The sequence below is a fragment of the Barbatula barbatula genome, assembly GCF_947034865.1.
Source record: "Barbatula barbatula genome assembly, chromosome: 22".
In the NCBI taxonomy this organism is placed as follows: Eukaryota; Metazoa; Chordata; class Actinopteri; order Cypriniformes; family Nemacheilidae; genus Barbatula; species Barbatula barbatula.
The window spans coordinates 7,188,118-7,303,983 of record NC_136785.1 but is presented as its reverse complement, the minus strand read 5'-3'; the positions used below and the strand labels follow the sequence as shown (position 1 = coordinate 7,303,983).

General features: G+C 37.9%; 9 protein-coding genes across 14 annotated transcripts; 4 read left to right on the top strand and 5 right to left on the bottom strand.

The window, feature by feature from the left end:
* Nucleotides 1-51,302: 51,302 nt before the first annotated feature.
* LOC306911801 (intracellular hyaluronan-binding protein 4) lies at nucleotides 51,303-54,849 on the bottom strand. Of its 2 annotated transcripts, none has more exons than XM_079487464.1 (9): nucleotides 54,712-54,849; nucleotides 54,330-54,635; nucleotides 54,085-54,193; nucleotides 53,842-53,988; nucleotides 53,651-53,722; nucleotides 53,469-53,549; nucleotides 53,171-53,336; nucleotides 52,719-52,907; nucleotides 51,303-52,570 (listed from the first exon to the last, which is right to left on the bottom strand). In XM_079487464.1, exons 2-9 carry the CDS (start codon nucleotides 54,565-54,567, stop codon nucleotides 52,526-52,528), a joined length of 1,047 nt encoding a protein of 348 aa, XP_079343590.1. In that variant the 5' UTR covers nucleotides 54,568-54,635; nucleotides 54,712-54,849; the 3' UTR covers nucleotides 51,303-52,525. The 2 variants fall into 2 exon arrangements, with proteins under 2 accessions (XP_079343590.1, XP_079343591.1); XM_079487465.1 differs by having other exon boundaries at nucleotides 52,317-52,570; nucleotides 54,330-54,603; nucleotides 54,712-54,736.
* A 513-nt stretch (nucleotides 54,850-55,362) lies between these two features.
* On the bottom strand, nucleotides 55,363-58,859 carry LOC306911437 (uncharacterized protein). The gene is made up of 4 exons (XM_079486784.1): nucleotides 58,544-58,859; nucleotides 57,919-58,045; nucleotides 57,316-57,819; nucleotides 55,363-57,011 (listed from the first exon to the last, which is right to left on the bottom strand). Exons 1-4 carry the CDS (start codon nucleotides 58,712-58,714, stop codon nucleotides 55,564-55,566), a joined length of 2,250 nt encoding a protein of 749 aa, XP_079342910.1. The 5' UTR covers nucleotides 58,715-58,859; the 3' UTR covers nucleotides 55,363-55,563.
* A 259-nt stretch (nucleotides 58,860-59,118) lies between these two features.
* hspb9l (heat shock protein, alpha-crystallin-related, b9-like) lies at nucleotides 59,119-60,205 on the bottom strand. Its single transcript, XM_079485756.1, has one exon. The coding sequence runs from the start codon at nucleotides 60,148-60,150 to the stop codon at nucleotides 59,479-59,481; it is 672 nt and encodes a 223-aa protein (XP_079341882.1). The 5' UTR covers nucleotides 60,151-60,205; the 3' UTR covers nucleotides 59,119-59,478.
* Nucleotides 60,206-61,255: 1,050 nt separating this feature from the next.
* Nucleotides 61,256-65,068, top strand: atp5mea (ATP synthase membrane subunit ea). 2 transcript variants are annotated; one of them, XM_079485755.1, is made up of 5 exons: nucleotides 61,256-61,332; nucleotides 61,417-61,548; nucleotides 62,289-62,343; nucleotides 63,512-63,610; nucleotides 63,913-65,068. In XM_079485755.1, the coding sequence occupies exons 2-5, from the start codon at nucleotides 61,513-61,515 to the stop codon at nucleotides 63,933-63,935; spliced, it is 213 nt and encodes a 70-aa protein (XP_079341881.1). In that variant the 5' UTR covers nucleotides 61,256-61,332; nucleotides 61,417-61,512; the 3' UTR covers nucleotides 63,936-65,068. The 2 variants fall into 2 exon arrangements, with proteins under 2 accessions (XP_079341881.1, XP_079341880.1); XM_079485754.1 differs by having other exon boundaries at nucleotides 61,284-61,332; nucleotides 63,910-64,847.
* On the bottom strand, nucleotides 64,664-73,038 carry pde6b (phosphodiesterase 6B, cGMP-specific, rod, beta). The gene is made up of 23 exons (XM_079485746.1): nucleotides 72,745-73,038; nucleotides 72,153-72,640; nucleotides 71,251-71,403; nucleotides 70,598-70,687; nucleotides 70,364-70,504; nucleotides 70,212-70,286; nucleotides 70,073-70,137; nucleotides 69,903-69,969; nucleotides 69,754-69,801; nucleotides 69,519-69,668; nucleotides 69,284-69,427; nucleotides 69,139-69,204; nucleotides 68,676-68,822; nucleotides 68,482-68,589; nucleotides 68,137-68,246; nucleotides 67,973-68,060; nucleotides 67,793-67,893; nucleotides 67,198-67,305; nucleotides 67,046-67,109; nucleotides 66,882-66,956; nucleotides 66,522-66,605; nucleotides 66,258-66,411; nucleotides 64,664-66,122 (listed from the first exon to the last, which is right to left on the bottom strand). Exons 2-23 carry the CDS (start codon nucleotides 72,621-72,623, stop codon nucleotides 66,064-66,066), a joined length of 2,568 nt encoding a protein of 855 aa, XP_079341872.1. The 5' UTR covers nucleotides 72,624-72,640; nucleotides 72,745-73,038; the 3' UTR covers nucleotides 64,664-66,063.
* A 4,990-nt stretch (nucleotides 73,039-78,028) lies between these two features.
* On the top strand, nucleotides 78,029-81,646 carry rbp4l (retinol binding protein 4, like). 3 transcript variants are annotated; one of them, XM_079485751.1, is made up of 6 exons: nucleotides 78,029-78,204; nucleotides 78,358-78,479; nucleotides 78,577-78,713; nucleotides 79,222-79,334; nucleotides 79,445-79,657; nucleotides 79,742-81,646. In XM_079485751.1, exons 2-6 carry the CDS (start codon nucleotides 78,363-78,365, stop codon nucleotides 79,750-79,752), a joined length of 591 nt encoding a protein of 196 aa, XP_079341877.1. In that variant the 5' UTR covers nucleotides 78,029-78,204; nucleotides 78,358-78,362; the 3' UTR covers nucleotides 79,753-81,646. The 3 variants fall into 3 exon arrangements, with proteins under 3 accessions (XP_079341877.1, XP_079341878.1, XP_079341876.1); XM_079485752.1 differs by having other exon boundaries at nucleotides 78,074-78,204; nucleotides 78,362-78,479; nucleotides 79,742-81,021; XM_079485750.1 differs by lacking the exon at nucleotides 78,029-78,204 and having other exon boundaries at nucleotides 78,284-78,479; nucleotides 79,742-81,021.
* An 840-nt stretch (nucleotides 81,647-82,486) lies between these two features.
* Nucleotides 82,487-88,195, top strand: slc26a1 (solute carrier family 26 member 1). Of its 2 annotated transcripts, none has more exons than XM_079485747.1 (3): nucleotides 82,487-82,574; nucleotides 85,388-86,032; nucleotides 86,113-88,195. In XM_079485747.1, exons 2-3 carry the CDS (start codon nucleotides 85,415-85,417, stop codon nucleotides 87,628-87,630), a joined length of 2,136 nt encoding a protein of 711 aa, XP_079341873.1. In that variant the 5' UTR covers nucleotides 82,487-82,574; nucleotides 85,388-85,414; the 3' UTR covers nucleotides 87,631-88,195. The 2 variants fall into 2 exon arrangements, with proteins under 2 accessions (XP_079341873.1, XP_079341874.1); XM_079485748.1 differs by lacking the exon at nucleotides 82,487-82,574 and adding an exon at nucleotides 83,848-83,927.
* A 430-nt stretch (nucleotides 88,196-88,625) lies between these two features.
* On the top strand, nucleotides 88,626-94,689 carry prc2 (protein regulator of cytokinesis 2). Its single transcript, XM_079485749.1, has 14 exons — nucleotides 88,626-88,827; nucleotides 89,321-89,453; nucleotides 89,539-89,661; nucleotides 89,789-90,022; nucleotides 90,118-90,288; nucleotides 90,385-90,534; nucleotides 90,639-90,789; nucleotides 92,272-92,408; nucleotides 92,513-92,608; nucleotides 92,709-92,855; nucleotides 92,984-93,085; nucleotides 93,182-93,298; nucleotides 93,753-93,851; nucleotides 94,028-94,689. The coding sequence occupies exons 1-14, from the start codon at nucleotides 88,811-88,813 to the stop codon at nucleotides 94,091-94,093; spliced, it is 1,743 nt and encodes a 580-aa protein (XP_079341875.1). The 5' UTR covers nucleotides 88,626-88,810; the 3' UTR covers nucleotides 94,094-94,689.
* A 1,005-nt stretch (nucleotides 94,690-95,694) lies between these two features.
* LOC306911827 (5-hydroxytryptamine receptor 4) lies at nucleotides 95,695-113,379 on the bottom strand. The gene is made up of 7 exons (XM_079487501.1): nucleotides 113,215-113,379; nucleotides 111,067-111,161; nucleotides 110,836-110,979; nucleotides 110,471-110,671; nucleotides 109,338-109,491; nucleotides 107,174-107,730; nucleotides 95,695-96,682 (listed from the first exon to the last, which is right to left on the bottom strand). The coding sequence occupies exons 2-7, from the start codon at nucleotides 111,093-111,095 to the stop codon at nucleotides 96,589-96,591; spliced, it is 1,179 nt and encodes a 392-aa protein (XP_079343627.1). The 5' UTR covers nucleotides 111,096-111,161; nucleotides 113,215-113,379; the 3' UTR covers nucleotides 95,695-96,588.
* Nucleotides 113,380-115,866: the final 2,487 nt, after the last annotated feature.

The following is a 115,866-nucleotide window of genomic DNA, read 5'->3' as shown; positions in this document are numbered from 1 at the left end:
CCTCCGTCTCTGGCAAAAGCACGCCTGGACTTGTTGTGCTTGTTTAAACATGATTTATTTGACTAACGTGCACATGCGGTGCACCGTCTGACCTCTCTTATCTCCAGATGACCCACAGTTCACACACATCGTGCTTCTAATACCCTCCGACAAAATGGATGGGTGTAAACACATGTATTTCACTGACATGCGTGTCCCGGCTGCACAGTACCAAATCCCTCTGACCCACAGAACCTTCCCTGTTCAAGCTCATCGTACGAAACAGGCTCGGCGACACTGGAATGCCAACTATTCCAAAACGCTAAGTTCCCACCGTAGTTTTACGTTACCGAGGAGACTGACCGCATAACTATGATCACAGGCGTGACAGCATGGGAGAAGAAAGATGAAGCTCTTGGGGCTGCCGGCCACTCGATGAATAAATCCGGCTCAGAAGTGGACCCGGATTCATTCGCTCAACTGACATCAACTCAGTTATCAGTTTCAGTTGACTTAATTCGTGTAATCTCCCTTCCCGAACACATTTTCAAATGACAGTCTAACAGATAAAGAAGAGCATGTCAGGAAGTATTATAGGAATCTCTTTCAACATACCTAAATCTTTAGGGATTTTCTGAGAGAGTTGAGTTGAGAAGGCAGTAAAAAAAATGGAAAAGAAAAGCCAAACCAGGCAAGGAATAACCAAACTGTAGTCAAACACAAAAAATATGGCTAAAGATAAGATGTACCAGCCTGATCTCATGGGAATTCATAACTTTTTTACAAGGTGGCTAATTTATGGTGAAACATGCAAAAACATAATTAATAGACAAAATCAATACTGAAGCCCCTCCCTTATAACATAATACATCGTATAAAAAAAATAGATCGTACAAATTCATACTATTTAGCCACTTTGTAAACCAGTAACTCATTCATAAGTCAAGAAATTTTGGGGGATTTTTTTTATAGTTGCAAACCAGCTTTACATATTTAATATAATTATATATATATATATATATATATATATATATATATAATAATCATATATGTAATATTTTCACAAATATAAAAAAATGTCTATTCTCTTATCAATGCTCAGAAATCTGTGAAGGAGTATGACCGGGGCTAGATTTTTATTCCAGTGAACATTTAACGTGGTAGGTTAAATTTTCAGTTTCAGTTTAGAGGCATACATTAAAGTCTTGGTTATAAAAATATAATATTTCTTATTATGACCTAAAATAATACTTTAATAATAATACTATAGTTTACTTTATATAAATTGACATTTTGTGACAACATACCCCACTCATGTTTTCATACTGCCATCACTAAATCTGCCATTGAATCAGCTAATAAACAAAGTAAAAATATTTGTGATAAACAATCAGAAATGTTAAGTAACATTATCAAAACATCAAATCACCAAACCATTATTTGCAGCCAAACACAGTAATAAATACAAATAACATTTAAAATGTTGTGTGACAACTAGCCCCGGTCTCCCCAATAGTGATTCATCAATAGTCTGGGATTCCCATTATCTTAACAGCTTTCAATGAACGCCGACCCATGATAAAGCACTTAACAGACTCACTCAGCACTCTTTGACAGAAAAGCATTTCGACTGAAAAAAGGCACTTGTTAAGGACAGGTCCTCAGGGAGAAAGGAAGTCTTAGGAGATAAGCAAATGCAGTAACAATCCAAGACCTTGTGTATGAGACAGGCACCACACACGCTTCCAATCAAATCAGACCATGAATTCCCTGTTGCAGGCAGAGATCTGCATATTACAGGGCCCTCGCTGGTAGAAAAGGGAATACGCCGGGAAAGAAGAGGAATGTCTGGCTTCATTACGGAAAGATACCTGACCCTCCGGTGGGATCCACAGTGTGTGAATGAAACAGGCAGATGTATTTCAATAAAGCCAGAGAGCCAACGGTGGCCTTTTACTCAGCCTGAAAAGACACTGTCTCCTCATGTCATTCCTCGCATGTTCTGCTGATGATGACTGACATGTTGAATGAGAAAGAGTTGCTTGTGAAAAGAATATTGAATAAATGGTTACAGCAGCCGAGTCCGGCTCGGAAGTTTAGGTTAAGCAAGAACAACCTGTTTACACCAACATGCATTTTTATGCCAAACCAGTTTTCTTTCCCATTAAAATAATCCAATGTTCAACTGTATTCAGCTCCGAGGCACCCCTCAACATTTGAGCAACGATATTATGGCGTTCGGAACAGTAAGCAGCTGGTGTCTCAGAGTAGTCATGTCACGGGTGAGCGCCCGTGACCTTTTTATCCGCCCGTGGTAGAAAAGCACCACAAGGCGACCACGGATCGCGAAGCTCCCCGCAAACACGACGGAACCGCAAATTATCCGTGGCACGAAACCAGCTCCTGTCACGGCATGAAAGCTGCTGTCATTTCTTTCTGACTTCTCTCATCTCATTACCAATCTAAGAGCTAAACATTGCTGACACAGAGAAATGATTTATTGGTCGCTTGATGCATTTAATAGCTTCCTTATTAAGATTTACGACATCTGTCAGGCCAATGATTCATTAGTTTGAACTGCTCTTCTAAGCACAACTTGGACTAACTAACAGATCTCAGATTAGGAAGTGTCTATTAAGATTGTTTCTGAGTTTGCCTTAACTTGAGATATTTGGAGGGTATGTTGCACGGCCTGGTATCACAGGGTACACACTTTCTTTGTTCCTGAGTGGTTTCGGCCGTACTGGTGGTAGAGAGTAAGAGAGTGAATGGCAAGGCTCATGTTGTGGAGGGTCTTTTACAGAGTCAGGGGTCAGTGCCAGACTCCTGATGCGTGGCATAATAATGAGCTGCCTCCTCACTCACCCTGTCAGGATGCATTAGCGCAGGAACGTCTCACACTTTTTACCGCTCTCTCTCTACCTCCGATCCGATCGCCCCTTGTGCTCACAGGGTCCTATTTTACCCAACCAAAACTAGTCATGGGACCTTAGTGGAATGTGGGTCATTCTACAACAGAAGAGCCTATTCTGGTTTGCTAAGGGAAAAAAAGTATTCAACTTTTCATTCTTTGAAAATAATGTGCTTAAGTGTTAATAAATGGCCTTGTGCAACCTCAAGTTAAACCTTATTTTTTTCAAGTGCTGGGATATAATTATGGCTTCCATAACATTGACAGTTTTACAGTTTAATTTGAAATACTTGCGCTCTAGGAAGCGAAGCTACAAGGTCCCTCTCAGAAAAAGAGAATTTAATGCCGATCATCAGTTTTCACTTTTTAATTATGAATTGATTACAACACAAAATCAAAGTAACAGGGTTGACACTTTGAGATGTTTCCTACTGATAAACTTGCTGATAAAATTCCTGTCATAAAAAATGAGATCGCCATAAAGAATTCATTGTTAAGTTTTCTACACATGCTGTAGGTACAGGAGGGACACAGCACACCCCTGTTTGGTAGAACGACCCACCTATGACATTATCAAAGATAAATTAGCTGTTAAATCTGTGAATTATGACTATTCCCTAGTTTACGGTCCATGCGTTTATCCCTAATCCCAGAAATGTACCAGTAATCCACAGAGCAGTAAACATGGGGGTGGTGGATTAATCGTACAGGCATGTATTCGAGGGTGGCCCGGGAAGCCTGGACATTGTCATGCTTCCGCCATTCCATGCATGGGTTGTTTCGCAGACGTTTGCTCTCTCACGATCAGGGTGCTTTTAAAATGCATCCATTACTCAAAGAGAAAAAGGACATGGTGCTTACGGGAGAGACAAAGGTGGTAAGTGAACGCTGACCTAATGCATCAAACACCCTTAACTCAGCGGGGAAAGAAAACACCCCATAGGTTGCACAGGTGACAGTTTACCTCACCCAAACCAAACAAACCTCCACGCCATGTGTGCTCCAAAAACACTCACACTTCTTAACATACTGCATACGTGCTCTAAAGCAAACGTGTATATACTTCCACAAACACCTTGAGCTTTTACACTGTAAACCGGTTTATGAGCAACAGCAGTGGAGCGGTGGAATTTTAGCAGTGGTGAAATGGTCAAACTCCATCTGTGCTCCCTAGAGACCTCCCCACAGAGCTGGAGAGAAGGTGTTTTTTTAAGCACAGCATTTTTCTTCAAGACGGTAACTGCAGAAATGTGCTCTGTGGGATTACAGAGACGTTCTAATGAGACCGGAGGGCCGACACTGGATCACATCAAGGGCCTTTCTCACTTCACAATCAGGTTCTTTTGTGGGAACAACCGCGGTCGGGACAATGTCTCCGATATGGAAGCAGGCCGTGTTGAATGTGGCGACTGAAATGTAAAGGGTTGCTGTGATTAGTGCAGAAGATGAGATTTACGGTCTCCAGAGACCCATCCGTATTGATATGTGAGAGGAAGGCCGCCTCATTACAATGCTACACACCGCCAGTCTAGTCATGGGCCACCATCTTTCACAAATCCAATAACAGTTCAGAAGACAAGGTAACATATTTTATGGGTAAGTAGGAATTTGGTAGTAGGAATTCTGAATAGCGTTGCATTAAATATGATTACGGGGAATTACAAGGGCTGAATTCAAAAGAAAACGGAAGCGAATTCGAGCTCGCTACGATTAAAGAAAAATAAACGCATATTACACAAACAGATGTTATCGGGGACGCAGAAGCTGTTCTTTGAATAGCTCGGGATTCAGAGCCAAACTGAACATTCGACTCCAATTTTAGCCTTAAACAGGGAATGAGAAGGTAATCTAGAATGGATCAAATTGAATCAAGCTAAACAGATTTCTTAAACACAATGTGCTTCTGTTACCTTTTGAAATATCCATTTGCAAGTACAATGAGCCGGATGCATAACTGGGTCAAGAGCTATGATAAACCATTACCAATAGGGCATATCACCGATAACGTTTGTATACCATAATGTGTTTCTGAACAATAATCACATTCTGACTTATACTTGGTCTGTGAATCATCGAGCAGACAGAATGACTGTTCTCAATCTATCCCACTCACTCCGTATGTACATGTTGTTCTATTCCATTGCAAATGCGGTTCAATGAATAAAATTATAACAAATTATGTAGATTGTTTGGCCCAACAAGCTGTCAAAAGACTTGGAATTCAATCTCCCCCTCAAAGAGGAATGTTACAAATTTGCCAAATATCAACAACTCAATTACAAATGCGTGTTGCATGCTGCTCTTTAGCTGCCAAATGCCAGCAAAGGGTGAAGAGAAGTTACCTAAGCTAAAATCAAATAAGGTTTTCACTGCAAGAAATAACTTGTTTTGCCGAAAATAAAAACAAGCAAATTGCTGAGATGTTAATATTGTACACTGAAAGAAAATATTAAAATGAGGTTTAACGATATTATTAAAAATACTACACTACAAAAAGGTAATTTTACATTTTTCTGCCAGAATATTACCTTTTTTTTAAAGCAAAATTGCATTATTGTTATTTTACACCCAATTTGTAAATTTTTATGTTAATTTCTGTAATTCTGTAAATGCTTTTTTCCTCTCTTTGTTATCATAAGGTTGTTAACAACTTCAATGGCTCGTGCAAATATCTATCATCCAGAATAACAATGAAAACCCTTACACAGAGCCCATTGCCGGCAACCTTGTAAGGAAGGCGGCGTTCTATAAAAACTCTAGAAAATTGATTGTAAAAGACAAGCAACCATCCAGATAACTACAAGCCACTAACATGCATTTCCATGCTTTGTAAAGACTAAGACATCCTATGATGCAATTTCATAGTTCACATGTCTACCCGCAAGTCGGTATAAAGGAAGGCCCTTGCCCTTTACCGTGTGGTTGATCATTCAGAAATGACCCAGTACTATTTGCAAGGCTGGCACACCAATGACCCCCGTGGCATTTACCCCTATCCCAGCGAGAGCAGCGGCTGCCATTTAGTGCCACATAATGACCGTGGTATTTACCCAGGGTTGTACGATTTCATAATGGCTGCAAGCTGTTTATTGGGCAGGACGGATAAGAGACTGGCTGTGGCCCGGTGTGATGTCATGGCCTCCCCCGGGAGGAGAGACAATTATTTGTTAAGCGGACGTTGGCGTCGAGTTCAATGCGCCAGGCTGAAAATCGCTCCCCGGCACCCAGGCTCTGAATGATGGACATTTTCCACTGACTCCCCGGAGGGTCCTGATGAATGTGAATGGGTTTAATGAGCCTTTACAGACGAAAGCGATTTCAGGATGCATATTTTATTTCACATATCCGGCGCTTTTGCAGATCCATTCGTCACAATCCATAGCATACCTTTGTGCGTGCGCGTTAAGAGAAGTTGAGGGAGAGAGAGGGAGCGTTAAATGGAAAAGCAAAAAATGGAAAGGGGTCCGCGCCGAATGGCATGAAAAATACATTTGAGTTCATAGAATTTTCTCATCTTCACTTTGAGCTTCAATGTCAGGTCTGCTCTCCATTCTCTGTGTTTACCTGCTCCTCTAAAGTATTTCTGCTATCACACCGCCAGACTGGCAGATGAAACATCTCAATGATTACAATAAAACGCGTCTCACTCCGCAACAATGAGATCGGCTCTTGGGTAAAGACACTTTCTGCGATCGATATCACCCCTCTGTTAAAAATGAAATGTATTGATCTACACGACCCCAGGCAGCTTTAGAGATTGAGCCAGAACAAATCTCCCAGCCTGAATATCGAAAACTTTTTCACATATTTTCTGCATAAAACATGCAAAAGACCAGCTTAAATGTGAATAAACAAAGCAGGATTAAGTAAACATTTAGTAGTGCGGAGCACACCACCACCAGCCAGCGGTGGTCGTTGTGCGCTAGTCAATGTAACCGATACATCAAGGACAAACAGGTGCTATGAAGAGAACATCCACTGAGTGACATGTTCCTTAAACATCCATTCCTCATCTACCCGGGAGAATAACATTTCATTTACCTACATCTCTATGGAGACACTTATGGTAACTGAATCTTACAGGGAATTTACACTAAGTCACTTAATGCCCTTTACTGACCACATAGCTATTTAATCATGTGAAGATCAACATGACCTCTAAGACACATTAGAGACAGAAAGCAATCTGATCACTTCAACCACCACAGGACGTGCTAGATGATGCATACTAGATGGCAACATATGTAAACGTTGTGAATCCGAAAGTACAGTTTGCTAGCCCTAAAAATAGTAAAACTGGGCCGTCAAGTTCACATGCAGTTTTGCTTAATTTTTAGCAAACTAGGTTCACATCCTAAAAACGAACTAGAAAAACAGGATGCCACTCAAAAAATATGAATATGAAAAAATTACTTTCGTGAATGATACTATCCATAAAAGCATATCTTCAAGGACACAGACAGCACACACATTTAACAATCTTAAGGATATGATGTACAATTTAATTAACTGAATATTATTTGGGGCTTTAACATGTTTTAAACTGTTTTTGCATTCGAGTCAACCCGTGTCTGTCTTTAATTCTGTGCTCAGTGGATACTGACAGGCGGGGAAGAGAGCCTTTTCTCCAGACTGACACATGAAACAAGGTGCCAAACAAAGAGCCCGTTCTCTCTTTCTCCGAATAATTAGCGCGTGAGAGAGCAGCGAGCAGAAACATCATGTCACAGGTATGCTTCATTTAGCCGGATCTCCTCTCATTAACAGCCCATCACAGCACTCCAGCCAATTCTCACCAAACGCCATTAAACATTCTCGAGTGTTTAATCCCTGAGATCTGCGGGTACTTGTTGATCTCACACCGTGCCCTGATTTGTTCAGGAACGTCAAATGTGGCATGACAGTAATAGCACATAGGTACAATCCAAAAGCTGTTCGCTTTTTGTTAAAGCATGTTGAAGACATTTCTCTGTACAGCATTTCAACCCAACTTCAACTGCTGTCCTAAAACTTTGAAGGAAAAGTTCATCTCGGCTCAATATACACGAGTGTTGAGTCACTTGAATAAAGGTTTAATAAAAAATTATGATCTTGAAAACCTTTCGTAGACTAAACAGTTATGTTGAGAAAAAAATCTTACAAAAAAAAGAAACCGTACACTAACCCTCTTCTCTCAATAGGTAGTGGTCTAGCTTTTGTTGAAACTAGTAACTTTGTATTAGCACCTATTGTACTTGCTCTTTGTATGACATAGTTTATTGCTCCCCGAACTCTTTGTAAGTCGCTTTGGATAAAAGCGTCTGCGAAATGACAAAATGTAAATGTACAAAACAAACACTCACTATTTATTTTTAATTAATTACCTGAAACAAATAATAAAGAATAAGCATTTGATAAGAGCACAGAACAGATGGGATCTATTTTCATAGATTATGAAATTCGTTTCCTATGTGTTTTTATTGCTCTTAGGGCGTGAGCAATTATTTCAATGTTTTGATGAGTTCATTATTCTAAACATGGGAAAAATATGAATAAAGAGAAAAAGATAGCATAGACCTTAGTACAGTAAAAGCAGCAAACAAAAAAGCAATTAACATAACATTTATTCATGCAGCAGTGCTTAATGGGAACACAAGTTAGATTTTACAGTATGCTGTATTAAGTTCATTGCAGTTAAAGTATCCACTCCAAATTTACAATGGATTAAACTAATAAAATTATATAGAAACTCTAAACATCAAATTGAAATAACGGAAATTAACCTACAATGAATGTTTATTGTTTTACTGGTTGCTGCTTTTACTCACGCTGTTGCTGGGACATATAAATATAAATAAAGTATGAAATAAATCAATAATAAATAGTGTGACACTGTTGAACAGTAATGTCAGTTGCTTTTGGATTGTTTATTGGTTTGGTGTTACTTAGGAAGTTATATACTATATCCATCTTGCCAATGTATAAACAACAAATGATTAAATGCCACACAAAACTCCGGTGAAATGAACATTATAGTGCATTACAAAAACGCAAATTATGACTGGAGGGTTAATAGACGAAAACTTCTACAAAATAATTTCTCAATTACATGCCCCTAAATCTTTTCCACGAGCCTTGACATTGCCCCATTGAAACGATCTGAAGAGCCAATAAATTTAAATATTCAACTGGACGCACATGGACGCCAGCACATAACTCACGTACCATACTGACAAATAAACCGATGAGTTCTGAATAATCACCATCTGACAAATAAACATGAACGATAACACAGCAACCGCATAAGTAAAAGCAGCACACAATAAAGCAATAAACATTCATCACTAAAATGTATTATGGCCCAGTGCATGCGGGGAACTACCGCAGAAGTTACATTTAACAGTAAATTAATTTCATTGCACTTAATGCAACCCATCCAAATTTACAATGGATTTAACTAATAAAAGTATCAAAACTCTCAAAAAATCTAAATGAAATGGCAGAAATGTTCAAACAATCCAAAACTTATGCAAGCATGGCATACATGATGACAAAAACAATATTAAGAATACTTCTGGCTACTTGAGCTGGGGATTTTTACAGGCAGGGTCATAAAATGTATTTAATTGGAATTAAGTTAATTCTATTATAAAGGCACATGCATCGGTTTAGCAATAGTCCTATGTACCTAACTTCTTTACACATACCACTGACCGTGTGTCTGTATGATATGCCATTAGCTCACATTTGACCCCGAAAGCTATCCCGATGTGACTGGATCAACTTTGTTCATCCATAATTGTGAAATCTAAATTGGTATCCCAAAAAAACAAAATATAAATGTCCTCTCTCTCTCCCAGTATGCATCTGAAGTGTGCAGACTGTACAAACAGCACAATGATTAGATTTGCATGACCTTTTAATTGAAAGATAAGATCTGATGACCCGCACTGCTATTTCCAAACATCATATGAAGGTGCTGTATTCCAGTCAATACCCCTGTCAACTCTGTTTATTCAAATGTAGCTCACGGCAACCGCATCAGTACGTTTCATCTTTCTAGCACAGAAGCGCTGATATAAATAAAGTTGTCATGTCGGCGAGAAATATAAGTGAAGTGGGCGATAAACCGTGCGGCTCTCCCTAATCTGTGAACAGCCTGACTGAGTTCACCCGTCTGAGTCGTCTGCACTATGGCCCAATCTGTCTGGCCTGTGTAGATGCTCTGACTGATAACATTCACACTGCGGAGGGTCGTATTAAACAAACTCACCTCATTCGCTATCCAGCTAAAGGTGCGAGGCTCCAGGGGTCACAGCTGAATCCACAGATTTGTTCACTGCTCTCGGTTAGGCAAATCTGATCATTCCACTCCCTCGAAAAAGAGGCAATTCATCATAGGCGCCTATAAATCACACAAGTTGACCCACTGAGCGCATTCCACAACCTCAGGTCCTCGAACCTGTTTATCTTTCTCTCTAAACAATCTATGCTCCTGAAGGACAAATTCAATGGGCAGAGAGGCATCTGTGTAGTAAAACGAGTATTGCATGGCAAATTGCGGGGACAAAAAAGCAAAAGATCCATAAACGGGGGCTATAAATGGGTATACGTGTGTTCCTTCCTCCCCCTGCGACAGGGAAATAGAGCCGAGCGGTCACTGTGGATTTTCTAAGAGTGTGGCTAATTTAGATAAGCTAAGCTAACATACTTGAGGCGATGGCGCTTTGCTGCCTCAGAGAGGAGAAGAATGTAAACAAAGGGTTTGTACTGAGGTCTCTGTTCAAAGGGAGAGCTGCGCACCCCGAGCACCTGCGTGACTGCAGGAGACGGTCTGTTCATGCTAAGCGTTTAATGACCAACTTTAATTGGACTATCAATGCTGACGGCAGAAAGCCTGAACGCCAGAGGGCCGGGTTACCATCGAAGATCTCATTTCATTAGCTGGTTTCTCAATGACACACAGTTTCCTGTAGCAAGGTTAGAATCGTTAACTAAAAACTAGCAAAAAATAAAACTTTGCTTTAAAACAATATTTTGTGAAAGCTCCAAAGCAATCCATAATTTTGCATCCGTATCACCACCTTCCTGTTTAAAGGAATAGTTCACACAAAAAGGAAAATGATCTCATACCTCATGCCTTCCGGATTAATATAACTTCCTTTCTTCATCTAAATGCAAATGAATGAAATAAATAAATAAATAGCAGAATATAAAAATAGCAGTTTTGTGTGTTTTACTTTGTTTTATTGACGTCAAGTGACGCCAGACTGACATTTCTCTACAAATCTCAATGGTTAACTCAATATGATCAACATACTGTTTTAAATTTTGGTATGGAGTGCTGCTTTAAAGGGATAGTTCACCCAAAAATTTGAATTCTGTCATTTATTACAAATCATCATGTTGTTCCAAACCTGTATATATATATCTTTGTTCTGTTAAACACAAAGAAAGATATTTGAATGAATGTCAGCAACTAAGATTTCTGGGGCACCATTGATTACCATTTTTTGAGACTACCTCTGCGTTCAACAGAACCACGAAATTTATACAAGTTTGGAACTAGGGTGAGTAATTCATGACAAAATGTTCATTTAAAATAAATGATGTTTTGGACAATGAAAATCCATCCTCATTCTACCATCAAACCACACATTTGTACACAGTACAATGGCAAACTAATTAGAACTACAAAGAAAAAAGCTTTAAGCATTTAAATAAAACCAAGCTAAATTCTGAGAGAGAAACAACAGGAAGAAAATGACACCCCAGAAGTAATTTACGTTTATGGGCTGCCGTGTGTGTTTACAGGGCAGCGTGTCTGTTCTCACAGTTATTTAAGTTTAAGATGACTGGCAGGCCCAGACGGTTCGATTTTTTCCCTCCAAGTTCAGCAAAAATGCTGGGAATTCTGTGGCATGAATTTAAAGATGTCTTCAATAATTACTGGTTAATGTTACGCAGGCTGACATGGCTTCAAAAAAGCGAATGTTTTCAATTTTTGATGCCATTATACAGATCTTTAGAATCAGTCATCGCTTGAGAGAAAGTCTCAGATAAGGGAGGTTATGAAAATACTGCAGTTTTGCAAAAAGTTTTCAGCTTTGGGCGAATTCAGCCTCGCTAAAATAAAAACAAAGCTTTTATTAAATATAACTTAAGCCTTTCAATAGACTAGCTACGGCATCAATTTAAACAGATTTGACTGTAGAAAAGAATTATTAATTTGTTCAGACGTTTCAAGTGAGAGAGACCGCCTTTGAATGAATTCAAGTAGGCTAAATATTTAAGAAACAAATATTCAGGCAGGGAATATTTATGATTTCCTGAATGACAGGCATTCTGCAGATTCCGTGCGAGCCTTGTGAGAGTTAAGGAATAGGAAAGGCAGAATCCAGGAATTGTAAAGGAATCCTGTTTTGTTTCAGCCCTTCCTATTTGTAGACCGCTCTTCCAGGATGTCCTGTGTCACCGTGTCCTGGGTTAATGTTAATGGACCTTCACTGCCTTGGAAAAGGTTACAAAGACCAGACACATTACACCGTGCACGCAAGTTTGACAGCAGCTAACATATAACATAGCGTCCTCTTGTGGAAACTATTAACCCACCCCAAGGCTCTTTTCATTAAAGACTCTCTTCATGTAATTCTCAAAGCGAATACCTAATTTCGCAAAAACTTGTGTGCATTGAAGTGATAAATGCAGGCGTAATTATCTCGCTCTAAAGAAAGCTATAATAATTCTGCACATTCCTCACTGCGGAAGCCCTATGGCGAAACCAAACGGGGGTCTTATTAGCAGCAACCCTCTCACTAACAACCTTTAATACTCAAAGAGGCAACAAGGCCTTTTAATTCGCAGGGCCAAAGGTCTTAACCTCCATCTCTTTAGCACTATGCACAGACACAATCTCTGAGCTCCTTGTGATTTAGAGTTCTTTCTCCCTAAAAGTCTTCTTTTAATCCTCTTCTGTAGTTCAGTTTACTCAACCCTGACACCCCGCTCCTCTCACCCGACGGGGAATGACGCGGGCCGTCTGTGTCCAGCGCTTGGCGTTTCGGCTTGAGTGATCGCCATTAAACTCATTTCAGGGTAGACAGCAGACGTGCAGGTGGAGCTACAAACAGGACTTTGTGTTACATGATGGAAGAGGTGGAAGGGTGGTGCCAAAAAGAACACAGTCTAAGCCAAAAAACATCTGTAAAATTATGATGATTGCAGGGGTATTAGTCATATTGAGCCTACACACACATGTATTGTAACTGTGCCCTGTTGTTAGAGAAATATAGAGGTAGAAAATAATAAAGAGACTTTTTAACTATGAGAACGTGTGTTGGTGTAATTGGTGTCAATGTTCTTTATGCGGTTTATTTTCGGTCTCCACAGCGTGAGAGCAATGTTGTTTAAAATGCAGAGAGGCAACATTATTAGGTCTGGGCACATGCAAAGTGCTTGGGTTCACTCAGACATGCAAATGTAATTAAAACGGTAAGTGTAATCGAACACAACCAAACAGTTAGAAGACAACTAGTTTTCTACAAAAAAGTTTCAACTAAATATATATACATTACATATGTCAGTGGGTTTTGCAAATATCTAACCACTAAAAAGTATTAAAAAGTCCTTGATAACTTTGACAGTGCAGTATTTAATCATTTAAAAAAATTGTGTTTGTTCTCATTTCCTGAAAAACAGCTAATTTAAACAATCACAGGTTTCGCAAGGACCGCAACGATATATCATATATATTTAATCTTTATATGCTTTTCTACTAACTTGTACTCTTATATACTAAACGATTAGGAAAATATACTGTATTTGAGAATTTTCTCAAATACTGTACCTTATAATTCGAAAAAGGTTTTCAATTCCTTGAGGTTACGCCACACATTTACCTCATCACAGTCTACTTTTAAGCTCCTTGTAAATGCTCTGTCATGATGATCAATGATGTAGAAGCACCTGACAAAATTCAGCTGTGCAAGCTCGGTGCACAGAAAAAACAGACGAAAAAGAAATCGCTCTGTCAAGCTCTAAAGCAGAGCTAACCATTAAAGATCACCAGCAGTGGATCAAAGGACGGGTCAGAGCCTCTGAAACTAGCCCAAGCTTTTTTGTAACGGGCCTGGGCTCCTCAGTGGCCCACTTACGGCCGGTCTGCCAAGCCTCAGTGTGCAACAGCATGATAAAAGAGCACATTGGAACAGTTTGGTGGCGAGTGCGCCGGCACTGAATTTACGCAGTAATAGGGCTGAGGTAAGGAAGATTAAAAGAAAAATCCAGATCTGAAGAGGGTGGTAAGAGAATACTGCAGCTCTGAGGCTTTAAAAGTTCATGAGGAGAGAACATACGTGGTAAAATCATCGACTGACATCTCTGAATAAGAGGAGAAAAGGGTATCGCTGCACAAGGGTATCGTCACACACCCACGTTTAATAAGGGGGCACCAGTGGCAGTCTTGGCTCACAATGACATGAAAAACATCTTAAAATGTGTTAGCCCAGCGGTACTGTTTTCAGCCCAGCGGTACTGCCAAGGTTCAAATCCATACATATGCTAATAAATGTTTTTCAAAACTATATTAGTTTAATACTAAAATGAATAAGCCAAATTTCAACAATCATTGTTTATAACAAATAGTGTTCTGTTTCATATAAAAAAATAAAGTTAGCCTATAGATGGTTTCAGTGGCAACCAAATAAACAAACTATTAAAAAAATTACTTAGAGTAGACCTACATATTCATCTAAATTAATATTAATATTAATTAAATTCTTTTTAGAAACAAACACAGACTGGAAGTTTACTTCGGGCCAGATCCATACATTTGATGCTCTATTTGAGCGACCTAAGGCTTGTACTATTTTTATGTACAATAGTTGTTTTCTGTCACATCATTTCAGATAAATTCGATATGCAATTTAACTAACAATAATACAAATATTTTGGTTTACACATGCCTGTCGATACGCATTGCTCAATGTTGGTAACCGGTAGTTCACAAACATGGCCTGCTGAAGCCTTTATTTCTCACGGCCAGGAAACAAAGCTAAATATTCACATGATGTAAACGTCAAGGCAAGTCCAGAGGTTAAAGGTCACCATGTTTCAACGGCTGGGGAAAGGGTCAGAGGGTTAACATGTCAAAAACTTCACAGGGGTCGTAGATCATTTCAAAACGAACCCTCATTAGGGTAAAAAAATGTGTTGAATCTATTGTCCTACTTTAAAAAAAGGGTCACACTGGAGAGATCGGTCTATATTTGAGAAAGGGTGTAAAAAATAACATGCATATCAAACACATGCCAAAATGTTGTGGGAATGGGTGCCCTATTCCCAAATGGAGACGATAATCTGACTATAAAAACAAATGAGAGGTTCCCCTTAATGCACCCTGTCCGTTCACTATCCATTATTCCACCGTGAAATCTACAAAAGCAAACCGTCAGCAGAGCTTCCCCCTCATCCCTCACTCTTCACCCTGCTCTTTCTCTATCACCCCCAGCCCTAATCCAAACATCTCCCCATCGCCTGGCGGCCAAGAGTCTGAGGAGAGTCATTTTTTTCCCCCGTGCTCCTCTCAAAATCTCAGGAGCTGCTTTTTGTAGTGCCAAATATCAAGGATGCTCCCCTTCCCATGATTTACTAGCCTTATGGCAGGTTCCTGTCACAGCTGTGAGGACATTAACAGAGCAGGCTGTGTAATATTGGATTTGCAAGAAAGAAATTCCGTTATAATCAATTCAAAGGGATGCTGCCCAAGCAAACTGACTGACACTGCTGGAGTCGGGTGTCCTAAGAAATCATTTCTGTAGATGCTGGAGTCTCTGACTCGAGTGCCTCGAATGCTTAGCAAATGTCAATGTCAGGCGCTCGATGCAAAGATTGAGCACCCTGAGGACATCTGCTTTTTCTACATTGGTGACTGAAAACCTGTCCTGTTGACCTTTTGTAATCTTTTTAAACACAGGAATGGAAGTACAGTTCTTATCTTGAGTTAACAGAAATTGAGGCTGTTTTGTGCCTTGGTTCAGAAATACGAAGTTCAATAGTGATTCTCAACTGGTGGGTCAGGACCCAAAATCTTGTCACAAAAAGCATTGTAGTACAGCAATGCTAAAGTGCCACTAACCATATAATGCATGCTGGAAAAGGTAAACAAGCAAACTAAATAGACGCATTACAGTAATAGTGTTGCCTTTATTATCATGCATTTACTGTTTTATGCATCTACAAAACTATTAGTTTTTCCATTAATAACTAATCTGATACGGTATGTGCTGTGTCAAAACAAGTTGAGATCCACTGGTTAAAAAAATAAGGAAAAGCAGACTTTTGATGATATTTTAGAGTTGCGTGACAGATTATAACCTACTGTCTTCCTCTCAGCATCTCTCCCTCTCTGGTGCTGTGTGATGGAGAGTCCTCTTGTTGAGTGTTTTTCACTCTCATTTGAAACACTAACAGGGAATGAATGCGTCCCATTTGCAGGGTGTCAGGACTGATGCGGTCATAGCGCCTGCACCCACGACACATGATAGAGCACCTGCCGTCCGTATCTATCACGAACGTGCAGCACGCGCTGCCTTCGGTGTCACTTTGTTAATGAATATGAGCCATAACCGCAAAAAGACCCGACCAAGTGCTCGTGCGCGGCCTGATTTGCACGTGACCTCTCGCTAATGGCAAACCATATAACGCATCGAGTGAATAATAAAATCAAGGCCTCGCTTGATGCGTATGTGATTCAATTGGAGGGAATATATACGAATTTGGCATCACCAAAAGATCGTTAGGAATTCCGATGACCTCAACTTCACCCGCGTGCTAGCTTGTTAATGTGTTTAGCTCTGTTGTAATGAATGAGAGTTTTCCTTTCCCTCGTCTGTCATAGCAGGACAATTATGAGAAGAGTGTGCAACCAGTTGTTGGTTTGACTGGCAATACGTTGAAGGGTGTGTTTAGCTGTACAGCTTTTCCAGTTTGCAGATTTAAGACCAACACCACCCTAGGATCGCTCTTGTTATTATTTGTTGTAAGTGTATGGTATTTTTTATAATGACTGATCATTTGTTCGTAACTTTTTTTGTCTATTTCTATAAGTTAGCTAATTTGCATGGGTAAAATGATATTCACGATTATTTTGCTAAAGAATTTTAGGAGGATTAATAAACACGATTATTTAGTCAGTTCAGAACCTTCACTTCAGCATGTTTATAGGCCTATACTTTAAAGCCAATGAATATGTTATAATTCTAATGAGATGTCCAAGCATGACTCAGAGAGGCTGGGTCTAAGTGCAGCTTTTTAAGTAATTTAATAATCTAAATAAAGAACATCCAATAAGAATAAACGTAAACAAGATCAGACATGGCATGGCATTATAGGAACAAAACACAAGGGCAATTCCAGCGTAATGTACGCGATAAAAATGCTTGGAGAACACAGTTGTTACCAATATATTTAACCATCTTGTTTCTATTTTACTTAACCCTTGTTGATGTCTAAACACTAGAAAAATATCTATAAAAAACACATTTTCCTCTAAACACTAGAAAAATATATTTTTAAAAATTAGAAATAAACATACGTTATGGATGTGACAAAAAAAGGACGTGTTTTTTGGGAGACAACTGTGAATTAAAATGCACGAACCTGAAGCAATACCCAATAAATAGAGAAGATATGCCTTGTCACAGAACATCAAATAGTTACTTGGTTTTAATTGTCATGTGTCAATTCATAAGGAATATGTACCGTTCTGGATGTGACCATCCTGAAAATGGCACTTACCTGACTATAAAAAAACATGCACCTCACATGGGAATTAGAAACACTGTTAGGTTTGTGAAACCGTTGTAAAAAATGTTCATGTTAATGTTGACATTTTCACAGAATTGCCTACAACTCAAACACATTCAAGGGCTGACAACAGACAAAGTAAACACTGGGAAACTAACAAGATAAGAAGACACACCTGGAGGAACTAATTAACACTAAAAACTAGAAAGGACTACAAAACATGGCACAGAAAAGGAAGTAACAGAAAAGTTCCCCAACACAGGGAACACATGGACTGGGATCGTGACAATAATCTGCTGCCAGTGGACTTCAATATCTTCTGTATTTCAAAGCATGCAATCAATCATCTAAACACTCCACCACAAAAACGAACATTTTGTGACCTTTGGAATGAAACCTTGCAACATTTTATAAATTATTACTATTAGTCATGATACATGTTTCATGTTTGTCTGTGGGTTTTGCACAAAAGTATTAAAATAGTAGAAATGCAGTAAAAAACTTGTTGTTTTTATTTCCTGTTAAGTGGTAGTTTAAAAGATACAAGCTGGCAATGATTTTCTAACCTCATCGGGAGTTTATGGCTTGCTTTTAAAACATTAACATCACAACGATTATGCTCAATTAATTGTGCGAAGCATTAAATATAATTCATCGTGCAGCCCTATGACGTTGCGGGCCAATCGGTCTGAGCTGCACCTCAAGAAGTCAAATAAATAGCAGCCTCGTGAAATATTCTTAAAGGGACATTCTTAAAGTCTTTCCCTGGGACCAGTTTGGATTTACCAAAATGTTAGAAAAATTAGAAATTGTTAATCGTTATTTTTTGTTTCAATTTTGCACAACTAATAAGAATATACTTGGGCTATGATATAGTAAGTCATAGGTTCGAATCCAAGGAGACGTGCTTATGAATAAAATAGACAAGTTTGATGTTAGTTGCTTTATATAGAGGTGTCTCTCTCCAAAATCTGCTCGAGGAACGATATTTTTGTCTCTTTACGGTGTGAGAATGATTAACATCATAATTATGCGTCAGGACGGCTCCGGTTTGAAAGAGCTTTTGAAAAGGATCACTTAAGTTCACGTCATATTTAGAACAGATGGTTTAAGGTGGATGTAATGACAGGGTTTGGTCGGTTTCATATTCTCACACGTAACAGTTTCTCCCTTTTGCTCCTGTTCCCTCTTCCCTCTCTCGTTCAGTCTGCTTTGTCTCGTTTTTCTCTCTCTCCGCTTTGTTAATCACGGTGAGCAGGAGACAATCACACACAGCACAGGAAACCAGGCAGCCTGTTATTACTGGCAGCTAATGCCACGCTAGTGTTTTAATATTTATTCACTAAGCTCCTCAAACCACATAAATCAAATGAGCCGAGGTGCAGTACCAACTTTTATTCTCTCTCCATTTCATGGACCTCTAACAGCCTTTGACTGTTTCAGAAGGTAAATACTTTAAATGGAGCTGCAGGGTTGATGCTATCTGGCCTGCCAGGAAAATCTGGTCTGCAAATCAGGAGTGAGTCAAAAATTGAGCGGCCTTTGGGGAAAGGAAAATGTTTTTGGCTTTCTAACATTTCGAAATGACACAAAATAGAGAGCCGGCGGTCTGGACAGCTTTCTTCAATTGCCTGTCCACGGTGTACATGCTGGAATAGATTTCTCTGTTTTACCGTCATTCACAAAACTGGATATCCTCTTGAAATCACAGAGAAATTTGTTAATGGCAGGGTATTATTTGTAATTTTGTGAAGGTATTAAGTAAGGGTTAGAGTACATTTAGCTGGTCATTATTGCAAATAAGTCCCCAACTGGGTGAACAGGACGTTGACACAAAGCGAGGGGCTCTTGTATCATTTTACTTCTTAATATCTTAATAATGATCACTTATCAAAAATAAATGCACATGGAATTTTTATGTGAATTGACATTCTTTATTATTTAAGAAGATGAAAAACGCAGGGTGATATGAGATACGTGTAACTAGCAGAGTTTAGCGTATTAGTTGCCAAGGACAACTGTTAAATATATAGTTTAGCTGTCATCATATACAACATTTTGACCACAAAATGCTACAATTGAACATTGTCATAATCAGAAATCTGTGTAATGAACTATTATAAGGTCAAACATAATGCAAGTATTTCAAATCTAGATGCTGTTTTATATGCATTTCATAAGAGTGAGGTGTGGTGAGAAGCTAAAATTTAGCCCGCTGTGAGAGAACATCTCCCCGCCTGTCTCTAAAGAACGCAATTTCCTCAAGAACATGCTTCAAACCACATTAGTTGTTCAATATTTATATGGAGCCATGGTTTACCAATCCTTCACAAATCTTTTCTGAATATCAATAGTTATTTAAAGGTTTATATACAGAATATCCACAGGGTAATGTGTACTGTATGCAATGAGGTGCAACAAAAAATATATCAGCATCCTAAAGTCAGCTGGTATTTGGTTTGTGAACCCGGGGCATCAGATTTTCGACTGCAAATAAGAGCAGCTACAAAACCAAGGCCGTGGTATGTAAAACTGGTGGATTCGTTGCAACATTAACACGTTTAAATAATAAATGATGTTTTGCATCGGCCCGTGCAATATCCTCTGTGCTGATTTGTGTTAACAGAGGCCACATATGTGTGACAGATGGTCGTTGTAAATCATTTATATCCTGTAATGTTTAGTTTTGTTACATCAGCTTGAGCCTCCTTTATCAAAGCGCCGGGCATAACCTCTCAGCATATGTGGATCAATGCTCGAGAGTGTGCAAGAGGCTGCGACGCATTTGATGTAGTGAAAGAGGACAGCCAACAGAGATGCACTACCTCAAATCTTAGTTCGCTATTTCACCCCTGTTTTTTAGCCAGAGAAATGAACACATACACCCAATTCACCTAAACATCTGGAGTGCATGGAGTGCCACAAGGAGCGAAAAGGATGAAGAGAAAATTAGATATCGCGATTCGCTATTATATGAGGCCAAAATGTAATCTTCTTAAATCTGAGGATAACAGCCACAGAGAAATGAGATAAACACTTCAGCTACTGTTCAAACCCGGCACATGAAAGATGAACAATAGACGGTAGATATGGATGACTGTCCTTACACCCACAATCAGGGCCATTACAGCCAGCACTCAAACCTTTGTGTGGTTGAAAAGAGACATGTTGTTGAGCCATTGTGCTTGCTATATGGATTTATATTATTTCTACAATGCGGTCTTGTGTATTTTTGCTTGAAAGGTCTACACATTCGAAACAAAGGTTTCATCGATTTTTATAAAAAAAATTATTAAAAGAACAGTTCACCCAAAAATGACATTTCTGTCTCACCCTCAAGTTGTTCTAAATCTGTATACATTTTTTTGTTCTGATGAACACAGAGAACTATATTTTGAAAAATGATTGTGATCAAACAGTTCTTGGCCACCATTGACTACTATAGTAAGAACAATTTATTTGTAAATTTTGAATGTTAAATGTTTGAACGTAAAATACAATATTTTAAAGAATGTAGAAAAAATAGGCCTGGGGCACCTTTGACTACAATTGATATTTTTCCTAATGGTAGTCAATGGTGGCCAAGAACTCCTGGTTACAAGCATCCTTCAAAATATCTTTCTGTGTTCGTCATAACAAATAAATGTATACAGATTTGGAACAACTTAAGGGTATTTTTGGGTGAACTGTCCCTTTAATACTTCATAGATGTTTGTCTTGTTTATTTATACTGTATTTTTTAAATCGACTCATTACGCTTGGTGTTTTCGTGACTCAAACCCAAAAACTCAAAGTTAGCACCATGCTCTCTACCAATGACATTACAAGAACCATTTTAATTTTACATGACCATTTTGTTCGAGATGCGCTTTGTCAATGTTAATTATCATTGTTTTGTATGATGTTTAATCCTAAATCGACAATGTTCTTTCAAAACAACATATCCTAGACAAAAAGGCATATGCTTTAAATCTATTCGCAGTCAGGAGTGCTGGCATTATTATGGGTGATTCTTCTGTATAAATGCATTTCAGACCTAAATGATGAGGTTGGAAGATAGACCACAGAAGACCAGATGTGCGTCATACATCTCATGTGAAATCACACATCCCGCCACACATGGCCACACATATACAAGGACGAATGCCCTGACAGACAGCCAAAGTTTTGAGGATGGGAAGAGAAGAAGAGAAGAAGGAATACAACACCTGAGACAGCCTTTGTCCATAAAAAGACCAGAAAATGAATCACTCATGGGTGGTCAAGTCCGAAACTTCAGTCACGGGCACAGGGATGGTAGAAGGCACCACCCAGATACACTGACAGCCTTACAACCCAAACATGAAAGATGCATGTGCATTTATATGCATTTTAGGATTATTTTAACTCTTCGTACTGTATATCATAATTCAATGTTTCATGCAAATTGCAAGAAAATGAATTCAATATATGCATTTGTCAGTTTGAGTGTTCCATTGGGAGCAAACTTCATATTTTGGCTTTGCTAGTATCATGCGGTACTTATTGAGCAAGAATCAAACATGCTGTGTTGAATGCAGATCTTCAAGATCCAAAGAACTCCAATATTTGTTAAGCTTGTCACGGAAACAAATATAATGCAAAATAAAATAAAACACTAGCCATTCTGTTTACTTAGAGCATCAACACAATTCACAGTATTGATCTGGTGTCTCTCATATCTCTCATCACTCCTGGCTGTAGGAAATGAAATATTATAATGAAATAATGCTTTAGTTGTGCCTTCAAACAGTTGAAGGACAAGCCAAGCTTGGACAATGGCTCTGTATTCTAAGGATATCATACACTATAGGAATAAAAGTAGTTATAAAAATAATAAATAAATAAAGTAGTTATAAAAGATAAGTAGTATCAAAAATAACCCTTGAAGTTCCATGTTGTTAATTCTTTATGAGACACACCTAAAAGGTCCAATATGTATTTTTTTTGAGGATCTATTGACAGAAATGCAATATAATATACATGACTATGGACTTCAGAGGTGTATAAAGATCTTAATGAAGCGTTGTTTTTTATTACCTTAGAATGAGCTATTTCTTTCTACATACACCGCGTTTCCCCTTGCATGGAATTCACCATGTTGTTTCTACAGTAGCCTTAAACTGACAAACTGCTCTACAAAGCATGTTTTGTAAACCTCCTTCGGCAAAGAAGTGAAAACGTGGTGACATCTTTGTTTGTGTAAGCCACCGTAGTGCTTCGAAAGGCAGGGGGTGGAGTGAGCAACCTGCTAGATGGTGCTAAATTCCTTGAACTGGGCCTTTAAATGTTTGACGATTCTTGCTATAACACAATAGTACTCAATAAAAAGCAATAAAGATCTGTAAATTGTTAACTGTTGGAATGGGATACTTGACCCAAAAATTCTGTCATCTTTTACTCAGGAAGATATCTAGAAGATTATCTCACTCCCATAGTATTTATTTTCTCTACTATGGGAGGAAATAGTGGGTGAGATCTGACGAAATGGTCCAAACTTCTTCCTGTGTGTCCAGCAAAATAAATAAATGTATACAGGTTTGGAACAAACTATGGGTGGGTAAATGATGACAGAATTTCCATTTTTGGGTGAAGTATCCCATTAATGGCAAGATATGGATAAACAATTGAAACTACTCCTACTCAGTTCCACAGAAAAAATACCAGGATTAAATATGACTGCAAGTAAATAATGAAATAAATGTTTTTGGGTAAACTATTCCTTTAAAACAGAGAGAAAATGATCTTTTTTGCAGATAGTCTCAAGACAAATAAATGTATGCTGTCGTAGATTTATTAACATCAGTAGATTGAATACAATGCATTGAAGAAGGCGCAGCAGATATCAGAGCTCCGTCTTATTGGATTGACAGTTACCACACTCTGTGTGATCTTCCCTCCATTACACTGGCAGGAATGACAGACATTATGAAGACAATGGATAGTCATCTGAAGTATTGTGCTCATCCTTTCTCTCTGAATGTCGCTGTCACTATCCTTCCTGAAACCAAAACTGAGTGGTTGGGCTTCAGGCAATCTGGCTCCATCTTATTGTGTTCTATAATGGGACTCTCAAATGGTTCCCATGCCAACAAAAATGCTTTTAATGCTCTTGTGGGGATTGAGTGGCATTGCAGAGACAGACGAATGTTGAACTACATTGGCTTTCACTGTTGGTAAAACCATCCCCCTCGTGAACTTGCGGAAGAGGAAAAATGCCAGTTCAGTACAATACTGAACATTGCTTTTAGAATTTTTTTAGATTTAATACTTATTTAAAATTAACATATTTATATATACAGTCGAGTGGATCATTTGCATATCCAAACAGACCTAAAGGTCCATTGTTGTTTTTAGTTTTAAAGCAAATAATTTGCTTGTCCAGGTTAGACATGTGACCGTTTTTTAGCTTTTAGACTGCGGGAAACCTGCTCCCTCAGATTGAATGGGCTCGCTTGGTTCGACGTTCTGCATGCTTATTGTTTCATCAGCGCTCGCAATAATGAAACCTGACAAGTCACATGTCCATTTTGTTCAAGACAATACAATGATTTTCAATTAGTGTTTGAAAAGGCTCACAATAATAGGTCAGGGGAGGCAAGACATTGCTAGAATACAAAATGATTAAAAGTATATCGAGACAGTAAGCAGACTTGAATAACATTGCTTCTGATTCAGACACAGGGGCAAGGGCAACCTTTTCTGTCTTACACAGAGGAACAAAAAGGAAACTTTCGAGGTCTCAATGAAGCTATTTCAAACAGAGTTTAACAGAAAGATTTAATTAAGAGAAGCAGACAAAGGCTGAGCACCAAAGAAAAGGCTTAAAATAATAAAAATAAATTATTGTATGTATGAACTGAAGACAAGTGAACTAAGATGATATACTGTACATACATTTGTGCATATATTTAGATAAAGCAAATAAAGGTGTGAAATTTTAGGTTTAATAATAGAAGATAACTGTGTGTAACTTTTTAAACCGTACATAAATCATAAATGATCAATAAGGTTGCACACATATTTTGCAAATCTCGGCAGTAAGAAGACTTGAAGAAGAAGACACACTGTGTTCCTCCCATATTGTTTTTTCTCATTCCTCGTTGTGTCTTGTTGGCATTATCCAAACATTCCGAGCCGCTCAGACTTTATTCAAGCGACAGCTAATCATTAGCATCAAATTTCAAATTACCAAATGGCTGGGAAGAAGAACTGGAGTCTTTTCATCTGCAGGTGAGACCCAGGCTGTGATGAGAATAATGAACATTCTTCTGCGCCCAGGTTCAGTTTGGCTGTTGGAGAAATAAACCACGGAGTGACAGCATCAATAAATCAGCAGGTAAGACAGCACTTGCTTTAGTTCCTGCAGAGAGAGCACAGGAGAGTGCTAAGAGGAGCTAAGTTGTGTCTCTGCGCTAGTGTGCTTTCAACAAAGTACCACGGCCAATTTCATGACATGACCAGAATGAGTTTGTAACATAGACCATGACAACATTTATATTTATGGCTGAATACCCAAACACATACTGTTTAAATTGATACATTAGACGCACTGTTTACAAAAATAACTACCTTATGTTAACTACATGCTAAAGTAAGTAAAGTATGTATTGTGTCCTAATATCAATGTACAATAGCATATTTTTAAGTGTCCTATTTTGAAACCACTTGGGACTAAATTGCCCCACTTTTTATTTTTTTAAAGAATACTTTAAGTTTAGTATACTAAGTGTAAACTATTTATACTGATTGTTTAGTAGTACTGTTTGCTACTTCAACTGTAGCACAATATTTAGGTTATAAAAAGTACACATAGAAGTATAGGCTACTCTTACTCTAGTTTTGTAGTTTTAATCCTGTAAGTTTTTTTAAGGGAACTATAATTCACTACTTATACATTATTTATTACAGTGTTACTACATAAATTTGAACATGTAGATTTATAAGTCATAAGCAATCAACATCACAATCTGAAGTATGTACAACTACGGCTATGGAAAATTAATTTGAGATACTCAGTCAAACACAAGATAAAGTCAATTATTATTAAAAAAAATGTGTATATTTTTTAAGACATCTAATTCAAAACATTCCGTACAAATGTTCTTGTAAATCTTCTAAGACATGTTTGTCAGTATAAAACACAAAATCTATAAAATTATACCTCATTTCATAATTCGGAGAAGTACATAAGAGCTAGACTGAATGTTTACTTTCTTTTTTAATTTAAAAGAAGTACATAATAACCCACTGAACAAAAACACATTTTTTTGTTAGTTTTAAATAAACGACACAAAATAAGTATTTTTCATTTAGTGCTTTATATAATTTGGTCACTTAGACAGGAAAAGCCAATTCTATACACTGTTTAGGGGTGGAATTATCTGCGATTTATCATACCACAATATAATATTTTTTTTATAATTAATTATGTGCAAATGCAAAAAACCCATGGTTTAATAACAAAATACATAAATGTTTTTAGTTCAGTAAAAAACCTGTGTTAAACACAGTTAACATGCTGTTGAGACTATAAGTACAAGTATGGTTCCATCACCTCTGCTACAGGCCACTGTAAGTGAAATCGCACTCACACAATTAATCACTAAATATTTCCTGTTTGGAAGTTTGAGCTTTTTCTCCAGCCATTTCCTTGCCAGTGCAGGGCCTTTAATGGAGCCAACCATATTTACTATCATTGTGTTACACTCGGCAGTCAAGCAATCATTCGCTCACTTGTACCCCCCAAGGCCTCATATGGAGCTAATCCAATCTCTTTCACAACGCTGTCACAGCTGTGAGAGGGAGTGGACCTGCAGATGATGGCCAAGCAACCGAGCATCCACACAGACTAACACCTGTGCTCGCCATAGCACAGTGCACACCGGCTACTCGTACAAATACAGCAAGCATTACAGCGTGGAGCCACTCCATAACCGGAAGCTCTGACCATACGGATAATTACAATAGTAGAGTCTTGTACCTTGAGTACCAAAGACATATGTTAAGCCATAATGGGATGAAACAGAAAGTCTTTGTGGGTTGCCATTAGTTATTTATGACAAAAGGGGATGATAATGCATGAGTATCAGACTCTGAAAAATTGTTACAGTGCCGGTGGCTTTCTTTTGAGTACAAAAATCGTGCAGACATAAAATAGAGATAATTCTTGAAAAATTAGTGCTGCTGGTGAACAGATGCGGGCCATAAAACTGTTCACAAACCTGCGTCATAACTTCAGCAACTAAGACCCTCGTGGCCCTCTTTAGATTTTATACATCGAATCTCTGCAGCATTCGTGAGTCGATGTGGTTCAATGACTCACTGAGTCAGCTTCATAGAACCCAGTGAGGATTGAACAGGGGAAGCTGGGATCACATTATTTGTATGTGTTCTTCAGTATTTGTCAGCTTGTTAGGGAGACAGATGACCCATTAAGGGAACATGCGCGCTTTGAGTTATACGGCACAAAGTTAAGCGGAAAATAAACTTTGGAGTCATTGAGACACACAATCCTCGTTGTGATATTTAGCCAGAGGCTTCAAAACGTTACAGCTCTTAATCAGGGCAAATGTCATATTTAATTTAATGTGAATATAAACAAGGCTATCAAAAATGCAAGTACAGGCGCTGTTGTGTACAAGGGTGTCATTTAGCTGACATATTTAAAAAATGCACATTTCCAAAACTCTGGAAAACTCAAAAATGAAAATGTGACATCAACTTAATACAATACTGCATATTCAAGCGTTTGCACTATAGTCCTACATAGCTTTGTTTTTATTCGTGTCAAATTAGATTTGTGGTGTACTCTAAGATCTAAGGTTTTTAAAAGCAGAACGGGCCATGCACATTCACAAACAACCCGTTCCACTCCTGCTAGTATTTGGCAACCACACTCCACCATACACAAGTATCTCAAATGTTAGAGACTTAATCGCAGTAATGACCTTCTCGTATTTTTCTTCTATGCTTATGCTTTCTCTCCTGGCACAATGTTTTTATTCGTTGCCAGGGTACCCAGGTGTGCCGTCACAAGAGCTCAGCCGCATGCGCTCAAGCTTCAGTGTTTTTAATCAGAGAAAACCTCCCACTGTCACAGTCTGTCACAGCCCACAGGAACCCAAGCAAGGCGTGCAAGAGAAGAGCTCACCTCGACACCCATTGTCGCAGTGGGCTGGGATACGAAAAACCAGATTCTCACCGAAAAGTTTACTGGCACAGGTCCACTTTGCTTGTAACGCTGTAGTTTTGCGGTAAATTTGTATTGCGCAGAGGATGTCAACAACTACGGTTGATCCCGCTGTACACTATATAGAGCGCGTGCCATGGAGGGCTTCTACATTTGTGCCTCGGCTCTTAATAATGAAGCCAGTGACCGGAACAATGACGGTTCTGTGTGGTCTCCTACTCAGCCTCTTAAACTCATATGCACCTACAGTATATATCTCCGCTTTCTTGTTCTCTCTCACTCCATCGCTCTCCTGCCCTCCCTACTTCTCACTTTCCTCCGTGTGCTCAGCATTCATAGAGCTCAGTGGTGCGAAACTGGAAATCCATTTGAAATTCAGCCTCGCCGCTTCATGTTGTGTTGGAATGACCCATTATTTCACACTAGGGCAAACTGTGCGAATTCATAAATATAAATAAGCAGCTCCACACCCCTGCCTCTCAAAGCGGCACGCGCGCACAAAAGATGCCTGATGAATTCAATCATGGTGAAGAAAATACCGGGCCAATTATATGGAGGGGGCGGTTGATGGGAAAAAAGAATAGTGTAACTTACTTTGCTCACTAGACCTGTGGGGACGAAACTAAAAGTTTTATTCATATTAATGCATTTTAAAATCATAGCGGGAGGGTTGTGCTCATCAGCAGAGGTTTGAAGTCAGTTAGGGACCCTAGTTTAGGGGAAGCTTTGGATTGTTTTTGTTCCAGTGTGGCAGAAAACAAACATGAAAATCTTATATTAGCATAAATTGTCACTTCTCTTTGAGGTATAAAAATAGCCGATAGATATCTGTTAAAATTCTCACCTGTGACATTGACAACGGAGACAATTAGTCAGTCATTTCTGTAGGGGGCTAGCAGCGATGAGGGGGCGCGACATCAAACCGTTCGTTCTGTCACGCATTACGACAACATCACAATCTGAAATGGACACGTGCGAGTTAGAAATTCATCACTCACCCTGACAGCAGCAGTATGGTCATTTCATTTGTCCCTCTGCCCGTTTAAGTAAACTACAATCTGTAATTACGGAGGAAAAGCCATTACTGAAATATGCCAATCTAATTATGCGCAGGAATGGCGAATTAGCAGGTTGTCCTGGAAGCAGATTACCTCGTATGAATACACAGCTTGACTCATCATTTTGCATATTAAATCTGAAGTGATGTAACTCATAAAGGTCAAGCTGTTTTGCCTGATACCACTCATATTCTGCATATCAATTATGCTGCTCAGTAGCCACAACAATGACTGTTTTGCAGTTAATATGTGTGTGTGTGGGGTGTGTGTGCATGGTTGAACACATCAGGGAATGTTTGTGTAATGCAGTGTGTGTCACCAACACTGTTAAATACTGCTTATCTTGGAGTTATACACACAACAGTGTACAAATTCAGAGTGTCACAATAAACAATTAACATTTCTGCTAATAATGTATAATGGGATAGTTCACCCCGAATAGAAAATTATTTTATCATTTCAAATGTAGAGCGAATGAGGGTAAGGAGTCTGGTCTATTTGTTGGGGGTTTCTCCCGAGCTGGGTTAGTTATCCTATTTGTGAGATAAGTCATGGAAAGTCAGGCGGCCAAGTTATCTGCACCTTCTCCTCCTGAACTTAAAATAAAAACAATGGTGGTACCTATTGACTTGATTTGGTTTTGTGTCTACAACAGAAGTGAATGTGCAGCCATTGTTCGGTTACCAACATTCTTCAAGATACCTTCTTTTGGGATCTGTTATGTACAGTAAGATGGCGCTCTCAATCTTTTCTATGCATCTTCAAGCTTTTTTGGATTAATGTCATAATACAGTGTGTTCACAGTTCTCAAGTTCTCATTTGTTTCCTAAAACATACACGCAGATAAAGTATGCTTGTGTGCGCTTGAGAATCATTGAAGAAACACAGACGGACAGAAACGTCGGCATCTTTTTACATGAGTGGAGAGGCCAAGTAAACGCCTCAGACCTTATCATGAAACAATCCGCACAGCCGTCCAGCCAGACCAAAGCATGCGTTTCAGCAGAGCAGCATGGAATAGGGCCGGGGTCAATGGGAAATTGATTTTCTTTGCTGTATCTACAGAAATGCCAACTCTCTTCAAAGAGTCACTCCGTGGAGGAGCGAGCTTGTATTGTCGGATTCTTCACAAAATAAATCTCAGGAGAGGACCACAGAGGTGCAACGCGGCAGTATGGAAAAGAAAGAAAACCACCGTGTGATAAAAGATTAAAACCCCCCATTCAGGGCATTCACCTTTTTAATTATTGAATCGAATTTACATTCCACCCGTGCTGAATTCCACCGCATTCGACTTCTCCGAAAAATAGTTTGGCCAATCCTGACACTTGGACATTACGGGCAGGCAGTTGTATGAGTCTGCTCTCTGAATAAAGCTTTGTCAGGATTGCCTGTGGCTCTTCATTGATTTATCCGTGAGCCGTGCGAGGGCCCGCAGTGCTCTCCGAGGAGCAAGACAGATCAGAAATGACTTGAAAAGATTTTAAAGGGTGTAGAAATGTTTCCAAGACTGAATACCAACTACGGTAATCAAGAGCTGTCTTTCTTTGTTTTATAATGAGCATTGATTGAATGTGGTGAGGGAAAAGGAAGGGTGAAAAAAAGAAAAGAAAATTGAAAAATTTTCAATTTTCTCTGTGTGACGGAATGTAATTAAACTGTGTATGACAAAGACGATACTGTTATATTCAGTAGGAGTGATTAATTTGAAATATGAAGTATGATTCATTTGATTTCGTTCACGATTAATAGTCTTTCCATGGACGATATTTGCTTTTACATACAAACACATAAAAGGCAAAAACATTTGTTATTATAATTACGTATAAGAGATATGACAGCAGTGTACATCAGAAAAACGCCTTGGGCGTACAACACAGCCACAAGCAGCCACATAAACATTGTTCTACTCTCTCCTGACAACACAAGATACATACTTTCCATACTTCTCGATGCATTCTCATTCGCCTGTTGAAAGCGATGCCCTTTGAATCAAGGGCTCCGACGCAAATTTGAATTGCGAGCACCTTTAGCCCGGCGGGCATTCACTGTGGGTGACATCCTGTGAAGAATTTTTTCCAGCTGCTAAAGAATTCATTTTACGCTCACAGTCACCTCATCCAGGTGCTGCAGAGATATCGGCGCTCGTTGGCATTCTGAAGCCAAAGCGAGCCGTCTTTTCTGTGGAGCTCCGAGCGGCTTGCCAAGCGAGAGAGGACTTCATACGATATTGAGGATAGGTGAGAGGCAGGCGATATGGTTCGCTCACCTTGTTATAACCTGACCGGGGGCCATGGGCTTCTCCTGGGAGCCCCGTCACATGCACAATGAGAACTATAAATGCATAAAGGCGGATGTGGAGGTGAGAGAGGGCTTGCAGAACAGCAAATGGATTATAAAAGAGCACAGGTCACAAAACACACATGTTCGCTAGAAAGAAAGACAGGGGGTCTATAGAGGACTGTACATGAAGGACCTACGTGTTGACATGTGTTGCACATATGTTGTCTAGAAGGAAGCAAATTAGATTTTATCGTTTTGAGAATGACAATGAAACACGTTCGTATGTGCGTGCATTCCAAATGCTTCCCTTGTTAACCAAGGTCCAGTGTGTCATATTTTGGAGGATCTATTGACAGAAATGCAAAATACATAACTATGTGTTCAGAGGTGTATAGGATTGTACATAATGTTATGTTTTTATTACCTTAGTATGAGCTATTCTATCTACGTGAATACACTACGGGTCCTCTTACATGAAATTCACCACGTTGTATCTACAGTAGAAATGTAGACAAACAGTAGAAAAAAGACAAACTGCTCTACAGAACATGTTTCATAAATATCTCCTTCCCCAAAAAAGCCAGAATGTGATCTTAGTCCTGTGTCAGCCACCGTAGTGCTTCGAAAGGAGGGGGGCGTACCGCTGGTTGCAATTTACAACCTTACCACTACATGCTGCAAATTTCATACACTGTACCTTTAAATGCAACTTTTATGCAACTTTGTATTTTAAAATCAAGTACGAGACACATAGTACAGAACATTCCCAAAGAAAATGCCTAAACCAGTGCCTGCTTTTTGCAAGACACGACTAGGAAAACAAGGGATAATTTTTTTTATTTTGCCAAGGGCACTGAGTGAACCCGGACCACCAAATGAAATAAATAAAAAAATTGGTGCAAGATGCCTTTAATCTTCGCCTCACCCCCACATCAACCCCTTCACCCACAGACACAAACTCAATTCTTTTTTCTCATTGGATTATATGGACATATTGCACTATTATGTGATACAGTCCTAATCCTTCTAATACGTATGAATTTTTTATATTACAGTGATTTACGAGCACCCTGCCTTGCAAACATATTGAAACATTTTGACTGGCATTTTGTTTTTATTACGCTGTCAAAATGTCCGATGGCTCTAATGTCTGATTTCTTTCTACAGGATATGCATTCGTGACACACATAATTTCCTTACGATGTTTAACGTCCATTCTTTGTATTACTTTAAAACAGAACATTAATTCCACCTTTCAACGTTATTCCGAGTGCACAGTTAACCGTCAGACAGGATGTGGGTACGTATGCGCGAAAGGAAATTTTCTATTGAATTTCCCTTTGACGTTTATACGATTCTAAGTTCCTCATCAGTCACCATGCTGATTGATAACACAGTTATTCTGCTTTGCTCCATCCAAACTACTTATTCAGCTTATAATATGTAATTTCCTTAGGCTATTTTCCTCAGAATCTCCCCACTAAACAGAAAAAAATAGGTATGAATGAGCTCACTGTCTCTGTGGTGATGGCAGAAGGAAGCTGCGCAGACAGAGCAGACGGCCAGCAGCGGGGTGGAGCTGCTCTGGAGACCCTTTGGACTTTGTGATCACAGATGCGGTGTGCTGCACTCATGAGGTGTTTCTCAACAGCGATAACAGGCCGGAGCTCGTGCAATATTGTATACCTCACTAGTCATTTATTTGAAACCCTGTTGCCAAGTTGCAATGTCATCCCAGGGCAATGCCAGTGGTTATGGTTTTTAACCATTGTGCCCAGTGCGCAAGAGTTAAATTGCCCCTTCTGGATATTAACAGGAACTGAATACATGGGGTTATGTTCTCAGGCTTCCTGAGTTTTAATAAATAACTTTCTCAAGGTTAGTATATTTTGTATTTTATTCATGTTGCTCCAGCTAGTGACCTCTGCATTTATCATCTCCCCGAGGACCAATAAAAACCGAATTGTGTTTTTCGAATAGATTTAAAGCAAAGGAGAAGACCATTAAAAAGTTATATTCCTGGAAGATTTAGAAACTTAAACCCTAGAAAGTTATTTTATTAGTACTTTAGTTTCGTATTCTGAGTTGTGTTTTACATATGAATAGCGAGTGATGTGTGCAGGACCCGAGGAGCACATATCTCAGTGTGACGATATGAAGACGCTCAGTAGGGGTTTCCTATCAGTATATGAGCAACCCCAGGCCTTAACCACTGAGGACCTACATACTCCTCTGAATGAAACACATTTTTCATCTGAACTCAGAGCGTTCAACATCATATTCCCTATTGCCATTTTAAAATATAATACAAGACAGAAGCGTGATTAAATACAGCAACTTAAAGGAACAGTTTACCCATAATTTAAAATGTGGACACTTTTATTTAACCTCGTGTCACTCTGCACTGGCATGCTGTTATTTTCTCTGTGGGACACAATTGTGAGGAATCAATAAGTAGCTTTTTCAATACGACAACAGTTTATAATGACCAGTCTGTAAAGCTCCAGAAAGGCCAAACAAGCACCCTTAAAGTAGCTTTGTGACAGTTTTTTTACTATTCTGAATCTTTACCATAGCTACATGTGATCCACAGATCGGAATATAAGTATTTATTACCATATTCCTTGTATTTGGAAGCATGCAGGTAGCAAAGGTCAATTTAGAATGTATATGTAAAAATATGGCACATCAGGTGCAGAATGAAAATAAAAATGTAAGAATATAGTTAACATGTGCCAGTTCATACACTAGTTTTTTTATATTTCATTCAGATACACATTTGAACGCTTTATAAGTTGCAAAATGATACGTACATAATGAATGCTTCATCTGTCAAATCGATGAACTGTGATCAATCGATCAGTTTGTTTGTATAAAAACTTTGTCTACAGTACATAAAATTGACATGTGTGCTGTGTATTTTTATTCGCGCACGTTTATGTATATGTACATGTATAAACATGCACATGCATAAATACGCGTGTATATAATTAATATCTTTTTTAATAACGATTTAAGAAATATATATTGCACATAATTTGTATATACATATAAATAAAAACATCACACACATCACAATTAATCGATTTGACAGCCCAAAAATGCATTACCTGAACAAATGATATGTTTAAGATGATCAAGAAAACCTGAAGCAAAATAATATGTTAAATGTAGCAAACATTGGATTGCATTTTCATTTACATATTGCAGGGTGAATACAGCATAATTCAATGTGAATTTAAAATGAAAAATACACAAGTGCATTACAATTTTACATACTGCATTGCCATATTGCATATTATATTTTAATTTAAATGTGTGACCCATATGCTTCTTTATTTGCTTCCTCTATTCCTTATATCTGATAGTCACCAGTACAGTACATGTTGTTTTGGATGCAGCTGTGCTTGTGAAATGACAACATTCAACTATAAGTTACAACTATGTATTCATTTATTCAGCTACACCTGAATTTTTCTTTCCACAAGCCTTGTTTGTCCTCTTAGCCAGCTGTCTTCACGTCACAAAACCGTCCACCTTTAGGCAGCACATTCTTCATCAAACTGACAGCACAATGTGGATTTTAGCTCAGTTTTTGGCACAGAGGCTGAGCATAACCCAGATCCCTTCAGATTGATATACAGAGTCTATACTGCTTCTGTACTCTCATCTCACAAGCATCTGATTACTTGCACTGTCTCCGGGGACACTTACATCCTCTTCTCCTTCAGGAGAGCAGGACAATGTACGTCCTCATTATCTTCTCTGTGTCATCTTAAAACTCTCCACGTGTGGTCTAATTGTATTTCCCACTGCCTTATTACCTGCTGTATCAGACATAACATCAGGTTTGATGTAGGGCTTAGAGCTCAGATCTGTTTCTCAGCATTATTACTGAATAACAGGGGGCTCCAGTGTTTGTCTCCTTTATAGACTTTGTCATTTATTACTTTCCCGTTTTCTTTATTACACTTTGTGTAACACGGCAGGGCTCAAGTCCTTGGGTTAGCTCACGCATGTGTCTCTCACACACCACCTGTCTTCTGTTCTAACAGCAAGGAAGAGTGTAACACCTGCAGAAAGCTATCAGCCATTTATCTCAGCGGGACCCCTTGGAGGTGCTTGTGGGAGTTGCAAAGAATTTTAGCCAATTACACTCAGCTGTAAATGTCATGTGACTCTGAAATAATGTTGTCATTACCAAATACTTTCAATTTTTTATATATTGACCATTCGTACAAGAACTCTTATAATATAGATTGTAGATATTTGTGATACATGCAGCTTGCAAAATGTTTTATACATTTTTAGTATCTACTATTATCACTGCAAAAATGCCTAAATCTTTAAGTACAATCACGTTCAAAGCCATTTCATTCAAGATTATTTCAATTGTGGTCTGTGGATAAATTGATGTAACTTATATATAAGTTAAAATTGGTTAGCTCAATGTGAAAACATTGTAAAATTTTAGTTGAAATAACTTATAAAGCCAACTTGACTTTTGAAGCCAATTTGATCGAAATTAAAAAAGAATCACTGCAAAACAACAACAACAACGAATGCAACAGGTTCATGTAAAGCCAAAGCGTAAACACAATGGCAGCAGACAGGTGGGATCAGAAACAAACATGGAAACAACATACAAGAGACATGTTGCACGTAAAACATTCCCATGGTGACCATTTGATCGCATTTCCTATACTAAGTAATGCCACCTTTTGGAAGCAAATTTCAAATTCAAATTCCTTTCTCTGAAGAGTATCGACTGCAATGAAACATAGATAAAGCCTCATATATACGAAGATTGAGTGAAATAAAGTGTAATACATTTCCTTCTGTCATCATCCATTTGCAGGACGAATCGAAGGTAATGCATACTCATTCACAAATAATCTCCTTAGAAATCTCAAATAAAACAATTTCCAGCACGGCTGAATAGAAAAATAAAAAAATGCCCAGCCACAGAGAACCTGACATATAGCTGACAGCAGCAAGCCAAGAGACTGGATGCTTCAGCACACATCCAAAGGCACAATGGACTTGCAATTTAATGAAATAATGAAAAATTAATAGAAGTCGCTTCAGGTTATCATGCCTGAGCTCCAGCGGCTGTACAATGAGGCGGCTTTCCAAAAGGCTGATTGAGTCTGTACCTGACTACAGGGGGAAAAGCGAGACGATAAGCAAAATTAAACTAATAGAGCCGCTCTGCTGTGAGCAGGAGCCTGCTGTTGTTTTCTTACCACTGCATTAATTGGTCTGACCTTCACTCATTACTGCCAGTGTTTTTCAGCCAAACCAGCATTAAATAGCCTCTCGGTAAGTATGCATAATGCCACTTGCCATGTACATGCAAATTAGTATGTGCTATATGCATATATGCAACAGCTGTCAACATCAAAGCTACATTAATTTATATAAACTATATTCCAGCCCCAATAAGCAAACAATACCGCGGAGGACCCTGGTGTGGTCTCATCTAAAAGGCAAAGGACAATGGGACATATAAGCCGGATGTCACATGATTCGTAATCATTTTACAAGGTGGCTAATTCATAATCATTTGTACAATGTGAAACATCAAAATCGTATTATCATTAGAAGAAATTCCCATTCCATGCAGAAGTCGACCTTACCGTAGAAAAATAAAGTTATACTGATATCTCATATGTTAATATTTGGTGGTTTAAATACCCTCTCTTCAAACATTTTTTATAATTATTATTTTTAAAGCATGATTTCACACAGTCAGATAAGAGCGGCCTTCAGAATTGTCACATATGTAACTTTAAAGTCCTAATTCCTCATGTGCACATTAAAATTTGCATTATCTATTTGTTTAGCGTTTGTTGGGTATTACTGCTTCTGGTTTATGCATTTTAATTCACAGAAATCCTACAAAGTATGTTGTCTCTTGAAACACCCTTTTCATCTGATATACATGCAAAGTGTACAGTCTGATGTTTTTTTCATGTCTGGTCAAAAGGGGTTTAGGGTGGGAAACATAAACAGATCATTCAATATATTAGCAATAAATACAACAGTTTATATTTCAAGCTTTGACTGAAAATGTCACATCCATAACGCTGGAATTGGCCAATAATGTAGCCCCACCCCTACACAGACACTAATACACACAAATTAGCCAGCTCGTCAAATAGTTATGAATTTGTTTTGCCGTGAGATTGTGTTGGATATATCGTCAATACAAACGCTTGAATAAAGATATAAAGATATATTAATCAAAATTTTGTAACATTTTATTGAGCAGTCTTTCATAGCAATGTGTTTTTATTGAGAAGCGGTCTAAAGATCACCAGATGTTCACAAAGGAGATCCAGGACATTATCAATGACACCATCAAAAGCTTATCAATAAAAACTTCTCATTGAGCCTTCATGAGTTCCCCAAAGACACCACCTGTGAAGTAAAAATTATATAGCATGATGTAATAATGTCAAAGGGATCAAACTTTTGTGTTCAGAGTTTTGCACTACTAACAATGAGAAGATCATTGCTAGGGAGGGAGTAAAATGGCACAAGTGAGAATTAAACTTAGGTCACGCGGTGCAAGCACGGCACGCCACCCGCCAAGTCACATCTCACCGAGTCATTGCATTTAAGGACCGGTATTAATTATTGCAGGGTAGAAATCACAAGGGTCAGTGTAATTGAATAAAGATGTAAGTGTAAAGGTACTCTCCCAACACTCTTGAAGCTCAAAATATTATGGTTTGGTTCAATCTAATTTTATTTCATATAAACTCCAGCAGAAGTAACACATTTTCTGCTTATACTGAGACCCAGATCATTTTAGACAACAAAAGAATAGCACTCCGAGATTACAAAACAACTGTCAGAAGCTATTATTGCTCCAGAGCTCGCATGCTTTATGATGTGTTTTTATATCACATAAACCTGGTGGGGCAGGATGTCTCGGCAGTCTTCTAACACTCAAAGTATCGGATCTTGAGTTCTCTAATATCAACAAACCTCGACAGACGGCACAGCAGGGATGCGGGAGTCATCCAGCGAACAGGCCAAACATCGTATTTCTCAAATTCACTATACTATACAGATTAGCCCGAAAACAGACGGATGTTTAGCGCTCACGTAAAGAGAGATTCAATCACGTCACATTCAGTTAATCTGAGCGGGTCTCCATTACCTCTCCAGACACATCACCTTAGCTCCGCATGCAGACGGGCTTATTTGTGCATGAATTAACTTACACACTACAGTTCGTAAATCTTTCACGCTGTATTAGAAGGTAGTCATAACTGTGGCAGTCATCCCCCAGGAGGATGTGATCGGCTCCAACTGGAACAAAATGGTTAACAGTTCAGGGTGATGTGAGTGACATTTCAGAAAGTACATGGCTGTCCATTACATGGCAGACAAATTACTTGGTGTACTTCATCTCCAGCATGTTCACTGTAATCAAATTTAAACCGAAAACTTAGACCATAGCCATAAAAAGCTTTCGGTTTCAGAAATGACACAAAAAATATGGTAAGCAAAGTGACAATAAATATATTTACAGTATATCACATACTTTTTTATAATACGGAATCTTTTCAAAACCCCTATAATTTTTATTTTAATGTATGATTTCAGTTTTTTGTGTTTATAAGTAGTTCACAAAACATTTTAATCCTTTCATCATTTATTCACCCTCATGTCATTCCGAACCTGTATGACTTTATATATTCTGCAGAAGATATTTTGAAGTTTCTTGGTGACGGATCAACATTGGCCCCCATTGACTTCCATTGTATGGGTACAAAACCACAATTCTCATAATTCTGTTCCACACAAAAAGGAGTTATATACAGGTAAAATCTTTTTTTTTAAAGTTATATAAATGTTAAGCAACTTTGTGCTTAAAACAAGCAAAAGCCAAAGGGGTTATTTGAATTAGGTACTTAATAAAGAGGGAAAACTTAATTAAGGATTATTTTTCTTACCCCATTGGAAGATATTTTTGCTTAGTTTAAGCATAAACTTAACATCTTAGGACATTTTTCTCCTTCAGTAAATACTTTTAAGTAATACTTTTGAGATATGTGCAAAACCAGACAAAAATACTGTGTAGAATTTCTGCGTTTAATAATGCATGGTCCACATCGCAATCTTAAAAGTGACATGTAAATTCAAGATTATAACAGAACTCTCTTAAAAACAATTTATTCATGCTTAACTTTCATAAAAAATGCCTCAGACAAGTGAAAATGTATGGACAAGTGATTAAATCTTTAATCTGTTGAACACGTACATTTTAAATGCCATTGCATTTTAGGAAAAGGACTTGACACAAGCGGACTGAAAAATGAGCTTCCTCATTAGAAAAATAAGAGAGTTGACATGATGAAGTGTTACATTAAGAAATAATTTTATTGTTCCATTTTTACAACTGGACTGACATTTATCAAAAGGTCACAGACAAAAGTGCACTACCGAAATGCTCAAGGGCAGTCAAGGGGACAAGCAGAATTTAATCATTTGACATTAAACGCTTGAAATGGTTCAGTTTCACCAACAAACTGCAACTACCCATTCCACAGTGTGTCACAAATTCACAAAAAAAGTCTCTCTCTTCCTATCTCGTGCCAATTCTAGATATGCTAACAGGCTACTCAGCGTGAAATTCAGTAATGACCAGAGACGGTCAACACCACTTATGGAGCCCACAGGCATCCTAACAGGTCGGTGCATTGTTATCATCCGTCTGCACGGCTGACCCAAAGAGCGACTCTGTCAAAGATGAACCCTTATTACTTAGGCTTTCACTCTTCCACTGTTTGTCCACATTCTCCTGGGTTTTTCTATTCAATCTAATTGAACAAAGGCGCCACATGTAAAGGCCATAAATATGCCCTCTGAGAACGCGCTCGGACATAATGGTGAACAAAATGGCCCCCTTGTAGCTCATTAAGTTCTTAACAGGCAAAACTGGAACATAATGAGAATAAAGGATGCCTTCAATCTAAATCGAGGGAGCTTTTATGAGGAGATGCATCTCCACAGTAACATGCGGTCGAACGTTGTAATATGGACAAACAGTCACGGTAATGTGTGATCTAATGGTCCATTCGCTTGCCATGCCATACAAAATGAGGCCGGGCAGCTAAAGATGATTTTGTGTGTTAATGACCAAATTAATAGTTTCTATTCTGTGATATTTCAAGTAATTATGTTCCAACCCAACTAAAAGTCACTAAATGAATGTTTCAGCGAGCACTTAGGATAGAAAAACATTAGGCTGAACAAAGAGAGGATATTGTTTTCGCTTTCATAGACAACAATTAGGACCTACAGCAATATAGGAAGCAAACATGAGGTCACGAAGCATGTCAACATTGTGACTTTTCCGCAGGTCTTTGTTATGATATTAGAGCTCTAATTGTTGGCTGGACAAGCGGACTTCATCCGCTTTCCATAATTCACGAAATCAACCAACGGCACAGGGTAGCAACCCGCGTCCACTTCCGCTGGAAAGAAGAGTGACCGTGGCGATCGAGCGGGCCCCGATATGCTTTCATTAATGCCAAGCGGTTCAGCGGGGTTCGTCGCAAGGGGGATAGAATGTGATCAGATGCAATTAGCCATCAGGAGAGCTCCGGTAATTGTATCACTTTTATCGTCTGCATGCTTTATTGCCCCGTGTCTCTGAAACGCAAGAGTCTGCAAATTACAGCATTAGAGGCAGTACTCATCTCGTGGCCTGCACACTGCTTGCTTATTAAAGTAGCGTCGGTGAAGGCACTCAGCGGGCAGAGTTGATGAATCACCAGCTAATCACCTCCCTTTGGCCTGCTTCTTTATCTCCATACAGCCCCCATCTACTTCACTAAACACTCCGAACCTCTAACGCCTTGCTCTTTGCATCAGGCTGTGAATGCCTCTACATGCAGTGAAGTTCTGGCCGACCGCTGTTACGCGGCAGTGATGACAATCTATTCTGAGTACACTGAGCGCAATGTCCAGTTACATTTTATATTAATGTGACAATGAACAGGGGGATGTGCACCACTGGGGTACTTTTGAATATAAGGAATATAGACATACAGTAGTGGCCAAAGGTGATGTCCGGTGGGGTATATTTGCACAATATCAGGTTACACATTAAGAATATAAAAAGAGGAGGTGTATTGTATAAAATGGCCAAAATAATAAATAATATAAACTGCAATCAAGGGTCGGACACAAAAGAAATTCAAAAACAAATCTCACTGGAAATAAAACACATGGACCACGGTTTAAGCTGGTATTAATATTTGTTGAATATTCACCAGAACCTTAAATAGTGAATAGTTTACCCAGAAATGAAAATTCTGTAGAAAAATATATTTTGAAGAATGTTTGAAACCAAACGGTTTTAGGACTCTATTGTATAATAGGGAAAAGACAACTAAACCTCAATAAAGTGAGGGTGAGTAAATAATGACAATCTTCGCTTTTGGAGGAATTAACCCTTTAACTCCGTAAGCAATTGTGCATGTGCAAGCCGCCATAAATTATTCTAAAAACTAATTCACACTGCAATAACAACCATGCCGCAAGAATAAAACATTTTTAAACAATAGATTTGAATAAAAAGCACATGTCAATTTTCCAAACTTGCACATTTTGGCCATGACTGTAGGTTGATTTCTGCAACAAATGTGAAATTCTTTGTTTAAAATTGTATTATCAGCTCCATTCTATTCACCTCCCGTCACAATATCACAGTGACACAAAAGGGACATAAGACAATTTTTTGGCAAAATACCCTCTCATCCCGAGGGGTAAACTGAACATTGTCTCCACAAGAGGGCGAGTGCACCCAAAGCCCTGTCTGAACAGTGACTTATAACTTCATGAAAAAGGCAGCGGGGAGACCTGAAGAGAGGAAATGAGATTTCCTCAGTCTGTCACCGGAAAGACAGGGTCGCCAAGAGGAGAGCAGGGTTATGTTTTATGAAGCGTTCCTCTCCCCAGCTTTCATTGCTCATGTGTCACTATTTAAAGAGTTCCTAAGAACTTCGCTTTTTAATAAATTGCAGCGTCTAACATCCCATAGACTAAACCCTGCTTCCAGATATTCTTGGGTCATCTGTTCAAATCCAACCGAACGTAAAATCAATCCTCGGTTGTTTTAACGTCTTCATGAGTGTTATAAACAACAGAATTAAAACTTCCAAAAACCAGTCAACAGGATTTTCACTTTCCTCCTCTGTATCCTTCCCTTCCCTGCGTTTTGTTTGTGCTGGCAGCTGAACGCAATGTGTTACTCGTATTGAGAAATAGAATGAGCGCACATGAGAAAGTGTAATTCCCCCGCAAAAACTGCCTGAGTTCTCAGCATTTAAGGCCCCATAAAACAGACCTTTCATTCTGATTTCCCTCCTGTCAGAAGGAAAAGGCGTTATTTCTGCTGTTGACTTTTCCCTTGGATTTCTACTCTGGATGAATAGCAAAGTCTTTTTTTAAGCAAATTATCTCAACGTGCGATGACTGCAGGTGTTGGCTCCTGCAGACAATGGCAGAGCATTTCATCTTTTGCAGCGACACACCACAACTCCTGCACGTTCCTCGCGGCGTAGGCTACGCAAGCATCGTTTTCCCTTGCCATCACTTTGCTGTTAGCTCTGCGCGGCGAGCAGACTGCTAAAAAGCTCTCGAAAACTCACATCAGAATATGTTTACACACACTATATATACAGCATATAAAAATTCCCCTGGTTGCAAGCAGTGGGGTATTTTTAAGTGCATTTCTGCTTAAAAATAACAACATCATAATACACAAGATGTTTTTCACAAACCTTATAAATAGCCTGATTTTCAGGACAAGTAAATGCACGGGCTTTACAGTGCATCTGTTATTTCATATGTTTAGGAAGCCAGTATAAAGCATATATGACCTGTGCTCTTCAAAGCGTCTACAGACTCTGGCGGCGTAATGTTTTTTTTGTTGTATTTGAAAATAGGTTTTGTGTTCTTCCATCGAGGGAATGATTATGTAATCCACCCTTAACCTGAACAACATCTTTCGTATTATGTTAACTCGCTTGTTTTGACCTTTTTATTCATATAGAAAGGTCAAAAGTCACCACAGTCTTTGACAGTGATGCTAAGAAAAACTGTAATGCTTAATTTCTATAGCAAGAACAACCTCTGTTGTTGGGGAATTGCATTTGCCGTAAATTTATAAATCCATTTAAATTGACATGTATGTCTATTCCCTGTTTTACAGAACATAGAAGTCTGGAATTGGATAAAGAAAACCAGATTGTTTATATGCAGTAAACATCTTTAAAGTGGGCATGAGCTTGCAAACACCTTATTAACTTTCTTTTTGTTTTATGTATCTTGTTCTTACGTATGATCTTGTCTGAATACTCCACGTGATTCGACAGTGAAGCAGAGCATAGCAATATGGACATGACAGTCATGTTTTATTTAATAAATCTAAACAGTTTATAGTTTGAAGATTGCTTACGTACTGCATACTATGCTGTCAAACAAAAGACAAAACAAAATTTGATTCCAGATAAGCTGCAGGTTTGAGGACAGACGCAAAACAACTGAAAGATAAACAGATCTAAATCTGTTTGGCTTTGTTAAATACCACAAATAACAGGACGAAATATCATCAGATCTGACAAGGAGATAAAGGTCAGCTGGTTAGCATGGCCCTGTTAGATGACGAAATATATATATACTGTATGTTTATACTGTATGTCTTTTTTTTAAATGACCGTGTGACACATTCACGTTCCACAGACATCAAAAACTCAGTTCGTGTTAAAGTATATTTCCTTCTCATTGTTATGCCGGAAACTGCTATGTGATGTTCTCACTCCCGCAAATGGAAACATTCGTGCAGATATGTTTCATGTCAATATTCATCTGTGGTGAAATCTTTCCTCGCAACAACAATGTAATGCAATAGATTTCAACATCTGCCCGACACATCTGCGTTTGTTATGTAAATTGAAACAAACAGTTTCTGATGGACTCGGAACCGAAGTGTAGCTACCGCCTATCCGCAGTATGCTAATATTCTTCATCGTGGAGTCAGAAGGTCAAGTATTCTTATTTGCATATCGACTACCGCAGACCTCCAATATGTCACCAGGTAGGATGACAAAACATTTTGTCTAATAGTAAACTGTGTAGTTATGCCACACGAACATCCTTATTTATGGTAAACATATATACTGTAGCAAAATAAAGCAAAAGTTAGCATATTCACATGGCCGGTAAAACATAGAACCATACAGAATTGTTGGCGAGTAACTAAATGCAGTGATGCTATTGACTTCTGTTTAGTAGCGTGACAGCATTTCCAGTAACAAGCTTCTTTTTCCTGCATTTTATTACTAAATTCAAACATAGTTTTCAATATTGTCCTCATTATCGTATGTAGCATAGGAAAGTCTGACTCATTTCGGCCAATTGCTTTGTTTGACAACATGAATCAAAACAAAGACTCATGGATTCAAGTGCCCTTTAGGTCTTTTGTGCTGAAATACGCATTGAATGTTGTTCATTACTTTGTTTTTGACAACTCTTCATATTAAGTGCAACACATAAACAGAAAAATTATCATATTGTTCATATTTAATGCTGTCATCCTTTTCGTAAACTATGAATTATTTATTTTTAATTATATTGCCCCTTAAGTGACTTCAATGTGTTTCAGCGTATGTTTAGTTTTTTTTTGTTTTTTCTATGGCATCAAGTAACACTACTACTACTAAGAATTATTTTTTATTAGTTTGATCTGCTTTCTGTACTGCATCTGTCCATCTTAAAGTGACTCCAAAAATAAAATCAGTTCGTGGATTAAATTCTTTTAATATTCATGCTTCTCCATTGAATACATGTTTAAGCGTAATTACAATGTTGGCCACATAAACCTGCCAGTACAATTCTTATTCATTGTAGAACGATTTAATCAAAAGTCAACATAAGTAAATAGACCAGCGGCCAGTTAATATAAAAACAATTGATTTGTATCATTGTAAGTCAAGACAGTTTTTTCAGCCAAACTCAGTCTTGGCCAAAAATGGAGAATCCATGAATATAATTTTCATTGCTCTCTGTAAAGATGTTTGTGGTGATGCCAAGCATGAATGTGCAAACAGCATCCATTTGACTGCCAATAAAGATAGTGTTAAGCAGCTGCGGGTTTGCATAGGCTTGTTTGACAAACATTAACTTGAAAACTTCCCAAGTCGAGGGCAGCAGTCGACACTGCGACGTTCGGCTCCTCAGACTGAATGGTAATTCCTGCTGCAGCCCAAGCCACACACAGCCAATGCAGAGAGAAGGGGAGGCAAGAGTCTGTAATATGAACTGCTGTCTCTCTAGTAATTTCAATTAAACAGTCATCATTAGCATGAGACACACTCTCTAGTGAATTGCCATTTAGATTGTTTACTTGCAGTAGTTAAAACACACAGACACATGCAGGTGCACATATGCACATTGACAGAGGCGCCATATGCATCAATACCAATATGTTCTGTATGTGGTCCCTTCTGGTGCTATTTGCAGACTATTTAGAAAACTACTTCTAAACAAACTACTTCTTAGGAACAGTACACCTGTAATGCCTGGAGAAAGCTATCTATTAGCATTTTGTATTTCATTGGGGTTTTTCTATATTGAAAGAACTTGTGTGGGAATAAACAGTCATCAATGAAGAGAAATGGCTTATACCAGGTGGTGCAGTTGCAATTCACTCTAAAAATGAGAAACCTTTTACCATTAACTTACCCGTATGTCATTCCAAACCTGTATAACTTTCTATGTCTGCATAACACAACATATATTTTGAAGAATGTTAAGAACCAGACAACATTGGGCCTCCATTGACTTCCCTTCTATAGACGAGCAACCACTGAAACATTTATCAAAATATCTTCATTTTGCGTTTCACCGAAGAAAGACTTCTGAAATACAAGTGGTTGAATAAATGACTAGATTTTTCTTTTTGGGTTAACTATCTCCTTAAGGTATCCACCAGCAGAAGCTAAATCAATCATGCCAAACCCAGACCCAATGTAACCATCTCCCTAGAACCAAACTGAAACAACAAAAAGGCAAAAGCAGCAATAGTGATATATCAAAAAGATGTTAGAGACTGGGATTAATTCTTGTGGGATGTGCCGACTGTTCAAATTCTCAAAGCTTTGGCCAATTAGTCAAATTCATGGCTACTTTCCTTATTTTCCAATATGAGCAGACACTTCACCTCCATCCTACCGCTGTCTAAGTGATTCATGGCTAGTCAAATTTTTGTTTTTGCTCAACATTCCTGCCACATTCTTCTCAGGCCAACAGACTCACATAACCTTGTCAATAGGCTGCACATTTTGATTTCATTGCTGGGCAAAATACTTTGTATCCCCCATTTCAGAAACAGCAGGAAAGCAGTAATCTGAATTTCCTGAAGGGCCAATTCATTGTGGCACACTGCGAGCTATAGATCTGTGTGATCACCCTCAAAGGTCTTCATGACAAATATTCCCACTAAGACAAACCGGTATTGCCCTCTCACCACGTCAATACGCTTCTTTCTCATAAAAAATGGTGGTCTTGTTAAACAGACATCCCTGCACCACCTTAATGGAATAGTTTGTCTTGTAGAAATTACAAGCTTCACATTTAAATCTCAGCCGTCTCCTCACGCAGCTATCAGATGGCTTCAGAAGTTTTAAACTTCACGTGAACCGGAAGTTGCGATCGTTTTTACTTGCTTACTTGAATTGTCATTTTTAATTTAAATTTAAAATATAACACAAATAAACTTGTCTTATGGGCTACTTTAATGATTCTGTGGTGTTATATTTTAATATTACAACCATTCTGCATTAATATGAAGAAAAAAAACTGTAAAACAGAATATAAATTCTGAATGAATGAGCTGTGGTCTATTGTAAAATTACATACAGTATCAACACGCCACATTTCTATGTTGCCCATAAATAAATGAAAGGACGTAAATAATGAGAGAAATATTCAAAACCCCTTAGGCTTTAGCTGCTTTTATGCTTCACTTTAAAAGAGAAGTTCACCCAAAAACACACCTTCTTGACATTTGAAACCCGTATGACTTTCTTTCTTCTGTAAAACACAGAAGAATATATTTCAAAAGTTGATAACCAAGAACCGTTGGTCTTCATTGACTTCTATTGTATGAACACAAAGCCAATGCAAATTAATGGGATTCAAGGGTTTTCATTTACCAACATTCTTCAAAATATCTCCTTTTGTGGTCTGCAGAAGAAAGAAAGATCACTTTAATGCCGCTTTCTCTAATAGTGGTGAACAACTAGACTTGTTTAATCTAAATGTTCCACTAATAGAACAAAGCTTCACTTTAATTGACATGGACTAACTCACCCCCATACAGTATGTTCTTATCGTGTTTTCAATTACGATGGAATAACAGCGGTGCTTTCCACAACCCTAAAATGCTTCTCCGCATTACTGTAAAAGGATTAAGGTATTTCTTGTCTGAGCTCCGTACAAGTTTACGTCCGCTGCGCTTTCACAAACAAAATGAAGGATAAACAAATGTAATGCCTCTATAATACCCTCTGAGCCACAGGAGGGGTTTACAGGCCAAATGCCCGCTCCACCACCCACTGAATCCATCACAATGACCTTTACGTTGCACGGAAACTTTTGGCATAGCCCCAGGATGCTGATAATAACATAATACAAGGTAGATATTCACATCCCTCAGGCCAAACCGGTCATAAATATGCATGCACATCGCACAACAGACCTTGAACTCACATGCTGTGTATTGCTAAAATCATCAAATCACAAATAAACTTGTGCTATAGTTGAAAATAAACTGTTGCTCATGTTTATAAAAGTTTGAGTTTGTTTAAGAACATGCCACATACCAGTACAATTCACCAATGAGGTCAGTATCTGGTAATAAATATGATTGTTATTTTTGTCGGCAAACGTTTTATACAAAGTACACACACGTTCCTTCAGGGTGTCTATGGCACAAAGAGTGTGAACTAATTAAACAGCCTCACGATGTGTTGTTTCGAGTTAAGCTGTCAAGGGCCATGCTGTATCACACCACTGGGAGATCAGCGGTCGACTAACAGAGAATCACCCGGGGGCTTTTATCCACATTCAATAAGCTATGATGTGGCAGAACTAGGTTAGGCCAGACCACACACTGGCCGTGGAATAAAAAGATGCAGTACAGGCAGTCACCGGCCACCTGCCGAGCCTCAAATTAAGTAAGACTCACATCTGTTAAAATAAGAGAATAAGTCCATTGCACATCGTTTGTCTGTTTTAATACGGTGCTAAGATTTCCAGAGTCGGTTTGACTGGCTGCCAACTCTGAGAACTGGAACATTAATATTTTGATTAGTCATCTTTGGAACGAATGTTCCACACAAGGTGGTTATTCTCATCACAATGACAGAGAAATGATAAGACTTGAAGTATTTCACATTTGAACGCCATTGAAACAGTAGCAGGACAGGTCAGTAAAAACATCTCTTGGGTATTCCTCATATCCTTCGCATACACAATTTTTATAATCAATTTGACTGATTTGGACGACTATGAATACAGTCATGCTTATAAATAAAAGCACTGCTGTCCTTCAGAAACCTTGCATCTGCAAATTTGCAAAAAATGTTTCGACCATAACTCATGTTTGTGACTGTTTCGCAAATGTCTAACCAATTATTAAAAAGCGCTTGTCTCTGACAACATAGTATTTAATCATTTTAAAAGTACAAAGTTTATTCCAATTCCTAAAAAACGGCACCAATTCCTAAAAAACTGTGAATTCAGACATCCGTGGATTTGCAAGGACAGCGACAAAAATGAGAATAATTTAGATGAAAATTTGATGAAAATGTACCATCTGACACACACGCCTGACCCGAAGTTAACTTCCGGTTTGTGTTTGGATATCAGTCTAGCTAGTAGCTAATAATATAACAATTTATTTTATATTTTATTTGTATATTACTATTTATTTATTATATATTAATTGTACTAAATTGAATTAAAAGTACTCAACAGTTATTGATTCTTTTAAGACGTTTACCAGAAGTTTTGGCCGCATAATGTTTAATTATGTTGTTGCTAACATTCAATGCATGACCAACAGTGCTGGCAAATATTATTGTTGCTTAAATACATTTAACATAATAGACCCAATCAATACCAAGAAGACCTAATTGTGATGGATTCACTTTATGCTGACACAGTGCTGAAGTCTCTGTGGAGCAGAGAGCTATAAAGTCCCACAGCTTCTGAATTAATAATGAGCCTGGGTACCTCTGATTGGTCCTCACTCTCCCTGCAGGGCAAAACCAGCCTCGGTCTCAAAAGCTCCAGAGGCCCGATTGATCAGCTGCTTGTTATTAATAGATAAAGGCAGACTTTGATACAACCAGCCTGTTTGAAAACACACATAACATATAAAATCATTGCATATCGCTGCATGCAGTCAATTCAGAAGAAACAACCAAGAAAGGTGTTTGTACAGTTATATCCGCCTGGTAAATATCCGATCTGCTCTGTTGAATTGCCTCAACCTTTTAGTGTGAGATGAATGAAATCGAGCCCCAAAAGCACTTTTTGTAGTTTATCAGACTGCATTTCCTTAGTTGACAAGTCTCTGTAGTGCACTTCAGGATTCAAGGTTGCTAACAGCTCTAGCTTTAAAGCCCTAATCAATATGTTGGGTTTGCCTCTTTAAGTTCCACATATTTACCGTGGAGCGTAACCTTGAGACACCTCGAAAAACAGGGACTTTATTCTTCGTGTACAGCTGTCCAATCACAGCGCGGGACCTCTGGGAAATCATGAATTTGAATGAGCTAGACAAGAGTTGTGAGGGCCATCGGTAGGACCGGTTTCCTATTTTAACTCGCTGAATGATTTAAACATGGCAAACTGTGTGAAACGGAGCTGGCGGTACTGAATTAAAGACTGAAATGAAAAATTAATTGGCTAAAACATTTAAAGGAAAATTATGTCATCACTTACTATTGTCATTTCAAACCTGTATGACTATTTTCTTCTGCAGGACACAGAAGACATTTTGAAGAATGCTGGTAACTGAACAGTGCTGGTACCCGTTGTTGTTCGGTTACCAACATTCTTCAAAATATCTTTTGTTTCTGGAAGAAAGTCATACCGGTTTGAAACGACAATAGTAAGTGATGATCGAATTTTCTTTTTTGGCTGGACTATCCCTTTAAGGGGATGGAGAAGGGTTGTGTATGAATGGACAAGCTATCAGTACAGAAGACATAAAGGGTAATTTTAGCATGTTGATGAAATAACAAAAGTACAAATAAGAAGTGGTCTAATTTTTATAAAGTAATAATCTAAGCAAAGTTTATGCGCATGCTCAAAGTAGTCTTCACCCTTTTTAGTGCATCTCTGTGTTAAAATTACAGCACCACACACTGATTTGGCATTTATCCTACATCGTTTTGAGTCGGTTTAGCGGTTTCGTGTGTACGCAGATATTTGAGACGATGCCTTGAAAAGGAAAAAAAGATCGGATAGGGAAAGCTCTGACCTCGTGGTGAAGTGGCCATAGTTTAGATCACCTAATATTGCTTAAACAGGACCAAAGCATCATGGTCAAAAGGGAACACAACTGAATCTGAACTAAAACTTGATCGCCGTTGTTTAAGATTCGGCTTAACATTTGTTCAGGCCAAATAAACAAAAGGTTCAAATACATTTTTGGGATTACACCAAATTCAACACTAATGAATTAATCACTTTCTAAGGCCTGAAGCCAACAACCAATCACCATTTGTTTTCTATGCTCCAATGGACTTATATTAATTTATACTAGTCGACAGTTAATTATAATCATACACAGTCCAGGATGTCCACCTCCAATATAAAAAGAACAGGAAAGTAAGTCAGGATGATGTGAAAATATAAAAAGATGCTAAGCCAAGATAAAGAAAACTGAGGGCTTAGGTGCAGATAATATTGTATACACGCATCCTTCCAATATCACTGCTATATCCATCTGGATTCACTCTTTCAGCTACAATGAGCTCATGCCTGTGTGTGAGTTACACAGACTCAACACACTATCTACAAAAAACAACCCTGAGAATGCAGAGAACACTTAAGCCTAACATTTACAATCACCTCAGTGTTAACCCAGCCACGGGAATTTGGCCCAATCCCCTTGAAAAAAAAAACAACAGACCATCTTCAAAGAGTAAAACTGTAGTATACGACAGGCAGGAATTTTATAGCTCAAAGATAAGTGTCCACGCAATCAGGAGGGGGAGGCAGAGGGACAAAAATGATTCAGGCATGTGTGATTTCTCTCACTATGGTCTTTCCTCAAGGAGGAACATCTTTTGTGTGTTGGTAAATGTCCTGTAAAGATGAAGTAGTGGGAAAACACTCCCATTTCTTTTGTGAGATTGGCGGGACTGTCTAGCAAACTGCCAAAATCTATAGTGATACACTGTTTTTTCCAACTCGCATTGTAAATTTAATTTCCTTCACTGTATGACTAGCAGTGTGACATTCCATCACCAGCCAAAGCACTGTGACCTTAAAGGAAATGTTTCTACCCACAAAAATAAAAAGAATTGCCAGAGCTTAAGGCTTTTTTTAAAGCACAATTCAAACAGCGGGTGACATGGTTGTCAGCAATACTCTTTTCGTTCAAGATGTTTCTCCACTACTCAATGTACTGTGATTTGCAATAATATACTCAAACTGCCAGTACAACACTCAGAAATCACTTATTTTACAGGGTATACAGACCTCTGGTGGCAAAATAAAGTACTGCACCAATGGAGAAAAATGGCCTACATAAAAACATAACCCCATTACCGTACATAGTGTTCTGCGGTCAAAGAATTTTTAGTCATACAAATGTTTTGTTTAAGGTGTACAACAAGCACAGTTGCAAAGTGTTTCATAAATTAATGAACCCCAAAACAAAGTTATTGCCATTAACAAAGAGGAACTTTCTTCTAGTCTTGTCCTTTAGTGACCAAACGCAGCAGTTTTTAACACTATTGAACATGCAATACGATGGCAAAGTGTTCAATGCACAGCATTATTAAGCTTGCTTTATTATAGGAAATAATATTTCACCAGCCTCTGAAAACATCCAAACAAGTGGGAAAAATTGGAACGATACAAAAGACGTGCATATTTTTATTTTTATTTGTGGTCACTTCAAGTACACTTTACCCATTGCATTGCAAAACCGGTTGCAGAACAGTTTGATCTTTTCACTGTTCCGCTGGAGAACTAACCCAGTGCAGGGAAATCCTCTGGATCATCTGGGTTTGGAGCCTTAGGACACAAAAATATAATTTAACCCCAACACCACATAAAATATTTAACGTTCTTCGTTACCTTGCAGAGTGCCCACAAATAGTGTTGCACTTAAAAAGCTTGTTCTTTGCTTTTCCGATGCAACCAGTAAGACAATATCACTTACCACATCAAACTTCTGCGGAGATCTCTGGAACGGAATGGCGGGAGCCCCACGGCCACGACCACCTCGTCCACCTCTCACACCACGAGAAGGCCGAGCCAAGCTGCCGAAGTTGATTTCCAACTGACAGGTGATGTCATTGGCTGGGCGACGAAAACCCACATCCTCGTCCTCCATGCCATCGTGACTTTTCTACAAAAAATAACATAAGTAGAAAACATTACCAATGACAATAGGCAGCAGCTGCAGAAAACATCCTTTACAAAACATCACGAGCATCCATTGACTTATTGAATAGACACAAAAGCCCTTACACATCAAAATATTGCGTTCTGTAAACAATTTAGTTTATTTTTTGGTTAGAAGAACCTTTGACAACACAAAGGGCACCAAAACCAGCCAGACAGGCTCAAAGAAAAATAGTTGAGATTTGTGCCCAGAACATATTTCCTTACCGCAAGTAATTTAGATTTATGGATGACTACAGCCTTTGAAGGCACAGCAGTTTCAGCCTTACGGATATTTAGCTCCGCCTTAGGCCTGCTTTGCTCCTGTAGGGCCTTCCACTCATCCAGTGTCATCTCTATAGCAACCTCGATCACTTCCTCAGGCTCAGATGGCCTGTGTCAGATAGGAGGTGAGGATTTACACAAAACAATCCGTTATGAACTATAAAAGGATAAGCCAAGTACAAAAATTCAAATCAAATCCACAGTGTGTAACAAGATATTCCCTGCAGTTGTGTAAAAAGACCTGTTTTCTCCAGTCTCCACTCCCTCGGGGGTCTCCTCACTTTCCACAACCTCTTCAGTGGGTGAAGCTTCTTCGATTTCACTACAGGACACAAGGACAATGAGATCCATTTGAAAGGAGTGAAAAATACGGTCCTGAAAATCCAAACTAGGATTAGAACAACATGGTATAAAATGCAAAACCTCATATGGTCTCTCATAGAACCCCAATTGCGAGATCCACTGCCACCCCGCTTCTCATCTGACCGGACACTCCTGATTTAAAACACCACAAGCAGGTATTGTGTACAGTGCCATACCACATGCTTGAATGCAAAATGTAGCTTCTCGAACTTCCGTAGAGCGAAAATGACAGCAAATGAATCACTACTTACGTTCTGTCGCTGCCACTATGTCTCTCAAACTCCCTCTTTCCCCTCTGGTCAAATCCATCATTTGATCTTGGATAGCCAGGGCCTCGGGCGCCTCGTCCTCTGCCATTACTCCTTCCTCTACCAGCTCTATCCAACACATCCACAGGCCTAGAGAAAGATAGATTAAAGGCCATACAAAATTATTCAAGGAGGATGATAAATAAAGACAGTGGATTTTAATAATTGACCATAAGAGACCTGTACCTCTCCACAGAGAAGCTGAGGGTATCAGCGGTGTTGAATTTGCGCTCAAAAGTCACAGGCCTCTCCATCCTCTGCTCAACTTCTCCGCGCGGGGGGCGCACTTGGCCTGCTGTTAACATTTGAAAAGGTGCGTTTTATAACTTTGTTAACGAAGTATCTGGAAACGTTCACTTTAATGCTTACAAAAACACGACGCAAGACGTACGGAGTTCAAAAAAGGCAATTGTAACCCGTCATTCACCCACCTTGGCTAACGTTGCCCCCAACGGCCTGAACGCCAGTTTTCCTGTCCTTCTGAGTCTCCTTTCCCGTTTTCGCGGCGGTAGAGATTTTCTTTGGCTCTTTTTTCTTTTGCTGCTTGCCCGCCTCTGCCGCTTGTAAGATGTCGAAAGGGTCAGCCTCGTCGTCGAGCAGCTGCCCGAAGCGATTAGCCACAGTGCATCCATATCCCTCATCGGGCATCTCCTCCACAAACTCCTTCATCTTTCTTGATCACGTCAAGCCAAACGAAATAATCGCCTTTTTGTCATCGAAGGATCACAAATATCACACTTATCAAGCAAAGAGGAAAAAGAGGTTAAACAGTCTCCATTGATGGGAGATATTCTTTCTATGAACACCAATTACCGTAACTGTCTGATGTGAGTCACGTGACGTAAGGGTAATTGAGTTCAGGTTAATATTCACGCGATTGTTCTCCGCCCCGGAAGTCTAATCTTAGGAGCATGCTCGTTATTATCATTATGAGATGTTGAACCCGTCTTCAATTATGATGTTATTACGTATAGCTTTTATACATTTGCATAAAATTATAACATTCATTATCTGTTAATTTGAGAATTAAATGCTAATGTTATCTACTAAAATTTACACTTACATTTAGTCATTTGGCAGACGCTTTTATCCAAAGCGACTTGCAAAGAGTTCTGGGAGCAATAAGCGAAATGTCATAAAAGAGCAATAGGTGCTATTGTAAAGTTAATAGTTTCAACAAAAGCTATACAACTACCTGTTGAGAGAAGAGAGAGGGTTGGTGTACATTTCTTCTTATATATAAAAGATATATACATCTCCACTGCTGCACTTTTTTATTGTCTTATTGGTGAAGTAATTAACTTTTATTCGCCTGAATACTTAATCTTCCCTTTCACACACAATATATATGCTATAATTGTATAAAAAAATGCACAATAGTACAACTATAAATATGCACCTACTCTTAAGCACAAAAAAAAGAAGAAAGGTGGTTCTTCATAATATTTTTTTATTATCTTTATTATAATCTTGCCTCCCAATCTTGTTGAAAATGTAATTGTTTACACCTGAATTAAAAATGCATAACTGTGAAAACTCTTTATTTCCAGAGATCATCTTTTAACACAATAATGCTATGCATTACACAAACTATTTCAAACAGCCCTAAACGAAATCACAATTTAATTTACGGTAAAACTTTGGTCTCGTAAAAATGAAAAACATTTACATTGTGTATTTACACTTATGTTGTTTGAGATTTCTTTGATCCACAAACTTCTTTTCACAGGTCTCACAACTGAATGATTTCAGACCAGTGTGAACTCTCTGATGGGTCCTCAAATGTACAGCCTGACTGAACGTCTTGCCGCATACATCGCAACCGAAAGGTCTCTCTCCCGTATGGATTCTCATGTGCATTTGAATGCTACTTGCATACCCAAAGCGCTTTCCACAAACATCGCAACTGTATGGTTTTTCTTTAGTGTGGACCCTTTGGTGAACTGTTAAGGCGGCTTGCGAATAAAACTTTTTCTGACAATGTTCACAACTGAACTTCTTCAACAAGGGACTGACCAGTCGTTCATGGTGCTTCTCTCCTGTATGTACAAGCATGTGCTGGTTAAGAGAACTAGGGAAAATAAAAGCCTTATTACAGATCGAACACACACAATCTCTCCTTCCTGCATGAATAATTCGCTTGTGCCTTTTCATATAGTCTGAACTGGTAAATCCCTTACCACAAACATCACAAAGAAACGGTTTGCTTGAAGTGTGCTTGTGCGTGTGCATCTTTAGAGCATAGGCAGTAGTGTACCTCTTCAAACATATAGGACAACCGTACAGCTTCACTCCTGTGTGGCCAGCTCTGTGTCTGTTGAGATTTCCGGATGTGGGAAACTTCTTGTCACACAAGTCACAAGCGAAACGTTTCTCTCTTGTGTGCACAAGCATGTGTGCCTGCAAATGTTTGCGAGCGCTGAACCTCTTCTCGCAGAGATCGCACGAGTATTCGTAGGTTTTCTGAATATGGCTCTTCTGGTGGTTTTTCAGATATCTCTCGCAGCTGTAAAACTCGCCGCATACCTCACAGCAGTAGGGCTTCTCTCCAGTGTGAAGTGTTTGGTGATCCAGCAGGTTCTGTTTGATTTTGAACTGCTTGTCGCACACCAGGCAGCTGTAGAGCTTTTCGACTGCTCTGCACCTGTGTCTACCGAAAGAACGTTTGCCAGGGAAAGTCTTCTGACAGTTGGAGCATGTAACCGTCTTCTCTGCTGTGTGAAGACGCTTGTGGTGCTCCAGGGTGGCCTGAAATACAAAAGACTTGGAACATATATCGCATTTGTAGAGTTGAGCTCCAGTGTGCATTGCTGCATGTCTGATCAGGCAGCTCCTCATTGTAAAACGTTTATCACAGTGTGAACATTTGTAATGTTTCACGTGAGCCCGAACATGGTTTATTAACTTCCACCTCAGTTCAAAAGGCTTGCCACAGGTTTTACAGTGGAACAAACCATCACTCGATGGTTTTACATTCGTGTTCGGATCAACTTCTGTGTTTTGGATGGAAACATTTAAATCCTGCACAAGAAATGCATTTGTATCCTGACTGGATACGGTTACTATGTCAGTAGAAGACACTTCCTCGTTGTCAGAGTTATTCTGGAAAATACCTGTGGGGAGAAACAAAAAACTGTTAAGAGAAACACATAACGTTCAATAGACATAAGTGTAAAATGTTCTTAAAGTGTACTTTTCTAAATGGTATGATACTAAAAGCGAGAGATCAGGTTTTTTAATAAAAAGCAGTTTGACTTGATGGCTGCCATGTTAAGAACAAATATATTTATTACAAAAAAATTACTCATGGCTGACTGTGAACTTGACATTTACATGCAGCATCCAACCTGACAATTGTCAATATTAATCCAATATAACCATCAGCTAGTATACATCTGAGCTGTGATTCACATTTACCTGGAGTAGTCACTTCCAGTGTGTGCAAGGATGGATCAACGGCATCGCAAGTTTCCAGCTGCACAATGAATTCTTGTTCATGCAGAGGAGTTTCAAATTGAATACATATATTCTCAGTTGCATGAAATTTCTGGTGCTTCATCAAGCATTTCATCATTTTGAAAGAGCTCCCACACATCTGGCAGTTAAAAGGTCTTTCTGTGTGTATTGTTTTGTGAATGTTGAACAAGGCCACGTCACTGAAAGATATTCCACAGGTGTCGCAAATGAAAGGCTTGTGTATCTCTTCCGCAGACGCATTTGTGCTTGTAGAAGGCTCGCTTTCATTCAAACTTGAACTCGCCTCAAGAGCTTCTATTTGTGCAGATGAGAACTGTTGGTACTGATAATTTGACAAAAGTCTAGTGTCATTGTTGTGGTGTTCCGATTCCTCTTCATTGCTACTGTTCTTCTCAGGCTCCAGTGAGACACCGTTCTGAGGGCTAGATCTGGCTGCTTGACTTTCTGTGAAAATTCCAAACCAAGCAATCACACATTAGTGGCTTTTTGTATTAGTGTGTGGAAGTCAAATTCCACATGAACACTGTTACATTAGACACTTACCATTTGGTCTGTCTTGTAACTTTGCAGTTGCTTCCAGCACTTGACTCGCAATGCGATCATGAATCAACTTTACCATGGTCTCCACTGCTGCTTTGCTCAACATCTCCATGAATTCAGCAAACTCTTTCTAAATAGTAAAAATAATTTTTCATCGTCATTTTAACTGGTTAATACAAACACCTATTATAATCTAATGCATGACAACAACAGGGAAGAATTTCATTTGCTGTTTTATTATTTACGTGGTTACTTAAAATCTGCGATATGTATCCACAAAACCTGACTATGGCTTTCAGATTGCATATCAGGGTTAAGCCATTTAATAGCTGTGCCAGTAATGTGTTTCTGGATTATTAAAGAACTACAGTGTTATCATTACTTGTCACCAGCTCCAAAACAACAGAAAGGCATTCAACCAAAGCGTAAAGTGTCTGGTGCATAACGAAAAGCACAGGATGTCTAAAAGACATTTGGTAAAACAAATAGGAATTCTAAGAGTTGTCACAAAAACGGGTGCTATGTTAAACTGCATTTATAATGCATGCAGCTAATATACAACAAAAAGCCAATGGCTTGTGATTATTAAAATAAGTGGACATTGCATGCATTCTGGGGTAGAACTTACAGTTTTTACTTGATTCGCTTGTTTAACTTTGTTTTTGATCCCCTTGTGGTTTTTATACTGCTCAGATAACACAGCCGTGAAGTCCGAGAGATGTTTGCTCAACTCTGACACGACACTTTCAACTAATACCGCCATTACGGAGGAAAGTAGCTCGTGAATCACTGCCGTCATTGTCCAAGATTTGTCAGTATTTTGCAAACAACTAATATATTTACTAAATCATTATATTACGAAAACAACACTACACATATATTGTAAGTAGCCCGAGCCATTCGCTTGTTTGTGGCGGGTGCACAAACGGAAGGATATGTGTCTCTCTCTCCTTCGCAGGAATCTCGAGGGTGTGGTTTGTAGACGCAGTACTGCCACCTAGAGGATTGGAAGTGTTACTAATACTGATAAATCCATGGAGTCGAATTAATTATTCTCTGCTCCTCTATCTTTTATTTAATGTGAAGTTTCGAAATTCCTTCGCACTGTAAGTATCTGTGGATGAGATTTGTTATAGAAAACTAGGTCATAATATAAAAAAACATATTTCCTGAAGAAGTTGCATGCCAACAGACAATAGGGGATGACAATAATTTATTTGCAATTTTGTTTTCAAAAATCAAGTTACAAAACTGTGGTCAGTCAGCGTTCAAACATTGACCTACATTTTATTGGGTGTACACAAAATAACCTTTACACAAGAACCTCTCATTGCACTTTGACAATTAAATATTGAATTACTTACAAAGGAACTGAGCTGAAGCATTTCAGTGAATGCATTTCTACGTTAATACAATCACCATAATAGTAGTAAAATGCTACAAAATGCCAATGATTTAAAAAAGTTAATAAAGTCCAAAAGAGATTTCCATGGAGTTATTTGTTCCGCAGTGTCTGACAGTATTCATAGAGAATAATATTAGTTTTATTGTAGACTCAAGAGTCTATGCAGTGTGGCTCTCAGGCTGAGGAACAGGACTCTGCGGAGGAGCAGGACCCTGAGGAGGAACGGGACTCTGAGAAGCGGGACTTTGTAGAACAGGAGTCTGAGAAGTAGGACTCTTCACAGCAGGAGTGCGTGTAATGGGAATCACTCTCTCATTGCTCACGACTGAAGTATCCTTTGGTGCTTGGATCTGCAGCTGGCCATTTTGTAAAGAGCAGGTGACTGCCTCAGCACTGACACCTCCAGGAAGGTCAAACTCCTGTCTGAATTCCTGACATCTGTATGAGAACGATCCTTTTCCATCATCCTGCTTCTTTTCTGTTTTGCCGCTGACTCGTAACTTCCTGCCCACTTGTTTGACCGACAGGTCCTCTGGAGAGAAATCTGTAGTATCTAATGTCAGTGCGTAGAGGTCTCCTTCCTTTCCAAGCTTGAATGAGATTGGTTTGAAAGACGTCATAGGTGGAACATGGTCAATCTGGTCAAAAATCCTTTGATGCAAACGTTCCATGAATTCCATATTTTGCCTCATTTCCTGCACGTGTCTCATCATTTCTTGTTCAATCTGAAAGAACAGAGGTCTCGTCTCTGGCCACAGACTGCGGACTGGCCAGTTGAAGTCCATCATGAATGGGCTGAGATGAGGCTGAAATTTGCTCGGACAAAGCATCTTCTGTTGTTCTTTGCGGGGCTGTTTTGAGCTGGTCGACTGTCTCTTCTGAGCTTCTGTCCCAGTCAACAAGGCACAGTGCTTTTATAGGCTGCCTGAGAATGTTCCAGTAACATTCCTCTAATAGCACTGGAGTGTGGTAGCTTGCAACGGGCTGCTATGACTCGACACTTGCAGTCATATTCCAAAACAAGTCGGCTGTATTTTTGTGATCCATCTGTTAAATACCAGACAAGAACATCATTGTTCTATTTACAGTGACCACTCAAGCTGTCTAATGGCTGTGCATAACGTTCTATTAAGGTTAAAGCAGGAGGATGCCGACTTTTATACCTAGTGCATTTAGTGTTTTGTATTTATCTTTACAATATCTAAGTGTCATACATTGTTCTTTCATATATATTGCGACATCCTAATATGACTTATACAGCAACCAACACTTTTTTAAATTCCTGTTACCCATGTTTCCTTAAAAGTGGCTTTACGGTAAAGGACATTGTGAGAAGTGTTACAATGCTTTAAATAAAGCTGATTTGAACTAATAAAGAATAAATAAGAATTACCTTGATAAATATCTCAGTGCATATTTTCTGTCTGTGTCAGAACATACGTAATATTCTGTCATGTTTTATATTTAACTTCCAGCATTTTTACATGTTTTCTAATCCTACAGGATTGTGAACCTGACACCTGTGTTGGCAGAGCCTCTATACATCATATCTGAAAATAGACCCAAAAGGAAGTTAAACCGAACCGTATAATTCTTTGCAATAAGTGTTGTTTTATTTCGATTTGATTTTTTTATTGAAATCTGTTTTGTTTTGCGACACCTATGTCAGGACCCCCTTGAAAACGACATGGGGCATCTCAAGAGGTTTATCCAATAAATACATTTGAGTAACACATGGGGGAAAGTATTGCCGACTAGAAATCAACACGTATTACACTCACTTATATGAACATGATTGACTTAATATGTAGGCCTATTTGGGATGTATGAATCATCTTTACTATTACCCGTGAGCTATGTTAAGATGTGTTTTTATTTCATATGTTATATCTAGTTTCTAGGTTGGCAGATGGCTGCACTGATTTAGAAGTTGGCACTCATCTCTATTTATAGAGATCTAGTCAAGTAAAAAAACCTTCACAGCCCTTAGACATACAAAGCCTTTATCACTGGTAAGCATTTTATCCCAAGTATGTTTGGTGGAAAAAGTTATGTTGATGTTATAACTTATGTCTATCAACTACCTCTAAAAGTAGCACTGAACGGAGCGAGGAGCGCCGCTGTCATTGTACTGGAGATCGCACATTGACTTCCTTCCTCTCCTGTCTGAAGACATACAAACATCTACAAACATGGCTCCTCCGGTACAAGTCTCATCTCTTATTAAGGTACATTTATTAATCTTCGGTAATATTTTTTTCTCTGGGCTGTGACCCTCAATTAACAAACTTTGTATTCGGAGATTTTGACGCGGCGACCTTCATTCATCCCGAGTAAACGTTGCTAGTGTTAAGCGTGTTAGCTTAGCATAGCATAGCATAACATTGAAAGCTTTGGTCAAATGCACTCACTGTGTTAGCTGCCTAGTACTGCAAGGTCAGTAATAATAGTTGGCTTAGGCTAGTAGGATGATTTCCACGATGTTGCAAAGAGACAGTTTTGAAGATGTTGTGTTAAACTTCACGTTTGTAAAGGAAAATTCAGTACAAAATCACCCTTTTGCCTAAGCTGCTATGTTTAGTTCTTTTTTCCCTTAAATTATATAGTTTTGCGTGTACAAATATTTATTCAAGTGCACATATTTTGAACATTAGAGTATGGAAATAGCATTAAATTCACCTTCTGGTGAATCTTCACACCTAAATTAAAAACGTTATCGTTACCCATAATACACGGATTGTGTGTTATTGTCCAAGTGTTTAAAGCTTCAACATGTTAACAGCTCCGAAGTAATGCTTTACTTAAAAAAATGACGGATTTCCTCATTTTTTCGGTGTTATTTAGATTATTCAGTACAGAAGTAGATTTTTTGTATCATAAATCACGTGACTGAAAGATACAGTACTTTAGTCTTTGGCAGGTTCATTAGTCAATCCACCAATAACGGTCTTCTTTCTCTTTATTTCAGACCGCAAGATGGTCAGCCTTGGTATTTGGAATAATCTATGGAAAACAGAGATATGGTAAGTGCTGAGTACACAGTGCCCTCCACTCTTATTGGCACCCTTGGTAAATATGAGCAAAGAAGGTTGTTAAAATAAATCTGCATTGTTTTTATAATATTTCTAGCAGAGCTAGTCAGGTTTTAGTTGTTGGTATTTTATATAAAACATGATGGCATTTATCTGAACAAGATGTCAAGGACCTCTGGTATAAAAGTAGGTTCATAACAATAAAGACCTGGCGACGTGTTTAACTGTGGACATGGGACTTTTTTTTATCCCTGTGTGCACCAAACCTTCTGTTATTGCTGCAAAAAAAAAAAAAAAATCATTTCATATGGCCATGGAAACCAGTCCTGGTTGAAGTTCCAGTATTGCGGATTAATATGGAGTTTGTTTTTGCATGAGAGCAGAAGATTTGTTTCCTGAACAGTGTCCCTAACAACTTGTGGTGATGGATGTGCAGTTATCCTTTATTTTTATTAAATGCTTTCTGACCCCAACATTCAACGGATTACTGCAATTTTCCATCTGTGCTCTTTGAAGAGTCTTTGGCCACTCAAATTCTTCTCCTCTCCATGCCTTCAGACAATATAGACACACATCATGTTTGAAGCTCATTTTCAACATCTCCAGTCCAACTTCTTGATCATTGCCCTGATGTTGAAAATCAGATTTTTTAATAGTTTTAACTATAGCCTTAAAGCCATTTTGTATTTTGTGTAGCTCAACAGAAAATATTGCACATCAGAACTATATTATTTGGTTTGATCTATTGTGATAAATGATTGAATGATTGACTTTGTGTTACTAACAATTTATTCTCCTGTGCAACAAGAAGTCATGACTGGACAACATCATGTTTCTTGTCACCTTGGTGTGCTATGAAAATGTAAATATCAATGAGAATATACTTGGGAGATATGTCACTCATAAGAATTTGTAAGGGTGCTAATAATTGTGGCCAGGGTGTATGAGAGAGAAACTTTTTTTCATAATGTTATATTCCCCCCACTTCAAATTGTTTTACTTTAATGAAATGTTGGAATATTGTTGATTTAAAAAGAAAATATCAAAGGGAGAAACAATGCAGATTTCCAAGGGTCCCAATATTAGTGTAGGACACTATATGAGAATATAATGGCGCATAGTGTATTATGGCCTGAGGTAAATTGTGTTCAATCCACAGATCATTTGAAGCCCATCGCTGCTGAAGAAAGAAGGATTGAGGAGGAAGAGAAGAAACTCAGGGAAGAGCAGGAGAGGATTTACAAACAGCTTGCTGAAGGTCTGCTTACCCCACTGCACTTATATTTTAACCATGTGAAATTGTATCTAGGGACCACAGATGGGTTTTGTTCAGATGTTGTATGAGACATTCTTATGCACTATTAACCAAAAAAAGCAATTTGAGGAAATGTAATACTGCACAACTTAAGATCATGTTCCAGAGAAATACTTCTACCGCTGTATATGTTTAATACGGTATGTGGGGTGACAAAGTAAATAGTAATGCAGGGTGTTGACTTGATCGTACATAATTGTAAACACTATAAAATATCTTAATACTTGTTTTTACCTCCACAGCAGACTCTGACACCATTCTGAAGTAAATTTCCAAGATGCACACATTCCAACTCTGAGATGATTCACCAAGACAATTAACTTATATCTATTTTCAATAAAGACACAGGAAGTTAAAACATGCATTGTTTTTCCTTATATGTCAACATTTAAGGTTATCATGATGTCAATTGAAGAAGAGTTGCAGACTGTCTACTCTTTTCTGCAGTTGTATAGGGATGTTTATAGAGAGAAGATTGTTGTATAACATCACCATGGTTTATAATAAGTCCTTGGATTTAGGTCAAGCCAATACAGCAAAGTGCTTATTTTGCACAAGGGCTTCGATGTTAATTATCTGCCATCCTGCATTTCCAAAAAAATTTAAGTATTTTAGATTAAAACTTTGCTTTAGTTCATTTATTTACATGTACACTTTTTAAAAATGATTGTAATTATATATGAGGACCTAAAATATACTGTATGGAAGAGTGAGCATCAAGTATCAAATATATTTCAAGAAAATTGTCAGAGAATTCCTAGTACCGCAGATGTATAACTATCCAAATAACCGTTGCAGGTAACCCCTAAACATCTAGGAAAGGCTGAGTGGAAACTGCTGAGAGTTCTCGTGAGATAAGAGGCTTTCTTAGCAACTGAGTCACTAAGCAGAAATGGCTGTTAAGAATTCCAAAGGCCATCACATCTGAGGCATGTAGTGGAAGAACTGTTTGTAAATATATCACTTGGTTGAACTAAGTAAGACAACAACAACATTCATAAAAATAAACAGTTTAATTCTCGTGGCATTGGGAATATAGAATTGATGCTTAACATTTCTCTGGCGTGTTGCAAATGGTTTGAAAGCATCATATTTGATGTTGAATCATGATGTCTGACATGCAATAAGTTCTTGTGAAAAAGGATGACATTTGCAATGAAAGTAAATATAGTTTGTATCCGAGCTGATTGATTTAAATATACATTTTCTTTGCTTCACTACTTTTATGGTAAACATAAGCAGCATATTTGTTTAATAAGCACAAAGAACAATTATATGCACTAACAACACATCTTTATTATTTACTTTAAAACTATAAATATTTCTTCGAGATCTTGTATGTATGTAGAAGCTCATAAAATGTATATATTTACACAATTAGATAAACAACTGACATCTGTTGATTTTTTCATTTTTTTATGGAAAGCCAGTGCTTCCTTTAAAATAAAACATAGGGAAGTATCTGAATACCTTTAAGAAGTAGATCTCAGACAGATAATTTCTGAGGGTTCAGTGTGATCAGGTGAGCTGTGAGTTTACTGAATCAATGGTATCAAGGCCACTACTAGTAGTTTTTTCTGTGAACACATGTCCCAACAGTGGAATCAATGAGTAACAGGACATTTCTCAGTAAAAGACACCCATGACACCGCTTGATGTAAATCAGTCAGAAGGACAGTTGCTCATTACCTGTCAACTTACAGTTGTTAAATAGGCCACCAACACTCGTATATGTTTAGCTATATTTATAGCTGTGCACTATAGTGTTTGTCTATGAAATGACAAATTAACTTCTCCTTATTATCAAAATATATACTGGCTTCTCAGCTTTGGTGTGATAACTTTTAGAGGGACAATGTAAAACGTCAATGAGATGTCTACCATACAGCTTTTGTGTTCTTAGATATTTAGGGCATACTTAGATTTCCCATGACAAAAAAATAAAGCAATGTTGCAATTACAAAATGGAGAAAACGTTAAACTATAATGGATAAAAATCCAGAACTAACCAGAAGAGGTAAAGATCATTTACAGAAAATATGACGTAATGTCTTCTATTGATGTTTTTTACATTTCAAAAATGCAATTATTATAATGAATAAGAGCCTCCTTTGCACTAGCATTCACCTTTCATTCTCTTCAGAACGTTTAGGTCTACTTTGTGACCAAATAAAATATAAATGAATACCATACCCAATGAAAATGCTTTTAACCAAACATTTTGTCCCAAAAGATACATTATGAAATAGCTGTTCACCTGTCTTATTTTAGTAACAGATGGTCATTTGGCTTGCTAATCTCATATGCATTGATAATGTTTGCCGACTTGCTCTTTATCTTATTCCCTCTCTTGGGTGAGGATACCTGCTTCCTCCCCCCCATGCTATTCTCCGTCTCTAGCAGATTGAGCAGGTCTTAGACCCAGAAGATCCAGTGGCGTTGTTGGCAGATGGAGCTGTAGAAAAATCGCCAGAAAGAAATACACTATAACATAAAGTTGGAAATATAACCTTGAGCTATGAACGGGCTCTGGTTAGATGTTCCTTACAATATACTACATATACAGTTAACAGAAAAGACAAGTTCAAACCTTTGTTGGCAGCTGCCTCCTGCTTGGCCTTGGCTGCCTCCTCTAATTCCTTCAATTTCGACTCATATTCTTCCTGCCTCTCTTTCCAATTCTTCCGGTTGTTTAGAATTCCATCATACATCGGTTGGATGGCAGAGTGAAAGCGAGAGAACTCCTGTGAAGAACAGAAGAGGATGGCCAAGTTACCAAAATATGATCGGTCAAAATGATGTTTTAGATCATTTCTGTCATCAATAATTTCTCACTCTTTATGCATAAACATACCTTGTAAACAAAAGTACAGACGAAGTCTATAAAACCGCACTGAAGTTTAGGCAGATCACCAGCTTTGTTCCTGTCCATCATGGGCTGGAAAAAAACACATTTATTTTTTCAAAAGAACAGATACTGTGACGGTATAGTTTTGTTCCTAGGGACCCCTTAAAGATTAACAGGAGACCCCTTAAAAAACTGCACCATTAAAGAAACACAATAGGTCTTTATGACACAATTATGTATGTACCCAAAATGCACAACATTTTGTTTTGTACCTGCATGAATGAACCCTTAAGGGTACAACCCCAGTGACGACTAAGACGTTTTTCTCTTTATTTTGGTCTAATGTAACAGAAAGCAGGTACTTACAATGGGCTGTTGCTCAAGGACAGTTCTCTCAAGGTCACCCTGCTCCCAGAATTCAGCTGCTACAGAGAGGGCAACCTAAGAGATGAGAGTGGCAATGAAATCTTCTGACCCTAGCACAGCGAATAACAATGTGTATAATTAAAAGATGGTACTTTTTTTCCTACCTTGCTTTGTACCTCCCAAGGCTTTGTGATAGCTGAGAGGTCACATGCCGTCATCATCATGGCCCTAGTCAATGATTAAAATTATGAAAACTGCATACTACACAACTGTTGCGTTAAAGCGTTTAAGTGAGGTTATAACTGTAAGCCCTTACATTACAATTTCTTTCCTTGTTGTTTCAAGAGACATGAAGTCCACCCATTTCTTCTCATCCTCATATGTCTCTGAGAGATCCACAATTTTCTGGAACATTGTCCTCTTTCTTTAAGACAGAAGTTCAGTTGGTTTAACTGTATTGAGGTTTCAACTTCATTTGTTGGATAGCACTTTTAAATGCAACATTGTTGCCCAAAGTGCTTCACAAATTTTAAATCCAACAAAATACACATAAACCAACATACAGGTACGACAGCATTTGTAAAAGATTCCCACATCAAACTTTCCCTACTTCAAATGCCAGACTGAAGTCTTCAGCTGACGGGGCCTGCTGAATATACAGGCGAAGACTAACTAAAGGTTTGTTATTTTCATTCATTTTTATTATTTTTCTTAAAGGAACAGTTCACCCAAAATTCTAATTCTTTCATTATTTCCTCTTTAAAGCTATATTCTATCAATAACAGTTCATAATGAGGTTTACAAGATAAATAATTACATTCTTATTTCTGAAGTTTTTCAGAAAAATATATAAACTTTATAACAGATTATAACATGACATCACACCATGTCATATACAGCTCATAGCTTACTTGAAGTACAAGGCAAGGTCAGTTGCAATAATAGCAATATCGATGAGATGGAAAACATGTTCCGTTTGTCTTCTGTTGAGGTTTTGGAAGATGTTTAAAGACTGAGAAAAACATTCACATATCAGTATTAAAAATCAATTTGACACAGACCATCAAGATTTATGGTTTACTCGCTCATACCTCATCTCCCAACAAGAACTTGCCAAAGTCCAAGTGATGTCTCTCAAGAATGGAAGATCCGTGTAGCTTGGCAAGAGGATTCAGGGACCTGATTACAAAACACATTAATATGATGATAGGGAGTAAAATTAAAATTGAATTTGCAAGTCAAGTCATTCTCTCACTTCACTTGGTAGAGATTATTTGTGCCTCTGTGGTCAATATCATGCAGGAATCCAGCAGTAATCATGGCCATCACCTCCAAATCTGTGTAATAGCGTTTCAGTTTTCCTGTCTGCCTCCATAAAACACAGAAAACATTTTCTCATTCAGATTTTGTCAAATTTCGTGTGTTAAAAATCATGTGAGTTTGGGGCGGGGCAACCCGCTTGGCTGAATGTTGGCAGATGAGGGCTTGTGATTGAAACGTAGAAAAAATGTGTAACTGCAAAGATTTTTTTAATATTGTTGCAGTTAAATCAATATACAGTACATGTGTTTGGACCCCAAGCATGCTGAGCAGGTCATACCGTGAGTAATGTGAACATGGTTTGACCAACATTGAAGCCGTGTCTCCAGTTGTGATATGTGATTTTCCTGTAGCCTTTGCTCACCGAGTACATGAACCTCACCAAAACCTCACAAAAAACAGCAGTCAATTATCATTTCAGTTCTGTGAAATTTCACAAAACACATGCTACTAACAAAGGATATGTATGGATACCTCTTGAGGGATCTGGAACTTTCTGACCACTCCAACTTCATAGTACATTTGGATGCCACACATTACAAGCTCCAATTCAGTGCAGTCGAAATCTGAGAAATGGAAGAAGTAGATGTCGAACTTTTTTGGCCCAGGCAGCTCTTTTTTCTGCATGAAAAATAACAATTGAACAAAGAAAGTCAAACAGTCATCTTTCATTATGAGACACAGATGAACCAACTCAATAAGAACAAATATGCAAATAAATGAACTATGACTGTGAATTATGATCTCTAATAGCTGAACCGGCACAATCTAAAAATACTGTGATTAGTCCCGCGCTTTAGTTATTTATAAAATATTGAAAAGCATCTGTTGTGTGCTGTAGCTAATCCGTCTGCACCAAATGCGTCAGAAAATGTTATGTTCAAAGAACAAATTCCTACTTTCAGATATTAAAAGAAAAGTAAGCTGATGGGTGTACCAGAATCTCCAAAAGCTCATCTTCATCGCAGTCCCCGGGCTCTCGGTCCAAATATTCTCTTGTTTTCTGGAATAGAAACACCAATGAGAGCCTTGAAAGTCAAATAGAAGAAATTAAGGTTTACATGGTTTTCAATGGAACTTACAAGGATATCTTGAATCTCATCATTTCGACATTTGACGTGGTACAGCACCATATCCTGGGCGATGTCTTTCCTGTTCTCCAGCTTATTCATTTTGTCATATGTGTCTGTGTTGAGGACCGACCAACCCAGAAACTGTGTCAAAGCCTTTCAGAATAACAAATGCATCTTTAAGAGTCAATCACAAGTACTAAAATATCTTGCTTTTTGATGCTACCTGCCAATCAAACAGCTATACCTCCATGAGTTGTTCATCGAGTTCATCGAATGGTTTACCATCCTTCCTGTTGTAAAAAGTTGCAACGCCAACAATTTCTTCTTTTTTGTTGACAATAGGCAGGGAAAGCACATTTTTAATAGTCCATCCACTGTCATCCAGCGGCTCCGTCTGGAGAAACAACCAAAGTGTTATTGTACAGCAAAGGGACATTTTTATCATAAACATTAAGATTCAGACAGCACTATATATCTACCTGGAATTTGAACATTTCTTCGGATGCTGCATTCATGATGTTGCAAATCTTGCCGTGCAATAAAATAAATGGATACACAAATAGATACATTCGATTTGTTATATTGTCATTTGCATGCATCATTCCTAAAATACTGAGAAGTCACTTACAAATCCACTTTCAGCTACATACGTGGGTAATCCACTCGCCAGGGCCCAATGGTCAGCAGTTGGATTTCTTTGAAACAAGATAAGGTTTTAGCAACAAGATGAATTCTGAATTTAGCATCATGTGTCCATAAGTGCAACGACAAAAACACTGTATAGAGAATAAAACTTACGGTATGACCTTGATGTCCTCTTTTCCATGCAAAATATAATCAATAACTTTGTAGAAAATGATTTCCTAAGTGGAAAACAAAACTGATTTCATTTTAGCATTTTAGACAGCTTAACATTAAATGTAAAAGAAAAGCTTACTCTTCCATCTGGAGTTACAGGACCGGAATATGGTGCCTGCTCTCCCATCAACACAGGCCAAATATCAAAGAACTCCTGCGAGACAACAAAGCCACAGTCTTAGAAAGAGAAACGGGACTGGTGGATAACTCTAAACTCGATGCGCTTCGTACCTTTTCCTTGGTCATGTCCAGCAGGCCCACAGAGTACCTGTCACAGTTGAGGTAGGCTCGCACAGTGTACAAAGCTTTGTGAAACTGTCGCTCAATGTCTGTGAGCTCTTCAAACACCTTGTTAGCTGACCACAGCAGCAGCTGTGAATGAGACACATAAAATGTACAACAATTTTTTTTATTTATTCATAACAATGACACCATTTTTATCGTGTACAGCTTATACAGACTGACCTGTCCTTTACGCGTTTCACAGTTGTGTAGGTAGCTCAGGTGAAAAATCTTCAGGTTCAGAGAGCCAACTTTTAAGTACTTTAAAAAAAGCTTCAAACAAAACGCAGACATTAAACACTTTGACTTCATTACACCCAAATCATTCTGCATTGTTTTACATAAAACAGTCAATTTTTATGCTTATATGACTCATTATCCAGATTCAGTGCTTTTAAATTACTTTTAAGCATCAAAGGTCCAATGTGTTATTTTATGGATGATCTATTGACAGTAATGCAATATAATATACATAACTGTCTTCAGAGGTTTATATTTAAGCATTATGTTTATATTACCTTAGAATGAGCTATTTCTATCTACAAACACCCTTACGTGTAATTCGTCATATTGTTTCCACAGTAGCCCTAAACGGTCAAACTGCTCTACAGAGTGCGTTTTGTAAAAACATGATCTCCCTCGACAAAAAATTGAAAAGGTGATGTCATCTTAGTCCTGTGGCAGCCACCTTAGTGATACATGCCGTTAAATTGTATACACCGGATCTTTAACAATTTTGTCACAAATTCTTTAAAACAGTTAAAATGCATTCTGAGCAACGCTTTGCTGGTTAGTTTGTGTTGATAAGGTAAAGAGAAGGAAAGACGGTCACTTACATCCTCATCTTCATCTGTGAAATGAGGTCCAGTGGTTTTGTTGACGGCCATGATGATAGCGACCACATCCTTGCCGTTCATGATGGGCGCAGCCAAGAGGTTGTGTGTAGTGTATTCGGTAAGTTCATCAACAAATGAGCTGAAGTGACTATTCTAGAGTGAAAGCAAAGGCCCTTTTGTCATAAACACACGGTGCTAACACAGAGTTACTAGAAGTGTAGTCTTTCGATTTATTGTGGCACAATTTTTTTTCATACGTATATTAGAAATAGATTCAAAAGTAAATTAAGTGTTTTCACTCATTTAACACAGTTAACAAATCTGTGGTGCAGGTTATTGCTTTTTTCCAAATTATTAAATGAACTACTAAAAGAAAATTTGGTCTTTTAAAGAGCCATGCACCCGAAAACTCTACAGATATAATAAACAGTTAACACTTCAGAATAAGGTTGGATTTACCTTACATGAACTAACAATGAGCAGTGTCGTTTTTCAGAAACTGTTTATATATAACTAATGTTAACAGATACAACATTAGATTTTGAAAGATGTACTAGCAGGATAAATGTTGAAATGAACTAATGTTGTTCATTGTTAGTTCACGTAAACGAATGCATTAATTCATTGTTAACAAATCCAAATTTATTGTAATATTATGGTAATTGTAAAGTGTTACCCATAATCCTTCATGCTGGACATGGGTCATAGAATATTAAAATAAATGGATTATGTCAAGAGGATTTGCCAATCCTCAAAATATGGATTGACCATACCTACAGTCATGAACTATACTACAGTAATTTAATCAGTTTCTCTTTAATTCAGTATTCTTATTGCTTTAATAAATACCATGAGTTACATACCTCATGTACAGATATTTTAAACTAGACATTATGTCTTACCTGTGTAACATCCTTGACATTGACAGGCTTCTTGGTTTGAGCAACATGGCCAACAATACCGATGTCAAGAGGGAATACGATCTCAGAATCTGGAGCCACCACACAGTCATCTAGCACGGAATGTTCATTCACGTTAAAGAGTCGTGTAGCCAGCTCAGCGATGCCGTTCCGCTGTCGATACATGAAGAGGCTACACCTGTCGGCGTGGATCAGAGCACTGATCCTCTGCAGTATCTTAAACATCACTTTCTCCATATTTACGTTCTCCTGCATGTCTGTAATAAGATCGTAGAATATCGCTCCCTCCTCCACTGAGCTTAGGTCTTTATAAGTATCAATATCCACTTTGGATTCTGGTATTCGCATGATCGAGGCCACAGCGCCAGGTTTGAGCTTTCTGTTAAAATAACTCTTAGCAAAATCAAGGTTTCCATCCAAGAACTTCTCCACGTCTTCCTTTTTGACACTCATCTTGGGTTTGGGAGCTTCTACCCCGGCCAAGTAAGGAAAGTTAAAATGAATTTAGGAATTAAAATATTTTTACAGCATTTACTCAAGCTGTTGTGAAAAGAGAAGTGATGTGAAGAGACACCTGCAGCAGCAGGGGCAACCCGAGTCCAATCCAACTGACATCAGTGGCAAGGTGTTTTCCTAATAGTGTTGAAGGTGAATGAGGATCTGCTGTAGAGAAACTGATCAGGTGACCTTATCAAAGCCTGAGCCAATGGCAGAACTGTCCTCCACCTCACACTCTTTCTTCTGGGAGAAGAGATGCTTTTAATGAAAGTTTAGGAATTCAACATATGAAGTCATGAAGCCTGTGTTTGAAGTCATCCACGTGCATTTGCTTTGTGCCCATTCGTATCCTCTTGCAGAAGTCTGGCCTTTAAAGTACAAGCTCTTTAAGATCTTATTAAAAACACACTCCTCATTACTAAGCCCTATTTAACCAGGCCACTAGCTGATTATCGCAGCACCCCGGTTGTATTCTTACTCAATGTGACTGCAACCAGGAGAGCTGTGAAAGGCGCTTTCTATAAATATGCTATAAATATGGGACATGTGTTATATATACTGTATATGTATATATGTATATATGTATATATATATATACACACACACACACACACACACACACACACACACACACACACACACACACAGCATGTATATATATATATATATATATATATATATATATATATATATATATATATATGATTATACTCCATATGCAGTATATATGTATGTATAAAGAATTGTTGCTAAAATATTGCTAGAATATGCATAAATATTTCGCCTAAGTCAGCCATGCAACACCAAAATGATATGAGAAATAAATAACACAATGTATCAAAACTATTTCCACGGGTCTATTTTAACTAAATTTGTATGAGAGTAACAAGCATAACCTCGAAGGCATTTTTCAGTAGCATAGCTGATATTATTCAACTATACAATAATACAGAATTACAACAGTTGTGTAAAGTATTTACAGACATATACATTGTTGCGTGTATTGTGTTTAAGTTTTGTTACTCAGCCAATGTTGACAGGTCGAGTGAAAAACGTAATTCCACAAACTGTTTGCACTGTGCTCTTGTTCTTCCTTTTATTGTTGTGATGCGTTAATCTACAAAATTCTTCTTTATACAAAATGATGCGCACTCAGAACTACAAACGTATTACATTTTATTACATCATGGGGGACAGGTGTAGTGGACCCATATAATCATTCAGTTCAGCCATAAAATTAAATCCACACAGCCCTAAAAATGTATGTAAAATACATACATTTACTTTATCCTTTTTACAAGCCACATAGAAAGCATATGGTTAATATTTGTCATCCACCTCAGTTATATCGTATTAATGATTTTTGGAAAAAATAAAATTACAAATCTGTGATATGGCCGAAAAACGTGTCTTGAATAAAAATAAATGTCAGAATAATCTCATGATATTGTAGTAAAGATTTAAAACGGGTCCAAAAGACTGAAATATCACACAATGGTTGTCTCCTTACAGGCATGAAAAGTCTGTTATGAATTACTAAACCTCAAGTTGTTCCAAACCTGTAAATGTCCTTATTCTGTTAAACACAATGAAAGCATTTTTTTTAAATATCTTTCTTTGTGTTTAACCAAACAAAGACATTTTTACAGGTTTGGAACAACTTGAAAATGAGTAATTCATGACAGAATATTTATTTTTGGGTGAACTATCCCTTTCAGATGACTCACTTAATTGTTTCCCTCATTTTTGTAAGTACCTATGGATAAAAGCTTATGCTAAATATTAAATGTACAGGGACTAATTTGTGATATGAAAATATCATGTCATGCCTGACCGCATATAATATTATTGTCATGCTTTAAATTGTGAGTACATTTTACATTTTAAATCAATGGATAAAGAGTTTTATAATTAACTGAATATAATCCTTCCTTTCAGATAAAGTTTATACTAACAAGCCCCGTAACCATCTTAGGCAAAAGGTCAGAGGGATAATCAGCATATTAATAGCTCCATACCTGCACAATAGCAAGTCACAGCTTTGACTGCTGAGAAAAACACAAAGTCCTGTGTGCAGCTGTGAGTGTTGCTATATCGTTTGGTCTGGTCACTCCATACTACTGTATTATTTGTTAAAGAAAACAATCCCTAGAGTTGACTTAATAAGAATTAAGTTGAAAAACTGCACGATTAGTTTAGCAAATGTTTGCTAAACTACTCATGTGCCTATACAACATTTAGATGCAGATATTCTTATAAATGTGTTATTTAAAACAATTTTAAAATGGTAAAATATTTTTGGGATCTCAGTAGCTCTCCAGGTGAGTTCTTAAACCTGCAAGATCTGTTTCTGCTTAGATCTATAACCACAGTGTACATAGATTAAAAAAGAAAGGTAAAAGTCCTGGGTAAACAGCGATTTTGTGTTTGCCTACAGTTATTATATGATGCAAGAAACCTTCTTGACATATTATGCAACACATTTTATTTTACTGCACTAAATCCTGCCTGCAATGCCTTTTTAAAATTGTTACTTTGCAGGTGCGCCACCTAGTGATAGTACTCAGTCATTATTCCACTGATGATGATATGAGATCAGATCAACAGAATAAAATAAATCAAATCAAAATATAGGACCAAGTCTTTATTACGAAAAACTATTATATTAATTATATTAAATCCACTGTCTTTGCAATAATGCGTTTAATCATGTAAATCCTGTTGTCACTACCCTAAAAGCCCACAAGACTGCAGTAGATAACACAACATGACTGACCCATCGGTCCTGCATCCAACCGCTCTAACATATCCACAATTCAGCTGACTTACACGATACAATGTCAAGTTTAATAGAAATGTGTCTTTGGCACCTATTTTTTTGGCACATAATAAAAAATGTGATGCACAATTATTTAATAGTACATTTGATTCAGAAACGACGTAAACTTGATATATGTTTGACTTCTGAGCTTTAAGAAGACAGATATATTTGCAGGGAATAAGACCGAACTGGACCCCTTCAAAGAGCTCTTGTGTTTTGTATAAATCTCAAGTCTTTCTCAAGTGTGTTGCAACAGATTCCAAAGAAGACTTTGACTTGTTAAGCAGGGTTAAGCAGTGGTTCTCAAACTTTTCAGCTCAAGTACCACCTTTAATAAAAATTAGTTGTTCCAAGTATCAAATAATGAAATAATCTTTACATGTGAAATGTAATCTTTACACCTCGTCCTTCAATTCTAATTTATTATTAATCATACAAACACTTTTTTTATTTACAAGCTGTTATCAAACTAAATAACATGTTTTTTTCAAGTTCAAGTTCCATTAATAATGCACACAAAGCACTTTTCTGTAGTGCAGAGTAAACAGGGCTCTATAAAAAATAAACGGGTGGGGGGGATTTATAAACTTTGTGGGAAAGATACAAACCTATATCAAAGACAGACAATGTAGAAAAAATATTTGAGACAATATTTGAGCTGTCTTTTACGCGCATGAGTTACATCGACCAATGATAAATGATAATTAATACTGTATTGCACATAGGCTATATGTATTCTGTATTTATCGAATATGTATTAAACATTTTACATTGTATTTAAAACATCAAATTAATGTACAGTTTTTCATTTCTTGTCACGTACCACCAGGGGCCTCTTTTTACCACAATTTGAGAACCACTGAGCATCAGCAAGTAGGATTAACTGCTTGGTCGGATTGTTTGAACTTGTTTTAAACGTTTCATAGGTTGACCAAAAGCCCTGAGCATATGTGGAATTTTAGGGAATAGGCTCAGGGTTTATAGGGTAAGGTCCATGAGGACCACAAACAAAACAGAAGGGTCCTTGTGTGGTGGATTTGCATGAAACATCACAATAGTTGGAATTAGGATGAGAAAAATAACAAAATATGAAAAAGACATATTTAGATTTTTTTGCAATACAATCAATTTGTACAGTTTTTACCAAAACTACAAAATACAGGGAACAGAGGTGTGACCAAGTTAGATGTTGCCAGACATGGTTTCTTTGTTTAAATAGATGATCGTGAGACAACGTGAGAACGTGCGGTCTTAAAAAAGAAATGAAGGTCTTAAAAAAAGAACTGCACTTATCTCTGTGCGGAGCTCATGAATAAATGACATCATTGAATGCTGTGTCGCCAGAAAGGTCAGTCAGGTCAACTTAATGCTGTAGTTTAAAGCCATATCTCCACCATATGGAGTTGCTTAAAACTTAAGCCTGAACATATTTGAATGTTATGCAATTGAACTTCTCTGTGATTTCAGTGTAATATGTGATTGGATCACCCCACCTGATCATCCCAAAGCTCCTTCGGGACACTGTGTGTGAGCCAAGAGTTCACAGTGCGTAACCAGCTTAGTCCTCTTGCTTCTGAAACAAGAAAGATTTGTTATTTCAAAATACAAGTAATAAGAGTACAGAGATCATATTTGTACAATAAGTATTTTCACATATTCAAGGTCTGGCATAGAGGTATAAAGTATAGAGGCACATGAGAATACTATTGAGAATCAATGAAAGGCAAACCTTTTTTTGCGATGTTTGCACAATAACAGTAACAAGATATCTAGTGCTATTTGAGTTGCAACAATAATAATAGATATTTGAAATTCCCTCTTTTCCACATACCGTTAATGAACCGTTAAGTCCAACTTTCCACTTTGTTGCTTTTAAGATTACACATATTTTAAAATCATTCATAACTGAGCTAGACATTGAGAGAGACTATCAGTCTGAACAATATCATAACAAATGAATCAGAATAGCTAATGAATAAGATAAGATCTTGTATAAGAGGATACAAATTCATAGCCAGATGAGGGTGCATAAATATGACATAATATGCTTTTAAAGAAAAGAGAAAAGCTGTTTCTGTAACAATGTCCATAAACAGACAGACACAAAGCCATTAGAAGCCTATTTTACCTAAGAGAACACTGGAGCACGTGTCATCCTCATCGAGATCAATAATCATTAATCACAATATGGCCAGCTAAAAAGTCACCATCAGGTGCTTTAATAAATATAGAGCATTTTTTTATTAGTTTACCAATGTGAATGTGATTTACATATTAAACTGCTAAAATGTAATTATGCATTTAATACTGTATAAAAAAGTAGAAACAAATAACATTCTATAACAGATGTTAAGCACAAATAAAACTTAAAATAAAAAATTCCTTTATCTACTAAACTTCCATTTTTTCTATTCAATAAAACAAAGTCTAACTTTATTCCATTGTTAGACTTCCAATGCATTAATTGTTTTTATGGCAGGGTTCAACTGAGATACCAGATTACAGTAAGGATTTCTAGAACCGGATTAACCGTAGATTTAAGCACCTTATTTAGTCACAAGAAGTGAAAATAATCAATAAGCCTGTCTGTGGAATAGGTATAAAGGGGCTCTTGCTCAGCCTAAGACAACACAGACCGGTGGAGAACAACAGAGAGAGATCCTACACCACAGAACCTCTCTCTCTTTGCACTTCAGACAACAACAAAACAAACAGGTGAGATCCAGTCCTACGTGTTGGCCTTCTGGGCCACTTACCTGCAGTCTAGTGCACTTTTATCTAACAAAATACAACTTGTCATCTTGACTATAGGAACAGAATAAGTTGGCGAAAGTCAAATGCTTAATTTGTTCTTTTCTTCTCTGCTAGACAGAATGGAATACTACAAGTTTGCTCTGCTGGTGGTTTTCCTATCCTACATTGAACGCTGCTGGTCTGCTTCATGCATCGTGGACAGTTTCACCGTCAAGGACAACTTTGATCCAAAGCGAGTACGTGTGCATTTTGATGCCCACAGGTCGTGATCTTGTTTGCTCATTTATAATGTTAATGTCAAACACTCATATTTACGTGACTTGTGTCTTGTAGTATGCAGGGAAATGGTACGCTCAGCAGAAAAAAGATCCGGAGGGTCTGTTCCTCCAGGACAACATCTCTGCTGAATACACCATTGAGGACGATGGCACCATGACTGCCTCTTCCAAGGGTCGTGTTACTCTCTTCGGGTCAGTGAAACAATAACTCTAATTCTGCTAAAAACAGCTTTAACCAGCTTAAACTGGTTTGCTGGGTACAGCTGGTCACCCAGCCTTGTGGCTATTTGGGCTTGTTCCAAAAGGTTTTGGGTACTTTTAGCTTTACATGCTAGGAGGCCAGCTAAATCAGCTAAGACTCACACATAAAAATCTGTCAGTATTTATTCATCATCATGTTGTTAAAAACATGTATATGAATCTTCTGTGGTACGCAAAAGAAGATATTGAGAAATGTCTCAGTGGTTTTGTGTCTATACAATGGAAGTCCATAGAGGCTAATGTTTGGAATGACATGAGAGTTAGTGAATGATGAAATATTGACATTTTTCTTTTTGGTTGAACTATCCCTTTAAGCTTTTTAGCAGTGAGGGAAATTATAATAAGATAAAGGTATCCTTTGATATTTGATATAGGCATATTGACAATTCATGACATTGTGCTTATGCTAATCCCACCATCTGTTGTTATATCTCTACAGGTTCTGGGTTGTGTGTGCTGACATGGCGGCCCAATACAGCGTGCCTGACCCCGGCACCCCTGGAAAGATGTTCATGAACTACCAGGGCCTGGCAAGCTATCTGTCCAGCGGAGGTCAGAAAACATTCAGATTTATACATCTTTACACAGTACAGCTAAATTTCTGTACCAACATAAGACATGTCATGTGATTCATTTGATTCACTTGTTCATTGTTCACACAGGTGACAACTACTGGGTCATTGACACAGATTATGACAACTACGCTATCACCTACGCTTGCCGCACCCTTAAGGACGACGGCACATGTGAAGACGGCTATGCTCTCATATTCTCACGCAACCCCCGTGGCCTGCCCCCGGCAATCCAGCGCATCGTGCGTCAGAAACAGGGTGAGATCTGCATGACTGGTCAGTTCCAGCCCGTGCTTCAGTCTGGTAAGTCAAAAATGATCTTGAGCTAAAACACAACAAGAGGCACAGACTGTTTTGTAGCTGACTTTTTCATCTGTTGTTTTGCAGGTGCTTGCTAATGCTTTCAAGCAAATTAAGTGGGAGTACTTTAGTATAGGCCTACTGTAAATGGTCGAGGCATTTGGGTCATTTCATTTCACTGCTGTAGAGCCGCATGTGTGCATACGGGAAAGACCATTCAAAGCTTTGTATCTCTCAAGAGATACATTTTTTAAACAAAACTTTACACCTCTTCTAATGTACCAAAATGGTAAAAATGTTTTTCATCTACTTGGTTGTCAATACAAAGACAACAACTGATGACTCCTAATAAAACACTTAAATGTACTCACCCTTTTATCGTTTCAAACCTGTATGACGTTCTCTCTTCTGCAGAACACAAAAGAAGACACTTTGAAGAATGTTGATAACTGAACAAAAACTTTTAAGTTGATAAACGCAATTCTTTTGAAAAATGAACACTTAACACATAAGAAAAGTAAAGTTACAATGAGTCTGTTTTCCTAAGCAAATGCTCTATTCATCTGCACAAGGGTAACCTTGAACTCTTTAAATAACAGAATAGAACAGAAAACTAAACATTTATAAGCCTCATCCTTTTGTAATTAAGATATAATAAATTCATAAAATAACACTTTTAGTTATCCAGTCCACACAAAGCTTTCTAGGGAATGGCTCTGAAGTCATTGGAAGATATAGTACATTTTTTGAGTAAAGTGATTTTTGTGTGCCTGGAATATCAAAATAGTTAAACACATTTAAAAGTTGTAAGATAAATGAACCTTTTCACTGTTTTGAATATAGTTTGCTTATTTTTAATGAGTAGATTATACTGTTCAGGAATACATTGCTGCCTGCACAGTATTACGTCTTCCTGTAGCTTAAATACAGTATACATAGTGTCCCTCACAACACAAATATGATTACTATAGGTGGGTCATTTGATGTTTTCTCTTGCCGATGCAACTTCCGTCTTCTCTCGAATCTACTACACTAGGTTTATCTACAATAGGTTATTGCCCTCTAACTGTTCTGGTTATGACTGCCGGTAAGTAGTTTCATGCCAGCTGGTGTCTCTTAAAGACAGAACAGATTGTACGTACCGGGTTTTGCTGGTGAAAAGGCAGAGATAATGACATAAGTGGCTTTGGAAGAACGGTCAAAACCTACCTGATTTACCTACGTGAATAAGATGCAGAAAGGTCTAGCTACAAACTGTGACGCAAATAAAGCACACATATTATGTTTACAGTAAGTTACTATACAAAAGCTATATTTGGTTTGTTTCCAAAAATGTTAAGAAATAAAAAAATCACACTACAATCCCTAAGATCGCTAAACTTTATCTTTTTCGCACCTGGCACCTAAGATGTGTAATAGTCTTCCTGACACGGTTCGGGGCAAAGGCTCTCTATCCTAGTTTAAATCCATACAGAAACATAATGTGTCTTGTAATGATGCAATTCATGTTTATAGATGAAACACTAATGACTATCCTAAAATGTCATGTCATGATCTGCTTTCCTTCCTGGGATAGCCATCCCAAAGTAACCAGTGATTACGCCAGCTTCAGTCTGCCACAGAGACGTAAAATGACCCAACACCCGTGTATAGATGATCCCAACCCATGACTTCCGAGGATGCCAGCTTTAAACGCTGAACTAGTTTACCTTTATTTCAGATATAAAATGAAACATGTCTCATATCTCAAAAACAACTATAACTCGAGATGTTATTTCTGTAGTTGTGGGTTGTGCAGTTTAATGACACACCCCTCCTTGCTAAAAGCTATTTCGGGGAACTACACATAAACTGCAGTGAAATTTAGCTGAAGTACAAAAACCCTTGCAAGAAATCCTTGCAATGAGTAACTTGGTTGGTTTATACTTAGCGTATTAAACATTTCTGTGTAATGAGTTAATAAGTAAAATATTTTTAATTTGTGGATACTGGAACAACATATGTTTGTTGCATTCCGTTTGCAGCATTAGTCAACTGTACAGAGAAGCTGTTAAAAATATGATTATATTATATTTATAATATTATATTAAATATACAAATATATAATAAATTATATATGGGTACAAAATAACCCGCACGTGTCCTATTACTGACTCATCATCAAAACCATGAAAAGCCACAAATATAGGCTAACATTTGGAAATACGTTGCGACTAAATCAAACTAAATATTCAAAAGAATCAGCCTTTGTCCTGAGTTTATAAAACTGTACTCTTGGCATTCTAAGTCTAATCCTAAAATGCTTTTTAAACTGTTTTAAATGGATTCCCAGTTTCAGGACAAGGTTTTGTTTTCTAATTTAAATAATTAATAATTTGAGTAAATAAATTATCGGCACAATTATATTTTCTTTACAAAATGTATGTTATTTTATAGCATACATCATCAAATTTAAAAACCTATTTATGATCATGTATAGGTCACTTTGGATAAAAGCGTCTGCTAAATTTAAATGATCAAGAGAAAAAGTAAAGTCAAGTGACCCGAATCTTTAGAACACTAGTGTAGCAGGGAGCAAGTCTTCACATTCCTCCACTGTGGTTGATATTCACTTGTCTTCTGCTGCTTTCATCTATTATAAATGCACATTCAGAAATTCTGAACTCTGACAGTGGGTGGCACTGTTTCCATGGTGATCAGCTCAGCCGCCCATAGCCCCTCCTCCCTCTCTCTTCCCCCTCTCTCTTTCTCTTTATCTTTCTCTGTCTTTGATTGGTTACCGAGTGTAAAGCAACCAAGCAACATCTATACCCACAATCCTTTGCCCCTTTCAGCCAAGCTAACCAGCTCACCGGGAAATTCAGCAGTGAAGGCATGGCAAATGTATCCTCCACTCTGCTTATATGCTCCTATGCTAATGGTGAGTCTCTGTTTTAGTCCCAATATATTCTTCCACAGTATCATAATGGGGAAGTATGCTTACATGCAACATTTACATATTAGTGTAGCACTAGAACATAGGAAATGTAGCAAAGTACGAAGGCAATATTCTACTGTGTCACTGGCACCTTTATTTGTTTTATGGAAATAATAAATACATTTTGATGTTTTACAGTTGCATTTTAATATGCAGTAAACAACCACCTGACCATTTACTATAACACCAATTCTGCTCTATTGTACTAAACTTTGCTTTGTGTATAGTAAATACTGTTGGCTCTGTTGACATATTTGACATGCTGTTCTTCATTTGAATAAAAGCACACGTTTAATGAATACATATAAATGTAACCACGCATTATCTAAACTGAAATTCCTGTACTCTTTGCAGAATTTTTAGCATATTTTTACATGGGATTTTAACATAGTCAAGAATCATATATAAAGGTTTGTCTCATTAATTCATTTACATGAATTCATAACCGACTCAAAGAGATCTTTAACTATACAGCACATCAGACATGACAAAGAACATATAACTTCAATAAATTAAGCAGAGAGGGAAACATTATTCCAAAATTCAGAGGCTTTATTGTACCAGATCAGAATAGAGACTCTTTGACTGTTCTGACTGACTGTCTGAACTGACCTTTGTAACACATTATATTACACATACAGAAACAGAAGTACGTATAAAAAATAAACAAACAATGAACATATGGAGCAACTATGCAGTGTCAACTTCTACTTATATGAGTGTAAAATTCAATACCAGTATTCCCCTATTCTGACTGAACTCAATGGGATAATGTTCCACATCAAACCCTTAAAATCAGACACTCATCACAAGAGCTCTATATTTAAAACCAGAACATTTATGACAAAAGCCTGAATTCTTTGACTGGGTCATGCTGAAATGTGCATTTCAATCCGATTGTTTACACCATTTCACAGAAGATTACAGATGACTTTGAAATGTGTTATTTTCCTGATTTTCTAATAACTTTTTTGTGTCTGGGAAGAAATGTTTTCCGTTGTCAGATAAGAACCAGTAAAAGATTTACTTTTTGTGCTGTTGTTACCACAATTCCTGTTGCTCAATGCAGTAGCATATGTTTAACCCAGAAGAGTCACAAAACTGACACCTTCTCTTTCCTCAGCCAATGAGAACACTGGGGGTGGGGGGGGGGGGGTTAGGCGAGGAGGGACTGCCTCAAGGTTTTTGTATAGTAAGACATGTACTTGTACTTTTTGGGGTTTGCTGGTGGCAGGTGTGGTAGAAAGAGCCTACTGCATAGATATAAGCAATTTAAACCGCTCGTCATTTATTCAGGTGAGTGATGGACATTCTTTTTCTACTTACCTTGAGCATCTCCAATCTGCACACAAAAACTAAAAAATGTATGAGATATCATGGAAAATTTTCAGACACATTTATTGATCTTATTGATGCATAATAAGAAAGCCAGTTAGGGGTTAAATAGCATGTGGTGAGTTTGCTTTGGCTTTGGTTTGAATCCAGATTCTCTCATTGTCAAGAAGTAAAGGCATATGACAGTATGATTAAATGGGACTGACTCAGAAAGAGATGTTTACTTTTCCTTGCTGAGTGATTTTTATCCTGGTAAGAGATTTGTGAACTAAATTCATTTTAACTTTGATAAAGCACTGTTGCTACAGCTGTGCCACATCCATCCATTTCTAACTGTGATTTTGAGAGAAAGTGTTGCTGAGCTTTTTTACTTGCTATGAAAGGGAAAGTTCACCCCAAAATTAAAAAGTTATATTTAAATACTGACATGTTATCTTATGAGACCCTAAATTGTTAACAAAGTAATTGAAATGACTTCAGCAGGTTAATAAATGTCTTCTGAAGCAAAATATTACCCTTGTGAGAGATAATGATTAGTATTTCGTGAATTTCAATTTTGCTAAATAAGCTAAAATGATTCATTGTTTTTGCACAAAGCCCTTTCACAGATCCATTTTGTTTTAAAAAATGTTTTAAAAGACATTTATTATGGCATGAGGATGCGTAAACTTTCATAGTGAGGGATTTTACCACAAAATACATGTAGTTGCATACATACACATATTTCTTTATATTTTTTACATTTTAGAATAAAAGGAAACTCACTATGACACAATTGTAACTGTGGGAATTATGTTACGTAATTTAGCATCTTCAAAGTTGCCAACATTTGAGTAGAATTTGCAAAACCGTTTTCTTGGCATTTTCACATCTCAGTTTATAAAGAGTAAATTTGTTTTCTAATGAGAGAAATTTACATGTTGGTACCATTATATTTTATGTCTACAAAAGTAATTTAAAAAATCCATAAGTATCCACTTTGAGATTAAAATATATAAAATATATTTTTTTAACATTTCAGTCAAGCATTTTTGAAATTGTTTTTCTCGGTACGGTTTATAAAATGTAGTGAATTAAGTGTATGACAGTATCAACCGATGAATCAATACGTTAGCTGAGATTAAGCTTTTGTTTCGGAGTTTCACTCCGTCAATCATGCAGAGATAAGATAAATGTGTTTGTATGATTTCAAATCTGATTTCTTGTAAAAAGCACTCTGTGATTGTATCACTTTTGATCATTGTGTTAACTTGTCACATTGATTATTGACTAGATGAAGTAACACATTCTTACATTCACACTTGCTTTAAAAGCTGTGATTAATCAATTACTCCCATTTAACAGTCATCATGCCTAACCTCTGTAAGACATCATTTCCAGATCAAAGATATCTTTATCAGCTCTAACCATTGCCCTTTCAGGAGCTCTACTAAAAGCCCCAGCAGCACATGGGCCCTTCATCAGTGGAAGCCATGGAGGACCTGACCTCTACGACTGTTGGCCCCTTGAAGCGTAAAGTACGACAGACAAAGAAACCTACAGAGATTATTAAAACCAAGCTTCAGCGAAACCTCTCGTGCTCAGCATCCAAAGTGAAGAACACTCTAACAGGTCTCTTCCCTGTTGTGCAATGGCTTCCCAAATACAAGGTAAAGGATTACATATGGGGAGATATGATGTCTGGACTGATTGTTGGCATCATATTGATCCCACAAGCCATAGCTTATTGCCTGCTGGCCGGCTTGGATCCAATCTACGGCTTGTATACGTCCTTTTTTTCAAACATCATATACTTTTTCATGGGGACATCGAGACATGTATCTGTGGGTATCTTCAGCCTCATGAGTCTGATGGTTGGACAAGTTGTGGATCGAGAGGTCTTCCTAGCAGGCTTTGATATAAACGAAGACACTAAGCAAAATGCTTTTGATGGGTTTAATGGAACAGGGGAAATCAACACCACAGTAGTCAACTTGAAGATGATGACATTGAATATGGAATGTGGAAAGGAATGTTATGCCATCAGCATCGCTGCAGCTTTAACCTTCCTTGCTGGAATCTATCAGGTACATATTTCAAATTCATTAATCTTCAAAACAACACAAAAACAAAGGTCTGTGCATTAAAATATTGTGTATTTTTTCAGGTGCTGATGGCTGTCTTTAGACTGGGCTTTGTTTCAGTTTATCTCTCCGCCCCTATGCTTGACGGCTTTGCCACAGGTGCATCATGCACTATCCTCACTGTCCAGGCTAAGTACTTGCTTGGCCTCAAGATCCCTCGCCACCAAGGCTACGGCACAGTTGTGATCACCTGGATCAACATCTTTAAAAACATTCATACCACAAACTTTTGTGATTTGATAACAAGTGCCATTTGCATCATAGTATTAGTTGCAGGAAAGGAGCTCCAGGATCGATACAAAGACCGTTTGAAGATCCCGCTGCCTACTGAACTGTTAGTTGTGGGACTTGCAACTATAGTGTCCCACTTTGCAGATCTAAACGGGCAATACAGCTCCAGTATCTCAGGTGCCATTCCTACTGGTTTCATCCCACCGAAGGTGCCTAGCTTTGAACTGATGCCCAGGGTTGCATGGGATGCCATTCCGCTAGCGATCATCAGTTTTGCGTTTACAGTTTCCCTCTCTGAGATGTTCGCCAAAAAGAACGGTTACACAGTTAGGCCCAACCAAGAGATGATAGCGATTGGGTTCTGCAACATCATTCCGTCTTTTTTCCATTCTTTTACTACAAGCGCTGCTCTTGCTAAGACAATGGTGAAAGACTCAACAGGTTGCCAGACTCAGATCTCTAGTCTTGTGAGTGCCGTAGTTGTTCTTCTGGTTCTTCTCTTTTTTGCCCCATTTTTCTACGCCCTGCAGAAATGTGTACTTGCCTGCATCATCATCGTCAGCTTGCGAGGTGCCCTATGTAAATTTCGAGACGTCCCGAAGCAATGGCGAGAGAGCAAGATCGAAGCAATCGTGTGGATGGTGACCATGAGCTCGTCCGCTCTTATTAGCGTGGAGCTGGGATTGCTGATCGGGGTGGTCTTTTCTATGATTTGTGTAGTGGTTCAGACTCAAAATCCTAAAGTTGCATTGCTGGGACAAATTGAACAAACCAATGACTATGAAGATATGGGGGAGTATGAGAATCTTTCACCTGTTCAAAAAGTGAAGATCTTTCGTTTTCAGGCGCCTCTGTTTTATGCCAACAAAGACATCTTTCTGAAGTCATTATATAAAGCAGTTGATCTCGATCCGTTCAGTGAAATGACCCGTAGACGAAAACTGGAGAAAAAAGCTAGAGTAAAAGCAGCCAAGAAGGCTGACGGAGTGGACCCAACAAATGGAGACGTTAGTTTAGATTTGATTTCAAAAGAGCTGGATTTTCATACCATTGTCTTGGATTGCTCCTCCATTTCATTCATAGACACAACAGGAGTGAGCACCCTTAAAATGGCATTAAAGGACTATAATAATATCAGTGTGAATGTAATTCTGGCTTGTTGCAATACATCAGTAATAGATTCTTTAGCGAAAGGTTCGTTTTTTGGGGCTGGTGGTGAAGACGTGGAAAGACTGTCATTCCATACCGTCCACAGCGCTGTTTATTTTGTCACTGGTACGGCACAACCAGTTAATGACTCACCTGTGTAATGTGTCCACAAAATGTTCTCCATATTTTGTATTAAAACAAAATTGACATTCCTGGAAAATGCCCAGATGTTAAACAGGTTTATTAAATTATTGTTAAAACCCTGTGTTCATTTTCTGCTTCTGAACACACTCAGGGTTGTTTTATAGATACTGTGTAGTATTTCCAAATACTAAATGTATTATGAATGCATTGTGAATATTTTACAAAAAATGTAAAAGAAAAAAAAGACATGACAAAGTAATATCTGTAATGACAAGCATTATTATTTTCAATTGTTTGAAAATTTTACATGTGACAGACTGTGAAATATCCTTTGTGATTCTGATGCACAACTTTCTATTAATTATTAAAAAAACATCAGTGGCATTTTACCAACACTGTGTTGTGAATCTGTTATTGTATTTTTATAACCATGGATAATGGAAATCTAAATATTTACAAAAATGGGAACAAATGTTACAATATACTACACCCAAGAAATAAGCTGTGATTTTTTGTTGCTATACGATTTTTTTATATCATGTCTGTTTTATGGAATGGAGAAAATAAAAGACGATTCCCTCTAAGAGATTGCATATATTATTTACTATTGACAGTGTCAACAGACTTTGTCAACAAATCGTACGTATTATTGTTTCAAACCAGTGCAACATATTACATTGCTCAGAGAAACTTACAATATAAGGAGTAAATTTGATATCATATACAGTAAGGAGTAAAGCTTACGGTTCTTTTGTTGAAGATCGTTCACAGCGCCCATTAGGCCTATATTTTGTAGTTCGTCGATGATAAATATATCAGCAGCCTACAAATCCGACGTTAGTCACTGAGTGTTACTCCATTCTGCTCATTTAGCAACAAATGATATCACACTGTTATTCTAAAAGTCATAAGGGAATTTAACTGAGAAAAAACTACTACTTGTCACGGATCAACAACGTTTTGCAGCGTAAATGTTTCATGGGATAACACGTAAATACTTCCACGCCAGAACGCGTGGTGACGCTGTAGGCGTAAAGTTACACGAGCCTGCAGCACGCGAAGAAGAAGAGAAGACGTCAGCAGCAGAGATTCAAATTTTACCGCTCGTCAGAAGAGAAGCGAGACTGGGTGTCATTAAATTATACTTAAAATATTATTGAATTTTTCGACGGATTGGCGTGTCAATATAGTACAGAGATGTCTTGCCGGCGAAGGTGAGTGTTAGAAGTAATCATAGAGCATATGCGTTTAATGTACTGGCGACATAACATACCCTTTTTTTGCCTGTGTCTTCGATCGTAGTGCGCTGCCTACCTAGACAACATCACGGGTTTCATATGTGCGTTTAAACGTGTGTTGCAGAATTCGCGTTTTAGCCTCATAAGTTATGAAACAGACGTACGTTTTTGTTTAAACATTTAACCGCGTTAACCCCAAGCAAAACAAATGCACTGTATCTTAAACGTTTTAATACGGCGACATTTATTCAAGCTCACATCATATCAAACATCAATTTTACTTCGAAATAGTCTCAAAGTCTCGTCTTTCTATTTTATTTATACGCCATGTACATGGAATCATGCCGAAAATGTTGATTGACATGATTTGGATGACAAATGGCTGTAACAAGACAGACTTCATATTTGCATTGTAAGATGCCATACGGTTTCTCAGCATCTGGTGAATCTCATATGTTTGTGTGATCAGTGAGGCTCTGGCATCCTCTCTTGTTACTGAGATCAATCTTGCAATGGCCAAGCTGGTGGACATATGGGACAGCATTGGCATCATGGAAGATCAGAGGGTGGAGCGAATGCAAACTGTGAAAAAGCATATAGATGTAAGTTGCCTTCGTTTCGATTGCACACTGCCATCTCCTTCATCAGGCTTAAAAAAACAAGTCTGAATGACCTGTTCTCTCCCAGGGTCTGTTGCATTCTATGATCATGGAAGAAGAGGCTTTAAGGCATCGCATCAAAACGGATATCTTTACATCTCAGAAAGAGCTAGATACATTGTGTTTGGAGCTGGCTTTGGAACCAAACAAGGTAGGTGTTGCAAAGCACTGTCAAACGTAAACCCCCTCACTTCTTGACTGTCTTAATTCTGTCAAATGTATTTACCAACCACGGAAGAGCCACTTCCTTAGATATGTTATACTGCAATCTTTCATAGCTGGAGGAAGGCCTTACAGTTCTGCAGTTGGAAAAGAACCTGCGCTGTTATGTTGAGTCTCTTCAGAAAGAGAAGAATGACCGCATGAGAGAGCTGAATGATCTGAGTAAGCAGGACCAGGAGTTGTGCGTGACTCTGTGTGCCACACCCTACTACATCCCAACAGGAAGTGTGCCGTCTCGAAGCCAGCTCCAGGAACTCCAGGAGCACGTCGAGAAACTCAACAAGGAGAAGGTAAGTGTCACCTCGAACCACTGATCACTCACGAGTGTGTATCGTGGATGGTTTTGTGATTTTTCATGTGCGACATAGGCTTTCTTTTTGTGTAGGAGGGCAGGGTGAAGGTGTTCTCTGGCCTCAGAGAGGACATCAGGTGTCTGATGGATGAGATGGGACATGAACCGGAGAGCAGCCTGGAAAGAGAGTCTATCTGTCCCGACGCTGACATATTCCTGCTCACGCATGACAACATCAAAGCCCTCAAGCTGCTGCTTAGCCAGGTGTTACACTTTAAATGCTATTTAATAGCAAAAGCATATTTGTAAAAAACGTGTGCCTTTTGCACCCAATATTTAATAAATATTTATTCCCCGCAGCTTGAAATGAAAAAGGAATCCTTGATTTCAGCAAAAGACAAACTGAAGGAGCGAGCTACGAGCCTGTGGAATCGCCTGAGTTGTCCGGAGACGGAAGGCGAGGCATTCCGAGAGGCTGTGATAAGCACTCTCTCTGATGATGTCAGACGGGTGAGAGAGCCATTTACGGCTAACACACAGGATATCCCATCAGAGGATCGGAACCCTCGCAGATCTTAACGTTCTTTCTTAATGGAGTGTATTTCCTTTTGCAGTGGCGTGGAATAGTGGAACATCTTGAGGAAATGCAGATGACTCAGTTGGAGTTGGTGATCGATAAGGTCCGACAAGAGCTTGTGGTTCTGTGGGACAAATGCATGCTAGGCCCAGAACAGAGAGAGCCGTTCAGCATTCACTTTTGTGATGGTACGTTGCATTTACTTTTAGAATGATTAACATTCGGCAGACACTTATCCAAATTATATTATGCCTTCTATTGGTTGAAATATGCATGTGTTCATACATTTCAAATGTCTCTGAAGACATCCCAATCCGTCCTGACATACAGCGTTAGAAATTGGACAAAACTACCAGAGCGTGTAAACACAGCTGGCAAGCAGATCAGAGCTGCGTCAGCACACTAAAGGCGCTAGAGCGTAAAATGTAAACCTGTAGAAGTCACAAATCGCTAACTTGAACAAGAAAACAAAGGTTGTGCACGTAAATCATCACTTGCGAGGGGCATTAAATCACTTTCCCGCATCATTCTCCTTCACAGCTCCTTCCTTGTGGAACATTCTTCCTAACGCGGTCCAGTCTACCACATCTCTCACAACCTTCAAACAACTACTTAAAACACATCTCTTCTGTGAATACTTGACAGACAAATGAATATAAAAAAACGTACACTAACCCTCTTCTCTCAACAGGTAGTGGTCTAGCTTTTGTTGAAACTAGTAACTTTGTATTAGACCTAATGTCCTATTGCTCTTTTTATGAGGTATCGCTTATTGCTCCCCGAACTCTTTGTAAGTCGCTTTGGATAAAAGCGTCTGCTAAATGTAATGTAAAATGAAATGACGAACCCCCGAATCTAAGCAGATGACTCACCCACAGTATTGACTAAACATGCAAATGCTCTAAAACGTGAAATTATATTATTATAATTCGCCTATATATATAAGTTATATTATAGCACATTTTACTAATCTATATTACTCTAATCTACAAAAAGGTGACCACTGGTCCACATTTGCTATGGCTGATTGCAGAGCTTTCATATAAATGTTTTAAATATGCTTTATATTATTCCATTGTTTCTAATAAATCTCCTTACTCCATTCATTCGTTTTCATGCATTTGGGCCAACATGTGAAATAGGCTATTACTTAATGTGAATTCCTAGATCCTATTTTTCCCAATTAAAAAAAATTCTCTGCCCTCTCTCCTGTTCTGTCATCTACTTGAGGGCGGCAGCAACAGCCAATCACATAGGAGCAGGGCCAAAGGCATTAGTTTTCACAAAATCGCATAGTCTCGCCCCTTTAGTGCCAAAAGTCAAAGTGACTCGTGAAAAATCCCAGCTCACACGCGGGTAAGGGACAACTTGTATATGTAGTCAATATTGTCCATGTGCGATCTGCTTTGATTCGGGGGTTTGTTATTTTCTCTCGCAAGTGATGATTTACGTCCACAATCTTAGTTTTCTTGTTCAAGTTAGAGATTTGCCATTTCTACAGGTTCACATTTTACACGTGAGCGTCTTCAGTGTGGTCGAGCAGCTGTAATATGCTTGCGTGCGGTGTTTACACGCTCACCTAGTTTTTGACAACTCAAAAAATATAAATAATTATCCTCATTGTTTAAATGTTGGACGTTAATTACATTGTGGTTTCTGCTGTTAAATAGATCATTTCACAGAGGAGCTGCTGGCTATTCATGATGAAGAGCTGCTGAGAATGAAGGCTCTCTATCAGATAGCACAGCCAATACTGGAGGACCTTGAGAAATGGAAGAGGAACTGGGCTCTTTTTCAGGAATTTGAGGTTCTCGCAGGCATCTCTGACGCCAAGATTACACTTAAACATGCGTGATGTATATTTTAGCATTTAGAAAACACATGTGTGATTGTCTTTGTTTGTGTTGCTAGAGGAGGGCTGCCGATCCAGCTCGATTCAGCAACAGAGGAGGATCTTTGCTTAGAGAGAGTAAAGACAGAGCCAAAGTGCAGAAACTGCTTCCAAAGGTTTTAAGTTCCCCCAAAGCCATTTTATTTACTCTTGTACCATCCAAAATTAATTTATCCGATTGTCTAGTATTAATCGTGCCTATGTGTACACGTTCAGCTGGAGGAGGAGTTGAGAGGACGTGTGGAAGACTGGGAAAAAAATAAGAGCTCACCCTTCCTTGTGTATGGCGAAAGAGTCATGGATTTCATCTCCAGCCAATGGGAAGAGCACCGCCAACAGAAAGACAAGGAGAAGAACGAACGGGTGAATTTGACTTCATAGATGTTTGTTTACGGCAAAAGTTTTTTTTAAGCAAAAGTGACTTGCAGGATATTTGAGGTGTACATCGTTGCAATAAACTAGAGTTAACCATGATGATTGACCTCTTTCAGATGACAAAGAAAGCAGAAACCTCGCAATTCAAAACTCCAACGAAAAGAGCTATAGGAATGACGTCTGCCGCATCCACTCCCACCCCCAAAAAAGTAAAAAAGGTACTGAGGACATTGTTTTTTAAGGAGGACTTTGTTTTAAGCTAGTAACTAATGCAAAAACACTTTTTAATTGTGTAATTACCTATCATCTGTCAGACACCCAGTCAGCTGGCCCCTCGCTCGGCCACAGCCAGCGCTGTCAGTAGTACCAGCAGCACCAGCAGTTCATCCACATTTCTGTGTGTGCCAGGAAGGCCTCCACTCTCTACCAAGGTAAAAACCCTGACCTGGAACAACCAAAATTTGTTTTAGCTGGAGCTGTCAAGACTGAAACAGATCAATACACGTGTGTTGTAAGAATTTCCTTTACCTACCACTTGATGACACTGTTGTATAGGAAGAAAATTACTAGATGAGGTTTGCAATAGAGATGGTCCCATGCCCTGAGCTTTATTGGTGTAATCTAGTGGTCTATTGATGACAAATGCATTATAAAGTTGCTGAAATCACACACCGTAAAAACTGACCAACCCACTGATCTACAATAAACATTTTAACAAATGTTTGTTGAGTTATGATAATACATTCAGATCTGAATCATGGTTTATTTGATATTTGATCAATCTGTAGCTCTACACCAAGATTGAGCGTGACAGTGGCGAATCATCAGTAGTAATTTTTTATATATCAGCTGGTTAATGTCTCCTAAACCTTTTTCTTCCAACAGAGGAACAAGACAGCTGAGAGCAGCGCTGGGCCACGTACACCTCTGCAGGAGTTCAACAGTGACAAGAAGCCTGTGTCAATGAGCTACTCCGACTTTACCGTAAGCCCAATTACTTACCACCGGATACATATTAACTCAAATGGAGCATCAGTGGTTAAACCGCTAATTCACATGAAAGACAAGATTATAAACATTTTAAAACGCACACATTGATACACTCTGTTGTTCATTCTTAATAAGTTCAACACTGTTACTTTTTCTTTCTTAAATTATAGAGCGAGCTCTCCAGGAAGGCCAGCTATGATGCTTTTCTCAATTCTACTGTCAGAGACGTGCTGTGATCTGACAACGTTTTGGCTTTTATGTATTTATTTCACTTTTTTTATGAAGCTTAGGTCAAAATGAATCATGTCAGGGTTAACACTGCAGCATATGTGTTAACCTTCTCAGGTGTTTCTCTTTTCTAGGTTTGAGCAGTGCAGTTCAAATCCTTTTTTCCTCAGTCTTTGCTTGATGCTTTTGTTTATTTTTTATTTGTTTTGTCATTGTTTACTTGTGTACCTAGATTAGGTATATATTATAAAAGGTCAATTATTTGCATTTCCTTGTACATACAGCACTTTTAATAAAAGCTTCTTTTTACATTTCCAATTATTTCTTTACAAATTTCTTAATAAAGCCGGATACATTTTTACACCTTGATCATCTTGATCTTTTTCACACATGGTATAAGTTATACATGTATATGTTATTTTTGTTCCATGGGACATACAGTGCATCCGGAAAGTATTCACAGCGCTTCACTTTTTCCACATTTTGTCATGTCACAGCCTTATTCCAAAATGGATTCAATTCATTATTTTCCTTAAAATTCTACAAACAATACCCCATAATGACAATGTGAAAGAAGTTTGTTTGAAATCTTTGCATATTTATTAAAAATAAAAACAAAAAAAGATCACGTTGGTTTCTACTGATCTTCCTTGAGACGTTTCTACAACTTGCTTGGAGTCCACCTGTGGTAAATTCAGTTGATTGGACATGATTTGGAAAGGCACACACCTGTCTATATAAGGTCTCACAGTTAACATTGCATGTCAGAACACAAACCAAGCCATGAAGTCCAAGGAATTGTCTGTAGATCGCCGAGACAGGATTGTATCGAGGTACAGAGAAATGGCTGCAGCATCCCAATGAACACTGGCCTTGTGATTATGGGCTATTGTAATTTTGAGGAAAATAATGAATTGAATTCATTCTGGAGTAAGGCTGTAACACGACAAAATGATGAAAAAGTGAAGCGCTGTGAATACTTTCCAGATGCACTGTATACACAAACAAAAATCTTCACACAGCTTTTTCATACAAGGACACTCATAATGACCACTTGTCAAACACTCTTCCTCTGCCGCAGCTTTTAAATGTCATTCGGCATTATCAAACCTTTTTTGATCATAATGAGATTTCAGAGCTTTAGAAAACTCAGACTGTTTCATTGCAAATATATTTGCTCTATCCACTATGGCGGAGTTTATGCGCTAATACCAGATGATGTGTATTGCTGAACTAAAGTCAATTGTTAATAGCAGAGCATAAACTATATGTTGCATAGCCTCTTGATGAAACATCAGCCTTCAGAACTTTGAATTGGTCTAAACTCATATCTTCACATTTGTAAATGGATAGTAACTTGTAATCTCTAACAGTTGCGTTCCAATTTTTGAGTGGCACTTGATGCATCTGCATCTCTTATGCCTCGACATAATTGGCTCATTTGGGCAAAACAATGTAATGGTCTGATCACACTAATGCTCTCAAGGCCATATTCAGAATTATGCAATTAAAATGGTTCACCATTCGGCTGTCTCCTAGGAACCTCCATCAAACTGTCTGGAGAGCAATGGGAATAACAATGGCATATCCATCAAACAAGGGCTTTTATGTAACAGATGAGATGCCACAGAATTTTTATTGAAGTGCAGAACAGATACAAGTGTATTTTGTTTAGGAAATCTTATTATCAGTTTTTCCTGATCCATCCGTGAGAGACCGTCCATTAACTTCGATTACATGGCAATATAATAAAAATGTCACATGGTGACAAGGCAAAGCTTCTTCGTAAAGAAGCCCAAACATAAATACACGAAAGAGTGAATATAAATGCAAAAAATAACCAACACGCTTGAATGTGAGCAGGGCCTGTCTGTCAGACTCAGTTGGAGCAGAAGTGTTTCTCTGAATGCTGAACTACAAGAATAGCTTTATAAATGAAAAGCGTTTAGCTGACAAACTCCATTAAGTGTTAAAACAGTTCAGCAGAGACTGAATTTGTTTGAAGTACAGTCTGTGTTGGCGCCTCTGTTCAGTTTGCTGACTTCTCTTATGTCTTCAACCCTTCAGTATGTATTTCTCTTCCCACAGACATACTGATTTTATACAGTTCGGTTAAAATACCTGCATGCTAATATAATCTCAACAGAGCCGGACCTTATCGTCAATCTTTGTAACACTGTTATTTACACGTTTTTACATGTTATGCATTTGGCAGACGCTTTTATCCAAAGCGCCTTACATTGCATTATCCTATACATTTGTTCCTAAGTATGTGCAATCCCCTGGGACCGAACCCGCGACCTTGGCGTTGTTAGCACCATGCTCTTACCACTGAGCTGCAGGAGAGGCTTTTATCTAAAGCGACTTACAAATGAGGTAAACAATTATCATGGACAACACATATCAAAAGGGAAACCAGAATGAAGCCTCTGATTCAGGATATATTTCCTCTGTGGGACGATGTTTGTGTGTTATGATGGCACCTGTCCGCATGACGAACGGACTATGAAACACCAACAGAGTCCTGCGATTCCAACTCACTTGGCAGGATTTGTTTGGAATTCTCACTGTACCTTCGATTTGGAAGAAATGACAATCTGAAGGGAAAAAACAGAGGTTAATTGTATTTTCAGCTGTGTTGGAAAAAATAGCACTTCAAGCTCAAGTGCACATATCTTTATTTTAATAAAATATATTTCAAAATCCTGTCAGGGGCAACGTAACATTCTCCCCATAAGTTAGGAAATGACATTTTATCATAATTTACACACCCCAATTATGTCTTTGGAAAGAATAGCTCATTATAATTTATATTTGTCACATCTTTGTAAACAGATGCTTGGACACAAGCTGGATGTGTGACAAACTCACAAAACCTCTTTAACTGGTTTTAATAAGACAAATTGACTCTCTTTACATTTTGGCAAAACCAGAGTGTTGCTTTTGAAGACCGGATCAAATGTGAGTCAGTATATACAAACTAATTTGACCTTTTATCTTTCTGTGTATTTTATCCTAAAAACTATATTTTTCCTTTAAGAACGAATGAATCACAGTCTCTATTAATGTTATTTCAATCTCATGATAGAAAACAGAAACAGAAAACAGTCCAAAGAGATTAATCTCAGTTAAATGAAGCCCTTCCAAAATCAGCAATAACACAATCACACAAACCATGAGAAAGGTTGAAAAGTTCATATTGTGTTTGGTCTATTCATATCTTTACTTTTATTAGGTGAGACCAGGGCCCAGTTGCATTAAAGTAGCCGGTGAGACTGCGTTTTAACAACTAGTCTCACAGACCAGCAATTCGTTCGGACAAATCAGTCTTACTTTTCATATTTCAATTGGCCCAATCTACCGTTTTATGTAACTGATTTAAAGAAGTTATGACCAGTCTTGAAGAAACTAAAACTAGTTAGTTTATGCAACCATCCCCAGGAATGGTTGGCACAGTTTTTATTTGATGGAACAAACGTTCGGATAACTGAGATGCAAATAAAAGCTTAAAGAAATCCACCCAAAAAGAAAATGTGACTAGGATTATGATTGGTCCCCCTACTTCAAATCATTCATACGGCTCTAGTTCTACAATCATTCTAACTGAAGATCTGCAGTGGATAAAGCTCATCTACCAAGTCTGTACACATTATTGTCATGTCAACAGCATCATTTGTGTTGCATTAACAGAACTCTTTTGACCCCAACATATAAAACACGGTATAACGCAACATAAGCTGTATGTTGGCGAAAAAGCAGAATTGAATTATGGGTTTAATATGCTGGGGGATAATACTGTTCCTCATCACTTTCTCAGCTCTCCTGTCTCTTCATCCTTCTTAAAATCTGGCCTCACGATCTCTTTATTACAAAAATATATATTTTTAATGTATTATTTCAACTAACGCTGCATGTTCACATGGTTTTGATACAGAGTCGTACAAGGGAACAGACCAATTGAGTAAGAGAGGAAAAATCATTAGTGGGAAAGATTTATTTCTGTTAATATGTTTGCTTTGTAAAGTTTTGATTTATTAGTATAGAATAGTATTAGTAAATTAATGTCCAAAATAAAATGCGATTAACATAGAATGGGAAAGTGAAATCTGATTAAGTTATTCTGATCAAATCAAGACATAAAGATTTTTTATTTATAAGTACTTGCAGCAAAACACCCTCAGAGATAAATCTGTTTTGAGAAAGTCAGTATCAAGTATCCATGACTGGAATGCCTTTTAGACAGTCTTATTTAAAAACATTTTATAAAATATTATATACAAATATTTATAAAAAGATATATTTTCACTTCATGTCTTTCACACTGAAAAATGGCAAACCATCAAAGTGCTTACTATTAAGATCCCAAAAGAACCAAGTACACCTTCTGGGTCAACATGCATGTCTAGAATACATTTTCAAGCCGTTCTCATGAACTGTTCTATAATAAGAGTCAGACTGATAAAATCAGTAATCCAGCTCAGTCGAGTTCCCCCTTTTATGAGCTACATTTTACATCTAATATCCAATAATACTCCCCATATGCCAAAACAGAGTCCCATTCCCAGGCCAGGCATGCTCTGGGCTTTAAAACCCTTTTTGTTGTTTGTCTAAGTCTTAATTTGAAGATACTGATTCAGTATCTTACAGTATTCTTGAAGCGTGACGCTTTAATGTTCCGAAATCTTTCAACAAGCCCAAAGAACAATAGGATGATAGAGATGATAAGTAAAGGGCGAAGATAGTAAGTAAATAAAAATGCTAGAACATAATATTAAATCTAGTTAGATCTACCAAACAAAAATACAATATGTACTGTATTTGAAAAGATAGTAGAAACTCTAAATTCTGTCATGATTTATGTCACCACCCTCGTGTCATTCTAAACCCGTGATTATTTTTTTCTTGTGTGAAATGTTCATTTTTAATCTCATTCATCTATCAATGTACCTGATATATAAACTATACATTTAACATAATCCTGTTTCTAACAGCACTTCTTAATGTAGAATAATCAGTAATTTGACTGGTTTTAGTATTTTATTATATTGTTTTAATTTATTTACTTCACAATTATTTAATTTTGATGTCAAGATTTGACGACAACAACAATACTAATTATAATAACAATAAATATTCAAGAATTAAAATAGCCGTGCTAAAGAAAAACGAGGCAGTGTGGGTGATCGACAATAGGGGGCCCAGCGAATGTGTGCAGATATATCTGACCAAACAAACCTTTCCCGAGTTCATTTTGATATCCAAATCACAACCACATCAAAGCATGATCAGAGAAACATCTCAAACATCTGTGATTTATCAAACCTCAGAAGGACATGGATTCCTCGCTTAAATCAATATGTCCTCGTTCTTCTTGAGAAAGCCTTGTACATTTTACTTAGAAAAGAAAAAATATTTTCAAAACTGTCAGTCCGAATTGCTAACAAGGCTATAGTATGCTGATATGTTGGCCAGCACTGCAATTCCTCCCCGCCAAATCTCCGTTCCAGTCATTTTCTAACAATCATCCCTGACAAATTGGCACTGCTTTTACATTGGACCCATATGTTCACATACACCAGTGGTACAAATTCTCGCGTCCCCTGAACAATCAGCCATTGGCAGTAAAACATGCACTCTCAACCTGTTGAAAACATGAGCAAAATACTGACGGGAGACATTTTTAATCATTCAGAAATCATAACACGTGATCCTTGATTCACAATTTATCAAAATAAATGAAGTATGAGCTACAGATACAGATAACTTAAGTCAAAATTGATGATTGTACTCTCTAAAACGTTTCTAATACTGACAATTCTGTAATAGGCCAATAAAAAACAGATAAATATGTGATGTGTGTCTGTCTGCAAACCCTTTCTAAAGCTGCGGGGAGAATGATATAAAAATAGATGTGCATGCACAACACGGTACATTAGTCTGATTACCATCTCATAACTTGTCCTGACATTGACCTGGATTTGGTGCAGCTGAGACTAAATCTTCCCCATTTTTGACCAAACATGGAAACATCATCTTTAGCAGTGAACTATAGCGGATTACTGTCAAATGCTCAAATTTATCCTACAGTGAAAGAGTCAAGATAACAAGTGTTCATATTACGCCCTAGGCACCGGTATGTCTTGCCTCGTTATTTTTACAATGGCAGCTTGTTTCACAGATTTTTCAACAAAGCAATAAACTGACCCAGTGCAGACATATGCCACAAGCCACTGGATTTTTTATTTAAATGGAGAGTTATGAAACAAAATGAAAAGTCTATCGTAATTTACTCATCCTTATGTCGTTCCAAATCTGTAGGAATGTTTGTAAAAAAACACAAAACGAGAAGTTAAAAGCGTTTTTAATAGGGAAGAAACTAAGGGGAGGTAATGAGGACAATAGGAGAAGGGTGTAAGCTAATGAGGGCCATGTGCTTCCAAATCGGACACAAGAAATGGGGCTGAACAAGAGGTACAGCTGCTAGGAAGGTGGGATCATGACACATGGCGGTCCCAAGGGGGCACTATGAAGGTCTGGTAAAGCACACATACTCATTTGTTTTTCGCATGTGTTGAATTCAGACGCTTTGTGCGTGAGCGGAAAGTCAAGTATGCCGTGGCCTTTATTGCTTCTTATTAGTTGGATTGGTCTAAAGAAAAACCTTGTGAAAGTACATTTTAAAATCAATAAGACATATAATCCTATTTCAACATCTCTTGTCTCTGTCTGTCTGAGATCTTAATGACAGTCTTTAAGGCAAGGCTAGTCAACTGGCGGCCCGCCAGTCATCTTTAGGTGGCCCACCTTAACATTTCAAATAAGTGGAGACACTTTAAGAGTGGTGTGCTTCAAGAAATGCACGTCCTGAGACGCCACATCTTTGAACTCCAAAATGCTGCTACAAAAGAAATTCCCGCGGCTCGTGATGATACTGTGTTCATATAAAGCGATTTGATCGCTTTGTCCAGAAAACGTAATGTTATTTGCAACGTTATAATCGGCAATCCACAGCCACGGGCAGTCGGTTTGCACACGCGATAGGTCGCATTCCAAAACGTCTTATGCCCTTGAAACTAACTGCATGAAGGGTACAGCACATGAACGGTAGATAAAGGAATAAGGAAACCTTCAGATAAAGGGAAATTGTGTTGTTTTTATCGCAGCATTCATTACCTATGCATCAGTGGCGGTTCTACATTGAATTGCACCCCGGGCGAGAACATCTTTGAGCGCCCCCCCCTCGAAAAAACTAAATTATATCATATTTTTCTTGACCTAAACTACAGTGGTACAAATTGAATTTGTCAATAAAATGTAATTGTACCACTGTAGTTGAGGTCAAGAAAAGTATACATGACATTGTTATAAAACAATTTGACAGAGTATTAACACTTAGTGATATTTTACTGACATTCAATTTGTACCACTGGAAAAAAAGTGGTCAGAAAAAGATTCATGACAGTTATAATGGCCTCATGACAGCCAATGTCAAAACCAATATGACAGTTAACCCAGCTGTAGTGGCCTTAATTCATTTATCTTCTTATTGGTTATTTGTAATCACGTGTTTTGTTGTGTTCACTTCCGTTTCCTTTATATCCGGTGTGTTATATTGTTTGTCGTGGTTGGTAGGGGGTGAGCGATGGGATGGCCAACTTTCTGTTGACCGTACAAGTAAAATGTTTGTTCTGTCAAATAAAACAACTGTGACGCGTACAGAAGTGTCTCTAAGGCAATATGGTTAGATGCCGAAACACCAGCTAAGTAGTGTCTTACATTCAATTATTAATCTGCTATGTCATGTTTTATGACAATTATGACAGGTTAAGATGTATTGGTTAATGTAAAGTTGTCAACAAAGAACTCAAACAAACAATATTTGCATTAAAAATGTCATAATTGAGCGAATGACACTTAATGACAGTTGTCATAAACATGCATAAAACCTTCATATTCATGAGATGTGTGATGTAGCAAATAAATAGCAATGGTTATGTTCGTCTCAGAAACTAGCTACAGATTGGAAAATTCAGTTTGCTCATTACGGGACCTTACGTTAACCCAACAGATGGAAATAAATAATAATAACTGAACTTGTAACAGTTTTGTTGCAAAGCACAATATTATGGTGAAATTAGATCTCGTGTTTGTTGACTTAAAACCAAATTTGTTGTATAAGTGTTGATTGATTACCTGCCCTGCGCGGGTCTCGAACCGGCATCTGTCGGAATGAGAGTCGGGCGCTCTAACGACTAGGCTAAACACCGTAGTGTCTTTTCACACAACATGGCAACATGGATACAGTAATCATAACACAGAGAGAACATTATAGTTGCATACCTTTATCTTTTCAGCATACAGGGGCGCCAATTTCCCACACAATGAATGAATAGATAATAGATAACCGATTTGCGGCGGCCCAGAGTTTCTTTTACTGCTCGTGCCGGTGCCGCCCCCCACGTGACATGAAAAAATGCCGCCCCGGGCGACTGCCCGGTTCGCCCGTGCCTAAAACCGCCACTGCTATGCATGATTTAAACCGCTACATTTACGAAACTGCTGTTCATCTCCTTCCAGAACTTAAAGGATCTGCCCTTTTTAGTGAGTGGGGCACATGATCGCGATTGGAATTCACCTGAAGACGCACAGCTTTTTGCACAGATCAACTGATTCGTTTTATAAGGCTCCAGTTTAACGTCACAAGGGTCAGGGATAACTTTTGTGCTAAATGTATTAGCGTGTTTGACTTTCATTGATTTTACTTTTATTACTTCAACCAAATATATACATAAAAATCTTCTTGAAAAAAATGGCACCCACATCTTGGAGGGACTGGGGTTAAGTAAATTAACAGACATTTTATTTTTGGGTAAACTAATGCAACAAGGAATATAAAATACAATTTAAAAGACAATATCCCTTTAATTAAATTTCATAAAAAAGGCACAAATACCGGATGTAATTTCTGACTGCATGTTTTAATATATGATCTGAAGGTAACAGTAACAAACACAGTATAAAAGGAACAAAATCCAATAAATAACAGAAATACAAAATAACTGAAAAAATTAGGATATGATAAAAAAAACTGGCCCCCATCCTATTTATACTTCTGGAATGTGGCCCTCAAAGAAAATTAGTTGAAGACCCGTGCTTTAAGGCCTTAAAAGAAGCCACATTATTTATTACATTATTATGGCTGACAACCTAGATTCTAGGGCCTAGAATGTCTGAATCAATATTTAAGGCACTCTAATATCTTTACTGCCGTGTCAGTTAGTTCAGCAATGGTTTTAATCACAGTGAACAAATTTTTTGTGTTGAAAAAGTTATGTCAGGGTGCACGTCCAAGGTATTGCAAAGTGCTATACAACCAAAGTTTGCTCAAAACCATTAACCATTGCAAACTCTAACAGGACGTTTTTATAGGCAGTATTAACAACAATGGCCATAATCTCAGATGGGGCCATAAAAGTAATTTCATCACCTTCATCTCATCCCACTTGAGATTGTTGCAGAAATGTGTCCTAGAAAGTAGGATTTCTGTTTTCATTCCTGAATCAAGTTCATTATAAAATTGAAAACCATCAATAAAATATATTTGTTGTATTTCTGTGTGTCTCATGAGTTCAGACTTTGATTTGACCTCAGCTGAACTCAAGCGCAGTTCGCACCTTCAAACTCGTAAACCTGTAAACCTCTTTCTGAAAAAATCATCCAGATGCTAAATTAAATAAGATTCTTGGACCTAGTCCTGCATTATTCATTCATAGAATACCACAGTCTTCTGACATGAGCTGTACCTGGTTCTGTTTGAGTGAGAGATCCAAAGGTACAAGGTAGAAGTTTTTTTTCAGTCACATCGAACGAAACGTGAGTCCGACAACACTGAACGGATTTAGAAAGCTCAACCAGAAAGTCCTCTGCATGTGCAAATGTAAACCACATGGCTCTAATGTTAAGCTGTCCGACTGTTACTTAGGTTAGCCGAATGTCACATTCCAGACATGCCTAAGAACTGTTCAGGAAAAAAATAGTAGCATTAGGAAAAAAGTGACAGGAAATAAGCTAAAGTGCTGTGATTGACAGATAAGGGGGGGTGTTTGAAGGTTTGTTGGATGGTGGCCATTAGAGTAATCTCTATGGAAACTGAAGCAGAGAGAGCTGTGTTTTTGACACCCTTTCTGCATCACCACTCATCATGAACAAAGTGGGAAAAATTCAGTGCTAAAATACTTCATACAGAGAATCAAGGTCGTGGCTTTCATATAAAAACCTCACGTCACCTCTTGCTGCGTATTTGCTCGTGTTGCAAAGGACTGATTTACTCCTAACAAAGAGCCTACGTGCAAGTCTAAATCCTTACATTTATCCTTATGTAGATTTTGAGGGCTGATTTAATAAGAAAAACACTGGAGTAATTGAAGTGTGGTAAAGCAGTCAAGCAAGCTGAATGTTTTGCATTCATTAGGATATAAGATCAATTTCAGGGGACAAGTAACAAATCATTATGCTCATAGTTTTGAAAATCAAAGGCATAATGAATATTTTCAGAAACATCCTCTTAACGCACACTACCTCGGGAAAACAGGGATTAACTAGCAACTACTCAAGTGTTTGAACGCGTACCAAACTTTCTAACAAGCTGTTTATACCAGAACGTTTTAAAATCGACCTGCTTTCTGGTGTCGTTTTTCTTCTGCATTGATCATAAATGATCATATTTAGCTGCCACTCCCAGAAATGCATAGTGAGCACATAAATGCACACTATCTAGTGTAAACCATATTCTATAAATTAATGCAGGAACTGAAATACATGAATATTAGATTTACATTGATGTAACCATACACCTTTAATTTACTCACGAGTGCTTACTAAAAACAAATACTGGGACATATCATCATTTAAAGCTATTTTAGGTTTAAAGAAATGCTATACAACCTTTGCTCAATGTTACCCCATGTGGTTGATAAGTGCAACTGTCTGTTACTAGTTTCGTAAATACTGTAGCTCTATAAGCTTCACAGCGCAAAAAACACGTAAATATGTTTACTAAGCTGATAGAAACTGCACTAAACAGGATGGACTGGCTCTAAAAAGGGTGGTACGATCAGCCGAGCGCATCATCCGCACCAAACTCCCCGACCTGCAGTCCATATATAAGCAAACGATGATGGACCATAGCCAGGAAAACTGTTAAAAGAAATTAGTCATTCTGATGACGGACTCTTCTACCTGTTGTGGTCAGGGAAACTATTTAGCTTTTTCATGGTATATTTAAATTTAGAAGACGCTTTTATCCAAAGCGACTTACAAAGAGTTCAGGGAGCAATAAGCGATATGTCACAATTGTCAAAATAAGCAATAATACAATCAATGCTAATACATTCAACAAACGCTAGAACACTACCTGTTCAGAGAAAGAGTTAGTGTAAATTATCATCATGACTTTACATTTTTTTGGCTGTGTATGTGACATACATTTTTCAAGTATTGGGTCAAACAGGGACGAACCCAACTGTTCGGTTGTAAATGATGTTCATCCAACCCAATGGTTGTGATCGTCCTTTTTGACCCAATGCTGGCATTTGTTAGAGTGTGATTTTTATACTACTGGATTGCATTTTTTTTATGTCTATGAAAACGTTAATGTAAAACCTTTGGCGCATTACTGAACGGCATCTTACTATAAAAAACCCAAAGGTGTAAAAAATAATTAGTTCCACCAGTCTAGGTGAAGATCCATTCACCTAAATTCTTGTGATTTCATAATGAAATGTGTATTTCATAATATAATTTATTGTGTTCATAATATAATTTATTTGCATTTTTCCGACTATTATTACAGCCAAACAATTTTTAAGGAAGCCCTTTTTAAAGGTGTCCTCGGAGATCACTCATACCCGTGGTGCGTCTAAGTACATGTAGCTTCTGTATTATCAATTCTATAATTACACTGAGTGCGGAAAAAGAGCCATCTGCTTTTTGTCCCAGGCTGATTTTAAAAACAAAAGCGACGGCGTGTTTCTAATATCGTAATATTTGTTTTTGTGCCTCCAGAATTACACTCCCTGGGCATAAGCTTTGCAATATAAACACTTAAAGCGCAACGGCCAACAGACGGTCGGTTCTGGCGAAATTCTCTCTAGAAATGAATAAGGGGCAATGCATGCGAACTAGACATAATGTTTTGTCTACCACCATTTAACAGTAATAAAATCTGTTGTTTCCCAAAAACAATTACGGTCTCAAAGCAAATCATAAAGATCCTCCTATTATACTGCAGCATAAGACCACAAGTATTTTGCTGGGAGAGATGTCTAACCACTGAGACATTAAAAGTGCTGGCATTGGTCACAAAATCAGTAAGGTCAAAACATCAATGGGGAAAAACATACCAAAATAATGGAAGTGCACAAATAAAGTATGGTTAAATAAACAGTGGTGTATATAAAATGCCTGTGTTGCTTTTCGCAGATCGTAAAATAAAATGTTGATGTGCTTTCTGTTTTGATCAAGAGGCGCAATGATGTCATCCATCCCAGCACCACTTATGCAGAGCCAGTGGGGCCGCAATTGCCTTTGTAATGGGAGAGCCCACTAAAACACTCCGAAACCATGAGGGCAAAAACAACCCAATGTGTGGAAACACTTGCTGCTGAAGTTTCTACCAGCTCTTGTGGCTAAAGAGCTTTTCACTTTCAAAGATGCAGTGCGTGTATTAGCCGATTATGTTATTTTTAAGTGCCTCATAAAGCCTGTATGGAATTAGCATGGGTTTGGTAAAGATTCTGATAATGTGTAGATGATAATGTATAGAATTGATATCTTTTATCATTTCAAAACCTTTTAAGCGAACGTCAAAAACAGAATATACGATTAAACAATCAAACAAACATTTTTTCCTTTATCTTTCATGACCTTTGACAGACAACAACAAAAATAAACAATGATTTAGCGTGTCCAACCTGAAATCTCTCAGAAGAAGCTATAAACACACGCTTACATGCAAAGTTATCTTTCATCTATTTCCTCCCAGAATTCATTTCTTAAAGCCCAGTGTATTGAGAAGGGACTAACTGTACCTGAGAGAAATGGAGGTTCCGTTGACAGACTCTGAGTGTTGTCTGCTTGGACTAAAGCCCCCCTGCCGGGCATAGCGCTCATCTCCACAGCAAAGTATCATAAGAAAGGCTCTTCGAAAAGCCCTGTTCAGAAAAGCATAGAGGAACGGGTTTAAGCCTGAGTTGATATAGCCCAGCCAGAGCCAAGCTGTCCAGATCTGCGGTGGCACGCTGTAATTGGTGAAGGGCTCCACCACGTTGGTGACAAAAAAGGGTGCCCAGCACAGACAGAAGCAGCCCATGATAACGGCCAATGTTTTGGCTGCTTTAGTTTCATTCTTCAGGCGTCTGGACCCATGTTGATCGTGGTTAGGGTAGGTCGAATGTGCCGAGCCGGCCCGGTGAAGGGAGCCGATTCGCCGAGCGTGCCCCATAGCAGTTACGTAGATTCGCTGATAGGCAAGAACCATCAGTCCCAGAGGTACATAGAAAGCCACGGCTGAACAAACCAGGGCGTAGGGTCGGTTCACGATGAACACGCAGGAGGTTTTATTACTGGAAGGGTTTCTTTCTTTTATCTGGGGAATTGCAACAAAAACAAATATTATAATTAATGCGTGGAGAGAGCGGGGCTAGTTGTCACCCGGGGTGGTAGTCACATATGCTCTCAAACAACCAGTTAAAAAAAATATCTGTTTTCGTTATTTTACTTGTTTTATAACAAAGATTAATTCTCTCTTGATACAAATATTTACATAAAGATATATACATTTATATTTAAATACAATGTATTTATTATTCATAAAAATAATGATAATAACAAGAATTATTATCATTACTAATAATAATGCATTCAATACATTATGGATAAACATAAAACTTCATACATGGAAGTTTGTGTGTTTATATTGTATATACATTTAAATATACACGCCACGCACACAAAAAAACTTTATTTTGAAATCATTTAATCACGGTCTGAACTTTTTGATTTTATTTTTACAATTTACAAATATCTGGACCAAATAAATCACACCGACATACATTTAGCACAACTAACACTATTTCACTCATTTCTTTCTTGAAAGTAAAATCATATTTAAACTACACAAGTTGTGTAGGGCCCCTGCACCACCAGGTGCCTCCTTGAGTACCGAATCAAAATGTCTAATGTCTACAAGACGCGGATTCAACTTTCTGTGTTCCGTTACAAACTTTACAGGAATAATTTGGAATCATTTCTTTTTAATACTTAATTTATTTCAGTAGTGTGAGATATTCGGACATCATGCAGTGCGCGCTGGTGATGACATGTGCATAATGTGATGATGCGTCTTTAGATATGGTCATGGCTTCAAAACGAAGCAACAGTCTCTAACGGAAAAAAACGACCGCAATGTGACGCAAAATAACAAGAAGGCATGTGTTTTTGTTCTATTTCAAAGTCTTATTCATTTTGCCAAATTATGCAAATACTGATTTACAAATTCAGTATTTGTCCACTGGTATAGAGTTGGTTTGAGTGGGGACATTCGATAGTCGTAAATTTAGGGACCGTCTCCACAGTTACATACACATTACTATTCTAACTTCAATAGCATTAAATTCACAAAACCAGCTGTACAATGTTCATGGGAGTCTCAGCTATAATGCACACCAATGCAATCCACTTTTTTCATTTGCTCATGATAACATGTAATTTTTGTGTCATCACATTTAGAGAATTATTGATGTGTTTTTGTATGCTTGGCTTTCTTGAGTAAACTACTGTATATTCATACTCATTTGGTTATTAAAAAGCTAGATGGTTCCATAACCAAGTGTTACTTTAGGTAAAGGATTATTTACATATGAATCAAAATGTTAATTAATGTGATACTTAATTGTTCTTTCTGTCAGTTTAAAGTTCTTTTGTCTTTCAGTTTTTATTAATTTAAGTGTGTTCATTGATTATTATTATTTCTTATAGTTTACAGTTATGCTTCTCTAATTTGAACTATTATGACAAGGGCCCCACACAAAGGTTTGCATAGGGCCCCCAGACATCTAGGATCGGATCGGAAGTGACAAGAAATGTACAATGTATGTATTTTCAAAGCACTAGCCTAATATATGAATGTAGCCTAAACAGTGATGCAAAAGAAAAAAGTAAGAATGAATCCAATACGCAGAACTTTTCACTTACAAGCTGTTCGATTCCAATGGTATTCCAGCTTTGCATGATGGGTAGGAAAGAGATGAAAATCGGTATGACCCAGCATCCGACCAGCATCCATGATACTCTCACAGTTGTCATCCTGTTATTGTACACCAAAGGTTGGCAGCAAATGGCATAGTACCTGTTATTAAGATAAGCAAAACATTTTTTGAATGACTCATGCAGTCAGGCAATCTTGCGTAACCACTGCCTCCTTACATACTCTAATACTCCCCAATGCTTCGGTTAACATTTCCATGAAAAACCAATGCTGTGAATCATACATAACACCATAAAATAAATTGGACACCGCAGAGGAAAACACATCAGGAGTCATGGGAATCATATAGATAGTTGGTGACACCGTGGGTTGAAATGATTTGGTGCTAGAGAGAGAGAGAGAGAGAGAGAGATCGATAGAGAGGTTTTGAGAGACCCAGTAAGACTAAGAATGAGTCGTGTTACTGCCATATGGACCAGATGCGATGCATAAATCACAGCTGCTCGCTATCGGGCTAAAGGAATCTCCGTACTTCCTAATGGGTGAGCAAGAGAGAATTTGCATAAACAACAAAACAAATTACACATAATAAGCTGACACGTAGACAAGCCCCTGGAGTTAGCATGGAGCCATTTACTATGTGGTTCTTTTCAACACATTTTTAACACGTTTTACTTTACGTTTTATGTGAGTATAAAGTATATGCTCTGTATAAAGCATGGCAGGGGAACGGAGAGAAAATGTGACACATTGTAATTTGGCGTTGCAAGTTTACAGTGCTTGAACTGTTAAGAAGGACTTAGTCTCTGTATTTTAAGTGTAATTCCTGCAATTCTGGAAAATGTGGAATATTTTTTGACACATTGAATATGACACAGTAAATTTGTGTATTTAAAGATTAAAAAAACAAATTTTTAAGGGACAAAATGAATGATTAAAAAGGACAAAAGACAACTGCTCCTCCAAACCATGAAATAGGAGACAACGTGGTCCATTGATAATTTTCTCAGTTAATTTACACATTTTAGGAGGGCTTTAGGAGGGACCCTCGAAATCCAAAATGTCCAGATTATGCCGTTTCATCTCCAGTTTCTATTTGACAGCTTCCTTGAACACTCACCTGTCCAGTGCAATGCAGCACAGGTGCAGGATAGATGCAGTGGTTAGCAGCACATCCAGTGAGGTACGGACCAGGCAGAACGTCTCTCCATAACGCCATTGACCTGTGATCAGCTCTATGGCTGCCAGGGGCATGACAACAAGAGCAACCAGAAGATCTGCAAACGCCAGCGATACGATGAAGAAGTTGGTCTTCTTCTTCCTATATTAACAATGAAATATATTACTTAATATTATTTAGCACAATCGAACTTATAAAAATGTGTTCAAAGGTCAGAGAAATACTTTTCAGTACATGCAATAAGACATAAGAATTTGGGGTGAACTATCCCTTTAAATGTATTTATTTGCCTTTGAAGCTATTACCTTAGCTGCCTGTCTTTACAGATTGCCACCATCACAAGCATATTACCAAGACCAGTCATTATGATGACCGTCACCAGGAAGATAGATAGGGTGATCCTCTCCAAAGGGTTGAAAATGTGTTTAGACACAACATCATCCACTAAACTACAACAAAATAAGACACATCACTCTATTTTTATTCAACTACACAGTAAAATTGGTCATTTTGTGAGATGTTTCATAAGTTTGTACTTGACTGCTGTGTCTGATGCTGTGGCCATCACTGGTAATCTGTTTGGAAAATGTCAGATGATTTTTTCCCCACACAAGACACTCCAGTCCCTCTCCTGTGGGTGAAATACAATTTCTCAAACTCATCATATTTTTCAGCATTGATGTTGAATAGAAACCAAATCAAGCTGTTAGCATGTTTTTTTAATGAAAAGCACTTGCTTTTGGGATAAAACATGTAAATATGAGGCATGACAACCCCATGATATGTCCTAATCTTAAGAACTATCCCTTGCAAGATGTTACAGGGTTAGTTTATTCAACCCAAATGAAATTTACCCTGAAATCTTGACACATCCATGACAGAAGTGCTATGGTCTAATTCATGAAGATATGAACATAAGCTTCCATTCTGAACTATATAGTTTTGTCTTTATTTATTGTAACTGCACGATAAAGAGCAAACAGTTCATTATTCAAAATGTTCTTTTGTGTTTCAGAGAATATTTTTTTGTTGAGACTGGGTAAAACCTCACAGATTTTAATTTCGCATTTCAACATTTTCTTCAATGATTCTTTTATTTTATAATCTTTTTAATACATTTGTATTATTTTTAATATATATAAAACAGAAATCATGCCTTTTTAAATAATGTAGGCAAGTTGGTGATGAAAAGGACAACCCCAAGTACATGCACTACATCATCATTAGTTCCGATCTCTCTGTGGCCAATTCGCACCGAGTGCCTGTGGCACTGGACCCATAACTCACGCAGTAGTGGAAAGAGCTTTCGTAGGGTAAACAGTTGAAGCGGGTGATGTGTTTGCCCAGCTGGGTGGCTTAAGTGTGTATTACAGTTTGGATGCTTCTTTCGTGCCTCTATTGCTTTCGTTTGTGTTTCAAATGAGCCTCATGATTATAACAGCCCTGTATCACATACACTGAACCAAATACAGTTATACTGAGACGACAGCTGATATACACAACTTTCTTAGGGCAGTTTTTAAAGTGAAGCGTGAGAGAAAGCTGAACTAAAGCACAAAAAGTTGATACCATGTGATGCGGCACAAACTTTTACTAATCTTGTCTTGTAAGATGAGGCCTCGCTTTTCAATTCAGCTGAAAGGATTTCAAACATGGTTAACTGGCGGAGTTTGAAGAATACAGAGCAATCCTAACAAAGAATGTGACTATCTGTCAATTCGTTCCGTTCTGGATAGATTTAACAATTGTTTAGACTGAAGCAAAGTATAAAGAAAATGCAAATAACCGGTTCCAGCACAAAAGAAGTAAACATCAGCCACCAGCCTCATATAACAAGTGATGACAGTGACATATTCACCAAGAGTACAAACATGATGCCCATGCTTGAGAACTGTGATGGTCTGAAAACACATATTGGTCACATAATTGCGGTCTATGTGACAGATGTGACGCAACATTATAACAATGTATAAAATGAGTTATGGAAATGCAATAAATAATCCTATAATCACATTAAGTGATGTTTCAAAACCGATCGAGTAATATAAGGGATCTTAGTAATGCAATAATCTTTCCCTGGTGGAACGCTGTCACAATGTTACTATTATTGACTGTTACTGTAAGAGCGATCTATTACATACTTTGTCTTTTCAACAACACAACAATTCATTTCAAGTGTCACTGCACATTTTTTTCATCCATCCATGTTCTGTATAAAATCCAAATGTCTTTGTTCTGGAAGAATGCATATAACCAAACAGATCTATCCCCCCCATTGACTACCGTAGTAGGAAATTACTGTTATCATACCACTCGAAGGTGAGTAAACGATGACAGATTAAAATTCTTGGGTGAACCCTTTAAGATTTATGTTTGACAGCTGCAGGTAAATGCTACATGTTTCTCAAATTGAATGCTTCGCATTTATTTCGTTCCTTTGAAAATTCAACATAATAACTTTTAAAATGGTCTATTTTAATATGTAACATATCAGAAAAGTGGTAAATTCAGATAAAGCAAACTAAAATACATAAAAGACATTCTTACGTTTTGCTAATAATAAAACAACACATGTTCTTGAGCGTGCGTACTGTAAACCGTACTTTTTATCGCTTACAATAACCTGTTGCACATTTAGCACTCGAAGACATTAATGTGAGCATCATTCAGATAACTTTACTCACCCAGGGGCTTCGTGTTTCCGATGTCTTTGTGAATCCACACGTCCTTCTATGAACTGTCATATTCCATCACAGTCTGCGGGAGACTGAAGTGCTCTTATCTGGTCTGTGTCACACTTAAACATCTGCGCCAGGCTCCAGATCATCTGCTCTTGTAAGGTGTAATGCGCTCCGAATCTAGAGAAAAGCGTTTTTCTACAGCGAACAACAGCAGATCGATAGCGCCCCTCTCCGCTCGTTCGTGTATTACTCAAATCTCAATACCAATTGGATTAAAATTCAGATGGATTTTGGTGCAGTTGCACAGCTGTAGTTTACAAAAAGTACTGCGGTGTTTACTGTAGTAGCCTACATGACAATTATCAAAAGGTAAGACATTTGTGTACACATTGTGACATTTTAATTATTTCAATTACAAAAACAGTTTATCCATCAGCTGTCTACCATTGAAAATTCCTTTATGTAGTGTTTTTGAGCCATATAGAGACCCATAGAAACGACCGTAGTTTCACTTAGAAGTTAAAACCTATAAAATGTTCAATGGTTCCGGAGATGTACCATTACGCTGTCAGGTAGAATAATAAACGATTATTCTTTTCATGGAAGCCGTTTTAAAAGCATCGCAAAAACAAAACGTTTTCCTCAAAAGTGCAAAACAAATGTCGTGTTTCTGTATTGGTTCATTAGAGAATGAGCAAGCTCTCAATGTTTACACGTAAAGGCGTTTAAATAACTTGTCCCATGTTTCGTTTTCCTCCGTGGACAAAAGAGCCACTAACATTTATGAATATAGACGGTTTTAAATTGTCAACATAAACAAAGTTTTGCGCTGGCGCTTGTTCCTTGGCTGTCCTTAACTTCCGGTGTTGTGCCTATAGGGTCGCAGATGACGTATTTTTGTAGGCCAACATTGAAGTTAGCGGCGCATGGGTTTCCAAGATCGAAAGCCTATGCATTTTTCACATAGACTTTTGGAAAATGGCAAACATAAGCTCTGTGATTAACAAATGTTTATACGTTTTGTCTATCAAGATATTATACACCACATTTGTTACTTTTGAATGCGAAATACATTCGGCAGAAGTAAAAAGCTAACACGATGCTATCTACTTAAGGTCGCTCGATATCATCGTTACCACCACCAAGCCTCCGTCAATCCTTTCAAACTTTATTAAAAATGTGTTGCCTTGTAATTACCCTGTGAATTAATCCCCATCTATGTTTTAAGAGATTTGTGCCATGTTGCATTATTTGTGAGCTTCAAATGCACAATGACGTGTAACGTCCCAGCCAAAGGTTGTCGTAATCTGGCAGACATTTTTAAGCACCATTAATTATACGCACTCGCATACATGCCTGTAGATTATTTCTGATAACAAGCTAAATAAACCGACAAGAACCGTTACATGGCTAAACTTGTCTCTCAAATATTTTGAATTTAGACTGCGATACCAAGCTCAACCGCAATATGTAAATGTGACAAACTACCGTTGTGATGTATGTTTACCCATGTGGTTGATTAACTCAATTGTCTGATAGGTGTGTCGTAAATACTGTCGCAAAGTTTCCCCGTTGTCAACGATACACGTGGATTAGTTTAATAAGATGATGTAACCGCCGTACCCAGATACGTCGTTTTGAGACTATGACCACAGATCGGGTAATGTAGAACGTACCTATCAACAATGACAAATTCTAGTTTGATGATCTTGAGTCAATATGACAGTATGACTTACTTCTTTCTACCACAAGATGGGGCAAGAGCACCAAACATTTTCTGCATTCTGGTCAAGTCAGATATGTTGGGCTTGATGAAGGATTTCTATATTTCACTAGATTACATTAATAGAACCATAAAGAATAGTCAATGAGATGCGTCTTTTGTGTGAGACACTTCAATCCTTCAGTCAGGCTCTTTTATTGATAGACATTGTGGTCAAAGAACCCAACATCTGCATATCAATGTTAAATCTGTTAAATAGGCATTTGGTGTTCAGCTAAATAAATAAATATAAGAGAGTTTCATGATCCTGTGTAGTAAAAAAACATTGAAGATTTAAGAAGGACGATCTAACATCCAATTCTATCCACGTAAATTCACTGACAGAAGGTGAAAACAATTTTGGTCATTTATCAAGACAAAATTTAATAAAAAAAACATAAATATTATTATAAAGTCAGTTCGCTGCATACGTTACTGAAGAAAGGAACTAAGTGTATTTGTGCCGTAGACAAAACAATACTGACGTTTTAGATAGCTTCTGTTTCTGTGTTTTATACGCAGTCTTTACAACTTGGAAGGGAGTAAATGTTTTATTTGGAAAAAATTGAGAGCTGAAAATTGTTTTAGCAACAGTACACCAACACTCTTGTAGTACAGATTGGAGAAGATCGTTTTAGGTTGCGTTATTGTCATGTTGTTTATATAAATCCGCATCCGAAAATTATACTCTTGTATCACCTCCATCATGGTGGTAAGTAATGTTCTTGATGAACTTGTTTTTCTAAACGGTTTGCTCTGTAGCTCAAAACAATGGTTTGCATGATTCTCCTCGGCCTTTTGTTATTGATTTACTCTCAACGGTTGTTATGAAACACAGGCTGACATCTTTCCAGCACAATTGTGAGCAATAATCCAGAGTGAAGAGAACATGG

Excerpts from the sequence above, each read along its gene's own strand:
- LOC306911801 (XM_079487464.1), bottom strand. The coding sequence starts at position 54,567 with ATGAAGGAGTTTGTGGAGGAGATGCCCGATGAGGGATATGGATGCACT. Across the intron at positions 52,908-53,170 it reads ATAAATCTAAATTACTTGCG|AAAAGTCACGATGGCATGGA; the intron begins GTAAGGAAATAT and ends TATTTTTTGTAG. Across the intron at positions 52,571-52,718 it reads CTCCGCAGAAGTTTGATGTG|GCTCCAAACCCAGATGATCC; the intron begins GTAAGTGATATT and ends TTGTGTCCTAAG.
- LOC306911437 (XM_079486784.1), bottom strand. The coding sequence starts at position 58,714 with ATGACGGCAGTGATTCACGAGCTACTTTCCTCCGTAATGGCGGTATTA. Across the intron at positions 58,046-58,543 it reads AAGCGAATCAAGTAAAAACT|AAAGAGTTTGCTGAATTCAT; the intron begins GTAAGTTCTACC and ends TTTACTATTTAG. Across the intron at positions 57,012-57,315 it reads ACTGGAAGTGACTACTCCAG|GTATTTTCCAGAATAACTCT; the intron begins GTAAATGTGAAT and ends TTCTCCCCACAG.
- hspb9l (XM_079485756.1), bottom strand. The coding sequence starts at position 60,150 with ATGCTTTGTCCGAGCAAATTTCAGCCTCATCTCAGCCCATTCATGATG.
- atp5mea (XM_079485754.1), top strand. The coding sequence starts at position 61,513 with ATGGCTCCTCCGGTACAAGTCTCATCTCTTATTAAG. Across the intron at positions 62,344-63,511 it reads CTATGGAAAACAGAGATATG|ATCATTTGAAGCCCATCGCT; the intron begins GTAAGTGCTGAG and ends TTCAATCCACAG. Across the intron at positions 63,611-63,909 it reads TTACAAACAGCTTGCTGAAG|CAGACTCTGACACCATTCTG; the intron begins GTCTGCTTACCC and ends TTACCTCCACAG.
- pde6b (XM_079485746.1), bottom strand. The coding sequence starts at position 72,623 with ATGAGTGTCAAAAAGGAAGACGTGGAGAAGTTCTTGGATGGAAACCTT. Across the intron at positions 69,802-69,902 it reads ATGTAGCTGAAAGTGGATTT|ATTTGCAACATCATGAATGC; the intron begins GTAAGTGACTTC and ends TTGCACGGCAAG. Across the intron at positions 67,894-67,972 it reads AGTTCTTGTTGGGAGATGAG|TCTTTAAACATCTTCCAAAA; the intron begins GTATGAGCGAGT and ends TGTTTTTCTCAG.
- rbp4l (XM_079485750.1), top strand. The coding sequence starts at position 78,327 with ATGCTTAATTTGTTCTTTTCTTCTCTGCTAGACAGAATGGAATACTAC. Across the intron at positions 78,714-79,221 it reads GGTCGTGTTACTCTCTTCGG|GTTCTGGGTTGTGTGTGCTG; the intron begins GTCAGTGAAACA and ends ATATCTCTACAG. Across the intron at positions 79,335-79,444 it reads AAGCTATCTGTCCAGCGGAG|GTGACAACTACTGGGTCATT; the intron begins GTCAGAAAACAT and ends TTGTTCACACAG.
- slc26a1 (XM_079485747.1), top strand. The coding sequence starts at position 85,415 with ATGGGCCCTTCATCAGTGGAAGCCATGGAGGACCTGACCTCTACGACT. Across the intron at positions 86,033-86,112 it reads TCCTTGCTGGAATCTATCAG|GTGCTGATGGCTGTCTTTAG; the intron begins GTACATATTTCA and ends GTATTTTTTCAG.
- prc2 (XM_079485749.1), top strand. Across the intron at positions 90,535-90,638 it reads TCTCTGATGATGTCAGACGG|TGGCGTGGAATAGTGGAACA; the intron begins GTGAGAGAGCCA and ends TTCCTTTTGCAG. Across the intron at positions 90,790-92,271 it reads CAGCATTCACTTTTGTGATG|ATCATTTCACAGAGGAGCTG; the intron begins GTACGTTGCATT and ends GCTGTTAAATAG.
- LOC306911827 (XM_079487501.1), bottom strand. The coding sequence starts at position 111,095 with ATGGCCACAGCATCAGACACAGCAGTCAA. Across the intron at positions 110,672-110,835 it reads TGTAAAGACAGGCAGCTAAG|GAAGAAGAAGACCAACTTCT; the intron begins GTAATAGCTTCA and ends TTGTTAATATAG. Across the intron at positions 109,492-110,470 it reads TGCTGCATTGCACTGGACAG|GTACTATGCCATTTGCTGCC; the intron begins GTGAGTGTTCAA and ends TCTTAATAACAG.